The 122,766-nt window shown below is 32.1% G+C and overlaps 11 protein-coding genes across 27 annotated transcripts; 7 read left to right on the forward strand and 4 right to left on the reverse strand.

Moving 5' to 3' along the window:
• Positions 1–41,503: 41,503 nt before the first annotated feature.
• On the forward strand, positions 41,504–44,754 carry LOC111292327 (uncharacterized). 3 transcript variants are annotated; one of them, XR_016345737.1, is made up of 3 exons: positions 41,504–43,824; positions 43,944–44,030; positions 44,165–44,754. XR_016345737.1 is itself a non-coding variant. In XM_022884645.2 (2 exons), the coding sequence occupies exon 1, from the start codon at positions 41,845–41,847 to the stop codon at positions 43,804–43,806; it is 1,962 nt and encodes a 653-aa protein (XP_022740380.2). In that variant the 5' UTR covers positions 41,536–41,844; the 3' UTR covers positions 43,807–43,824; positions 44,165–44,754. The 3 variants fall into 3 exon arrangements, 2 of the variants coding, with proteins under 2 accessions (XP_022740380.2, XP_089622839.1); XM_022884645.2 differs by lacking the exon at positions 43,944–44,030 and having other exon boundaries at positions 41,536–43,824; XM_089766713.1 differs by lacking the exon at positions 44,165–44,754 and having other exon boundaries at positions 41,703–43,824; positions 43,944–44,116.
• Positions 44,755–48,380: 3,626 nt separating this feature from the next.
• Positions 48,381–51,831, forward strand: LOC111292277 (ferredoxin--NADP reductase, leaf isozyme, chloroplastic-like). Its single transcript, XM_022884570.2, has 9 exons — positions 48,381–48,740; positions 48,834–49,068; positions 49,544–49,677; positions 49,884–49,962; positions 50,452–50,543; positions 50,642–50,719; positions 51,016–51,078; positions 51,205–51,439; positions 51,536–51,831. Exons 1-9 carry the CDS (start codon positions 48,639–48,641, stop codon positions 51,601–51,603), a joined length of 1,086 nt encoding a protein of 361 aa, XP_022740305.1. The 5' UTR covers positions 48,381–48,638; the 3' UTR covers positions 51,604–51,831.
• A 6,041-nt stretch (positions 51,832–57,872) lies between these two features.
• LOC111292985 (uncharacterized) lies at positions 57,873–59,028 on the forward strand. The gene has a single exon (XM_022885659.2). It carries the CDS (start codon positions 58,025–58,027, stop codon positions 58,754–58,756), a length of 732 nt encoding a protein of 243 aa, XP_022741394.2. The 5' UTR covers positions 57,873–58,024; the 3' UTR covers positions 58,757–59,028.
• A 2,766-nt stretch (positions 59,029–61,794) lies between these two features.
• LOC111292983 (pathogenesis-related thaumatin-like protein 3.5) lies at positions 61,795–64,240 on the forward strand. 2 transcript variants are annotated; one of them, XM_089766714.1, is made up of 3 exons: positions 61,795–62,412; positions 62,510–63,197; positions 63,653–64,240. In XM_089766714.1, the coding sequence occupies exons 1-3, from the start codon at positions 62,355–62,357 to the stop codon at positions 63,801–63,803; spliced, it is 897 nt and encodes a 298-aa protein (XP_089622840.1). In that variant the 5' UTR covers positions 61,795–62,354; the 3' UTR covers positions 63,804–64,240. The 2 variants fall into 2 exon arrangements, with proteins under 2 accessions (XP_089622840.1, XP_089622841.1); XM_089766715.1 differs by having other exon boundaries at positions 61,816–62,412; positions 63,663–64,240.
• Positions 64,241–71,983: 7,743 nt separating this feature from the next.
• Positions 71,984–73,693, forward strand: LOC111292199 (thaumatin-like protein 1). The gene is made up of 3 exons (XM_089766716.1): positions 71,984–72,420; positions 72,553–73,222; positions 73,327–73,693. Exons 1-3 carry the CDS (start codon positions 72,348–72,350, stop codon positions 73,532–73,534), a joined length of 951 nt encoding a protein of 316 aa, XP_089622842.1. The 5' UTR covers positions 71,984–72,347; the 3' UTR covers positions 73,535–73,693.
• A 19,191-nt stretch (positions 73,694–92,884) lies between these two features.
• Positions 92,885–96,330, reverse strand: LOC111291978 (S-adenosyl-L-methionine-dependent methyltransferases superfamily protein). Of its 3 annotated transcripts, none has more exons than XM_022884137.2 (7): positions 96,148–96,330; positions 95,912–96,068; positions 95,488–95,567; positions 94,908–94,968; positions 94,642–94,757; positions 93,908–94,040; positions 92,885–93,432 (listed from the first exon to the last, which is right to left on the reverse strand). In XM_022884137.2, exons 1-7 carry the CDS (start codon positions 96,245–96,247, stop codon positions 93,153–93,155), a joined length of 927 nt encoding a protein of 308 aa, XP_022739872.2. In that variant the 5' UTR covers positions 96,248–96,330; the 3' UTR covers positions 92,885–93,152. The 3 variants fall into 3 exon arrangements, with proteins under 3 accessions (XP_022739872.2, XP_022739873.2, XP_022739874.2); XM_022884139.2 differs by having other exon boundaries at positions 93,209–93,454; XM_022884138.2 differs by lacking the exon at positions 94,642–94,757 and having other exon boundaries at positions 95,528–95,567.
• LOC111291977 (protein NUCLEAR FUSION DEFECTIVE 4-like) lies at positions 96,149–99,401 on the reverse strand. Its single transcript, XM_022884136.2, has 3 exons — positions 98,583–99,401; positions 97,574–98,388; positions 96,149–97,475 (listed from the first exon to the last, which is right to left on the reverse strand). Exons 1-3 carry the CDS (start codon positions 98,907–98,909, stop codon positions 96,992–96,994), a joined length of 1,626 nt encoding a protein of 541 aa, XP_022739871.2. The 5' UTR covers positions 98,910–99,401; the 3' UTR covers positions 96,149–96,991.
• Positions 99,402–100,358: 957 nt separating this feature from the next.
• On the reverse strand, positions 100,359–103,639 carry LOC111293137 (S-adenosyl-L-methionine-dependent methyltransferases superfamily protein). 3 transcript variants are annotated; one of them, XM_022885894.2, is made up of 10 exons: positions 103,507–103,639; positions 103,197–103,341; positions 102,812–102,902; positions 102,192–102,389; positions 101,827–102,065; positions 101,585–101,716; positions 101,303–101,370; positions 101,137–101,198; positions 100,868–101,006; positions 100,359–100,642 (listed from the first exon to the last, which is right to left on the reverse strand). In XM_022885894.2, exons 1-9 carry the CDS (start codon positions 103,620–103,622, stop codon positions 100,873–100,875), a joined length of 1,185 nt encoding a protein of 394 aa, XP_022741629.2. In that variant the 5' UTR covers positions 103,623–103,639; the 3' UTR covers positions 100,359–100,642; positions 100,868–100,872. The 3 variants fall into 3 exon arrangements, 2 of the variants coding, with proteins under 2 accessions (XP_022741629.2, XP_022741630.2); XM_022885895.2 differs by having other exon boundaries at positions 100,359–100,686; XR_016345738.1 differs by lacking the exon at positions 100,359–100,642 and having other exon boundaries at positions 100,918–101,006; positions 101,137–101,311.
• A 64-nt stretch (positions 103,640–103,703) lies between these two features.
• On the forward strand, positions 103,704–107,363 carry RMR1 (receptor homology region transmembrane domain ring H2 motif protein 1). 9 transcript variants are annotated; one of them, XR_016345740.1, is made up of 8 exons: positions 103,704–103,977; positions 104,157–104,384; positions 104,508–104,894; positions 105,421–105,619; positions 105,746–105,810; positions 106,449–106,520; positions 106,626–107,058; positions 107,166–107,363. XR_016345740.1 is itself a non-coding variant. In XM_089766718.1 (6 exons), the coding sequence occupies exons 1-5, from the start codon at positions 103,857–103,859 to the stop codon at positions 106,473–106,475; spliced, it is 861 nt and encodes a 286-aa protein (XP_089622844.1). In that variant the 5' UTR covers positions 103,715–103,856; the 3' UTR covers positions 106,476–106,520; positions 106,626–107,059. The 9 variants fall into 9 exon arrangements, 3 of the variants coding, with proteins under 3 accessions (XP_089622845.1, XP_089622846.1, XP_089622844.1); XR_016345741.1 differs by having other exon boundaries at positions 107,169–107,363; XR_016345743.1 differs by lacking the exon at positions 105,746–105,810 and having other exon boundaries at positions 105,421–105,518; positions 106,626–106,837; positions 106,933–107,058.
• Positions 107,364–107,431: 68 nt separating this feature from the next.
• Positions 107,432–108,698, forward strand: STR18 (sulfurtransferase 18). 2 transcript variants are annotated; one of them, XM_089766722.1, is made up of 6 exons: positions 107,432–107,591; positions 107,726–107,806; positions 107,921–108,000; positions 108,084–108,154; positions 108,239–108,292; positions 108,391–108,594. In XM_089766722.1, exons 1-6 carry the CDS (start codon positions 107,572–107,574, stop codon positions 108,505–108,507), a joined length of 423 nt encoding a protein of 140 aa, XP_089622848.1. In that variant the 5' UTR covers positions 107,432–107,571; the 3' UTR covers positions 108,508–108,594. The 2 variants fall into 2 exon arrangements, with proteins under 2 accessions (XP_089622848.1, XP_089622847.1); XM_089766721.1 differs by lacking the exon at positions 107,432–107,591 and having other exon boundaries at positions 107,598–107,806; positions 108,391–108,698.
• Positions 108,699–108,970: 272 nt separating this feature from the next.
• LOC111293136 (oligopeptide transporter 7-like) lies at positions 108,971–113,410 on the reverse strand. The gene is made up of 6 exons (XM_022885893.2): positions 113,154–113,410; positions 112,476–113,073; positions 110,953–111,522; positions 110,375–110,630; positions 109,872–110,054; positions 108,971–109,736 (listed from the first exon to the last, which is right to left on the reverse strand). Exons 1-6 carry the CDS (start codon positions 113,191–113,193, stop codon positions 109,122–109,124), a joined length of 2,262 nt encoding a protein of 753 aa, XP_022741628.2. The 5' UTR covers positions 113,194–113,410; the 3' UTR covers positions 108,971–109,121.
• Positions 113,411–122,766: the final 9,356 nt, after the last annotated feature.

A 122,766-nucleotide genomic window follows, 5' to 3' on the forward strand; every position in this document is an offset into this window, starting at 1 on the left:
AACAAATGCTACTAAAATTAGCAATGGTTTTAGGTCGGATTTTTGTCACTAATTTTAGTAATTTTGATGCAATTATCGATTGGAATTTCATCACTAAAAATTAAACAAAAATAAAAAAATTTTAATATATTTTATAATAAATAAAAAAATTTATTTAAAAAAATCAATTTTTTATAGCTTTTAACGATGAAATTGTTTATTCACTAAAAGTAAGCAAGGGCTTTTAGCGATGGAATTCCATCACTAAAGCCCAATTGGATTTAAAATTCTGATTTTTTTTCTTTTCACTTTCTTTCCTCTCTTTTCTATTTTTCTTTTCTCTCTTTCTTTCCCAACCCCTCATCTATCCCGAATGTTTTTAGTGCCCAATCTTTCAACCAATGACTGTCACGCCTTCCATCCAGCCACTGAAAGTTTGTCGGATATCCCTAGCTTTTAATCTAGGTATGAACCAACCAAAATAAGCCTAAATCGATCCCAAACTGACCATAGCTTCCTCTTCTATTTTCCACCACAGTTTGACTAAATTCTAGCCACCAACCGTTGGTTCTCGGCTTCCCCCAGTCCCAATGTCATCTCTTATCTTTCCCCTACACTTGAAGCTCAACAAAATTTTGGTAAATCATTTTTGTTGTCTTTTATAATTTTGGGGGTTTAGGGTTTCAAGTGTTTTTATAATTTAAGACATTATTTTAGTGTTATTACATAGTTTAATTATTTTTTAGATTTTATTTAATATATTTTCTATATTTGTAATTAATAATTTAATTCAAAATTTTTGTAGGATTTAAAAGCTTGCCGCCATTGAATAACACTTCGGTCATTTCTTTTACTACTAACTTTTAATTTATTTCAATTACTGAATAATTATGATTTAGGGTTAGTAATTTGTGAATTTTGTTGAATTTGTGAAATTTAAGTATTTTGTGAAATTTATATGATTATTATGAAAAATTTTCATTTATTGTTGAATTTGAGGAATTGTGGTCATTGTAAATTTATCAAATTATTATGAAAATTGGGAAATTGTGTTGTTTTGTGGAAAAAGTGAAACTTGTAAATTTATGAAGTAATTATGGAATTTAAGTATTTTATGGAAATTGTGTTTTTACGAAATTTATATGACTATTGTGGAAATTTAGAAAATTTTAATTTATTGTTGAATTTGTGAAAATTGTGAATTTATGAAATTATTAGTAAAATTGAGAATTTGTTATGAAAATGGAAATTTGTTGAATTTAGTGAAATTTTAAGAATTAATGTTTTAATTTAATTAGGTTATATATAATTATATGTTTATGAACTTTTTGAAATTCAATTAGGTTTAAAAATGAATAAGAATAGAAATTAGATGTATAATCGGTTAGACACAAATGGGTTTATTATCAATGAGTTCTTGCAAGAAGTTGAATAGTTTATCAATTTTGCATTTTCTCAAACACATTTTTTTTAGTGGGATAGAATTAAACGCCCTTACAACAAATAAACGATTCTATCGAGTAGATGATATGCGTAAGCACTTTTATTGTATAGGGTTTTTCATTGGTTACATGAATTGGTACCTTTAAAGTGAAGTTAAACAAGGTCAATCATCAAGAAGTAAAAATCAAGAATTTCAGAACGAAGAAAAAAATGACGAAATTTGGCCTTAATTTAGTTAAAATGCATGCATGTGAGAACCATTGTGTATTGTTTTATAAAAAGAATGCTAATTTAATTTATTATTCAGTATGTGGTCATCCTTGATACAAATTAAGCAAATCAAGTAAGGGTAGGCAAAACCAAATTCTGTACAAGATTTTGTGTTACTTGCCACTTATACTAAGACTTCAAATGCTTTATATATAAAAAAATAACTATAAAGTCTATGATATGGCATATGCACAATCAAAGTCCTAATGGTGTGCTTATTCACCCAATTAATAGTGAGGCTTGGCAACATTTCAATTTTATGCATGAATCATTTTCAATCAAACCTTAGAATGTGAGACTTAGCTTATCTATCGATGGTTTTTGTCCTAGTCAGGACACAAGACCTTATTATTGTTTGTCGGTTATGCTTGTTGTGTACAATTTACCTCTATGGATGTGCATAAAGCAACCATATTTGTTTATTAATATGGTCATCCTAAGAAATAGTAGTTCTTCACAAAATATAGATGTTTTCTTAAGACCTTTTATAGATAAGCTACATATATTATGAAATAATGGTGTTGAAAATTATGATGTTCATACAAAACAACATTTTTATTAAGGATTGTTGCATATGGTATGTTATCTAGATGGAGTATACATGAAAATTTTCATGTCCTAATTACATGGAACATAGAAAGGCATTCAAATTAGATCGAGAAAAGAAGTTTTATATTTTTATTATCATCAATGACTTTTGCTTCCAGATCATCATTTTAAAAGACAAAGAGATAAATTTTGTAAAAAAGTTTAACACGATCTTCAAATTTAGAAATTGTCAAGTGAAGAAAAAAAATGTTAAAACAAATTGATTGCATAAATGACATCACATTTGGCATAAAATATTCTAAACAAAAGCTTAAAAGTTACGATGTAACTCAGCATTTAGTTAAGAAAAATATATTTTGGGAATTACCTTATTAGAACACCAATACGATTCATCATAATTACGATTTCAATGTGATGCATATTTAAAAAAAAAATGTGTTTGACAATTTATTCTACACAATTATGGATGTTAAAGGCAAAACGAAAGACAACATCAATGGAAGACCTTTCTGCATGAGTTTTTTTATCATATGGAACATCTATAAATTCATTTACCATACAAGGCAATAGTTGGTGGACCTGTACAGTATCAATGGATTTATTCATTTGCAAGGTCGTAAATTTCATAAAAAAATATTATATTTAAGATAATCAACCTTAAATCCAATTGTTTTAATTCATGTTTATTTCTACTATGAGGATTAGGTTTTGGCATCATCTCAATAAAAAAGTAAAAAGTTCGACACATGTTTAAGGGTCAATACGTAAAGCATATATTATGAACGATGTAGACACCCAATTTGGTCCAGGCCCGGAATTGGGCCTGGTCCAAATGGGTAAGCCCAATTTGGTTTTTATTTTATATTTTTATTTTATTTTATTTTTTTCTTTTGTATTTTATGTATTTATTATTTATTTATTATTACTATGTATTAATATATGTATATCTTTATTTATTTATTTTTTTTATGTTAATATGTATTTTATTTATCTAGTTATATATTTATTATTATAATTTATTTATTATTTTTTTTATTTATCTTGTAGTATTTTTTATTTATCTTATTATTATTATTAATTATCTGTTACATTTTTTTTTTTCGTTTATATGATTTTTTTTTCATTTATCAGATTTTTTTTTTGGACTGAGATTGAATTCTATTGAAGAATCCTACCGAGAATGAGGATTCAATTAGAGTCTAGATTGGATTCAAAGATTGAATCTCCATCCAAAAAGGAGTAGGGATTGATCAGAAACTCTTCTAATCAATCCTTATAAATAGGTACTGAAACAAAAGGAAGAAGCAACATAGAAAAACAATGAGCAAAAAGCTACTGATTGAGAGAAAAGGGCGTATAAAAGATTTTTGAAGGCTAAAAGAAGGTTGAGAAGTGTTAGAATAGTTGAGGGAATCGAAAAAAAATTTTGGAGATTTTTGACGAAAATTTTTTTCTGGGAATTTCTGAAAAATTCCAGATTCCAGTTGAATTTTTCGGTGAAAGTTGTATTTTTCGATGATGATTCCGACCAACTTTGAAGTTTTCGACGAGCTGCCCAGTTTTCGACGAAGGATCCCAGAAACCGACCAACATTTCGGTAAACTTTCGATGAAAAACTCAGATTTCGACGAAAATTTCCAGAATCCGATGGAAATTCAACCGGAGTTCTTTGGCCATTTTAGAGAGAAGCGAGAGAAAAAGGAAGAAGAGAGAGAGGGAGAAGGTTTCTGCTGAAAAATAAAGGAAATAGCCTTATATACCCTCTCAAAACGACGTCGTTTTTGCCTTAAATAAACCAGAAGATCCACGCGTTTTATCGAAATCCGATCCGACCCGAGCGTCGACCCGTTTTCAACCCGCGCGTGTCTCGCCCCCCTCCGAGCCGATAACCGAGCCGAGCCGGCGTCCCAAGCCGCCCTTCCGAGTTGTTTCTCTTCCTTTAGCCGCGTCGAGTCGAGCCGCACTCCGAGCCGCTCTAGGTTTTTTTTTATATATTTATTTATTTATTTGTTTTTTTTATTTTGTTTATTAAATTAGGATTATTTAATGCTCTTTTATCTTTATTTTACTTTTATTTTTGTTTTACTTTTTTTTATTTTCACTTTCATTTTATTATTTTATTTTTTTAAAATAAAATCGAAAAAAAATCAATTTTCAAAAAAATCAATTTTTGAGGAAAAGTTGAAAGTATCAATTTTTCTTAAAAATAAAATTTCAAAAAAAGTTTTTGAGGAAAAGTTGAAAGTATCAATTTTTCTTAAAAATAAATTTTCAAAAAAAAGGGCTTTTAAGGAAAAGTTGAAAGTATCAATTTTCCTTGAAAATAAATTTTCAAAAAAATATTTTTGGGAAAAAGTTGAAAGTATCAATTTTCCTCGAGATTAACATTTCTAAAAAATATTTTCGAAAAAAGTTGAAAGTATCAATTTTTTCTACACAAAAATAATCATTCTTTTATTTCTTTTTATTTTTTTAATGTTAAATAATCCGACGATGGAGCCTCTGCAAGTGAAATAATAGTTTTCTTGCATACTCCTGAGGTGAGGGAATTTTTTTAATTTTCTGTTAAAAGTATTAGAGTCAATTGAGAATAATTTCCAATAGTTAATTACTTGATAAAATTTTAAGGCTTATCGGATAACATAAAATTATGTTGGTACCATCTTTTGATGGGCATTGTGAGGGTGATATAACCTTCCTCACACGTAACCGAACTCCCGAACTCTGTTCTGGTTAGTAAACCTGAACCGATTATTTTAGGGACCCTTAAATTTAGGTGTTCCCTAAAAGGACAGATTTCATAGGTGGCCAATTGCACCTAGATAAAAAAAAGATTGGTGGCGACTCCCTTAAGTCAATGTCTAGCGATAGATCCCCGGATCTAGACGTTATGACAAACGAAATTGCATAATTTTGCTTCTTGTATTTTGAACCTAATGTTCAAACAAGATTCAATCAAGTGCCATGTAATGGTAATGGTGGAGAGCTAGATCTTACGAAACATTTTTCAATTTTTAGACATCCCAAGTGACCTTTTGATCCATCAAAAAATTATGTTGGTACCATCTTTTGATGGGCGTTGTGAGGGTGATATAACCTTCCTCACACGTAACCGAACTCCCGAACTCTGTTCTGGTTAGTAAACCTGAACCGATTATTTTAGGGACCCTTAAATTTAGGTGTTCCCTAAAAGGACAGATTTCATAGGTGGCCAATTGCACCTAGATAAAAAAAAGATTGGTGGCGACTCCCTTAAGTCAATGTTTAGCGATAGATCCGCGGATCTAGACGTTATGACAAACGAAATTGCATAATTTTGCTTCTTGTATTTTGAACCTAATGTTCAAACAAGATTCAATCAAGTGCCATGTAATGGTAATGGTGGAGAGCTAGATCTTACGAAACATTTTTCAATTTTTAGACATCCCAAGTGACCTTTTGATCCATCAAAAAATTATGTTGGTACCATCTTTTGATGGGCGTTGTGAGGGTGATATAACCTTCCTCACACGTAACCGAACTCCCGAACTCTGTTCTGGTTAGTAAACCTGAACCGATTATTTTAGGGACCCTTAAATTTAGGTGTTCCCTAAAAGGACAGATTTCATAGGTGGCCAATTGCACCTAGATAAAAAAAAGATTGGTGGCGACTCCCTTAAGTCAATGTCTAGCGATAGATCCCCGGATCTAGACGTTATGACAAACGAAATTGCATAATTTTGCTTCTTGTATTTTGAACCTAATGTTCAAACAAGATTCAATCAAGTGCCATGTAATGGTAATGGTGGAGAGCTAGATCTTACGAAACATTTTTCAATTTTTAGACATCCCAAGTGACCTTTTGATCCATCAAAAAATTATGTTGGTACCATCTTTTGATGGGCGTTGTGAGGGTGATATAACCTTCCTCACACGTAACCGAACTCCCGAACTCTGTTCTGGTTAGTAAACCTGAACCGATTATTTTAGGGACCCTTAAATTTAGGTGTTCCCTAAAAGGACAGATTTCATAGGTGGCCAATTGCACCTAGATAAAAAAAAGATTGGTGGCGACTCCCTTAAGTCAATGTTTAGCGATAGATCCCCGGATCTAGACGTTATGACAAACGAAATTGCATAATTTTGCTTCTTGTATTTTGAACCTAATGTTCAAACAAGATTCAATCAAGTGCCATGTAATGGTAATGGTGGAGAGCTAGATCTTACGAAACATTTTTCAATTTTTAGACATCCCAAGTGACCTTTTGATCCATAAAAAAATCACAATCGATTTCTAGATGAAGTTAAGTATGATGAAGTAGAAATATATATCTTCATGAATTACAATAAGATGCTCCCTTATATTAAGTAAGGGATTAAAATGTGTATGTAAATTAAAACTTAGATAAAGTATTATTATTAATCTAACTTATATACTCCAATAATAGGATATTTGATAAGATTGTTAAAAAAAGAAACATTACTAATGAATTATGAATAATTGGAAAATGTACATAAAGCAAAATTTAAGAAATGGTTTAACAATTGTTAAGTTTAAGGTTTAACTTAAAACTACTAATTGTTACACTATATTTGTATACAAGAAATAATACCAATTTATTATGTAAATTTTTCTAGGTTCAAAAACATGCTAATGAAATTGATTGTAGTATCATTGAGCTTTCCAATAGACCAGGACATATAGCAAGGTGTTATCAAAGATACTTTGTCAATGGTTACAAATTTTATACTTTAGATTATAGACAAACCCAAAAAAAAAAAAAAAGATTAATAGTGGTGTATACATTAAAGGAAGTTGTTATAATGATTTTAAATGTGACTTTCATGACATCTTGGTAAATATCATCGAGTTGGAATATTTTGAGATTGACAATAAGTTTATACTTTTTAAATGTCACTGGTCCGATATGAAAAAAGATGTTCATGTAGATTTCCATCATAACCTTATTGAAATTAAATACAATTCAGTACTCATAAGTATGAATCATTTGTGTTAGCCAAACAAGCTCAATAGATGTATTATAATGCCTATCCATCTAAAATGAGAACTCAACAAGATTGGTAGACTGTGTTCAAAACAATGGTTAGGAGTATATTGAACTTAAATAATCACGATGCATATATAATTAACCTTAATGAAAGGGTTTATAGAAAATGGGAGTGTCTAATATGATAGTTGTTTCGTGTTTAGAGGAACTTGACAATTGAAAATTTTAGTTTTATGGTGATTATAAAAAGGTTAATGCATAAGAACAACTTGATGAAAAAGAACAAGCAAATAAATAAAATGAAAAAAAAAAGATGAAGATGATGAGGAAAAAGATGAAGTTGAAGATAAAGAAAAAGATGACGATGAAGATCAAGATGAAAAAGAAGATGATGAAGAAAATAAGGAAAAATATGATGAAGAAAATAACTAAGATAACATTTTATATATATATAGAAATTAATAAGCATTTAATTGTATTAATTTTGTGACATTCTTTAACATACAACACATTATGCTATTATAAATCATTCTCTCATATGTTCATTTATGTTATTGATATATGTTCTTAAATATATTATTAAATACATTTATATTATTATTGATATATGTTATATATTTTTTAATCTAATTTAATTATTAACCATATATGTTATATTTTGTAGTTATAATACTTAAATAAAAAAACTCCTAATAAATCAAAAGTTAAAGGATCTAGATCTACATCTAGATGGAGGGCATTATTTTGAGGTTTTACTCGTCTAAGTATTCCATTAGTACACTTTCAATTCAGATAGGTCCAAGTGGTCCAACTTCCACTTGTAATCCTTTTAGCATTAGAACACCCATCCTGCGAACTTCTAAAGTGTGAGACTCCGGCCATTAATTATCTAACATAGGATATTTCATTTGCCAAGTAGCAATCATCCAGCATCATTGATGGTATTGAGACAATTGCATCCCTGCTCCAATGAAAATGAACTAGAAGAGCTAATCAATGTGTACCATGCCAGCAAACCTAGGATAAAAGATGCTAATTACTTGTCTAAAAAAGAAGTAAGGTTTTTATAAATTATTTATTTTATTTGCTTATTTCAATTGAATAACTAATATTATTAAAATTAATGACTTGTATGTAGCACTTTCTGGGAATCTAAAATTATCCGAACAGTTATGAGATTGATTAAAAATTACTACAATGGTGCATGGTTGACATGGAAGAAAGTTCCTCTGGTTGTGAAGACAAGCTTATAGGAGAAATTTCAAGTAATTTACGACATTAAACATTATAAATATATTTTCATTTTACTTGGATTTACTTATTACATGATGAAAATGACAACTTTTTTTATATCGATTAGTAAAAATTCTTCTAGTTTTAAAAATGTACACCTCTAGTGTATAAAAAATGGAAAGATACATGAAAAGCATGCTTTAAAGGAAAAAGGCATTGAAATTTTTTTGCAAGAACAAAAAACTAAGTGTAAATATTACAAGTAATTGGACTGGATTAGAGTTGAAATTTGGGACGAGCTGATTGAAAAGATTAGAATACCTATGCAAGACAGCAAAAGCCTAACAAAAAAAAGAGAAAATTGGCCAATAAAAAAAGAAAAAAGCCTCCCAAAGCACACAAGTGTCTCATGTCCTTTTTTGTTACATGCACACAAATTGGCAATAACTCTTCATTTGCCATATTTGATTTATATGTTATTTATCATTTATAATTTACAAATACTAACTTATTTGGTATTGAATGTAGTCATAAGAGCTTAAGCGACAACCCACATATAAGGAACTTTTTAGGGATGGCAATGGATAGTAAATAAATAAATATCCATCATTATTCAATTTGTTCATATTGGATTTAAATAGTTATAAACGGATAATTAATAGATTTAGGTAAAAGATTTACTATCCCTGATGGATTCAGGCGAGTATGGATAGTATCCCCTAAATATCTAATATTCGAATCTGTTTAAAATTTAGTGAATAGTAATAGATATCCAAATCTATTGCTCATTTACATATGTAAAATATATAAAATTTTATACTTGTAGAAGGTTTCTAATGTTAAAAAATAACTTTTATTTATTAGTAATTAAGAGTCAACATGAATTTTAAATTAAATTCTTACTTATTTTATATTTTGATAAAAAAATGTAAATAAATGGATATTTTAACATATTCAAATATTTAAACAGATAGTGCTTATTTAAAGGGATTCAAATTTGGATAGTGATATTAAATTTAAACAAATTCAAATATTATAAATATTAAACAGATTCAAATATGGATATGGATATCTCAAAAATTACAGATATCTATTCCATTGCTATTCCTAGAACTTTTCAATCACATCCACAAATATTTTGGGGGATAGGATGATTTCACGAATAATAAGTCTAAAATTATTAGTGTAAGTGAAAATAACATTATGTATGCATCTTTGTAATATTTTCTTTATTACTGTATAGCTCTTTAACTCAAACTTATGTGAAACATGCACTTGTAGGAAAACTATACTTTTTCATTGAATCAAAAGTATGGTGATGACACATTTGTTCATCCAGCGTTTGATCCATAGGCTTGGTATCAAGTTATTGATGGGTTGCAAACCACGCACACCCATACATATGGATTTGGGATTAAGCCACATGCAATGGATATATTTAGTGTATCCCCGTCCCCTTCTTGTGGTAGCTCCTCTTACTTAACTTGTGGTCTTACAACCTTTAATTCAATTTTTTGTTCATCAAGTGAAGTTGATGATATTTAAGGGAATGTGTCCAATGTGTAGAATGAAATTAAGGAAATGAGGCAATCACAAGCCTCAATAATTTAATAATAAAAAGAAATAAAAATAGTCTTGTTAAGGCTCACCCAAATGTTCGATGGTGATTCATTTCCTGGAGTTGAATCTTCTGGAGTCAAACCTTCAAGACAATAGGGATTGAGAAGTAGTGCTCAACGATATTAATTTTTTATTGTTGAATTTTATTGTTTAAGGATGATGGATTTTTTTAAATGGCATTGGATTTATTTTTGGATGTTTATGAATTTCATAAATATTAGTGAAAGACTATTGTAGACACCCTATTTAGTTCGGACCCAAGCCCATTGGGCCTGATCCAATAAGATTTGGGTCTAAGCCCATTGGATCGATTTAGGATCCAATTAGCTGGCCCCAATGGGCTTTTTATTTTTATTTTCATTATTTAATATATATATTTTTCTTTTTCTTTTTTTTATCTATTAATATTTTTATTATTTATCTGCTTTTATTATTTATCTATTCCTTTTATTTATTTATTTATTTTTGTTATCTATTAATATATTTATCTTTTTATTTTGATTAATTTTTTGTTAAGATTAGGATTAGGATAAAAAAATTGAAATGAATTTGGCTGTGATTTGAGAATTGGCAAAGTTGGGATTGGATTCAAAGATTGAATCCAAATCTCAGAAAGAGTTGAGATTGATCAGAAACTCTTCTAATCAATCCCTATAAATAGTGACTGGAACAGAACAGAAAAGACACACAGAGAAGAAACAAAAGCTAAAAAAAGGTTTAGGTGCGTTAGAACAGCTCTAGAAATCAGTGAAAATTTTTTAAAATTTTTTGGTGAATTTTTTTTCTAGAAATTTTTGAAAAATTTTTAGATTCTGGTTGAATTTTTCATCGAGATTTGAATTTTCGTCCAACTGTCCAGTTTTCGATAAGAATTTTCAAAAACTGACTAACTTTCGATGAACTTTCGATGAAAAACTCAAATTTCGGTGAAAATTTTCAAAATCCGATGAGATTCAATCGGAGTTCTTTGGGTTTTAGAGAGAAGGGAGAGATGAAAAGAAGGGATTCTGAGAAAAAAAACTGACTTTCAACCATATATACCATCCCCAAAACGACGTCGTTTCTGCGTAAGTAACCTAGAGGATCCGTACATTTTACCAAGATCTGACCTGACCCGAACGCCAACCCGCTTTTGACCTACGTGCTACCTGAGTCTCCGAACCATTAGTCGAGCCGAGCCGACACCTCCGAGCTGATTTTTTGAGCCATTTTTCTTCCTCAAGTTGAGCAGAGCAGAGTCGTTAAGCCGAGCCGTTCTTAAGTTTTTTTTTCGTTATTTATTTATTTATTATTATTATTATTAGATTAGATTTGTTTAATATTTTATTTTTATTTTTATTTTATTCTTATTTTATTTTTCTTTATTTTTATTTTCTTTAAATAAAATTCAAAAAAATATTTTTGAGAAAAAGTTGAAAGTATCAATTTTTCTCGAAATTAAAGTTTCAAAAAAATATTTTAGAAAAAAGTTGAAAGTATCAATTTTCTCTACACAAAAGCAATCATTTTTTTCTTTCTTTTATTTTAATGTTAAATAATCCGACGATAGAGTCTCTGTAAGTTAAACAATAGTTTTCTTACATACTCTTAAGGTGAGGGGATTTTTTCAATTTTCTGCTAAAAGTATTAGAGTCAATTGAGAACAATTTCCAATAATTAATTACTTGATAAATTTTTAAGGCTTATTGGATAATATAAAATTAAGTTTGTACCATCTTTCGATGGGCGTTGTGAGGGTGCTATAACCTTCCTTACGCATAACCGAACTCCAAACCCTGTTCTGATTAGTAGACCTGAACCTATTCTTTTAAGGACCCTTAAACTTAGGTGTTCCTTGAAATAATAGATTCCTTAAGTGGCCAATCGCACCTAGATAAAAAAGATTGGTGGTGACTCCTTAAGTCAATGTCTAGTGATAGATCCCCGGATCTAAACGTTATGATGCTTGACGACTCCGTTGGGGACACTCTGAGAGTCAGGCCAGCAAATAAATTTATGTTATCCAAAAGTCTAATAAAATTAAACCTTTTTGTATATATTTTATTTATTCATTCATGTTTATTTACTATATTAATTATGTCATTCATATGCATATGCATAATATGAGCTCTATACCCGAGTTCCGTCCCTTTAGGAGGGAGTAAAGTACCTATTACTTTCGTGAGGTCTAATACCTCCGTAGTGGCTAACGAAATACTCTCACTCAAATTGAACCTTTTCTGCTTGTAGCTTATAATGGGTGAGGATTAGGGTACCTTACTCCTCTGTGATAGACAATGATGTAAGGAACAATTTGGAAACCTTTAGACTTTAGCTTTGAACCACATATAGTGAACCTTAGAAGTGCCTAAACCTAAGATAGAGCTGTTTTTACCCAATAATAGATATACCCTAAAACTCAGACACAAAAAATATGTTTATCTAATCATTTTGATTATCTGACTTTGTCCATCATTTTCATTATCATATGTAACATTATGCATCAGCATCACTTTCATTTCATCTATGAAACTAACTATATTGTTTGTCTAATTTTTTGCATCTGTATTATTTTCATGATCTTATTTTAACATTATCATTTGCATCCATTTCATATTAGATTTCATTATGAAAATGTACATTTCATTCGTGCATCAATGTATCATACATAAAGCATAGCATAGCATTTCTAATCATAATTGTGGTGCTAAAGGTTCAAAGATAGCTCCATCTAGTGAAAATCCTATCCATCGATACAACACAAGATCCAAAGCCAAACAAATGGAGCAAAAAATTTCTCACCGATTTGAAAAACTGAAAAAAGCTTAGGAAAAGATTGATAATGAGTTAAGTAAAATTTTAGATGTTCTCAACAAGTTAAATAAGGGGAAAAGAGTAGAAGAGAACACAAGCCAATAAAGTCCTGCATTGCAAGAATGGCTGACCTTTTGTATCCTCCAGGTTTTGGCCCACCTCAAACTCAGTCTACACAAGAAGTTCCACCACAACACTTCGCATATCTTACATATCCTGGAATGTCATCAGCCTCTAATCCAAGGCATTACCATAGCTATGTAAATCCTGTCTTTACTGAAAGGGCAGTAGAACTGATTTTTGATCTAGATGATTTGAAAGAGAAGAAGAAAGAAAAAGTAAAAGTGGTGGAATCTCAGGGAGATCTAAAGATTAGTATGCTTGAACAAAAGTTACGGGCATTATAGGGATTGGATTTTATGGCTCTGTTGATGTTGCTAGGCTGTGCTTAGTCCCTGATGTGGTCATTCCTCATAAGTTCAAAGTACCAAAATTTAAAAAATATGATGGCACAAAGTGCCCAAAAACTCATATTACCATGTATTGTCGAAAGATGACAGCCCATGCTCATGACGAAAAGCTACTAATGCATGTTTTTCAAGATAGTTTTACTGGTTCTGCTATTAGGTGGTATATCCAGTTAGACAAAAATCGCATCCGTTCCTAGAGTGACATGGCCCATGATTTTACCAGTCAATATCGACATATCATGGATTTGACTCCTGATCGTTTGTCTTTACAAAACTTGGAGAAAAAGGCCAATGAGACTTTTAAAGAGTATGCCTAGAGGTGGAGGGATATTGCTTCTCAAGTATAACCTCCTCTGACTGAAAAAAAACTACAGTGTTATTTATCAGCACTTTGATATCTCTCTATTATGAAAAGATGATAGAGAATGCAACAAAGAATTTTGTCGACATGGTGATCTCTGGAGAAATTATTGAAAGTGCCATTAAAAATGACAAGTTGAAAAGAGGAGAAACCAAGAAGGTATCAAAAAAGAAAAAAACTGAAGCTCAAGCTGTGAGCTTTGATAGACAACAATTCAGAGGTTACCAACCCTATCCACCCAAAGGTTACTCTTTGTACTATCTTACTGTGAATAATGCCTTATCCTACCCATACCAGCTAGTTCTACAACCACCTTATTCATTCACACATCGATCAATTTTTAGCCGTCAAGATCTTACATATAGCCTTAACATTCAAGCTCTGCAAGAACCCAAATTTGCCCTACTAACCTAGTAAGTGGTTCACGAGAGCAACGGATTACTCAAAAAAAACCTGTATTTGATCCAATCCCCATGACTTATACAGAGTTATATCGAGAACTCTATAATATTTGATTACCCATAGCCATGTGGAGTCGCTTAAGTCATCCTATCCTAAGTGGTATGATCCTACAGCTCACTGCGACTACCATTATAAAATTACTGGCCATTCTACCGAAAATTACATTGCTTTAAAGCATAAGGTGCAACGGTTGATCAATGATGGAATGGTAAGTTTTGATCAAGGAAAAGCAACAACACCTAATGTTAGTGCTCTGAGTGAAAGTCAAGAACACATTAGTCAAAAAGGGTCCAGAGAGTCATAATGAATTGAGGGACAAGATGTTAATAGAGATTCTTCACCTGATCACATAGGGGGACAATTTTAAAGAATGGAGATAAGGCTGGTTGAAGGTTTTTTTTTGTCATTTTAGGATTTTTTTTTAGAAATGTTAGATTTCTTTTTGCAATATGATTTCACTTGTTATCATTTTAATAAAGGCAAGTTAATGCATTTCATTACATTTTCTCTTTCACTCGACCATTACTCCATGCTCTGTTACCTTTCATAACTTTACATTCCCATTCTCAAATTTCAGATGATGAATATTTAAGACAATGATAACAATAATTTTGAAATTTAATTTTGAGAACTTATCCACATTAATATGAGGAGATGATTTGAGCAAAAAAAGTAAGCTATTACCAGAGGTGAAATAGATATGTCTTGAAGATGTGCAATCTTTCATACAAGTTTATAAACTTTGTTCAATAGATGATGTTCAAGAAAGATATTCATAATTGAGATGAAAAATGGCTATCTTTCTTTTATCATTCGAAAAATCATTTATTGTTACCCCTTTAAGCCTATTATGATTTCTTTTTTTGAAGAACTCCAACCAAGGATCACCCTTTACACTCGAGGGTAATTTTTTTAAAAAATATACAAAAGGTCTCAAAGATGGAAAGAGAAAAAAAAGCAAAAGACAAAATAAATGCCACACATAATTTGGGGTAAAATAATGAGAATTTTTTGTGTGAGGAAAAAAAAAACTAGTGAAATGATGTGGAGGCAAAATGTCCAGTTACATCAAATGATCCTTTGGTCTTGAATCTTTTTAATACATATTTTGAGCCTATTATATCCATTTCTTTATGACCCCTCACCTTGACCTATATTACAACCTTGAAAAGTCTATTTGGATCAAGTGTGAATACTCAACTTGAATGATCATATGTTGGGCAAAAGGATGCTCATGATGAAACAATGGAATCATGCTACATCGCTTTAAAGTTTGATGTGTGGAAAGATATCAACAATGGATAAAAAATGAAAAAAAAAATAAAAAAAAGATGATGAAAAAAAATGAAAAAAATAGAGAAAAAAAAAAGGAAAGAAAAAAAATGAAAAAATGAAAAAAAGAGATTCAAATTGAAAACTTGAAAAGGTGATTTTGGTAGAAAAAGATCTAGGTCAAATGGTTCACATTAATGGAAGATCAAAGACATTTGAAGATCCCTGAAAGACTGGGGCAAAGTTCACCAAGCTCAAAATGACTTCAATAGTAAATGAAATGAGTTTTTTTTAAAAAATCCTAAATTAATGTTGAGAATTATCTGAATATTTATCATTTGGACATACCATTCATCCTAATGACATGTATCCAATTTATTTTTTTTCTTATTTATTTTGTACCAAAATAGATCTTCATTGATTATCTCTATTATAATTCACCTTGTGTTCTCTTATTGTTACATCCCTAGAATAAATATAAATAAAAAAAAATATATGATTGCATTATAATGGTCAAGAATTGAAATGATGATGAATGAATGACAATGTGCATAAAAAATCTTGCATTCCTTTAAAGAGAAATCTAAGATGATGGTGGTAACAAAATGAAAAAATGGTAAAAACCTAAAAGAGATGATTTGGAAGGATATATGATGTGACCAAATGGAGAATATGATGATGGATTGGATAATAAAATAAAGATAGGGTCAATCTTGAAAAATGGTATAACCAAGTGATGAGTACAAGGATGAATTGATCGATATGACTTGCAAGTTATGATTGAATGATGAAAATAATCAGTGGATAAAGTTTGTTTTGGAATGGTTAATATTGAGACACCTATGAGTAATGACCCAGTGATGGTGGATGAAATTTGTTCTGAAATTTGTTAGTGCTGAGAAGTCCATGAATAGTGGTCAAGTGATGATCGATTAATGAAACTTATTCCAAAATATTGAGAAACTGAACAAGGAAGACATGCGAAATGGTGGAGTTTTGAGAGCCATATTACCATAATTATTTAGAAATTTATGATATAGACGTTTGCATTACATGCATCATGAGGGCATCATTGCTTAAATAATACATGCACATAATCGATGAATTAAACTTTGTTTGGACATGTATGGCACTATGAGAATATAGGTTACCGCATTTGCATCATTAAGAAGGCATTTGCATATTTGGTCATAACATTCATTCATGCAAATTTTTGAGTCACTTGAAAAAAATTATGAATATTTTGATGAAAATTTTTGAGAACTTAAATGAGAATCTTTAAGTTTCAAAATGGGAATCTTTGAGGAGTGAAACCCTAAAGTTCGTTGAATGTGAATCTTCGAACTAGAATGAAAAGTTTTAAACTTTTGGATGTGAATCTCCAAAATACAAAGCTTCAACTTTTTGGATATGAATCTCTAAATTTTTTAAATGAGAACCTTTGAACTTAGATGTGAAACTCTAAGTTTTATTGCTGAGGCTTTGAACTCAAATGAGAAGCTTTGAATTTTTGGATGTAAATCCCAAGCTTGCCAAATGCGAACCTTTAAAAAGCCTTAAACTTTTGGATGTGAGCCTATAAAATTCAAATAAGAATCTTTGATGCAAGTCTTGCAAGTTGCAAATGCAAATCTTGAGATCTTGCAAATTTGAACGAAACTAAAATTTTAAGAATCAAATTTCAGTAAATTTTTACGAAGTTGGAAGGTTCTTACGAATCTGAACCTATGAATGTTGAACTCAAATTGTGAATCTTTAAGTTCTCATTACAAAATTTCTTCAATCACGATCTATAACTCCTTTGGACATGATTGTGAATGAGCAATTTACTTTCCAAAAGTTAAGGTGCCTCTGTTTAGAGAAGTAATTTACTTTTCAAAGTTGTGGTGCCTCTATTTAGATGAGCAATTTACTTTCCAAAAGTTAAGCCTCTGATTAGGAGAGCCATTTACTTTTCAAAGTTGTTAAGCCTTTGATTAGAAAAGTCATTTATTTTTTTCAAAGTCGTTGAGCCTCTGATTAGAGGAGTCATTTACTTTTCAAAGTTGTTGAGCCTCTGATTAGAGGAACCATTTATTTTTCCAAAGTCGTTGAGCCTCTGATTAGATGAGCCATTTATTTTTTCAAAGTCGTTGAACCTCTGATTAGATGAGCCATTTACTTTTCAAAGTTGTTGAGCCTCTGATTAGAGGAGCTATTTATTTTTTCAAAGTCGTTGAGCCTCTGATTAAATAAGCCATTTATTTTTTCAAAATCATTGAGCCTCTGATTAGAAGAGCCTTATTTATTTTTCAAAAATTGTTGAGCCTTTGATTAGAGGAGCTTTATTTATGTTTCTTAAAGTTGTTAAGCCTCTGCTTAAGAAGCTTTGATCAAAATTTTAACAAACAAAATAAACAAAACAGAAAAAAAGTGTCAAGCTGAGTTTTGAATGGGTGTCTACGTCTTTGCACAATTTTTGCTTCACAGAAAATGTACAAAGAAGGGCAGCTGTAGACACCCTATTTAGTCCGGACCCAAGTCCATTGAGCCTGATCCAATAAGATTTGGGTATAAGCCCATTGGACTCGGTTTAGGATCCAATTAGCTAGCCCCAATGGGCTTTTATTTTTATTTTCATTATTTAATATATATTTTTTTCTTTTTCTTTTTTTTATCTATTAATATTTTTATTATTTATCTACTTTTATTTATTATTATTAATATTTATCTATTCCTTTTATTTATCTAATTATTTTTTTTGTTATCTATTAATATATTTATCTTTTTATTTTGATTAATTTTTGGTTAAGATTAGAATTAGGATAAAAAAATTGAAATGAATTTGACTGTGATTTGAAAATTTGCAGAGTTGGGATTGGATTCAAAAATTGAATCCAAATCCCAGAAAGAGTTGGGATTGATCAGAAACTCTTCTGACCAATCCCTATAAATAGTGGCTGGAACAGAACAGAAAAGACACACAAAGAAGAAACATAAGCTAAAAAAGGGTTTTGGTGCGTTAGAACAGCTCTAGGAATCGGTGGAAATTTTTTAAAAAATTTTGGCGAATTTTTTTTTAGAAATTTTTGAAAAATTTTCAGATTTCAGTTGAATTTTTCGGCGATATTTAAATTTTCCAGCCAATTGCCCAGTTTTCGACAAGAATTTCCAGAAATCGACTAACTTTTCGGTGAACTTTCAATGAAAAACCCAGATTCCGATGAAAATTTTCAGAATTCGACGAGATTCAATCGAAGTTTTTCAGGTTTTAGAGATAAAGGAGAGAAGAAAAAAGAGAAGAGAGAGAAGAAGAGAAAGGATTTTGAGAAAAAACTGACATTCAGCCTTATATACCCTTCCTAAAACAACGTCGTTTCTGCGTTAAGTAACCCAGAGGATCTGTGCGTTTTACCAAGATCCGACCCAACTCGTGCGTTGACCCGAACGCCAACCCACTTTCGACCCGCGTGCGACCTGAGTCTCGGAGCCGTTAGCCAAGCCGAGTCGACACCCCCGAGCCACTTCTCCGAGCCGTTTTTCTTCCTCAAGTCGAGCCGAGCTGAGCCACTAAGCTGAACTGTTTCCAAGTTTTTTTTTGTTATTTATTTATTTATTATTATTATTATTAGATTAGATTTGTTTAATATATTTTTTTTATTTTATTCTTATTCTTATTTTATTTTTCTTTATTTTTATTTTATTTTATTATTTTATTTTCTTTAAATAAAATTCAAAAAAATATTTTTGAGGAAAAGTGTAGAGTATCAATTTTCCTTGAAAATAAGCTTTCTAAAAAAATATTTTTGAGAAAAAGTTGAAAGTATCAATTTTTCTTCAAAATAAATTTTCAAAAATGATATTTTAAGGAAAAGTTGAAAGTATCAATTTTTTTCGAAATTAAAGTTTCAAAAAAATTTTTTGGGAAAAAGTTGAAAGTATCAATTTTTCCTGCACAAAACTAATCATTTTTTTTCTTCTTTTTTATTTTAATGTTGAATAATCTGACGATGGAGTCTTTGCAAATGAAACAATACTTTTCTTGCATACTCTTGAGGTGAGGGGATTTTTTCAATTTTTTGCTAAAAGTATTAGAGTCAATTGAGAACAATTTTCAATAATTAATTACTTGGTAAATTTTTAAGGCTTATTGGATAATACAAAATTAAGTTGGTACCATCTTTCAATGAGCGTTGTGAGGGTGCTATAACCTTCCTCACGTGTAATCGAACTCCCGAACCTTGTTCTAGTTAGTAGACCTGAACCTATTCTTTTAAGGACCCTTAAACTTAGGTGTTCCCTGAAAGGATAGATTCTTTAGGTGATCAATTGCACCTAGATAAAAAAGATTGGTGGCGACTCCTTAAGTCAATGTCTAGCGATAGATTTCTGGATCTAAACGTTCTGACAACTATAACGAATTGATCGAAACTATGAATTTCTTATGTGTGCATATAGGTACTACTGGTAAATTTTATTAAAATGAACTAAATGTTGAATTATGGTATAATATAGGTGTATTTTGATTTATATTGATGATTTCAATAGGTTTCGAAATGTAAAATAAGGCTTAAAACCTTGAAAGATTGATCCTTTAAAGGGAAGAATCGATCCTCTAAGATAGGTTTTTCATTTGAAATAGGGCTGGACCTAAAAATTATTAATTTTTTGTCTTTTAGCAATGAAATTTTCGTCACTGAAATTTATCTACATTTTCCTACAAAAAATTATTATGAAAAAAATTAGCAATGAAAATTTATATCATTAAAGACTTAGCAATGAAATTTATAAATATATCAAAAATTAAAAAAAGAGAATTAACAATGAAAAATACTTCGCTAATTAGTTTTATCGATGAAATCTACAAAACTATTAGTGACAAATTTTTCATGCATAAATCTATTACTGATGGAAAATTTTTTTATTTTTTGAAAATTAACAAAAATTAATTTTGTTGGAAATTTGTTTGAGTGACAAATTATTTTAGATTAGCAACAGAGTTTTTCATCACTAAAAATAAAAGTATTAGCAACAGAATGGGATTTAGCGATGGAATGTTATTCTCAGTTCTGTCAAACTTTTAACAACAAAAAATCCATCACTAATGGTGTTATTTCTTAAAAGTTTATTTCTATACTTTTATAATTATTTAATATAATTATAAATTTAATACTATTGGATAAACTAAATAAATAAACCAAATCATTTTAATTCTTTGATACTATTTAAAGATTTTTTATGATTTTATTTTAATAAATTGTACTAATATTTAAGAGAATGATTTGTTTTAGGAGAGTATATAGAAGCTAACTTAGTAGTACCCCTTTTTTTGTGGTCCAACTGAAAAATGAAAAAGGGGAGGGGGTGGCTATGCCTTGCAAAGTACTCTAAGTATTTAACATTATGTACCCAATTTGTGTGATAAAATAAAACTGATGTTATCCTGTTGTATACTGTCCTTACAAACTCGTTTAGTTGCTTCTTCATTAATGTTTTGGACCATAGGATTGACACCGGCCGCGGGGGAACTACTTAGCATCCATGGACAAGGGCAGCTTCATGGAACCATCTCGGGGTTGTGGAAGAGAAAAAAAAATAAACAGCATAAATTTTAAATGATTCGTCTATACCTTGTAACCTCATGCAAGCAAAATATATGCTTTGTTTCGTGAGAGGATGCTCGGGGGGAGATGGGACCAATATCCTGTCCAGACCCCCTAGGATTTCATGTTTATAGGCATGCAGCTTAGGCAAAGCTGTCTTCTATAAGTATATGCCCTTGAAACCTTCAAAAATTTATTTATCTTGTTTTAAAAGAGGTAAATAAGGAAGAATGGGTTGATTTAACATTGTTTAATTTAGACATGCATGTGTCAAACAATGATCAGGAAAGACAAAGTGAATATTGGAATTTCTTGATTAACTGTAGTAAATTGGTAAAATCTTTTGATGATTTTGTTAAAGATTTGATAAATTTTTGGTAAAAAATTAAACCCTAATCATTAAAAATAAAATTTTGATATTTTACTAAACAGATCATACCACACGACTGTTCACGACTGACATTTCAAAGCGTGAAATATGCCTTATCCGTTTTCTAGCATATACTATTGTCCATTCCAACATCCAAAACTGTTATTTGCTGATCATCAATTGAGTAAAGGCTCCAAATCACTGCTGACAAGTCTACGTTCACCACTCATATTTGGGCTTGCAAAAACTATGTTATCTACAATTCTTTTCTTTTCTTTTCTTTTCTTTTCAAGTTCTATTGTTTGGATTGTGACGTTTCCAGATAGCATTTCAAATTCCATATCCGCGGTTGCTTCCAGGAAAGCTGTACGCTTAAGAAGCTGCCAAACTGTGTACATGTTCACGCAAATCACTCTCCTCATACAGTACAGCTCATGCGTAATTCTGAAAGGAGAGAGAAAAAAAATGTGAAGGAAGAAGAATAAGGTTGGAAAGAAAATTCAGGGGCATTTTGGAGAAATTATTAAAACAAGTGTCGCAGAGAGTAAAGTACCGGATGCAGTTTGAGTTGTTAGAATAAAAGGAGGCTGCATTTATGTAACAATTAATTTTTTAAAATAACGTTTTAATTTAAGTAATCACGATTCAAGGTCCCTTCGACAGCGTCAAGATGCCATGATATCATCACGGGGAGAATTACTCCCACCATATTGTCAAAGAAAAGTAAACAAAACTTACAATTTTGATAGACTTCCAAGTACCAAAAAGAAATTGTTTATTCTAATTATTCTAGAACTTAGTTTTGAGGCATAAAAATATGTGTATTATACATACATTAATTTCCTAATTTCCCTCAGTTTCGTGCCACTCTGTTCCATTTTCTTCTCTTACTAATTTCTTCCTTTCCTATAAGTTAAAAATAGCATTAGCATAAGAGTTTTAATTGGTTGAAAAAATTGGAGATATGCTCTAAAAGACATTCCAATTTCTAAAGACAAAGTAGAGAGCTGCCCGATACAGCCAATGTTAGCTTGTCTTTCTCCCTCGTTGCGTGGATGTCTGAATTGATTCCTCTGGACTCTGGTGACCGATAAATATTCAGATAACCAAAACCAAGGGACCGCCTGTATCTTATCTACAATACATTAATGCAACCAAAAGAAAAAACAACCCCAAATGTCAACCAACTGACTAACATGATCTGGCTAGCTATTCAGTCCAATATGATATTCTCTTTCGCACATCACCATGTCAGCTTTTGAAACTATATTAACACATGCAAAAATGTTTCATGTGACGTCTAATGTCACTTTCGTAGCTACTGTCTTTCGCTTTTCTTCCTTCCTCGCTGCTACCTTCTCTCAATTAAAGCGATACCCTATTCAGCCCCGAGAGACACTAACTGAATTAAAAAGCATTTCTAAACCGATTAATTTGAAACGAGAAAAATCAAATTATGATATCATGGCTTGGAACTATTATGGCATTTATGCACTTCTCTCTAGAATTTGTAACTATTACTTTTTTGTAAAGCCAAGCGGAAAGTTAGTGATATGATCACTTTTCTTCACATCCCAATGGGATCACTCTCTTTACTTCTCTTTCGGTATTTCTTCAAGAACTGCTCTACAAGAAACGAAAGTACGGACTATATAATACTATAATTGTAAGTATTGTACGTATTCAATTAATGTTGATATATATAAACTATGATGAAATCTTCAAATTTATGGTCTGTCTTTAAGGGAATGGATTAGAGTGGTAAGATTTTGATGCCTAAACAAATAATATTTGGACCTCTCACAGGCTACCACTAGGAACCATCCTTGGTTGTTCGTAGTCGGGATAAGTACATTGTTTTTTTATCAGGAAAAAGCTTTGAAGAAATGGGGTCCTCAAACGAATTGCATGGAATTGCTTGTGTGGATCTCCAGCATGATAGGTAAAAATAGGTACGGTTTTACTGTACCTTAATGTCGGGAACATGTGATAGTAGTGACGTATAGGGAAGGGCTGATTGAAAATGAAAGGGGCAGATTGAGTCTGGCATGGAGCAGCATCGGTCAGATAATATAATTGGACCCTGGGATGGGTAAAAGGGAGAGAGGAGAGAAGGAAAAGAAAACTCGGGGGGCAAAAGAAAATCCGATCAAGATCATTATAAACTTGAAGACACATTAGAGCCTTAACATGACAAAAAAAAAAAACAGAAAAACCTTCCACATATATATTGATGCTTTCATACTTTCCTTTTCTTATTGTTCTGGTGTCAATATCATTTTTGTTACAAATGGAATTCAATTTTCAACTTTTGCCCATCAAACTTCAAGTTCAAAAGCTTCAACGTTTTAATTCTGCCTTACTTAAGTGTGATGCATACACTTTTTCCCCCTTTTTATGGGCTTTTTTTTCATTCAATAAAATAAATTTTTTGATCATGTGAACTTCAACTTTATATAATTAATCATTCTTAGAGAAAACATATGGCTATCATTTAGTTATATTTTCTTAATATTTTGAATCATTTCTTGTTTGGAATGAAATTTTTTAAATAAAGTTTGTAAAATTGTTTACTAAAAATGATTCAATAACAATTTTAATATAAAATTCAAATTGATAAATTGATTAAATTTAATAAGAAGAACAATCATATATAAAAATACCTTTTATGATTTCAATTTGATTAATATTTATTCAACATAAAAAATACGTCAAAATTTATTATAAAATTTCTAAATTTTGCACATTTTTTTATGTAATAAGATCTTTTAATCTCTTAAATTTGAGTTTCGATTTTAATTTTAATTTAATTAATTTTAATAAAAAATTTATGAATTTTAATTAAAAAATTTTATCAAAGTTTTTTCTTCTTATCTTAACCATTTTTTTGAGAGAAGGGAAGAGCCCTGTGTCATTATATAAATTTTTTCAATAATCTCCAAGAACTTTTTTTTTTCTACATGCATTGAGATTTTGCAAACATTCAATCCCTTTGATAGCTCCTTTGGTTTCCCATCGATAAGAACTTAGGAGCTTGACCTTGAAAAGAATGAAGTTTCTTTAATGGAAGTGTAAAGTTAAGAAATAAATATAAGCAGCTTCTTTAAGAAACTACAATTACAAGCGTATACATAACCATCTTTTGTGTTGCTTTCAGATAGAAGCCCCAATTCTTTAACAAGCTTGAAGTTTCCACTACCTTGCTTTGGACATCAAATTAATTCCACCAATAACTGGGTGGATCCCTACTATTCTTTTGAACACTGAGCCACTAACCATGATCTCCATTCTCCAAGTGTCAAGTCCCTTCGTTTTAATGCTCATGTCAAGCCACTTGAGGATATGAATAGATTCTATGAAAGAGTCTATGCCAAAATAAATTTGTCCTACATATGTATAGCTAAATCTCAAAGCCACCTCATCAAGATATAAACCATTCAATTGATTAATGTAATTATTTTAAAAAATAATATTTAATAGATTTGAGCTTTAAATTTTAGTATTAATAATTAACCTCATTTTTTATTTTCAGATTATAACCTCCTTAGATAAAAAAAAAAATCAAATATAACTAATGATTTTATAATTTATTGATAAAATATTAAATTTTTAATTTTTAATAATAAAAACTCAATTCCTAAAATTCTCAAAAGAAAATTTGTCATTAGACTACAGATGGAAGATAGTCGTTTTATTCTAATCCTTTTGCCTGAAATGATAACTAGTGAAGCCACAATATTTTAAATTTCATGACGACTTTCTTTCTTGAAATCATCTCATTTATCAACGCATTAATTAGAACAATAGTTACTTTTATCTCGGTAAAAATTAAGAATTTGACGGCAAACAAAACATATTCTAATTGGTTAAGTACCCTTTACCTTATTACCTCTCTTCTAAATTAAAAAAAAATCCAATAAATTTATATATTTTCTCCTATAAATTAATGTCATAATGTATCAATCCAATAACTCGATCATTAAATGTAAAAATAAAAAATTAGTATCTATTTTTTCTATTGAGATGTGATTATTTACCAAATTAAAACTACTATTTTAAAAGAAATTTTAAGTTTAATTAAAACTTCTTAAAAATGATAAGCTCTGGTTTTCATTTCAGAGTTAAATTTGGAAGTACAATTATGCTTGGAAAAGAATTAGCACTTCCATAGCCCATGTCTAATAACAATACTAATTAATTTTGTGTTATCTTAAAATGGTCTTAATTAAATAGCCTTTTAGTTTAAATTAAATTTAATTATTTAAATATTAAAAAATTTTGTAAAACTCTATCATTTTAGTAAAATTGTTAAAAAATTTTCTCATCTCAAAAGTATATAAAAAATTCATTTGTTTCCTTGAAATTGCTCTTTTGCCAAATTCGTTATAAAGTTTTATGAGACACAATTATTAATTTATTTTAATATTATTCTATTTTTTGTTTTTTCTTTCTTTCTTTTATTTATCCAATTCATGTTATTATTATTATTTTTTAAAATTCATATCTTTTAAATCATTAACTTAATATTTAAAAACTTTTGTTGAATTTTCTCCAACATTCTAGCAAATTTCTCAAAAAAAAAAAAAATTTCACTTTAAGAGTATACAAGAAACCCATTTGTTTTTTTTTCTTTTTTTTGAAAATGCTCCATCATCAAATTTATTAAATATTTTATTTAATTTTAAATTTTAATTAATCACCTAAGTTTTTAAATTTCTTTATATTTTATTTTATTTTCAATTTATTATATTGAAAAAATGTCTAAAATTTCTATCATTTTGAAAAAGCTTGAAATATTTTTCTCACCTAAAAATTTATAAGAAAACCAATCATACTTAATTTTTTAAAATTTCATCATCGAATAATTATTATAAATTTTGTTTAAAATATTTTATTAATTGTTATTTAATATTAAATTTTTATTTAAATTATTCTGTAATAATTTAAACATAAAATCTTCACCTAGAAAGATTTAGAAAAATCAATCGTTCATGATTTCCTAAAATTTCACTATTGAAATCCTACTTACAAATAATATCATCCCTATAATTTTTTTTTTAATGTATTAAGAGAAAATAAGCTAATGAACAAATAGCTAAATGATGACATAAAACAAAATACAATAAAATAAAACAAAGACAAAGTTTAGAAATCATACTTAATTTGAAGTTAGGATTGATTCCAAATAAACGAGAGGAAGCCTAAGTCTAGTACCCCAAAACTCCTTCCTACAAGCTAGCCCAAATAGCAACCCACTTCTTTCTTTTCTTTTCTTTTTTTCACTTTTTTTCTTCTTCTTCTTCTTATTCTTTTCTCTCTACCAACCAAAATGGTTCTTTTTAAGATTTTCAATAGCTACTACCGGTCACCTGCGTTGCCTTCGACCATTGGTCACTATCGTCAGTCGTCAAACAAATTCTAAAACTTACCAAAAGACTCATCTCGCTCTCTTCTTTTAATCTAATGATTTAGATTTTCATGAAAAATTAAAAGAATTTTAAAGTCAAAACTCATATTTACTGTTGCCGTCACCTTTGATGATCACCAAATTTTTACCTCTCACCTTTTTCTAAGTTTCCATCATTGGATTCTCAAAATCCTTTTAGAAAGTCCTAGATTTGAAATTTAAACTTGAAAATTGAAACCCTAAAAACTCTCCTTGTCATTATCCAATCATTCTAAATTTCAACCATGTAGATATTTTCTATTTGATTTGTCTTTTCACCATTGGGATTTCCCAAAATCCTTTTATAAATTGTCAAACCCAAAACCCAAATGAAACCCTCTTTTTTCCCTCCTTTGCTTTTGTGAATTTTTTTTTTGTTATACCATTGTTCCCCTATTGAGGACGTGGTTAATCTTTTGTTTTGTGTCTATGTGTGTTTGTTTTTTAGTAAACTTTGGTTGTTATTAAAGAGAGGGGTTGTTTGGTATTGGCTAGCTAGTTGTATGCAAGAAGTAATTGTGTTGATGAGTATTGGATGGTTAGTGATGATAGGCAGTAAGTTTGGTGTAAGGTCTAAGTTGGTGGTCTCGATGCTACTATAATTAGTGTTTTATTATTGGTGAAGGGTAATCCTGAAGCTGTCAAATGATGGTCGAAAATAGAGAATGGTTGGGATTTAAGGGTGCTAATTCTAGCAATAGGTTTCGGGTTAAATTTAGTTAGAGGTGGTAAAGAAAAAAAAAATTAGGAATTGCCTTTATTTATGATGGTTTTGGTCTTTGGACATGGATTCCCCTTTTTCTTTTTGCAATTAGCTCGTAGCAATTTAGGATGAAATCCCAAATTTTCAGGGATTAAAATCCTTGATTTTTTGTTGTAAAATCGGCTAAGTAGTTCAAATAGTAACAAGCATTTAATGCTTGCATTTTCTATCGAAAGTAAATGATAAAACTGAAGAAAAAATGCCCATTCCATTTTAACTTTCTTTTGATTTATTTTTTATTTTTTATTTTTAAAACTAAATAAATAAATGAAATTAAAATAAAATGAAATGAAATGAAAGAATAAAAAAAGATATTAAAATTAAAATCAAAATTGAAAATGAAAATGAGAAAATATTGTTGTGTTTAAAAGTTTAACTTAGACAATGGATTTTCAAACCCGAATCATTTAAATAACATTTAGAATTGGATTTTACTGCAATTCAATCCATTCAGTGGCCCAATAAACTCAAAAACCTAGCAAGATGATGACTAATTAAAACTTTGAAACAGACCTAAACCAAGTGGAAATTTGCTCAGCCTAATCTTAAAATCAGTGTGGATAAAATTTAGTATCTATAGCTATCTCTCACTGCATATTATTAAGAATTAAGAATATGGCAAAGACAAAAAACAACAATTTCGACCAAAGAACAAATATATTCCTTTGATAGGACACAAACAAAAACAACATCAAATATGAACAAACCACGTGAAAAACTCGTTAACACACTAAATCTATATTTGAATGAATCAATTTAGACACGCCAAAAAAGCTTTCTCTTTTTTTTTTTTGGAAACTAACATGAGAATCTTAAAGATTGAACCGAAAGCTCCTCTCACCAGAGGCTTCACAATTTTTAAAAATAAATTGAGATAAGAATTTCTCTCACCAGAGATTTCACAACTTTTGAAGATAAATTGAAATAAAAACTCCTCTCAGTAGATGCTCTACAACTTTAAACAAATTGAAACAAAAACTTCTCCATCAGAGGCTTCACAATTTTAAAAATTTTATCTTAAAATTCTCTTTTAAACAAAAGCTCGACAACTTTAAAAATCTTATCCTAGAAAAGCTTATTTAAATCTTATTCGAAAAAAGCTCCTTTAATTAAAGGCATTAAAACTTTAAATCTCATCTTTGGAAAAAACTCTTCAAATTAGAGATATTGAAATTTTAAAAATCTCATTTGAAAAAGGCTTTTCTTAAACAAAAGCATTGAAACTTTAAAAATCTTAAAAGTCTTTCAAGAGTTCGATGTGGGTGATCTTGTGAATTATATCCAAAGATATAACATATCATGTATATTTTCAAAAAGGTTATCTTCAATCAAGGATTTCATTTTTCGAGAAAAGTCATACTTAATCAAATATTATAATTTTTGAAATTTCATATTCATGATAAATTCTCATCCCTTTTGAGAAGCTTGATTTTAAATTTCAAATTTTTTCTTTTTGCTGAATATGTGTGATGGTTGCAATGAATGCAATGCATGCCATGCTGACACTAATCAATATCAGTCATCCTAAATTATGGTAACAAATTTCTCAATACCAACTTTCATGTCCTTTTCACTTTTTTTTTTTAAGTTTTCAAACATATCTTTATAACTTTTTTGTAGACCCAACCAATTGACTATTCATAAATTAAAACAATCTTTTATCCATTTCATTATCCAATCATAATTTCATACTTTTTCAAAAGTGTTTCCTTTTAATCGATGCCTCGAGTATTGTGCCCTCTAAGGCTTTTATTCTTTTATTCTTTTTGTTTTGTATATTTTTGCTTGCCTTTTGTGATCTTTAAATTCTCTCTCAAAGTAATGTAAGGGCCTCTTACAAACACTATCGATCATTATCCCAAATTCATGACAAATACAATGCATCAAAATTATGGTAATATAAATGAAAAAGAAAAAAGAAAACTGGATAAAATATACTCATTACTAGAAGGAAAAACAGCAAACTAGTGAAAATATAATAAAAGAATGCTTGGTTTCAATGAAATTATGAAAGTTTAGGTAATATAATAGCTCTTAACAATGAACATTTGAACAATTTTATATAACATAAATCAGGCACTTTTCAAAATCTCATTCTATTGATGTCATTGATCCTTTCGAGTTCATCAAACCAAACTTTGCCCTTGTGTGATGAAATCTTCAAATAATGCTGATAAATTCTTATATTTAAATTACCTTTTCAAGTTTTCAACCTAGATACCTGATTTTCTCTTTTTTTTTCTACTTTTCTTTCAAGCAAAATACTTCTTCATAGTATCTGAATTTATCGATTTCAGTAGTTCATTACCTTCCATTTGTATAAGAATTAATGCCCTACCTGAAAAAGTTTTATTTACCACATATGGATCTTTTCAATATGGTATCCATTTTTTATGACTGTCATGTTGATTTGAAAATATCTTTTTCAAAACCAATTCACCATCCTAAGAATGTCTTGGTCGAATTTTTTTATCATGTGTTTGCATCATTCTTTTTTGGTACATTGACCATGGTAAAAGCATTGTGAGTCTTTTTTTTTCAATGAAATTCAACTATTTGTAGCAATTTTGAACCCAATTTGTTTCTTCTAATTTGACCTCCATTAGAACTTTCAAAGAAGAAATTTCTACTTTGATTAGCAACATTGCTTCTATCCCGCATACCACTGAAAACAGGGTGGCACCATTGAAGTATGCACTGATATTCTATAAATAAAAAGAGCAAATAGCAACTTCTCATACCAATCTTTACAAGTATCAGTCATCTTTTTTAGTATCCTTTTGATGTTCTTATTAATAAGCTTCATTGCCCTATTCATCTTTGGACAATATGTTATTGAATTATTATGCTTGATCTTGATATGCGTACAAAGTTTTTTCATCATTTTATTGTTCAAACTGCTAGCAGTATTTGAGATAAACCTTTTCAAAAGTTCATATCGACGTATTATCTTTCTTTTGATGATTTGCACACCATTACTCATGTCACACTAGCATAATAAGTTGTTTCTACCTATTTCATAAAGTAATCAATCACCACAAAGATGAATCAATACCCATTCGAGGCTTTTGGAGTGATAGGTCTGATCACATCTATTCCTTACATAGAAAATGGCTAAAAGTGCTAAAATATGCAAAAAGATTAGAAAAGTATGGATCTTGTCTACATAAATCCAGTACTTATGATATTTCTTGACATAGTCAATACAATCACTCTCCATTGCTAGCCAGTAATAACACGCTCTCATGATTTATCTAGCTATTATATGACCATTTGCATATGCCTTACAAATTTCCTTATGCACTTCTTCAAGTATTTTTTTTTTTTTTTGCTTCAATGGTATCTACATACCTCAAAAATGTTTGATCCTAACTTTTTTTATACAAATTTCTCCATTAAGAAAAAATCTCGTGGCCAGTCTTTAAATAATCCTTTTATCATTTTTCAACGTATACTCTAAATATTGTCGATATGTGACATATTACATGATATCATAATACCACAATTGCTTATAAACCTCTTTTTTGACACTCGAGCAATGTGTCGATGATTTTTGTTTATTCATCTTAACAGGTTAAACTCTCGCGTTTACATTCAACTTGAACATTGGAGCCAATACAGCAAAGGTATTGGCAATCTTATTAACTTCTCGAGGAATATGTTGAAACTAAACCTCTCAAACTGTTTGATTAAATTGACTATATACTTTTAGTATCAAGCCAGCTTTGAATCACATAATAACTCACTAAAGTTGAATCTCCATATATCTCTAGTACTCTAATTTTCTTGTCAATCGCCATTTGTATACCCATGCACACAACTCATACTTTATGACATTATTGGTGCAATTGAAATCCAATTTTGCAGTGCTTAGGTAATAGTTTCTATTAAGGGATATTAGAACAGCTCCAATTACATGACCTAAAACATTTGAATGAGATTTTTAAAAATTTTTGAATGCCAATTTTTGAAAATTTGGATGTGAATCTCTAAAAGTTTTTGAATGTAAACCTTCAAAATTTTAGATATAAATCTTAAAAATTTTTTGAATATGAATATTTGAATTTTAGTTGTGAAGTTTTGAAATGTCTTTTGTGAATCTTTGAAATTATATGTGAATCATTGAGTCTTACGAATTTTTAAATCTTACGAATCTATAATTCTTACGAATATGAAAATCTTGTGAATCTAAAAATCTTACAAATCTGAAAACCTTGCGAATCTTAAAATCTAACAATTTTTTATTTTTGTGAATATTTGAAATCTAACGAATCTTTCAATTCTTGTGGATCTTTGAAACCTTATGACCCTTGAATTCTTACAAAATTTTAAATTCTTGTGAATCTTTGAATTTCACGATATGAATCTTTAAATGTGAAACTTTGAATTTAATTGTAAATTCTTAAATTTCAAATTGTGAACTTTTGAATTTCAAGTTGGAAATCCTTGATTTTCAAGTTATGAATCTTTATTTTAGTTAACAATATTTGAGTTTTTATTTTGCATCACACCAAGACGTAATGGATATCTATGTCTTTGTAGAATTCGTATTTTATAGAAAGTGCAAAAAAGATGGCAGTTGTAGACACTCTATCTTGAATTCAACCAACGGATAAAAACAGAACTAAGATAATAATAAAAAAATAGCTATATATATAAAAAAAAATAGACATCTGGGCTTAAGACCAAACCAAGCCTGATCAATTTAGTGCTAGGGTTAATTAAGTAAATAAATACAATTTTTGTAATAAATTTTTTTTGATATAAGACTCTATCACAATTAGAGTTTAGTGCTTATAAATGGCATGGTAAATCATCAAAGATGGTGCAACAGTCATAAAGAAAGCAATCAGCTAAAAAAAACTACTTCTCTTGTAACTATTGCCACAGAACACCACTAAAATTCTTTTGCCTTTTCTCCTATTAACTAATCCCTACACATCTACTAAAATAGTCACAAGCAACATTCAATTACGCAGTAACACTCAAATAGATCAAACACACCTAAAAACACATACCCAATCTTCAAGCAACCAGCAGTCAATTCCTAGTTAGCCTACTATTACCTGAAAACACAATCACAAAAACCATAATTCAACCAAAATAGAAAAATCAATAGCAAATAATTGTTGGACATTGTATTGGCATTGAGGATTGACAGACACAAGGAATAGAGGATTAGCTTCTAGTGACTTCAAGTCGTTCAATCATTGGCATTGACGATGGCCCATGGCAGAGAGGAATACCAACAACGAAGATGATGCAACTATGGTGGTTGGCAATGGTTGGCATGAGTTTTGAAAGATCTAAATGGTGAAGAGGAAAATAATGGTGAGCACAACAACATACTAAAAATTTAAAGAATTCGAACGATAGAAAGAGGCTAAAAATGGTGAAGGGTCACAATTTCATTTTTATATCTACGTCATTAAAAGCCTATTTTTGAAACTCAAAACTCAAATTCGAGATGATGAGACCAAGAGAAAATGACAGTGAAATTTTAGGCCCAATCGGACATCGATCGGTAGCCAACGATGGCACGATAATCATAGCAACTACTAAAAATCATGAAAAGAGAGAAATAAATAAGTTTAGCTTATTCTTAAAGAGAAAAAAAAGAAAAAAAAAACTTAGGCATTTATAGATAGTCAAAATGATGTCATTTTGATTAAAAGATAAGTGAGTTAAACCAGTTTAACCCAAATCAAACTAAAAAACTGCTCGAATCGACTTAACTTGTTAACCAGAGTTGACTATTTCAGATTTTGGTATTTTTTTTATTTTTTTATTTCTAATTATTTTATTTATTTATTTATTTAGTTTTTTTCCTTTTTTTTGTGATTTTATTTATTAATAAAAAAAGGTTTTTTTTTTCTTTTAAAAATAACTTTGTAAAAAAAAAAAAGAATGAATTTAAAAAAAAAAAAGTTAACCTTACCAACATATCAGAAGGTTAAAATTGTTTAAAAAAATGAATTGTGTATAAACAAACCTAACCAACATATTAAAAGGTTTAAATTTTAAAAATGAATTTTTATAAGAATAATAATAATAATAATAATAATAATAATAATAATAATAATAATAATAATAATAATAATAATAATAATAATAATAATAAAACCTTATCAACATATTGAAAGGTTTAAATTTTAAAATATTAATTTTGGAAGTAAAAACTCTACCAACATATTTGAGGGTTTGTGATTTTTAAAACATGTAAAAATAAGATTTTACCAATATATTAAAAGATCTTATTAATTTTAAAAATAACAAAAATAGGGTGTTTTAGAAAGAAAAATAATTTGCATGAAATCCTACTAACATATTGAAAGATATTTTTTTAATAGAAAATCTTACTAATATATTAAAAATAATTTTTTTAAAATGAAAATTGATTTTGGATCTTTGATGAAATTATTAAAAACATTGCAAATAACAATTTTTATGTAAATTATTAGGTAGGAATTTTTATGTTATGTTTAATGGTGTTAAAAATTTCTAATAATTGTGATGACATATAATTGATAGTGATATGTTATGTTTAATGATGACAAATTTTTTAAACAAAAAATAAAATATTATGTGACAATTTTTTTTTTTGTTACAACAATATCTAATAGTAGTGACCACTTTATATCTTATCATTAATACATTACTTCTTGCCAAAAATCATTTGTCGCAAATTGGGGACTTTATCAATAACGATTCTATAGTGACAAATAATTTTGTATCACAAGAACATACTTATAATGATAATTTAATTGTGAAAAAGTTTAAACCATCTCAATTACTATTATATTAGTGACCAAATAACAATACGTCACAATTACTTATTACAATACTTTCATAAGAAAATTTCATCATAAAAAATCTAATATTTGTAACCAAATAGCTCACAATCATAATAAATTTGTCACTAAAAATCTTAATTGTTGTAATAACAAATAGTCTCATTGAATATTCTTGAGGTTTGAAAATATTTTTAAATTATTACCAACATATTAGAGTAATTTTAAGATAATTTCTAATATTAAATTATTTGGTAATTTTTTTTTTACTTTCGGATAACACGAAATCAAATTAGTACAATCCCTTGATGGACATTATAAGAGTGCTATAACCTTCTCTACTTGTAACCGCACTCTTATACCTAGTTTTGCTTTCCTAAACTCAAATCACCCTTTTAAACATACCTGAGTAAATCTTACAACTTTTCTTCAAAATGGGACATATTTAGTTAGATGTCCAATTATACCAAAACCAAAAAAGATTGATGGCTATGAAAAAACTAAGAAATAAAACTGTGTGAAAAACTAAAAGTAAAATTAAATGTATATTGAAAAACTACTAAAAAAAAATTATACAAGCATTTTAGGTTTATATACAACTAACTAGTAGGTAAACTAAAAAAAATTCCTAAAATTGATCTTATAATTAAGGGATTGCTATCCTAATTTTTTATCTTTAATCTTAGAGATACAAATACTTAATTATAGATATACAAATATAAATATACAATATTACAATATTACAACCAGCTGTAAATAAATGCTTTTTCACACTCTCCCTCAAGTCGATGAAAAGGAGTTTTCCATTTCCAACTTAAAAATAATTTTTTGAAATGTTGCACTGCTAAAACTTTTAGCCAACACATCTATAAATTGACTTTGGTTGATACATAGGTGTACAAATCAACTCACTGTCTAATTTTTCCTTTATGAAATATTGATATGCTTTAATATGTTTTGTTCTGTTATGTTGCACAGGATTGTGTACAATGCTTATTGCAAACTTGTTATCACATCTATCCCACTTGATCTTCAAGTCTTCTAGGATAATCTTTAACCATAGTAGTTCATAAATTTCTTGAGTCATAGTTCTGAACTCTACTTAAACACTTGATCTTACCACCATATTCTATTTTTTACTCTTTCAAGTCACAAGATTATCACTTAAGAAAGTGTAGTAGCATGAAGTAAACTTTTATTAGTTACTGAACTTATATAATCTGTATCTGTATATGCCTCTAGAACCAATTTTGAATTTCTTTTAAAGAAGATACATCTCCTAGGATTTACCTTTAAATAATGTAGTATACAATAAACAATTTATAGGTGAATTTTTTAGTATTATGCATAAATTGACTTATCACACTCATAACATATGCTATATTAGGTCTAGTATGTGGAGATATATGAGTCTTTTAACTAATCTCTAGTATATTTTTCTATCTACAGCAGTATCTTCATTAGCCTTTTCAAGTTTATAATTAGATTCTTTAGAGATATTTGTAGGTTTACATGTGAGCTTCCTAGTTTTTTTAAAAAAATATATCACATATTTCTGTTGTGAGATGAAAATATCATGTCGTGAGTGAGTTACTTCAATTTCTAGAAAAAAATTTCAATCTCTCTAACTCTTTTATCTGAAAATCTCCAGTCAAACATTGTTATAGATATTCTCTCTTTTTCATCATCTCCGGTTACAATTATATCATCAATATGCACTAATAAAATTGTGACTCTCCTTGAATCAGAGTGCTTGATAAACAATGTGTGATCTCTTTGACTTTGCTTATATCTCATTACTAGCATCACTTTGACAAATCTCCTGAATCAAGGCCTATAAGGCTATTTAAAGTGATATAAAGTTTTTTTCAGCTTGCATACTTTGTTTACTTCTAGATGACCTCCAAATCTCGATGAAACCTTCATATATATTTCTTCTTCCAAATCATCATGTAGAATGCATTCTTTACATCAAATTGTTAAAGCTACCAATTGTAATTTGCAGCCAATGATAACAAAATCCTAACTATATTCATCTTGATAACTAGAGCAAAAATTTTTTAATAATCCACTCTATAAGTTTTAGTGTAGCCATTAACCACTAACCCGGCTTTATACTTTTTCATAATATCATCTGCTTTGTATTTTATAATGAAAACTCATTTACACCCAACTGAATTTTTTCCTTTGGGCAACTCTACTAGTTCTCATATCTTATTTTTCTCTAATGCCTCCATTTATATTTTCATGGCTTGCCTTCATTTTTCACTGGATAATGGCTCGGATAATATAGTTGAAATAGAAATAGTATTTAGACTCACAAGAAAATTTTTGTGAGATAGTGAGAATTTTTCAAATGATACAAAATTAGAGATTGGATATACTAGATGCTTAATACATTCTCTAGTTCATTTCCTAATAACAATAGGTAAATCATAATCACTAATTATAGTTTTAAAATATTCATGCTCATGTTAAGAAACAGACTCAAAGATTATATTTATATCATTTTCAGAGTTAGGATCAAGTTTTTAGACTTGCACTAATTCATGATTTGAAATTTTTTTTCTTAAGTGCACCTGTAATTCCTTCATAGAATCAAGAACAACATAATCTTTTATCACATTTTTCGTGTTTGAAATGAGTTCAGACTCAAATTCAATGTTTGATTTGAACTTAAAAGAAATAAATTTCGACTCAGAAAAATTAATAAGTGAAAATATTGAAAAAAAAAAAAGACAAGTCAAGTAAAAAGAAGTTTTTATCCTTATCTTCCATGAATGAAGTCTCCCCCTGAAGATAAGGTTGAGTAAAAAATGATTTACTTTCTTCAAAAGTGATATTTGTAAACACATAATTTTTTTGTAAGAAGATAATAACACTTATACTCTTTCTGAGTTGATGAATACCTTACAAAAATGTACTTAATTACTCTAGGATCTAACTTTCCCCAATTATAACTGTAAACATAAACAAATTATATACAATTCAATATCCTAGGAGTGAGATTGTTTATGATATTAAAGTTGGAATAAAATTGTAAGAATAGTTTCATAAGAGTTTTAAATCCTAAAACCCTTAAAGATAACTTATTTATAATGTGTATAGCAATGAAAATAGCTTTCCCCATTAGAATTTGGATAATGAAAAAGTAAAACTCTGGTTGTAGCTAGTAAATGGCTATTTTTCTTCTCTGTCACTCTATTCTGCTATGGAGTATTAACACAAGATGGCTCGTGAATAATTTTTTCATTTTGGAAATAGGTAGATAAACTCTGGTTGAAATAGTCTATTGTATTATCAAACATAAATCTCTTGATTTTCACTCCAAATTGATTTTGGATCATGTTTTGAAAGTTTAAAAACACAATATTCTCATTTGGATTTAAGTAAAAATATCCAACAAACTCTGGTAAAATATCTATAAAAAAAACCACCTTACACCAGAATTATTAAGAATTGTATAGGGATCCTATATATCACTATGCATCAAGTAAAAAAAAGTAAAACTTCTTTTATTGCTAACTAAAAAAGACACACATATATGTTTTGCAAGTTCACAAACATCATAATGAAAATTTCAACATTTAATCATTTGAACAAAAAAGAAAACATGTTTTTAAAAGTTTCAAAAGAAATATGTCCAAGACAAAAATGATAAAGCTAGATTTTATTTTTATTAAGAGATTTTTTATAAAGAAATGACAAAGGTAAACTATTCTTGATATTACTTGTGTTATTTGATGTCTCAAGATAGTATAGTCCATCATTCTTCTTAGTAAGTCCAATATTCTTTCCCAAACTTTGGTCTCAAAATTCATAATATAAGGGATAAAAAATCACTCTGTATTTTATGTCTCTAGTAAGGTTTTGTATAGATATCAACTTAGTAGACAATCTAGGAACATAAAGAACATTTTTAAGAACAAAAGAGGGATTAATTTAAACATCTCCTAATCCTACCATTATAGTAAGTGAACCATTTGCAACAACAATTTTTTTATTACTAAAACATAGGGTATATGTACTAAAGTTCTGTAAGGAATGTATCATATGATCAGTGGCTCCTAAGTCAATGACCCAAGAACTCATAATAGGCTTAACCGAGATATTTAATCCATAAGAATTAAAAGCTTTACCTGAACTAAAAATCTTACCCAAAAAACATACGTCAGTAGGCTTTCAAGAGTTCTTAATTGGCTTTTTGGTTTCTCAATCTCTTATCTGTCCAACTCTCTTTGTTTCTACGATTTCGGTAATACTCTGGTGGTTTTACCAATTGTCACTTTCTCAAATCAAGTAATAGTGACAGATTTTATTATCACTGGCATGATTATCTTTCTCAGGATTGAAATATGTCATGATAGTAAAAGTTTAACCAAAGACAATTCTAGGCAATGAAAGCCAAAGAAAGAAAAAAATAAGATTAAAAGATTTAACAAGATTTGACCATGAAAGCCTGAAATAGAATTTAACAATGAAGGCTCAAAAATTTTTCTTCCCAAGAAGAGCCTAAAACTTTAATATCATGTGAAAGAACTAAAAAATAAAACTTTGTTAAAAACCAAGAGTAAAACTGAATGTATATTAAAAAATTGCTCATAAAAAAATCATACAAGCACCTTAAGTTTATATGCAACCAACTAGTGGGTAAGCTAGAAAATTAAATCTTCTTAAAATTGATCCTATAATTAAGGAATTATCTATCATAATTTTCTGTCCTTAATTCTAAAGATACAAAATGCTTAACTCTAGAGATACAAATATAAATGTATAGATTACAAATTACAACTAATTGTAAATAAGTGTTTTCTCATAGTAGTGACTCTTTTTGTTGTGTTTAGTAATAAGTTCACGGATTTATACATTATAACAATTCATAATTAATTGAATTCATGAATATCCTAGATTAATGAATGAATAAGTTGTGAATAGTTAAATTCATTTAATTTGAGTCTGGTTTATAACTAATTAATAGTAAATATGAATGTAGCCTCAAAATTTAATTAACACAAAAGAAAAAGTACATTTTATCTACAATTAATTAAGTTTATGAATATTATAAATTTATGAATACTTAAGTTCATGAATAGTAAAAATACAATCACCTATAGTCAAAGAAATATAATATTTGACATAGTAAATGAATGATGATTACATGGTAAAAATAAAAATCATATATAACATGAATAGTAAATGAATCGATGCTTACATGATAGTGTTTATATGGAACAATATTAAAATCAGCAGATTGAAAATATATGAAAGTAAAATATATAGTTAATCTGATCTTGATTGAAAATAAAGTCGAAGTTGAAAATGTTTTACTAGTACATATTAAAAAAGATTAAAATGTTTTCTTGAACTTGTTGATTCATTTTACATTTATTTTTTTATGTAAATCAAACTTTTTTGTTTATTTACTAACCTTTATAAATTCATTGTTAACTTCTATTTTCTTTATTATATCCAAGCATATGATTGAATGACATGGTTAAGCGCATACATTCATACACTTATGATGTATCGGATACTATTCTGCCCAATTAATTTTATTTTGTTTGAAACATATTTTTAATAGCCATTGAAAAGGGTGAAAATTTTTATCTTGAATTCCTATTTGCACTGGTATGAAAATACAGCAAACAAGTACTAAGGATCTAAAGTGTAAAATGCTAAATCAAGATATCAAGAATTCAAGAAAAGATAAAAAGATGTTACTAAAATGAACCGTAGAAGGTTTCAAAGGTAGCTGGAAATCCATTTACCTAATATTTTGCATTGCACTGTCCAATTTCTGCTGGCAATGGCCCCAACTCAAGTTGCATCTTTCATTTTGCATAATAATTGCATAGCGTTTGGGTAGGGATGGCAGCGGGGCGGGGCGGGGCGGGTCGGATTTTTGCTTTCCCCGCCTCCGACCCGAAGCCTTAGTGCTTCTACCCGATACCCGATCGATCCCGTTCAGAGGTTTTAGTAAAAAATCCGACTCCGACCCGTTACAAATATTATTTACACTGCAGGGATTTTTCAAATTTTTTTTGTTCTTAAAGAAAAAGAAACCCGAAAAGATTCCTGGAAAACCTACAATCGTAGCTAAGGTTTTTCGATTCTGCAGGGCATTACTTTGTTCTTGAAAAGTTACAAAACTAATTTTTAAAACATAGCCTTTTTCAACTCCCTCAGAGACGCAAAAAGTTTATCCAAAACCCCTCCCATGGTTTGCAAGCACATGGTTTGCAACAGAACATGGTTTCGAACAGCACATGGTTTGCAACAGAACATGGTTTCGAAAACAGCACATGGTTTGTAACAAAACATGGTTTGCAAGTTGCAACAAAACATGAACCAGAACAGCCGGTTAGCAGAGTTTCAGCTTTGTCTGAAATCGAAATTGAAACTATCCAAGTCTCTGTAAAAACTCAACATGCTCGACATAACATTAACAGTAGAGGGTAAGGAGATGATTTTTGCTTACCTCAAAACTGCTGTCTGCTGGTATCCTGGCACTGTGGAGATTACAAATGGTTGCGACTCGTCTGTCTTTCTGTCCTGTTAACTTTACTCTTTCTAGCTTGATGGCTTTTTTTGTTGAAATAGAGGAAAGATTCGAAGGAAGAAAGCTAAATAGATGGAAGTTAAATGGATGAAAACAGGTGGGATGGCTGGAATTGGATAGGTGGATGAGAAATTTTGAACAAATCGAAAGAGATGAGAAGGATAAGACGGACGAAAAACAAAAACATTGAAAGCAATCGAAACTCATAAACCCTAAAAAAAAATTACATATATATATTAAGGATATTTTAATAAATATCTCGGGTTGGGTCGGGTTTCATATAAACCCGACTCCGATCCGAAACCGACATTTTCAAAAATTAAATCCGATCCGACCCGATCTGAAATCCGTTTTTTAAGAAAAAAATCCGATCTTAAATTATCGGATCGAGTCGAAACCCAACGAATTCGGATAAATTTGCCGACCTTGGGGTTATAGCTGTCACCTTCATGGCTAATAAAGCAACTATTTTTATTATCGATGCATTTTCTCAATTGTAAATTCAACTATTTTTCATATATATAAACAATAGTAGAAGCACCCAGAAATGTTATAAAGAAGCAGATGAAAACGTGTTTGACCTTGTAAACTCGTCTCCCATGTATGGTGAAAGACCCTTTTCTTGTTTTTCTTTCTCACGCGTCCTCAACCAAAATCCCCATAGCACCGAAAAGTAGCAATTAACTCCGCAAAACTTCCCTTAATCAGACAACTTTAACTACCCCTTTTCTTCCTTCATTTCCTCCGCTTATCAAGCCTTTTACAAGAAACTCCCAAAGGCCAAAGACTCAATAAAGATCAACCCTTTTCTCTTCAATTTTGTTTATTTATTTTTTGATCTGATCAAATTTACGTATTTTAGTTTTGTTTTTGGTATTTTTTTGGTTGTTGTGATGGCGGATATAGTGAAGCAAATCTTGGCAAAGCCGATTCAGTTAGCAGACCAAGTAATGAAAGCGGCGGACGAAGCAAGTTCGTTTAAGCAAGAGTGTGCGGAGCTTAAGTCCAAGGCAGAGAAACTCGCTGGCTTACTCCGACAAGCGGCGCGTGCGAGTTCCGACCTTTACGAACGTCCCACGCGCCGCATAATCGATGATACCGAACAAGTGCTCGATAAAGCTCTCTCTTTGGTCCTCAAATGCCGTGCCAATGGCCTTATGAAGCGCCTGTTCACAATCATTCCCGCTGCCGCTTTCCGTAAAATGTCTTCTCAGCTCGAGAACTCAATCGGCGATGTTTCTTGGCTTCTCCGTGTTTCAGCTTCGGCTGACGATCGCGACGATGAGTACCTAGGCCTTCCTCCGATCGCTGCAAACGAGCCGATTTTATGCCTAATTTGGGAACAAATCGCGATTCTTTACACCGGTTCACTCGACGTCCGGTCCGACGCGGCTGCTTCGCTTGTTTCGCTAGCCAGAGACAATGATCGGTACGGGAAACTGATTATAGAAGAAGGAGGGGTTGGACCGTTGTTGAAATTAGTCAAAGAAGGGAAAGTGGAAGGTCAAGAAAACGCCGCCAAAGCAATTGGACTTCTGGGTCGGGACCCTGAAAGCGTCGAGCATATGATCCTCGCTGGTGCTTGCACGGTGTTTGCGAAAATCCTTAAAGAAGGTCCGATGAAAGTTCAAGCCGTAACGGCGTGGGCGGTGTCTGAGCTGGCAGCTAATTATCCAAAATGTCAAGATTTATTTGCTCAGCATAATATAATCCGATTACTCGTTAGTCATTTGGCGTTTGAAACGATTCAAGAACATAGCAAATATGCAATTGCTAGTAACAAGGCGACGTCAATCCACGCGGTGGTTATGGAGAGTAGTAATAATTCGAATGTGAATAATGTGGAAAATGTTGTTGATGAAGATCATCAGAGTCAGATTACGCATCCTATGGGGACGGAAACGCCTAATCGGATGCATAACGTGGTTATGAATACTATGGCAATGAAAGAAGGGGTGAAATTGCCACAAAAGCCGAGTAATAATCATGTTAGCAGTAATAGTCAGGGCAATGTCAAGCAAGTTCATCAAGTTTATTATCAACATCAGCAGAATGGTTCAATTGCCGGGACGAATATTAAGGGAAGGGAATTGGAAGATCCTTCTACCAAGGCTTATATGAAAGCAATGGCAGCTAGAGCTTTATGGCATCTTGCTAAGGGGAATTCTTCTATTTGTCGGAGTATTACTGAGTCTAGAGCACTGCTATGTTTGGCGGTTTTGTTAGAAAAAGGAACTGATGATGTGCAGTTTAATTCAGCTATGGCATTGATGGAGATTACAGCTGTGGCAGAGCAGGATACTGATTTGAGAAGGTTTGCATTTAAGCCGAATTCTCATGCTTGTAAGCTCGTCGTCGATCAGCTGTTGAACATAATTGAGAAGGCTGATTCTGAGCTGCTCATTCCTTGTATGAAGGCTATTGGTAATTTGGCAAGGACGTTTAGAGCAACGGAAACAAGGATGATTTCCCCATTGGTTAAACTTCTCGATGAGAGGGAAGCTGAAGTTTCTAAGGAGGCTGCAATAGCACTTACCAAGTTTGCTTGCAAAGAGAACTATCTACACGTTGATCACTCCAAGGCAATTATTAGTGCAGGAGGTGCAAAGTATTTGATTCAGCTAGTGTATTTTGGGGAACAAATTGTTCAAGTCTCAGCATTACTTCTCCTATGCTACATTGCCCTCCATGTACCGGATAGCGAAGAACTTGCCCAAGCTCAAGTGCTTACAGTTCTGGAATGGGCATCCAAGCAATCCTGCATGACCCACGATGAAACAGTGGACACACTTCTACAAGAGGCCAAAAGTAGATTGGAGCTGTATCAGTCCAGAGGTTCAAGGGGATTTCATTGATTCAATCGCTTTTCCATTGTAATTTCTTGTTTAGAAATATATACTTTCATTTTCTTTCGAATTCATCATTCTAATGGAGTGTACATACAGTTAGAGGTCTTCCATGGTTGATCATAAGTATTTTCACTCATTTGCAGAGTTGCTGCTTCTTTTTTGTGTCCTCACCTATTGCCTTGAGTTGCATGACCAGAAAGGAGTTCATGATATTTATCGGGTTATATCATGTATTCCACTTCTTTTTTTGTTATTTTGGAATTGCTTCCCCTTCAGAATCACAACTGTCTGTTGGTTTATAAATTAAATATTATTTATTATATTTTTCAAAAAGAATTCAGTTTGCATAATTGATCCTTGATAGGTTGCTGACATCTTGGTTGGAACAGCTAGAAATGAGATAGGGTGGGGGAAAGTTGCCTGGAAAGATTGCTTATGATCTCGATTTGGAGGTGAAGTAATAAGTTTTATTGACCTGAAAGTTTTTTTGTGGTTTCTAACGGCCATAAAAGAATCATTCAACCTCAGACCTCAGAGGGCTTGGACTCTTTCAAACCACCTGCTCTGGCTTACTACTACTTTTCTTGGTCTTGTCATCTGATTCCATCATCAAACTACAAATTACCTACCTTGGTTGCCACCTACATGATGGTGATTCTGCTGCATTTATACTTTATAGCAAGTGTTTAGGAGCAAATTAAGAATCGGTAACTTGTGCTCACATGAGAAGAATCCTTTTCCTTTCTTTTCTTTTCTTTTTTTTTTTTTTTTGGCGCTATTTCTACTTTATTAACAATTTCAAGTGGAGAAATATCCATATACTTGTCAAATCCACCCAGAAGAACCACTGTATAGTCAATTTCAGTTTGCGATCCAGGAAAGGGGGAAAGAATAATAAGAATCCCCACGTTTTAGATTAGTTGAAATTCATACAAAAAGAGAAAATTAAGAAGATATCCACACACTAAGCATGAGTTGACATTACTGAAAAATGATGGTCAACAAAACCGGAACTGATGATATTTGCTTTATTTTGCTTTTCCTATAATGCAATGTTTGCAGATGCAAAGTTTGCCTTTTGTGCTGAAACATGGGAGTGGTGGCATTTCAGTGTTGAAAGTGCATTGCACGATTCTTTGTCTCCAAGCAATCTGTCTTTGCTATTTTTGTCTCCTTTGTGATGACATTCTTTCTTTTTAAAATGTCGGTAATTGAGATTGAATTGTATCTTTGAAGATACACTTTTGAGTTTGGAAAGTGAGTGTGCTAAACCCAGAGATTCACATGAACACGCATCACTGTAAATTGTAAGATGCACATGCTAATCTCCTTCACATAAATAAATGAGCTCTGACATCACTTTAAGGGAATTCATCTTCTTTTTTTTTTTTTGAATGATTGAAATTTTTTAACTTGAGGAAATTTGTCCTTCTAAATGTCATAGACCGCCAAGATGTCACCCATACGAATATTATTGCTGTGGCCTACCAATAATCTCGAAAATTGTTACCATCATCATTACATATATATGGAGCACTTTGATTTGGTGATGCCCTATTTCTTTAATGGTTGATTGTGTTGCAAGCGAAGAATCAAACCCAAGTCCTGCAATCCTTCTACATCAGTGCCCAAAGAAATAATGCTTTATATCACGGGCAAATGCCAAAAGTATAACACTTTCTGTGGTATACATATTTCAATCACTCTTTTAGCCCCAAAATTTTGGGTTTAGAACAAGAGACGTGTGATCTTCAACTCTTAATTCTTATTATCATCGTTTAGCTTCCGATAACTTCAAATAAAAAAAAAAAAAAAAAAAAAAACCACACTGGGTTTAGCCCCATAATAATAACTGCTGACAAAAGTCCGCATTTTGACATAATTGGTGCATGCGTTTTAACAAGACATGAAATTAGTAGCACTGATAAGAGTTTAATCTAAATGATTCCTCCAAGAAAACAGATACGGACTAATCTTAGTTTAGTGATAATTAAGATTGGAAGAGAGAGGCATATCCCATTTCTAGAGCAGTTGAATGTAACATCTTCATAACTCCACTGAAAATGATAAATTAATTGACTCTAATCAACTATAAAAAAGATTCACGGTGCAGCTTCCCTGTAAAACAGGTCAACTAGGCCCTCACCATCCACATCTATCCACTAACTTCCGTTATTTGCATTAATTTTGTATTTTATCTGATCGAAGTTGTCAATCATACATCCATCCCGCAGTAAAAGGTGATTATGTGCTTGTTTGCTTCTGTCTTTTGCAATAGCTTTTGCAGTTTTTTTATTTGAGAAAACTAAATTTTGGGTAATTTTAAAGAAAATTTAATTTAATAAAAGTTAGATATTAAGTGTTGACATTCCATAAGTTTAAAATTGAGTTAAATATTAAAATGAATTTTGAATTATATGCTTTCTATCAATATGATATCTAAATAAATAAATTTGTCAATTTGGTATTACAATTTTCATTTGATTATCAAGTTGGTAATTAAAATTATTATCATTAGTTAATTTTGTTAACATTATATAACATCTAATAAGATGTTGATATGTGTAAAAAAATTTAGTCACCGCAAGATCATTAAAAGATTTCTAAAAATTTTTTTTAAATCTAAAAATTTTAAAAAATTAAAAATTTTTCTTAAACAATCTAAAATTTTTACAAATTTCTAAAATATTTTAAAATTTATAATAAATTTTAATAAATTCAAACACTTCTTAAAATTTTTGAAAAATTCTAAACTACAAAAATTAAAAAAAAAAACTGAAAATTGAAAAAAAATCTAAAATTTTTGGGAAATTTTTGAAAATTTTAAAAAATCTAAAAATTTTGAAAAATCTAAAAATTTTTAAAAAATTCTAAAACTATTTTAAAATTTTTGCAAAATTAAATAATTTCAAAAGTCTAAAACATTCTAAAAATTTTAAAAAAATTGAAAATAAAAAATGCAAAACTTAAAATTTTAATAAAAATACAAAAAAATAAAAATTTTTTGAATAAATCAAAATATATAAAAATAAAAAATAAAAATTGTAAGATTCAAAAAAATGAAAATTTTCAGAACTTTTTAGAAATTTTTTACAATTTTTAAAAAATTTTTATATTTTTTTGTATTTTTATTAAAATTTTAAGTTTTGCATTTTTTTTTTATTTTCAAATTTAAGTTTTGTGAATTTTTTTGAAAATTTTGAGATTTTTTTAAAATTTTGAAGTTTCTTTAATTTTATTTTAGAATTTTTTAAAGAATTTTTTAAAATTTTTAAATTTTTTTGAATTAATTTTTTTTTATTTTTTAGAATTTTCAAAAAATTTTAAATTTATTAATTAAAATTTTAAAAAAAAATTGTTTATATTGATGTAACATTGATGATATGTTATTAATTGGATTTTTTGACAATGCCAACATTCTATTAGATATTTATGCTACGTCATTAAAATTTATTAACAACGTTAATCTCAAATATTAATAATGGAATAAAGATTAAAAAATTAAACTGATAATTTTATTTTTTTAGGTATCAAATGAGTTATTTTTATATTTAATTTTTTAAAATTTTAAATAAATTTAAATTTTAACACCCGTAATCCTTTTTTTATCTCAAACTATAACCTTTTATATAAAATATATATATTCACAAGCTAATAGAGAAAGATTCAATGACACTTCGAAACAGGAAAAGTTAATTTTCATATGCATCTAAATTGTTTTTATTTACTTACTTTAATAATTAAAAATATACTTATTTAAATTCGTAACTTAATTTAATTTATTTATACAGTTATTTATAAAAATTAATATTTAATAATTTTAGAATTTAAATTTTAATATTTTCAATTCTTTTCATTATTTTCAAACCGTGAAAAATGTGATAAGAATTTGGAAAGGACTAAGGGGCAGTGTGAAACAAATGGATTTCTAATGATATGGGTTTTAATCGGAACAATTGAAGTTGTTAATTGGGCTATAAAGTGGATTTCTAGTCAGACTAAGCTGACTGGACTTGTGAAATAGGCCAACAGTTTTACCGATGGATTGAGTAGGCTATAATTCAACTAACTGGACTTACGTCCACTAATCATGTATTAAATTGAGTGAGCTAAAAAAATCTGATTCTAATTGGGTTTTGTAAATGGGCTGACTACTGGGCAATGGATTGAGATAGAGTGCGATTCTGATAAAACTATGTCCTTACTTTTAATTGGGCTAACAACATGTCCATGGATAAAGTGGGCTATAACTGTGATTCTAATCAAAGCTGGACTTCTCTAATGGCAGAACCACTAATTGGAATTCTAAAGTGGGCTGACGACTTGCCATGGACTGGGATAGATAGTCCGAAGTCATCTTTGGATCCCCTATTCCATCCTCCAATTCATTTTGAATGTGGATGCATAATGCATTCCTTTGGAATCAAAAGTGGTCAAAATTTCACCAAAAATAAATTCCCATGGTGATGTGCACCATGTTACTAATATTACCGAGAATATTTTGTTGGAAAACATGAAACCCCAATCAAAATTGATACAACCATCAACAAATGGTAAATTTAGCACCATTTCATTATCACATGGTGAATCAACGAAAAGGAATAGGGTAGAAGGAGTCTTTATGCATATGGTGGTGTGAGAGTCGTACATTTTTACACAGGGACTTATCCTCATCGGGGCCTCTGCATTGGCCTTCAAATCTCCTCCACCCAATTCATAATCCAAACCAAAGACGGAAAAAAAAATCACATCCTTTTTTTGATTTCCTATCCTCATCATTGCTTCACCAACAATCCATCAAATAACATTTTCTTCTTCTTTCTTCATTATCGAAAAACATGGCTGCTGTAACTGCTGCAGTCTCTTTTCCTTCTACCAAGTCCGCCTCTCTTCCTACTCGAACCTCTATCATCTCTCCTGAAAGAATCACCTTCAAGAAAGTAAAAACCTCTCATATTGTAATTATGATATGGTATATATGTGAAACTATCATACATGTTCGAAGTTGATCAGATGCTTTTTTTGTTCTTCAGGTTCCTGTTTACTACAGAGATGTTTCCAGTGGAGGAAGAGTGCTTTCTGTCAGAGCCCAGGTTACAACTGAAGCTCCCGCTAAAGTTGTAAAGGAATCCAAGAAAAATGAGGAAGGTGTTGTCGTTAATAAGTTCAAGCCAAAGAACCCTTACATTGGCAGATGCCTTCTAAACACTAAGATCACCGGTGATGATGCTCCTGGAGAGACTTGGCACATGGTCTTCAGCAGTGAGGGTATGCAAACTATCTGCTGTATTCATCTGCTAAATTAAATTCTTCAAGACATTTGCACTTGCATATGTGTAAAGAATATGAGAAAATATTGGATGATTTTTTTTTTTTAGGGTGATGGAGTTTTTTGTGCACCAATGTGTGAGTATTAATATTTAATACATGAGTTAAAATGTTCAAATTCAATTCAAAATCAAATAAGCAGGCAAGAATTTGCTAAAATATTGTTGTTGAATTCCTGATAATATGCTGATCACAGATCCAATGCTAATGGGGATTATTCCCATTCCTGTAGTGCTACTTGCGTAGCTATGATATTATCTACAATTCTTAAGTATTATGCTCATTTGCCAACTTTTATGTTCAATTTTTGGTGATCAAGTAATAAAAAGGTTTGCTATTCTTGACATAATTAATTAGCTGAAGCGAAAAATACTCTTCCTTCTTGGCTGATCACTGGTTGGTTGGATTGGATCAGGAGAGGTTCCTTACAGAGAAGGGCAATCCATTGGGGTGATTCCAGATGGCCTTGACAAGAATGGGAAACCTCACAAGCTGAGATTATACTCTATTGCTAGCAGTGCTCTTGGTGATTTTGGGGACTCCAAAACTGTGCGTTTGCCTTCTATAGGATAATGATTCATATTCAAATTTTCATTTTCATTTCACAATAAGATGTAAATCAAGTGCTTGATATCTATAATAGGCTTTGAGTTACCCAAGTCTATAAACCATTGGCATGTTCTGCTGGTTTTTGTTTGTTTTTTACATTTTTTAAAATTTTTGGTTTTTGGTATGATCTCATTGTATTTTTGCAGGTATCCCTATGTGTGAAACGGCTGGTATACACCAACGAAAAAGGAGAACTTGTCAAAGGGGTCTGCTCAAATTTCTTGTGTAAGAATGCATGACTTTATGTTTCATCATAATATATTCTATTGTTTTAAACAACTCATGTCAAAAGATTTTAATGTCCCATTATAGTTAGTAGGGTTAATGTTGCGAATGCCTTTGAACTATAGCGAAATATTCAGTGTGGCAAATGAATTTTAAAAATCTCTAATGTAACATTTAAATTATAAATTTATTAATTAATGTGACACTTAGCTTTACCGTGGTTAGCTCCAAATAGTGACATGTGACATACAAATAACCCTCAAAATACCACATTAAGTAATAGATTCATAATTTAAGTATTATATTAAAAATTTGTAAAGTTTAGTATCACACTAAACATTTCACTATAATTCGGAAACCATTAGTAACATATCACTTATAAGTATTATTAACTCAAAGAGTTTTGAAAAAGGTAGAAGTAGCATTCTGGAGGAATCCAGAATTGATTTACACTACTGATGCTAAATGTTTTTTAATCTTATCTTTCAGGCGATTTGAAACCTGGGGCCGAAGTTAATATCACAGGACCTGTTGGAAAGGAAATGCTTATGCCAAAAGATCCCAATGCCACAATCGTCATGGTTTGTATATTACCAAGCTGTTAACACTACTATTTAATTATCAGGCATTGATTGGATGTTGACCAAGTGCTGCTCCAAAACAACATTTTCACACTCAGCTTGCTACTGGAACTGGAATCGCTCCCTTTCGATCATTTTTGTGGAAAATGTTCTTTGAGAAGCATGACGACTACAAGGTAGAATGAAAGGTTTTTTTTTTTTTTTTTCTTCCTCCGAAAGGTCTTATTGCTAGTTATTCAATAGTTCAATGTGTCACATAGAAAATAATACAACCAATTTAATAGTGAAAACAATCATGATCTTTATATTAATACATCCATAATATGTTGTTGTAAGCAAGGAAGCCTGTTATAACATAAAAGATAAATAGCCATTGATCTCCACGACCAGGAAGCAAACATGAATAATTCCTGAACCAAGTAGATAGAGTTGTTGTACTGATGAGTGACTTAACTTCTGACATGCTCTGTAGTTCAATGGTTTGGCATGGCTCTTCCTCGGTGTTCCTACAAGTAGCTCACTGTTGTACAAGGAGGTAGGCAAGCTAGAAAAAAGATTCTTGACTGATCTAATTCTGATGCTTTGCCTCTTAACTTTCAAGAAGGAGATGCTGATTTTTCTTGTCGAGATTTTCACTGAAATATCAAATGTTATGTAACAGGAATTTGAGAAAATGAAGCAGAAATACCCTGACAACTTCAGGCTGGACTTTGCTGTGAGCAGAGAACAAACTAACGAGAAAGGAGAAAAGATGTACATTCAGACCCGAATGGCTCAATACGCAAAAGAGCTATGGGAGTTACTCAAGAAAGATAACACATATGTCTACATGTGTGGTTTGAAGGGAATGGAGAAGGGGATTGATGACATAATGGCGTCACTTGCTGCAGCAGATGGTTAAAAAGAAAAAGCCCAAATTTTCACAAAGACTAGTTTTTGAATAATTTCCATGTATTATATTCGTCTAATGCTGTATTTGCACAATTTTTCAGGTATTGATTGGACTGAGTATAAAAGGCAGTTGAAGAAATCTGAGCAATGGAATGTGGAAGTCTACTAACTGTGGATTACATGTACAATCAACCCCCACCACATCCCTTTTTTTTTTCCCCTCTTTTTTGAGCAGCCATCCATCCTATCAGGATTTCCACTGCATTATGTAGATAGGGAGTGTCTCTTTCTTTCTTTTCTTTTTTTTTGTTTTTTCATGTATTATTTTGAGCCTACATTAATGAAACAAACGGTATTTTATAGCCAACCTCATGAATTTCATCAAACTTCAATTTCACCTGCTTATTCTTATGAACATTTGTCTTATATAAATTGTGGAGTTAGCATTGGTAGTGTGTTTTTTTAGTCCTTGTCAATCTTTGGGTTGTATATCTTTCAAAGGACCTAACTCGAGTCAGAGTGTTTGTTTTGTCATCTTCCAACATTATGGATTCTTTTGCTATCCATTCTATTAATTTTGGTAATGTACGGAATGATTTTGGATTGTCATCTGGCACACTCTTGCTTCACTTTTTTATAATTTTTTATATTTAATTAATTTTTTTAATTATAAAAAAATAAATATATATTTTTAAAGATTTTAGTTTTTGTGTATGTAATCCACTTATATCAAATTTTTCTTTTTTTCTTTTTTTTCTTTTTTGGCCCTTTTTTACATTTTTTTTTTCAAAAAAATTAATAAATATTTTTTTAGATTTTAAATTCTTCTGTGTAAGATTCACTTAATGTCAAGAGTATATCACTTTTTTCTTTTACATTTTATATTTTTTATATATTTAATAAATAATTTTTTAGATTTTAATTTATTCTATAAGATCTATTTGATATCAATAGTATTCCACGTGTCAAGTCATTTGATTCTTTTTTTACTCTTTTTTTTAATTTATTTTTTTATTTTTTAAATTTAATAAATATTTTCAAATATTTTAATTTTTAATATGGGATTTATTTGATATTATTTTTAAAAATATATTTTTTGTTATTTTTTTAATTTGATAATTAAAAAAAAAAAAGAATATCAACCCAGATGTTTATATCACATTCGGATTTAATTTTTTTCAATTTTTTTTTAGTTTTTTTTTAGCTTTTTGTTTTTTAACTTCATAATATAAATTTAAAAAAAAAACTTATTATTGCTAATATTATGTGACAACTTAACTTTCTTTTATTTTTTATATTTTTGCTTTTCATCTTTTCCCTTTTTCCTTTTTTTAAATTTTTTCTTCCTTTTTTATTTTTTTAAGTTAAATCTTTTTTGAAAAAAAACCATTGAATGTATTCACATCCTATTTCGTATTTTTTCTTTCACTTTTTTATTTTTTATTTTTAAATTAGATTGTACCCAAAAATAGGTAAGCAATTTTTTTAAAAAATATCAATGAAAATATGTATGATAAAATAATTTTATATTCAATAGGTTTTGATTCATCTAAACTCAAAATATGCTTTTTTTTTATTATTTCAGATCAAAAATGAGTTTTTTTTTGTTAAATTGAAGTCAAGTCAAATATGAGCTTAGAATGTTTTGTCTTGCTCGAATAATATATAAGTACATGTTTTATCATTTATGTAATTTTGTATTTACATATATGTATTAATTAATAAAATTATTATTTAATATTTTAATTTAATAAATTCATATGTAATCTCCATTTGGTTTTTTTTCTCTTTTTTGTTTTTTTAAAAAAGTTTTTGATTTCTTTAATTTAGATAGATTTTATAAAAAAAAAATCAATGGATTTAGAAATGATAAAATAACTTATATTTTATAAGTTTTATTCAACTCAATCCAATATGTGCAACTTTTTGAAAAATCCAAAATTGGGTCAAGGTGTTTCCTTTTTAAAATCATAGTCGAATCATAAGCGAGTTTAAACTCGTCTTATTTCAGTATATATATAATTATATTTTTAATTATTTATTATGTTTTATATTTATATATTATTATATTAATAAAGTTATTATTTAATATTTTAATTGAATAAAAATATTATATTTATATGGAATTAAGACACAATCAATAAGCCTATTATATAAATTTTGCTAATTTTGATTTTTGTTTAACTTTCATTTAAGGTGACAACGAGATACTTTCTTCTTTTTTTTTTACGTTTTTTTTCTTTTTTTTTGTCAAATATTTTTAAATTTTTTTGTTTTGAATTTAGATACATTTGTTAAAAAAATTCAATGGATATGTACATCCACACGGCATCTTAATTCATCTTTTTTTCTTTCGTTCTATTTTTAATTATATAAAATTTGCAACAAATGGAGTTGATGAATAGGAATGAAAAACAATTCTTATCCGATAAGTTTTGATTTGACTTGATTTAATAAAGATATTTTTTCCTTTTCCTTTTGTTTTTCTTTTTTTATTTTTTTAGATTTTTCCTTTTTTATTTTTATACATTTTTTGTTAAATTAATTTTGTTTAAAAAAAGAAACTAATAAAGATGTCAACGTGGTACCCAAATTTGATTATTTTTTCTTTTTTTATATTTTAATTAGATATATTTTACAATAAATTTTTTTAAATCAAGATAAAATTAGAATGGGTTAAGTTTTTTATAAGATATAAGATCGACGGAAAGCGTGTTTATGATGTTTTGTTATGACTTGTTTAAGGGGATATAAAAATATATATTTTATTATGATTTTAATCTTATATTTATATATGTATTATATTAATAAAATTATTATTTGATATTTTAATTTAAGAAATTAATATTTTAAACTCAACTAAAATGTTCATATAGCACCTTTTATAAGCTCTATTTTTATTTTTATTTTTTTGTTTTCATACTTTTTATTTTTTTTGCAATTTTATTTTTTATTAGATATATATCTTTAACAATAAACGATCAATTTAAGTATTTATGTGCCACATTTATTTAATCTTTTTTATCTTTTTATTTTATTTTTTTAATTAGATAAATTTTGTTAAAAAAACTAATGAATAAATATGACAAAATAAAAAAATTTTGACTTGCAACAACGCAGGTATCCATAATTATATATATATATATATATATATATAATCATTGGTTTTAAAATGCCAATATTTTAATCATGAAATAGGTACAAATCATAATTACAAGATTAACAAGGCTTTTCGTTAATGATTTAAAAAATTTTTTAGTATCATCTTATAATATATATAAAAAATTACCAACAAGTGGTTAATTCAATCGATTAAGGTTCGTCTTCATCGACGAAGAAGTTTTGGATTCGAGTCTTATTGGTCATCACTTGTTTAGGTCGTCTCGAATGCACGATCTGCAACCACTTATCTTAAGTTGTCAGATACGACACATCTTGCCTTGACCTCGGAAACTAAGTAACCTATCTATCTCCTAATTTTTTTTACCAAAAAAAATAAAAAATTATCTATATATTTGCTATTTTTGTTAAAAAAATGTTTAGAATTTGGTCAAAATACTAAAAATACTCTTGAACTTGATCATTTTACTTAAATAAGTATTTTATTCTTTAATTGCACCAAGTTCTCATATTTTGATTTGTATCCAAATAAACTCTTATTTCAAACTAATTATTGAAATTTTGTTTCTCGTTCTTTTTAAATCATGTAAAATTTTACTTTTTATGTGAGTAAAAATTTTACTTCAAGCATTTGTGATCGTGATAAATTAATGTCTTACATGTATTATGTATTATGTTAAGGACTTATTTGTTCCAATTTAAAAATTAAAAATTTATTTGAATACAAATTAAAAATTAACACTATGTTTGGATTAAGGGGAAGGAAAAAAAAAGAAAAGAAAATAAAGGAAAGTAATGAAACAGAAAAATCATTCCTTTGTTTAGATAAATTTTTAATTTTTTTTTTAAAAAGTAAAGAAATGAAAACTCAATATCTTTTGATTTTCCTTATAATCCTTACCTTTTTAATACCACAATTTGAGGAAAAAGCTAAGAAAAGAAAGGTTGAAAAAAAATTTATCTTTATAAAAAGATTATTATATTTATATTTTTATTATGATATTATATTTGATTATATAACTGATACTTTCTATAAAAATAAATTTTGTTATTAGTATTTTATATAATATCATAGTTTATAAAATATTTTATGATTTTTTAATTCTTAACAACAAAATAAGCCAAATTATTATTAGAATAAATTAAAATATTGAATTAAACATAGAATTAAGAGTAAATCAATAACTAGCTAATATATTTTACTATATTAAGCGTGTTCAATTTTGTTTAAAAAGACTTGTTTATACAAGTTAAGTAATATAAAAATATATTTGTATATTATATGTTACTTTATAAAAAAAAGTTTATAATTGAAAAAATATTATAATGAATCATTTCCTTTCATTTTCACTATTTATCCAAATAATGTTTGTTAGAATTTCTTTCTTTTTCTTTCCTTTCCTTTATTAATTTTAACTATTCAAACAAATAGTACATGTACCATTTTCTTTCCTTTAAAAAACTTTCATTTCATTTCATTTTCTTTCATTTCCTTTCCTTTATTTATATGTATCCAAACATAACGTAAGGGCTTATTTGAGTGCAAATTAAAAGTTGAGAGCTTATTTAGATACAATAAAAATATAAAGGTTTATTTAAGTAAAGTGATAAAGTTTAAAAACTTTTTATTATTTTAACCAAAATAATTTTTTTTTAATTTTTGATCATCAACCTTCCATTTTAAAAGGTGATCCGTCCTACATCAATGTAACAACTAATCCCTTTTTATGGTAAGATAAATGATGTACACAAGTCCTACATCTCTTTGTTACTTGTGCACCTACTAAACAAGCAACCATACTTTTCATTATTTCTATTCCAACTTTCAAAGGAACCTTTTTTTTTTCTTAGTTGTATCCAATGCTTGAATTTGAGGGATTCTTGTGCCAATTCTAGAAAAAAAAAAAATTTTATTATTCAATTTTGCTCAAGGGATCAATGAAAGATTGAACTTTTCTCAAAAGAAACCTAAAAAAAAAAAAAAAAACACCAAAAAACCTTTGTCATGTATTACTTTAACATTGCAATCTATCAAATATTTCCCCCAAATATCTCTTTTTTTTTTTAAAAAAAAAAAATTGATTAGAAATCAAGATAGCTTCTCTTAATAAACAAGTTAAAGTACATTCTAGTAGTAATTAGTAATTAGTAATTAATAATTAATGTTTTGTTTTGGGAACTTCTAAATGTACCTTATCTTTTTTTTCCTTTTACATCTCACTATTCTTGTTAAATTTTTTATAAGTAAAAGTATTTAAATATTTTTCTTATAAGTTTTCGGATATATATTCACTATTTTTAAAAAGTCATAACACTTTTCAAAAATGCATTTTTGAGAAACTATATCATTTTTGGTGAAATTTTATGAAAAATTACAAAAAAAGAAATTTTGTTAAAATATTTATAACGTAGTGTAATAAAAATTTATTATTAAAAAATCATAAATTTTACAATTAATAAAAAATTATTTTTACTATTTTAATTTTAGAAAAAAATAAAATCTAATGAGATTCTAATTAAATATTTTATCTGTTGATGTTATAAATGGTGATGAAAGAATTATTAGGTCTAATCAATATATAAGAGTTAAAATTTCTTAAAATTATATAATAATACTATTGAATATTACATAATTTTATCAAAATTTAATATGTTAATTAAAGAAACCCATTATCATAAATAGATGGAAAGACTTCTCTAAGAAATTTAATTTAATTAAAACTATTATAAAATTTTAATTATCGATAAAAAAAATATTTATTAAAAAATGATAACATTTTAATTTATAAAAATTAAAAATATTTATTAAAAATTAATAAATTTTAAATTTATAAAAATTATATTTACTATTTAATCTTTAATTTAATTAGAGTATCATAAAGTATTGTTTTTTCTTTGAGATGAAAATAATAAAATAATTTTTTTATTAATTTTCAAATTTAAGATTTTTTAATAACAACTTTTTTATCACACTTATTTATAAATAATTTTAATAATTTTTTTTGTAATTTTCATAAAATTTTACTTTTAATATTTTCAAAAATATTTTTTTGAGAAGTTTTATAATTTCTCTAAAATAAATTTTCAAAAATTATAAAACTTGTGATAAGAGTATTTAAAAAATTTTATTTATAAAAAATTTGAAAAAATAAAAAATATGTAAAGAAAAAAAATTAGATACATTAGATTTTCAAAAATCCATTTTTAAAGAGTATTATGACTTTTTAAAAATATATTTTAAAAAATTATAAAACTTGTAAGAAAAGTATTTAAGAAATTTTACTTAAAAAAATTTTGAAAAAATTGTATAGAAAAAAAAACTGAGCGCATTACCCAACAATTAGGCTTGCCTTTGCCCTTGGCCAGGGTTCTTTTTCTCTATAAATTCCCCTCTTCTTCCTCTACTCTATCCAAACCCTAATAAACCAAAGTCTCTTTCTTTACGATCCCGAATATCTCAACTCGTATCAATGGCTGAGCAACAGCAAGAACAACAGCAATCGAGATCCGTCGGCAAGGTCCTATGGTTCGATGACCAAAGAGGCTTCGGCTTTATTCATCCCGACGATGGTGGCGAAGATCTCTTCGTCCATCAATCTTCAATCAAGTCCGACGGCTATCGTAGCCTTGCCGAGGGCGAATCTGTTGAGTTTACTGTTTCCCAAGGCAACGGCGGCAAGACCCAGGCTGTTGAAGTAACCGCAATCGGTGGCTCTCCTATCAAAAAGAAGGACCGTCGCAGCGGTGGTGGCGGTTGGAGGGGCGGAAACGATCGGAGGAACGGCAGCGGGGGGTGTTATAACTGTGGGGATTTGAATCATCTCGCCAGGGATTGCAGTAACAACATTATTAATTTCGACAATAACGATAATTACAACAATGTCCCCAATGGCAGTGGCGGCGGGGTTTTTTGTTATAATTGCGGTGAGGGGGGCCATTTTGCGAGGGAGTGTAGGAGAGATGGCAGCGGCTTTGCTGGTGGTGGAGCTGGGAAGTGTTACAACTGTGGGAAATATGGGCACTTTGCCAGAGAGTGTAATAGAAACAGTAGCGGTGGTGGCGGAAGCCGAGGCTGTTTTACGTGTGGAGGGTTTGGACATTTGGCGAGGGACTGTAACAATAACAAGGGAACAGAATGTTTTAAATGCGGCGAAGCAGGGCATTTTGCGAGGGAGTGTCCAAACTTGAAGGCTTCTGCTTAAATGGGAATGTGATAAAAAAAAAGAGTAATAGTACATATTTCTCTTTTTCTATCTTTCGGGGTTCTCTGTTTTTTGGAAGTTATACGTAAGGATGTTTTGGATTATCCAGCTTTTTTTTCCTTTTCCAGGAGAGAATTTTTCCAGTTGCTATACATAGATGAGCTGGTTCGGATAAGAATTTAGATTTTTTTTTTTTGTTTTGGTTATTTTCGATTGTTGTCAGTGACTTTGGATTAACTATCAATTTAGCAGCGTCTATTTTCAAGTGTGAATTAATGTTTTTTCTATTCTCACGTCCGATGCAAATTTTCTTTTGAACTTTTTATTATGCTGCATTAATCATAAATGTTTTAATGGAAGTTATAGTCTAAATTTGGTAGTATTTAATATGCTTTTGAGCATTTGTCTTTTCTTATTAGGTTCCTAATTCTACTACTTAGTTTAATGCACTCTAGGTTATTTTTGTATAAGGGCAGTAATTATTGTTGCTTTACTTATGTGTCTTTGCCTTTGATGGTAAGCTCTCTCCATGATATCTTTTCAAAAAGAAAGATTATAATTGGAAATTGAACTGTGGCCTTTCTTTAGGGGTTTAATAACTATAGTCATGATAGTTGTCAATTTGATTGAGGCTGGTCCTCGTTAGGATTTTTGTTTCATGAATGTATACTGGCGCATCCTGCCTCTTATTTGGTAATCACTACTGAATTTGATATTTATTGGAATTATTGAAGAATAAGTTTTGAACTTGCCCTAGCTTGTTGATGCAAGGGATCTATGCATGAACCTGATTTCAATTTGTTTTGTCGTAGACTTGTAGTCATGATGTTTATGCCCTGCCCCAGGCTTTGTAGCTGCCTGTTTTGAGCAATTTATCGTATGGACGCTATGACTTTATTGTGATTGACTAGTTATTAGATAAGCTGGTTCCAAATTGTAAGTAATGTTGCTTCTACTTTCTTAGCTTAGCTGTCTGTACAAAGTGGGTGTATATGTTACAAGGGTTATTGGCACGTCTTAATAATTTTGTGATGCTTCGGCTGGAGTTTTTGATGTTGTCTAGGTATTGGTAGTGATATGCGTTGGTAATGTGCTTTTGATGCTCAGAGGGGGGAAAGGGTGATAAAGATGTTTGATATAGGTATGGTGGGTGGTCAGTTTGGTTTGGTGTTGTTCAATACAGATGTTTAGGTCCTTTTTTTTATGGTATGAATTTAACAAAAAGATTAACATATGATGGCTTTGATAAAATTTAGTTTATAGTTTATATATGATGCACTACTAGTGATTAAACAGTCCTAAACCTCATCTTGCCATCTTATAAAAATTGTTTAAAGCTGTATTAAGTCATTGGTCATTGATATTGCATCAAATACTTGTAAGTTTTAGTTTTCTACCAATCTTTTTAAGGAAGGATGTTCATGTTTCCATTCCATTAACTGCTATTCGTAATACAAGCAGTTAATCATTCTAAATGCTTCATGAGTGTGCTCATCTACAACTTCGGACAAGGGTATCCGAGAACAGGTGAGGATTGCTGATCTATGCGTAACATGCAGGTAAGGGGCATGCTTCCTTTTGACGGTGAAGCTCTCAATTCTCATTATTTTCTCCCAAAATCAATGGTAGAATAAAATTCAGAAAAGCACCTATGCCTCAAAGAACGGGCTAGGCTATTAGAGATTGTTTAAAGTACGAATATTGCTTTGAAATTGACCGCTGTTTCTTCAGTAGTCTACTGTTTATATTCTTTGATTAATGGACGAGAATGAACCTATAATTTGTGCTGTTAAATCCCATTGGAACACTCAGACCAAAATGAAAAAAGGAAAAATGAAAAACCAATTCGAACGCAGTTTATTTCTATTGGTCACGAATAGGATAATACTAATTTAGCACATCAAGTTTTATCATTACCGTCAAGTTGCTTGCTTTTGCGTGTTAGTAAAGGTTTTATATTGATGGAAACCTTATACACTCTTTTTAGGGGCCGCATTTCCTGATGCGCACGTTATATGAAAATCCCAGTTCAAGGTCAAGCGAGCTGAAAAGGGATGGGAATTCAACCAGATTCCGGCGGGTGTCGATCCGACTTGATCCTATGAGATCGAGTTTTTTTTGAATTTCGGATTTCGAGTCTGATCGGGTCGGGTCGGGTCGGGTAATGTTAGAAAATAATCGGAGTCGAGTTTTAGGCATATCTGACTTTACCCAATCCGATATTATTTAAAAAATTATTTTTTAATTAATTATTTATATAATAATATTTTTAAATATTTATATTTTAAAAATAATATTTTTATTAATTTCGGATCGGATCGGATCGGATATAAATTATATAACATCGGGTTCGAGTCGGGATCGGGTATAAAAAAATAAAAAAATTTCAAGTCGAATCGAGGATCGGGTTTATTGATAATAAAATCAGATTGGGTTCAAGACGAATAAACTCCATCCCGAATTTGACCCGATGCCAACCCTAGAGCTGAACAGAGCTTACCTCTTGCCTATTCTTTATATATTTCCTTCTTTTTATAATATTCCAAAGTAGACAAAGAAAGCCCATAGGCATCAGCTAGCTACTAGAATTGCGGCTGTATTTGGGCTGATAACTATATTATACGTCCTTCATCCAACTCAGATTTACACCCAAAACTCTCCAGTTACCCAATAGTTTTATGGTAACAAGTTACACAACTGTCATCCCCTGCATACCCCTGGATAACTTGGTCGGTGGCCACTTCTGACAACTTGCATATAAACGTTCGAGATGAAATTATGTTGACTGCATAGGTTAAAATCACGAGACTCCTTGATTCTTGTTTTGAAGTTTGATCTGTTCAAATAATTTGAAATAACTTATCAAAATCATAGTCTGAAATTGCAAGCCTGATGGACTTTGTCCTTTGTTTTCTTGATCCATTTGTATCTAAGTTTGGAGCCGTCCTTTCTATATCCCCAAGGGGAAGAAATTCGTAGCAGGAACAGAATCCCAATGCACCTCATAAATACTTCCAAAAGCCTATTTAATCATTGATGTTTTCTATTTGTATATTTATCTATTTTTCTGTTTTTAACGTCGGCTTATAGTGCAATTTTTGTTGCTTTTCCTAAGTAAGCAAATTACGAAATGCATTGGACACTAATGGCCGACTTTACTCTTTGCAGGTCGAGCATGTGCCTCAGCACATCTCTTCTATAACATATCACATGGTACCCACATCTATTTTATTTTTGTAAGGTTAAATACTTCCAATATTAATACACAATCTCCACTTTTATTTTTTTTTTATTATATCAGGAGAGCAAAATCTTAATTATTTCTATATATTTTTTGATTATATTAAAAGAACAAAATCTTAATACAAGTAAGGAAAAAGAAAAAGGCTTGGTTGAAAATCAAGCCTTTGATGTTCTTTCAAGCGTCTTTTAACTACTAAGCTAAAGGTTTGGAGACAATTTTCACCTCTATACTTTCTATATAAACACTCTTAGTCCGCCTCTGCCTCATCTCACTCTAAATCTTTTCCCACCCACTGCTAGCTAATCTAGTTCCCAGTCTTTTTTGAATTTCTCTTCTTTCTTCCCTCCTCATTCGATGGCTACTCTTCAGCTTTCGATTATGTTGGTCACGTTCTTCCTTCAGCTGTTCTCAGGTCACAGTTTTTTCACCAATTTATTTCTCATTGTTGTTTATTTATTTATTTGTTCTGCTGTTGATGTTGGTTTATATTCGTTTTCCTGTTTTTACAGGCGCTCATTCATCAACATTTACAATTGTAAACGAATGCAGCTATACAGTTTGGCCAGGGATGCTGTCAGGAGCTGGTACCCCTCAAATTTCCCCCACAGGTTTCATTCTTCAACCTGGCGAATCAACATCTATCTCTGCTCCAACATCTTGGTCTGGTCGTTTATGGGGTCGAACTCTTTGCACTGAAGACTCCTCCGGCAAGTTCTATTGCCTGACTGGAGACTGCGGCTCATCTACACTAGAATGCGCTGGTGCTGGTGCCATCCCTCCTGCCACCCTTGCAGAGTTTACACTAAATGGTTTTGGGGGATTGGATTTCTATGACGTTAGCCTTGTTGATGGATACAATCTACCAATGATGGTAACTCCACATGGTGGAACTGGAGGTAACTGTACGTCAGCTGGATGTGCTGCAGATTTGAATGGTGACTGTCCTCTTGAGCTTAAGGTTGTCGATGGGGGTGAAGGGGTGGCATGTAAGAGTGCATGCGATGCTTTTGGAGACCCCCAATATTGTTGCAGTGGCACTTATGCTACTCCAAATACGTGCAAGCCCAGTTCTTACTCACAATTCTTCAAGACTGCGTGTCCTACAGCTTATAGCTATGCCTATGATGATGGAACCAGTACTTTCACTTGTGCTGGCGCTGATTATGTTATTACTTTTTGCCCTACCCCTTCCACCAGGTAATAAACGAACCATATACCTATATATGATTATTTTTCACCAAAGATGCATATAATCTTTACAGTCAATTTACCAATTTCAATTTGAACGTTTTCCCCCTTCTCCATGTATCTTAATTTTATTTATAATCAGTCATTGAAGTTTCTTGGAGCGATATGGCATTAAACAAATTATGGTTGACCCAAATTTTGTTAAAATTTCTTAATTCTTACCGTTTGAGTTCCTAACTAAGTTAGCCGGGAGGCATATGGGGGAACATTGATTCTTTAGTCCCAGATGTGGCCTGCACGTTCCATTTTAATTAATGTTTACCTTCATATGCTTGAAATCTAAAAAATCAGCACCGTCCCATGCTGCAAATGCTGTACTCTATTTATCTACATGCAATCATCATCACATTGAAATTTCATTTAAATTTGTTTGTTGGATTTCAGCTGCTGATGATGTTGATTAGTGTTTTGCAGTGTCAAGTCCTCCAATCCTATGGCGGTCGACAGCTCAGCCGGTTGCCGGCCTGTTTCATCAGCTTTCATTGGCGGTGCCATCACCACCTTAGTGGCAAAATGGAAGTTGTCGCATCTCTTTTGACAATGCCAAGCTGCTAACCAACAACATTAGGGGCCATTTTCCTTGTGTTCCCTCCTATGTCGCAATTGGGTCCCTCCAAACTTCAGCAATTTGCTACCTGAAAGGAATTGAGTGATGAAGAGCGAGAGTTGGCCACAACCCAAACATCCGATCATCTTACATTTTCATTCTCCAAAATTCTCCAACTTGAAGAACAAAAAACTATGATTTTTCTCTACTGCAGTATACGTACAAAATATAGAAACAGACATATTACATCACCAGTTACTTTTTCCCACTGAATCTTGAAGGAAAGAGCATGATCAAGAGCAAGAGCTGGCTAGATGAAGGCTTATTCTCAATTGATTTAGACATAAATTGTAGGAACAGACAATGGTTAGTTGGCGACGTAAACTTTTTCAACTGTCGCCTACTAATGCCAACGTAGATGAGTTAATTTATCTCTATTTGTTTATACGGAAGTGCATTTTCTTTTGCCCTTTATTGCTGTTGCCTATGCCTGATGACAATTATGTAATGATTTGTTTAGTTTAAGAAATGGTGTGGGTTTGGCCGTCACAACTTTATCATGTAACCAATGGTGATTATTAAATAATTGATTATATCTGATGTTTTAAGTACAGTTTTCAATTTCTTATGGGGCTGATCTGAGTATGTGTTCAATTTATTTACAAGTTTAGACAGTAAGAACAGACACATGTTCGCTGCATGATCAAAACATTTTTTTTATATCAAATTGATTGGAATGATATAATGAATTTTAAAGATTTCTTTGATACAATTTAAGATCCAAATTCCTTGGAGCATCATGTTTCATGGATCATCTTGGATAGGGAAGTATCATGATCACTGATGATTTCTTTCTTTCCAACAATATTATCTAAGAAATACGGATTCCCTCAAAATGTGCTTCGCGGAACAATTTCACATCAGGCTTGTGGACAAGCCTAGACGATCCACAAGGAAACGAAACCTGGAAGTAGCTTTGGCCGGTTAGTTTCAGGTATCACAGATTTTCTGATAAAACAAGTGATTACCAACTCGCCATGATGTTGCAAATATGTTGTGACATGTGAATATTTGTCTCTATTAAAAAAATTCGATAAAATTGAAAGCAAAACATGTAATGATACTATGCAATTCTGCTTTTGAGATTCTATTCAGATTTCAAAGGAGGGTCCGGAGTAAATTGTCTGAAGATTGAATCAATTAATTCAGAGTTTTTCCATGGTTGAGGTGAGAAAAGAACGGAGGGGATCAAACATTCAAGTCATGCATCCTGGACATTCAAATGTGTCATTCCAAAAATTTTTGGAATCATTAGAGAATATCAAAAAAGCAATCTCATGGTTTTTGGAATTATTAATTAGAGAATATCAAAAAGTAGTCCAATAATTTTTCAGAATCTTTTCAGGGAGTATCATATAAGTAATCTGAAAGTTGTGCAAGTAGGATAGTTTAATGGCTTTACCTTGTTTGGGTAAAACAGTATGAAATTTGACATCCATGACTCATTCATGATACTTCAAATTCATCTATTTTCACATATTTTCCAAGAGAGGCAGCCATAAGTAGCCAAACTTCTGCCTTCTTTTCGCCTTCGGAAAAGGCCATTTCAATCTGTCAACCTCATAAACACGTATTTATGTGTTGTAAGGTTGAATTCAAGGTGTAAAAAGCGGTCTTTTTATCTTCTAATTTGATAGCCAATTTGTCCCTCTCAGTTTCGTCAAAGATGATAACTCTCCAGTCATTTATTAGGCAAGGAAAGAAGTTTGAAATACCGTCTGGGATCATGGTATCATTAAATATGTGTTTCACCTACCTATGGGCTGCGTATGTGGGCTTGGTTTCCACCTCAGCTTGGATGTTTAACTATGATGGAAACTAAAGCCGACTTTCCTTGTTAAAGTTTCAGGGATACACAAGAGTTGTTTACTCTGATCCTGATAGGTTCCAACTTCCAAGCTCCAATTAATCTGTGTGACTACTCTACTTTTTGACTGTCAATCTGTCAAATGGTTTTCTAAGATAAGGTAATCTTCCGGAGATTCACTTGGCGGTGGAATTTTCAGTTGAAAATTGACTGCTAACTGATCATGAGGACAAATCTTATTTCTCATTTTCAATTGAAAGAATGAAACTAATGAACACCAACTGCGAAATTCTGATGCAGCATTCTGTCATTTCCACAACAGATGAAAACATGAAATTACTTTGGCTTAATTGACTACTGCTTTCAATATCGTAATCTCACGTTTAAAGTTAAATGAAGTTATAAAAATTTGAATTTATCTTGTATTCTACATTAAGAATTTAGTTAAATTATAAGAGATTTTATTTTTATAAATAAGTTACTTTGATTTTAATTTAATAATTTAAAATAGTTAGATACCAAAAAAATAGTTAAGTGAGTAGGTTATTAAAATGATGTTATTAGATTTTGGGTTAAATTTTGAGTAAGTAATTTTTGGTAACTTTTTTCATTTTAAAAGTTTCATAATTGTAAAGATTTATTTGTGAGTAGATTGAGTTTGAAATAGATCATTTTGAGTTAGGTTGAAATAAATATATTTGTCTATTCTTGTTCTTGATTTAAGCTTACTATTTTGTATGTTGGTATTACGTGTGTATATTAATTTTCTAACAAGTAATATCAAAGGGAGGTTTGAGGTTCGAAAAGAGTAAAGGCAGGCCCAAGAAATTGTGAAGTAAGTATTTTAAGATTTTTGAATAAGATATGTCTAGTATGCTTATGCACATGTTTAAGATTTCGTTATTTGATATAAAGAGTAATTTTATGTTAAGGTAACATACAATTCAAGATCTGTTAGTACAATAAAGGTTTGATCAAGCATTAGAGAGTAGTAAGCCTGAAAAAATGTCTGACAATAATTAAAATAAAATTCAAAAGAAAATTATTAACACTATTAGATTGGTGCTAGCCCCAAAGGTAAAAAACAATGTGTTTATTGAAAGTACTCCGAAGAGTTTGTGGGATAAGTTTGAGGGTTTCTATGCATCGAAATCTTTGACTAATAGATTATGTTTAAAGATAAATCTGTATTTTTTGAAGATAAAAGCAGGTGTGAGTCTTCACAATCACTTGAATGAGCTTAATATGTTAATTGTTCAATTGCTAGCAATTTCTATTGATGAGTTAAAAATGAAGAGAATGTTTTAATTTTGTTGTCATCTTTGACCAAGTCTTATAGATATTTAATTCAGACTTTATTGATAGGTAGATCTATTTTAAAGTTGGATGATGTGATTGTCGAGAATGAAAGGTTTATGCGAATACAAAACTTATCATCTGGAATGAGTACACTAGCTATAGAGGGTTTTGATCAAGGGAAGACTCAAAAGATGGTTGATGGATCAAGAAGGAGATCCAAGTCAAGAGACAGAGATTACAGTGACATAGAATGTTATTATTGTGGTGAAAATGAACATATCCAAGTGTGCTACAAGAAGCTAAGAAAGGATACGACGTTTTTAGAAGGACGAATGACAAGAAAAAATCGGATAAAGGAAAGAGTGATAATGCTATTGTTGTGTCTGATAATGATGATATCGTTTTGATGACTTATGTAGATGAGACTCAAACTTTGAAATGAGATAAATGTTGGGTTTTAGATTCAATTGCTATAGTCCATATCTATAATAATAAGAGTTGCTTTGTGGAGTTGGAAGAAAATGAGAAGTATGAAGATATTGTGATTACGAACAATGAAAAAGTGCAGAATTAAGATATTCGGAGTGTTCACCTTAGAACTTACAGTGATATTATTAAGACACTTTGTCATGTAAGGTATATATCGAGTTGTAACTATAATTTGTTTGCTTTGGGTTAGTTAGCTTTTCGAGGATACACATACTATGCTAGTAATAATTGGTTAAAAGTGTACAAGAATAGTAGTGTGATTCTATAAGGGAATAAGGTCAAAAATCACTTGTACATTCTTGATGGAGACTCAGTTGCTAGGATTCTTGTGACGAAAGAAAAGAAAAAAAGTATGTCAGCTTTACAGATACTATTGAATTACTGTTGAAGTGTTTGGAGATTCAAGTCAAGAGAAGATTTGTTGAGATTGCCTTAAATCTCATAATCCCACGTCTAAAGTTAAGTGAAATTATAAGAGTTTGAGTTTGTCTTGTATTTCATATCGGTAGTTTAGTAAAGTTATAAGGGATTTTATTTTTATAAATAAGATTTTTTTTTAGTTTGATAATCTTAGATAATTAGACATAAAGAGAATAGCTAAGTGAGTAAGTTATTAAAAGAGTGTTATTAGATTTAGGATTAAGTTTTGAGTAAAGAGTTTATGGTAATTTTTTTATTTCAAAAGTCTTATAATTGTAAAAATTTATTTGTTAGTAGATTAAATTTGAAATAAATCATTTTAAGTTAAATCAAAACAAATATATTTATTTTTATTTTTTATTTAAACTTATTATTTTATGTGTGAATATTACATGTGCGTATTAATTTCTCAACAGACCTATCATCAAATTTAACATTTCAAGATGGTTTTGGATAGTTGAAGATCATTGCCTTCACCCCTCTAGGTACATTCTATTGTTGCTTTCTCCATGTTAGCTCTGACAAAAGCCCGAACGCATTAAACATTATGTATGTGAATGCATTCATGTTGTTCAATGAACGTTTTATTTTTCAACAAATGTAGTGATCTCATCCAAAAAAGAATTTGTGCTAGAAATGGAGGAGCAGACAATTTTCAGACAATAAACACACTAAAACAAACCAAGCCATTGTTAAATTAAGAAAAATTTTTTTTTTGAAAAGGCAGAAGATAAAAGGCACTTTCAGACAGCCAAACCATATCTTGACAAGGCTAAACTAAAGGGCGTATTACACTACTTTTTCCATCTCCCATGTTCCCTCCCTCTCCAAATTGCTGTTCTTTGTTTGAACTTCCTTGTTTTTGTTACCTTGGGAATTTTCTTGCTCGTCCATTTTGTAGTTATGTCAGTTTAGTTTACGTCAATAACCGTGTGAAAACCACTTTTCTGCTTTTCGTCATTACTCATATAGTACAATATTTTGCTATAGAGTAAAAGAATCAAGTAATTTAAAGGAGGAGAAAACTTAAGAAACAAATATTCGAGCGAAACTTTTTCAGAAAGTTACTATCGAAATCATCATAGTGGAAACGCATGACACCAAAACTTTATTAAAAGAACGATGGATTGCAGAAAGAAAAAATTGGTGAAAAGGGAGACGAATGCCTATGAAAAAAGAAAAAAAAAATCTTATCTACACGGCATACCGCACATCTATGGAGGTCCCTAGATGTTGATGGAAGTAAAGGTATTGCTAATCTCCTTGCATATTTGGTACGCACTTGACAAAATTTTAACAATCTGATAATCAAGTTGATCATATATTAATATGCTAAAATTATCATGATTTTAACAAATTATGTGTTCTGTTCTGTCTCTAACGATTCACTGACGCATATTGTTGGTAAAAGATCCATTTTCCAATGCATAATTCGCTCAAGTACAAAATACATATATTAGGTCCATTTGCCATGATTACCTCAGAAACCTTGACAAAAAGAAACATAAGCAACCAAGCAAAATTGAACAGGGAGATTAGAGTAGACCTCCCACTTGATTAAGTGCTTAATTTTGATTGCTTGGTCACTTAATTTGTTAGAGAAAGATAAACTCATTATAGAAATACTCCTGTCCTTCTCATATTTTTCACATCACAACTTTTGGCTTTTAGTGCACATCATTCACTTTCACTTCATGACCAGTTGGATATACAAGAAGTTGTTAATAAGATTTTTGGAGGATGTTGAATCAGAAAGTTTAAATTCTTGGTTTGAGCTTTAAGAGAAAATCCCTGTTAGAGTTAATTCAAACAGGGTCCCATTTGGTGCCTAAACAAAGAAAATAAAAATAAAATGGCAAAAGGGTTTGAGAACATCCACTTCCACCCCCACATTTAAACGAATTCTGCACAATCGGATCCTATTTGCGTCGCATATTGACGAAAGGGGGCCCTTCTCTGAAACAGTGGATATGTGTCACTTGAAAAGCCGGACAAAGCAAATCCTGTTGAAAAGTTAAGGATCCCATAAAGCTGTGTTAAATGAAACAAAACAACTAACTTGGATGGAAGTTGGGGCAAGAAATGTAAACCTCCATCTGGGTTCAACATGACGACCATACAATAATCTTTGGACAGTTGTAGGTCAGTATTGCCTGTCAGAGATTTGTCCATGTCGAATTGTTGGACTCTGAAAATGCAAATTATGACCATTCTTTTGTCCTTGACTGATGTTGCATGAGATCTGTGAGACAAGTTGAATTCGAGGATTTGCATTCCAAAATCAAGTGAAGAGGACACATTGGGAATATGCAATATGGTTAGGAAAGAAGTTATCCATAAATTTTGACAAAGATAAAAAAGAATAATAAAAAAATTGACTTACCACTGTTAATTTTTTGGGTCAAAATCTATCTGCCATTGCCATTATTAAAAATATAATTCATTCTAGCAATTTAAAAAAATGTATATTTTCATGTGATCAGGTTTACTATTCAAAGGGACCCTGAAAATTTTTAGATGTTGCTAGAATAAACAACTTTGTTTAATAATCAAGCCTGGGACGTAGCATCCACTCGATTACTATGTGATTTACCTCCTCTTTCCAAAGCATCTAGCTATGTCGGCAAACGCTGACCTTTTAGAATGCCGTTTTGCCAAACAGGTTAGATTCCTGGTAATGTTGGCTGTCGTCAGAAGGCAAAGCCTTGTTGGTCGTGGTGTGAGGCGTGCTTGGAGAGGCTTCTAATAATTGGTGAGTTTAGATGACGACGATGATGATGATGAAAAGAAGAAAGTGAGTCTGAGAAGAGGAGAGAATCCGCTTTGATACAAGGAGACCGCACTTTGCCATTAGTGGACACGCAGTGCTACGTATTTGAAACGTGGCGTCAAATTACGCACTTTGATGTGCGTACGTCCATGTCTGTAGCCGAAAAAAAATAGTAGTTCTACCTCATTTCTGAAAAAAAAAAATGCTGGTCAAGCATAGGTCAAAATATAGTCATCAATGGACCCCAATGGTTTTGTAGAGGAAAATCAAAGTAACTATCTCACCAGAATTTATTGAGAAAATTTTTATTCAAAATGATTTAAACTCTAAAAATTCAACAATCTGAAACGACCAAAAAAAATAATCAGAGCCTGACTCAATCAATTTGTGAGGCGGTAGAAAATATCCTTTTGATGGCTCCTAGAACCACCTTATTCTTGGCAACAGGGAAACAAGTTGATGTTCTCAGCATCCCCAGTTTTGTACAATCATCTCGTTTGTCCATAGGTGAGAAGTTTTGTAAAAAAAACATATATAGTAATTGAAGTAAACTACTATTACAAAGCCCTATATTTCACCGCCATAACAGCAGGGGAAACACAGGGTTTTTAGCTATCATTGGATCAGAATATGAAGAGAGGCATATTTTTACTTTCTGATGCATAATTGATGTAAGAAGAATGGTTAGTAGTCAGTGATGGGTTGATAAAATATTAGCTTTTTAGTTTTAATAATTCGAATTTAAATTTTAACAAGTTCAAATATATATAAAAAAAAATATTTAAAAGGTTCTTTTCCTAGTTGAGAATCACATCTAACTTCTAAAAGAAGTTGTTTCACATTTAAATCTTTTCAACATTTCCTTAACTATAGTAGAATAGATTCTTTTTCTTTTTGAATTGTATAACAAATCCTTGGGATAATTTTTCATCGTGTTTTTGACATATTAGCTTATGAAATTATATGTGATTTTCTTCAATTATGCCATAAATAATATAATATTATTATAAAAGTTAGAACTTTGATATATGAATAATAGATAAGTGGATGGTGAATGACAGAATGTGGACGTTAAAGCCTCACAGAGTGTATAGTGAAAGTAGTAATTTTTGCCTAAATAAAAGAAAAAGTAGTATATTCCTCAAATTGATTACTAACTTTACGAAAAACTTTGGTATTAACAACTGGAATTGTACTCTCAATAATAACATTCTTAATTTAGGAAAAAAAAAAAACAAAAGAAGAAGAAGAAGGGGCCAAAGAAGCAAACAAATTACGATGAGTTGGCCATTTGAGCAATGTCTATTACTGTTTTGATTGTTTATTCAAGGATGTTTGCCTTTATAAATAGAGGATGAAGAGGAGATGATTAGATTCCCCCACCACCCTCAAACTCAGCCTTCTTCCATCCTCTCTTTTTCACAGAAGGGAAAGGAGTGAAGGCTCAAACAAAGATAGAGAAAAACTGTGGAGTTTTATGGGTGGTAGTCTCAAAACATCTTCTTCATTCTTCCTCTATCTTTGCCATCTATCATAGCAAGAAACCTTGTCTTGGCTACTATACTTTTTCTTCTTCTTCTTCTTCCTTAAACATTTGCTTTGATTTTATTTTCAGTTACAACTTTCCATTTTAGATAAATAATTAAAGACAGATACTTGAGAATTGAAACATTCATTTAACAACAAAAACAGAGAAGTATATACACCATGGCTCGGTTGTTCTGTCATCACCATTCTTTTATCATCTTCTTAAGCTTCATTCTCGTTGCGTTTCTTGAAGGTAATGCGAATATATTCTTTTTAAGAAATGGGGTTGTTTTACATTTTTGTAATGTTCTGATCTTTTTTATAAGTAAACCAATCTAATCCTCTGTTTCTCCGTTTTCCTCTGTTTTTTTTTTTCTTGTTGCAGGTGTTACGGCTGCCACCTTCACATTCATCAACAAATGCGATTACACAGTATGGCCTGGAATTCTAGCTAATCCAGGAAGTCCAAGACTGGAAAGTACAGGCTTTGAACTCGCAAAAGGCAGCTCTCGTTCTTTCCAAGCCCCTACTGGTTGGGCAGGTCGCTTCTGGGGCAGAACAGCCTGCAATTTCGATGACTCTGGCCACGGGTCATGCGCTACAGGTGACTGCGGCTCTGGCGAAATCGAATGCAACGGAGCTGGGGCCATCCCACCAGCCACCTTAGCCGAGTTTGCACTCGGTTCAGGATCACAGGACTTCTATGATGTGAGCCTGGTTGATGGTTACAATTTGCCTATGACTGTGGAAGGAAGTGCAGGGTCAGGAGAATGTGCCACTACTGGTTGCGTGACGGATTTGAATAAAAAGTGCCCGTCTGAGCTAAGAATTGATGGAGGCGCCGCCTGTAAGAGTGCCTGTGACGCCTTTGGGAACCCGGAGTACTGTTGCAGCGGAGCCTACAATAGTCCGGCCGCTTGTAAACCATCCATGTATTCAGAAGTGTTCAAGTCAGCTTGCCCCAGATCCTATAGCTATGCCTTTGATGATGCCAGTAGCACTTTCACTTGCAATGGGGCTGATTATACCATCACTTTCTGTCCCAGTGGCCGAAGGTAAATAAACAAGCTTTTGTTGTTAGCAGCTTTTTCCTTTAGTTTGACACTTGAAAGATTGATAGTTGTATACATATTTTAATGTGGTATTAATTTTGATGCAGCTTGAAATCTTCGAAGGATCCTGCTCCAAAGACAATAGGAACAACTAAAGAATCAGGGTCGGATCCGGATCCCATGCAGGCAGCTGCACGGGCCAGTCAATGGCTAGCAAATTTGGCCACGGGAGATTCAACCAAAATCCAACCATTTGCCCCTACCCAATTTGGTTTCGCTGTGACTATTTTTCTTGTCCTCTCTCTTTTCTTGTAGTTTTACAATTTCCCGATTCTCACTTCAAGAGAAACAAAGAAAGTAGGACAAAATCTAGATTGTAAAGTATAGGCCACCCAAATCATGCATATTTTAATGTTAAATATACTTATTAATATGTAAATAATTTTGTTTGAGAAATAGAAATTTTTTTTTTTTGCATCACTCCTATTCTTCAGCTTGAGTTCAATTTTTATGGTTCACAGCTTGTGACTAATGTGAAAGATTCAAAGAAACTAAAAGAAAATAACTCTTTGTGACTTCAAGGGAAAAAAGCGATGCTTTTAAAGTGAATCCGAGTCTTCACATTGGTTGCAATAGAAGGCCATTTTGAGGGAATGGCCATCAAGCTCTAATTATTTATTAGTCTGCCATTGTTGAAATGGGGTTTTCATCCTCTTTTGTATTTTTAATCTTCTTGCCTCCATGAATGAAACTAAAGAAAGAAAATTGAGTTCATGATATTCGCCTGGCCGAGCTGGCTCTTCTCGTTACGAACTTGTGTAATTTTAAATGCAGTCAATGGATGCACATCTCACCCAAACTTTTTTTTTTTTTTTGAGTTACATCTTACCCTAGCTTAATCTGAAAGTTGAAACAATCTACCTCGGATTTTTCACACACACAAAATAAAAGTAGGTTAGTGGGTGAGTTAATCCAATGTGGATATTAAATTTCTTTTTTTCTTTTCTGGGATACAGTTTGGCAGAATTATCAAAAGGCTTAGTAACAGTTTGTGGTTAACTGTAAAGGCAAAAAGGGAGATATTTTTAAGGAATTAAAGATATTTGTTGGTAATATAAGATTCCACTTATATCAAATTCTTAATCAATCATAACCATGTTGAATAAATTATCTCTTCCTTGGAAACTTTTAATAGTGGCATCTTCAAAGTCAAAAAAATAAGCCTAAGATAATTAAAGTTCATTAGGTTTCGATTAAAAAACATCATTAATTCCAACTGTATATCAATTCATCCAATTCCTTTTGTTTTAACTGACATTCTAATAGTAATATAAATAGGAATATATCACCATCAATTCTTTTTATGATAAAACCATTTCAAATACCAAGTTTACCAAATAAGTAGTATTTTTTTTTTTAAATATGTTAACCAACTTCTAGATACTAATTAAAGAGAATTAACGAATTATTTTTTGAATTTGATAAATATAGTGTATTAAATACAAAAAAAAATAAATTTAATAACAATTAAATACTCATAAATTCCTGAACTCCTTTTTTAAGGGTAACTTCAACTCATCATAATAAATGGAACCCACTCACTAAATTATAATGAAGAATCAAATAATACCTTTAATTATCAAATTTAATTGATAGTAATTTGTATATTGGATTTATCAATAAATAGGCATCTTCCTTTCATTTTTTGGAAAAAAAAAATCTTAGAAACGTTGATCATTAATTTTCTCCGGTCACTCAACTTCCAAATCAAGACTTGCTTTGTCTCCAAATAGATTTGACAAAAAAATTTCTATTTCACAAAAAAAACCATTTGTAATGGGATATGATAAGATGCCTTTGTCTAATTCTTTGATATCTATTGAAAAACCTTGGAGGATTGCAATAATGTTCATGTAAAAAGACAACTATACTAATATTTTCCCATTTTAAAAGACAAAAAACAAAAAAATAAAAAATCATTGTTTTTTAAAAAATCATAATTTAAAAATAAAAAAATTAAGAATATTAAAATTTAAACTTTAAACTTATTTTAGTAGTCAAAAGCATGATATATTCGCATTTGGAGAGAGCTTCCAACTTAATTGTTTGTAATATTTTCGGGGTAAAAAGTCAGAAAATCAATTCAAACACTTGCTTTACGTACATTGAGTTTAAATGATATCCGGATGTGCTGTAAAATTCATCATTCACTCCATCCAATAATCATCTGCCACATTAATCATTTTCATTTCTACCACTAAATTCTAGTGTCAGAATCCGAGGGATGGATCAGGTCCAAAGTTCTTTCGAAGTCAAGGTGAAGTTTCATTTCCAGCAGGATAGACAATAAAAAAGATCAAACTCAGAGGAGCAGTTGAGGTTTTTGAGGCAAGACCAAGACCTAGAAAAGGTGTGTGGGCAATAAAACAGGCTTTAGGACCCAAGCTACGGGATAAGGTTCAGCAACTTTGAGACAGGCCAGGCGCGGGCAAAGGTGCAAGTTTAGGTGTCATGGGTAGGTCTTGGTATGCGTTGGTCTTGTCATGATTGACTTTGAATTAAGCAACGATCAAGATCAAGCTAACGGAAAAATGATTCGCGGGTGTGTATTTAGAGTATTGGAATATGTTACCAATATGTTATATGAGTAGTGAGAGTTTTGAACCGCAAGATATGTGAGTAAGTTCGGGATAGTGGTCAAGCACTCTCAAGCTAAGTAGTCTGACGGGTGCCATCAATGGAAGCAGTGTGTGGGCATTCTGAGCATGGGAATATGTTGGAGATATTGTGCGTGGATAGTTTGAGCCCTAAATCCCAAGATATATAGGTAAGTGTGAGGCAGTGCGTCGGTGCCTTGAGACTAGCTAGCCAGTTAGGTGCTGTCGGTCGAAGCCATGTGCGAGCACCTTCGAGTAGGTTGGTGGAGCAACGAGTAGAATCAAGGAATAATAGTGACCAAGAGATAGGTTATGGGGCCTTAAGTTAGCCGGAGAAAGGCTCTGAGATGACTGGAGATAAAAGTGTCCCAATTTCAAACAATCTTACTATTACTGATAGGAGATTGAAAAAATCTCTTACGCTCTTTATAGGGAGATGTCTGGTGTCAGCTTTCTATCACCTTTTTGGCTAAGGAGCAGGCAATGGCCTGGTTAGTCTGAAGTGAGCTACTCCTAGGCACTAATGGTGTCTAGGTAGGCAGGCCTCGTAGGGTCACGAGCGTGGCACGATGTTTCGTCGGGTCATGGTAAACCTGATGACAGTTAGGGCCGACGGGCTTCATATCATGCCTTTGCATTGAGCCATGGGGTTACACGGTAGAGTTCTCTATGCCTCTCGATTTTTCCTCTTTGAGCCAGAAGGATCATAAGAGGGTGTTTACGTAAGAGGGGCACCATCAAGCCTGAGGGATGTGTGGGCTAGAAGGCAGGCATACAACTAGGCTCTTGTGGCCAATCGATGGAGGTGTGCTACAGCTAGGGCAGCCTACCCAAGTCTCCCCTTGCGGGACTAGCATGATGTTGAGTGTCAATCATGCGTACAGGCAGCCTACACTGAAGCTAAGGGCCTAAGCCCTAAGAACTGAGTCCCGTGAGATGAGATGAGCCTAGAGGCTCCGAGCTGGCTACTGACTAGCTTAAGTGTGGTGCTTGTGTAAACTTGATACGAGAGCTTGCGTACGATACAGACGGACATGGTGTTGGGTTCTCACCATGACAAAAAGTAATAATATCATGAGAATTAAGGCTATGCGCCCTTACTAGTATTCGAAGATCGGTGCTTGAGACCTTAAGCCCTACAAGCAGATATGGGTGCTCGGGCCACTTTGAGAATCGTGGGCTAAAGAGTGATGAGAGTTGGATTCTTCCCTATAGAGTTCGGAATGAGCAACCCTACTGAGTCAAAGCTAGAAAAAACTCCTAAGTAAGCGGTTTGAAGGATCGAAATTAAGCTGTTTAAGAAAAATTAGACTCGAAAAAAGGCTGACCTCGACTACGAGTAGTCTTGGTGCTGCACGGATGCGTGATTTTAGAATGAAAAACACGCTAACCGTGACATCATGGTATTAAAGCCCAGGTTGGGCTCAGCAGCGAGATTAATGTGACCTCATGTGTGAGCCAAATGATGTGAAATTGATGTGGTACTAAGCTCAAAAGAGCTATCAAGATGCGAATGTAGTTTTATGACTATGGGGGCTTGAAAAAGAGCCAACGATATGTGCTATGGGAAAATTTAACCTAGGTAAAAGGCTTTCATGTAGGCTCTTGATGCTAAGCAAAAGGGCACAAGAGTCTAGCCTTGCCTAGAAAAAGTATTGGCATGTTTTGAGGCATTTGATATCTTTATGGTGGAAGAAACTGTTGTGAGACCAAAATGCGAAAAGGGGCCTACACCATGAAATGGTGTTGTGTAAGGCTAGTGGGGCCAAGTGAGTTTTGTCCTGAGGGACACAAGACATGTGTATCAAGATTAATTACTAATGTGTGCACTTGTTATATGGTGCAAGTGCCCCAATGGGGGTGCAAGTGCCCCAATGGGGGTGCAAGTCGAAGTATTCAGGTTCAAACATGGAGCCATTACACAAAAAAATGTGAATTGATTGAAGATTGAAGCCATGAGTTGTGATGGTCGGTGGACCATGAGTTACGTTGGTCGGTGGACCATGAGTTCTCATGGTTAGAGGATCACGAGAGTGTGTGAGTTAGTGAACCGAGTTGTGTTGGTTAAGAGGGAAGGTCTCACATGTAGTGGTGGTTAGTGGACCATAACAGAGTGTGATCTAGTGGAACAAGCAAATGAAAATTGGCCAGTTGATAAGGCCTTCAAACATGTAGGTTAGTGGACCTTGAAAATTGAGTGGGTAGCTGAATCCTCAAGTCAAGCAAGTCAGTGGACGAGGTGATTGGTTAGATTAGTGGATCTCTGGGTATGGAGTGGATTTTGAGATGTCCTAGGCTCTATGCCAGAGTTAAGACAAGCGAGCTGTAAAACCATTGAGGAGACATGGTTGCGTATAGTGCTGAACCGAGTTTCAAGTAAAAGTGAGGGAGACTTGTGATTCCCTGTGGGACTGAGCCAAGACAAAAGAGCCTAAGCAGATGGAGCATAGTGTTCAAGCTAGGAAACAGAGACCAAGATAACGCGCGTTAAGGTGCTGCCTCGAGGACGGTTGGCCAGAGGGCCACACCTAAAGAGGTGACCTTAGAGGGGTCGAGAAAACCCAAGTTGTGAGATAACCGAAGTGTCTGAATGCCACCGTGCTAGGGTCTATCGTGTGTGGTGCTGTATGAGTGCGCTTGATCTAAGCACCACGTCCAGAGGGGCGCATCAAAGAGCCGATGCTATAGGCGTGCAGTTGGTGTGAGGGGTCACGTCTAGTGGGATGCACCAATGAGTGGCAAAACGGGTAGTCATTCATTCTACTAAGGGTCATTGATCAATGAGGGTGCCTCGAGGTCATAACGTGATGTGATCAAAGGAAAGTAATGTTGTGGCACATATGCAACAACCAAGATAGGGTGAGACGATTCAAGTAAGAATAGAACGGAGGTGCATTGGTGCTGGGATGTGACCAATCTACATAAATAATGAACGAGTACTATGGGTGGTGCCCTATGTGACGGGACCTCGACCCAATCTTTAAGGGCACAAGTGAGAGACATATGAGTAAATGTCGACTGTGTGCAACAAGCGAGTTGGGTGTGATATTGGCGTCGATGAAGGCATTGACATAGTAACTAGGAAAAAGTGTTATGGTCAGGCTTTGGTGTGCGTTGGTCCTGCCATGACTGACCCTGAACTGAGTAGTGATCGAGATCAAGCTGGCAGAAAAGTGGTTCTAAGAGATACAGGCATGCATTTGAAGCATTGAAACATATTACTAATATGTTGTGCAGGCAGTGGGAGCCTTGGATCGTAAGATACGCAGGTAAGTTCGAGACAGTGGTCAAGCACCCTCAAGCCAAGTAGCTCAACAGGTGCCATCAGTGGAAGCAATGTGTAGGCATTCTGAGCATAGAAATATGTTGAAGATATTGTGCGTGGATAGTTTGAGCATTAAACCTCAAGATAAGTAGGTAAGTGTGAGGCAGTGCGCCGGTGCCCTAGGACCAGCTAGCTAGTCAGGTGCTGTCGGTTGAAGCTATGTTCGGGTACCTTCGAGTGGGTTGATGGAGCAACGAGTAGAATCAAGGAATAATGGTGACCAAGAGAAAGGTTATGAGGCCTTGAGTTAGCTGAAAAAAGGCCATGAGATGGCTAGAGAGAAAAGTATCTCCATTTCAGACAATCTTACGGTTACTGATAAGAAACTGAAAAAATCTCTTACACTCTATAGGGGATGTCTGGTGTCAGCTCTCCACCACCCCCTTAGCTAGCAGGCAGGTAAGGGCTTGGCTAATCTGAAATGAGCTACTCCTAGGCACTAATGGTGTCTAGGGGGACGGGCCTCGTAGGGTCACGAGCGTGGCACAATGTTTTTTCGGGTCATGGTAAACCCGAAGACGGTTGGGGTCGATGGGCCTTGTATCGCGCCTTTACGTTAAGCCATGAGGTTATACGATAGAGTTCACTATGCCCTTCGATTTCTCTTCCTTGAGCCAGAAGGATCATGAGAGGGTGTTTACGTAAGATGGGCACCATCGAGCCTGAGGAATGTATGGGCTAGAAGGCAAGCATACAACTAGGCCCTTGTGGTCAATCGATAAAGGTGTGCTGCAGCTGGGGCAGCCCACCTAAGTCCCTCCTTACGGGACTAGCATGATGTTGGGTGTCAATCATACGTGCGGGCAGCCTACACTGAAGCTAAGGGCCTAAGCCCTAAGAACTGAGTCCCGTGGGATGAGATGAGCCTAAAGGCTCTGAGTTGGCTGCTGACCAGTTTAAGTGTGACACTTGCATAAACTTGATACAAGAGCTTGCGTACGATACGGGTGGGCATGGTATTGGGTTCTCACCATGACAAGAAGTAATAATATCATGAGAACCAGGGTTGTGTACTTTTACTAGTATTTGAGGATCGATGCTCGAGATCTTAAGTCCTACGGGTAAAGATGGGTGTTCGGGGCCACTTTAAGAATCGTGGGCTGAGGAGTGATAGGAGTTGGGTTCCTCCCTATAGAGTTCGGAATGAGCAACCCTACGGGGTCAAAGCTAGAAAAGACTTATGAGTAAACAGATCCAGGGGTGGATCCAAGCATGAACATCGTTGAAGATATAGTTTCACCTGGTTCAAACTCCTTTCTGATAAAGTCCTTGTAAATTTGAACTCTCATATGTAATTTTATGTAAACTTTGGACTTTATGAGAACTATTACATAAGATTAATCTTAGCTATTCATGTAATGAGGCTTTAATTAGACCTGACAATTTGAAAGACAGCACGATGACGTGACATAAAAATGATACAAATAAAGGACACGGAGCTAACATGACTTAAAAATTTAGAAAAATCATAAATAGATTTAACAAAATTAAATATTTTATATTTTATATTTTGTGTCAACATGAATTATGACATGCAATTTTCGTACAAAATATAATATGAATACAGTATTTTACATGATATAATGATACGAATTGTTAGGTTTAACCTTAATTTTAACCTTAACTAGAAATTAAGGGTTCCTCCACCCTCATTATTTACACTACAACTTCAGTAATACAAGTTTTACTGTTACCTTATATCTCTCTCTTTCTCTTTAGCCTTAAAAACTTTGTATGTAATGTTATTAACAATAGCTCGAGTAACTGGGCCTTGGAGTATTAAATGTCTGAGCACCGTTCTAAGTGTTAGGCTGATCTTAGACACCAGACGAGTCCATTCTCGGGTCTAAGAGCCGTATGAGCTTGGAACTGAAGTCTTGACCCCATGATAGTTGGTATCAGAGCTTGATTTAGATTGGAGTTGGTGTCAGAACCTTGGTTCAAGGTTAATAGTGGAAGCTGGTTTAGAGGTGATGATTAGTGCAGGGTGCTACAATAGTCAAAATTGGCTTTAGAAGGGGTTGGAATTATGTGGTGCAGGAATCCTAGAGTGTTGCTATGCTCATGTATTGGTGAAACGCACCCTAGTGTGCTATGTGTGGATGTGCTGAAGTGTAAAACAAGTGCTCAATAGATTGTTGTTATGGTGCTATGGGTGTACTAGGTGTGCTGTGTAGGTATAAAGATTGGTGCCTGACAGAGTGTGCAAGGCGTGTTGAACCAGTGTGTAGATTGGTGCTTTATAGTCTATGTTGTGCTGATGTGTTGTGCTAATAGATTATTGTGCTGGTTTGCTAAGACCAAAACCAGGATCACTTAAATGTCACTAGAAGGTTGAAGTAAATCCCTTTGGTTTGTGCATTCGTGGTTTAATAGTTTGTTTTGGGGTCGTGGCATTGCTAGGGAAAACCAAATAGAAGGCCAAAGCGAAGGTCATAAGGAACGCCCACCTACAGGCAAAAGAAGGAAGGATGGTTAAAGAAATATGATGATGTCGCTGGACACACGATTGCAGAAGTGCAAGGTGGTCATTGCAGATATGTGGGACAAGTTCAAAGATAATAGAGGATCCTTGAAAAAGGCAATAGAGATGCTTAAGGAACGGAATAAGGCACTGAAGGCCATGATGACAACCTTACCAAAGAGCTATAAAGGCTCATGATTTATCATGCTATGTTGCAAGCTGCCCTGGTTGTTAATGTCAGTAGCAGATCTTAACTGTTAATTTTTAGGGGGCCAAAGTAATATTTTATAATAATTTTAAAAATATATATATCAAATTTATTAATAATAAAAAATAGATGCAAACATATAATAACAAAATTTACAATTATAAGTATGTTAATATGTAAATATATATCTAAAACAAAATGAATATATTAAACAATTGGTCTCATGATTTTTAATTATAATTAAATCACTAATAATATTTTCTTACAAAAATAAACTCATTATATTTTTTTACAATATTAATATATTATTTTATCATATTTATTGTTTAAAGTATTAAAGTGAAAAAATCACAAAAATATATATTTTAAATAACTTAAATTTTAAAATAATAAAGTAAAGATTTTGATAAAATAAATTAAACCTTCTAATTTTTAATGTGATATTTTTATATTATGAAAAATAAAAATGTATTTAAATCAATCATATTAATCAATTTGACATGTAATAATTTTCAAACAAAATGAGCATGTAGAATATAGTAAAAAATTAATTAAAAAAATCACAATTGGATTTTTGTAAATTTGATTTTAGTTATTATAATACTTACATATATATTAAACTTAAATTTATATGTTTGTTAAAATATAATGTTGACAAATTTATTATTCATTTTAAATTGAAAATTATTTATAATAAGTAAACACAAATTAAAGAATTATAATTTTTTAAAATTAAAAATTGTAATATTTAGATACAAATAATTTTTGTAACCATATATCCAATATAAATATATAAAATAAAGAATAATATATATCAACACAATAAATTTAGGTTTGGGTGGACCAAACTAGCTTTTTTATAAAAAAAAAAAAAAAGTCAAAATTATTATAAAAATTTCTTTTATATATAATTTTCAATTTTTTTTAGGGGGGGCATGCCCCCTAGGTTCTTTAAAGGATCCATTGTTGGTTGGTGTGGGTTTAAGACCTAGGAGGGAAGTGCCTAAGTAAAAGCCATTCTCAGAAAGTTGCTCAGCCATAGATGTGGACGTAGGGTCGGCAAATCAATCCGAAATCGTTGAGTTTCGACCCGATCCGATTATTTAGGGGCGGATTTTTTTTTAAAAAAATGGGTTTCGGGTCGGGTCGATTTTATTTTTTGAAATATCGAATTCGGGTTGAGGTCGAGTTTATGTGAAACCCGACCTGACCCGACCCGATATATTTACCAAAATACCCTTACTATATATATAAGTAATTTTTTTAGGGTTTCTGAACTTTGTTTCTTTCGGCAATCGACAGACCTTGTTTTGTTTTTTCATATCCTTTATCCACAGTGAAAATCTAACTGTGGACGACTGGGCGAGTTTCGAAGAACGGGTCTTGTTGGAACCAGATTTAGGCGCATCCAGTTCTAGGCGTAGTCCCTTCCGACGGATCGACCTTGGGTAGGTGGGCGACTGGACGAGTTTCGAAGAACGGGTCTTGTTAGAACCAGATTTGGATGCATCCAGTTTTGGGCGTAGTCCCTTCCGACGGATCAATCTCGGGCAGGTGGGTGACTGGGCGAGTTTCGAAGAACAGGTCTTGTTGGACCAGATTCGGGCACATCCAGTTCTGGGCGTAGTCCCTTCCGACGGATCGACCTCGGGCAGGTGGGCGACTGGGCGAGTTTTGAAGAACGGGTCTTGTTGGAACCAGATTCGGGCGCATCCAGTTCTGGGCGTAGTCCCTTCCGACGGATCGACCTCGGGCAGGTAGACAACTGGGCGAGTTTCGAAGAACGGGTCTTGTTGGAACCAGATTCGGGCGTATCTAGTTTTGGGCATAGTAAGTACCCCGTCGATCAATCAACCACAACTAGGAGAACAAGCTATGCCTCCCGCTAGGCTTGTTGTGCAAGAAGCTGCTAATCAAGGTCCACATTTTCAATGAATGCTGAAATGACTGCCCAACATTTATTTCGTCAGGGTTATAGTCCATAAAGGCAGAAACTGCAAGTCTGCAACAGCTAAGCCTTCATTTGAGTAATCTCCATTAGTACCAGCAATTCTGAGGTAAGCCAAAGTCATCTCCTTTACATATCTTATTTACAAGTATCAATATTTTTTATTATGTATTTTTCTTAAATGCTTGCTAATAGCTTAGAGACAAGACAAAAGTATTGAACATACTGAGGCCTTAATGGCTTGGTTCTTGAATTGAATACTCAGAAGTGTTTCTGTTTTGAGTGGAATAATATATAGATAGCAAAATTTAAGTACCACAAGTCAACCAGCTACCAATATGAAAAGATTGGTAGTTTTTTAGAGAAATTGAGGGTTAAGTCAAATACAATATTGTTTGAGTCGATATAGAATTTCAGTTGGAAAGGAAAATATCAGACTTGAGGTAGGTGAGCCAAAATGGACAACTGCCAAAGATATTCAAAGCAGAAAGCGAATACTGGATTACCTGCAGATACGATGTTAGTGTTATATGGCTTACTTTGAATTTTGAAACAATCATGAAGTAAAACCAGGAACAAAATGGGTAAAATGTGAATGTAAAATGCAAAATGCAAAACCATGCTGCTATAGTTCAGGACAGATTATACACAAAATGTGTATATTGTCTTGCTATAAAAGAACAAAATCAGCAACACAAACAAGTGCAGCTACCATAGAGAAAAAAGAAAACTTGTAATATTACAGTACGTAAATAAAACTTACAAAAGCATTAACAATTCAAACACGATGTAAACCTTAATTACATCAAAACACATGTAGGATGAAAACTATCTTAGAGTTACAAAGATTCCCACTTTTAGACGTTGACAGCCTGTCAGAAGAAGAAACCAGGATTTCATTGACAAGGCACAAGTAGCAATTCCTTTGATCAGTCAATGTTTAGATTAAATTTAGTTGTTTTTAGATGGTCTGCTACCATTAACTATCTTCATCTCTATTATTCAACTCTTAAGAACAACACATGGATGGCAAAAGTGTGCATTATATCATCCAGTAAATTATTATACTAGGCTAAAAATAGAAATAAATTAAATTTCTGTCAATAGAAAATGCTAATAAAATATGCCTACTTACTAAAAGCTAAATGGAAGTTCAACACCCATAACAGGTGTCTCTACATATAACGTTACCTTTATAAAGGTACTGATACTTAGACATGCTCTGTAATTAAAATTGGACCTGTGAATTATCTGTTATTAAGTAAAATTATTGGCATGTTTTTAGATTTGGTTGACCATTCGTGCATTACTTTGTTGTGAGCCTTTAGGATTTTTAACCATTTTCTTTTTAGCTTTGGCTGAATCTTTTACAGGCTTGACTTATGGTATTTACTTCTTTCTATAGTATTGTTGAAATTTTCAAGTTAATCCTTATCATTTTCTTGTTACTACACTTTTAACTTGGATTGAGAAAATTCTGCCTGTCAAACTCTGTTACTCACTGATCTTCTTCTTATGTATAGATTCCATGACATAAATTATAATCTTTCTCTTTCATTCTCTCTACGTGCCTAAATTTCCTTTCAAATTTTTTGAATGATGTCTTTGTGAATAGTTGTCCTTATGCTTTTAGTAACAGTTAATTTATTTAGTTGCTTTATTTGTTAATATAAAAAATAATAACTCTAATTTTTTTTTTTTTATGAATGAAGGTGAAATGTCTAATTTGGGAGATAATTCGTGTTCCCCAACACCTTTTACTTCTACCTCACATCAGTCACCAATTCAGCAAACTCCTATTCCAACATCTGATGAAAATACAACTCCATCATTTAGTGTGACTAACGAGGGTGCTGAAGTTGATAATAGTGGGTATAACTCAAGTAAGTTAAAATCAAAAGTATGGAAACATTTTAGAAAAGAGAAGATCAATAATGAATGGAAGATAATATGCAATTATTGTAAGAAAAAACTTGGTGGTGCTTCTAAGAATGGGACAAGTCATTTACGTGATCATTCAGAGAGGTGCAGCAAACGATTTCAAATGGATATTCGTCAATAAGTGTTGCTAGCAAATCAAAGGAAGGCAGATGGAAAAGTAACATTAAAAAATTTTTCTTTTGATCAAAATGTCACAAGAAGGGAGCTTGCCAAGATGATAATCATGCATGAATACCCCTTATCAATGGTTGATCATGTGCAATTCAGAAAGTATTCTTACAGTCTCTAACCTTTGTTTGCTATGCCTTCTCGAAATACTATAAAGAGTGATATTTTAAAGATTTTCAAAGAGGAAAAGACAAAGACAATATCTAAGTTGGAAGCTAATGAAGGGAGAATTGCTATGACAACTGATATGTGGACTGCTGATCACCAAAAAAAAGGATACATGGCTGTCACTGCTCATTACATCGATAATCAATGAAACTTACAAAAACGCATCATCAGGTATATTTTATTAAATTGTCTTATTTTGATATTGTTCATTTTTTATTAAGTAATTATTATTATTGAATTAATTATTAAATTAGTGTAAATAATTGATTGTTTAATTAGGTTTGAATATGTGCCAACTCCACATACGAAAGAGGTCATTACTTCAAGTTTATGAAATGTTTCTTAGATTGGAATATTGATAGAAAACTTTCATCTATTACAGTGGATAATTGTAGTGTGAATGATGGTGTTATTGAGTTGTTAATTGATAGAATTGGTTGTGATGCACTTTTGCTTAGTGGGACTTTTTTTCATATGTGTTGTTGTGCACACATCTTGCATTTGATTGTGAAAGATGGATTGAGTGTGATTAGAGATGAAATTGATAGAATTTGTGATAGTGTCCTCTTTTGGAATGCTACACCAAAGAGATGGGAAAATTTTGAAGAGGCAGTGCGTCAATCGCGCATTCCAACTTTAAAAAAGTTGTGTTGATGTCAAAACACGATGAAACTCTACTTACTTAATGCTTCGAACAGCTTTGTTTTATAAAGATGTCTTTCCTCGTTGTGTGCAATTACATGGTGATCCTTTGTACAAATATTTGCCAACTGAAAATGATTGGATCATTACAACTGAGATTTGTGAGAAGTTGAAATTGTTTTATGATATCACTGAAGGTTTTTCTGGCACAAAATATGCTACTGCAAATCTTTATTTTCCTAATGTTTGCAAAATAATATTGGCATTGAATGAATGGATTATGCATACTAATAGAATTATTTCATGTATGGCTGTGAGCATGTTAGGAAAATTTCAAAAATATTGGAATGATGTGCATGGTATAATGGGTGTTGCCACAATTTTAGATCCAAGATACAAAACAGAGTTGTTGGAGTATTACTTTGAAAAGATTTATGGAGAAAATGCTGAATTTGAAATTGAAAGGATTGTACAAATATGTCGGGATTTGCTTAAGGAGTATGAGGAGAAATTGGCTTTGAAAAAGGAAGAAAGACCTTCTAGTTCAAGCTTTTCATTCTTAGATGGTGTTGATGCTACTGAATTGGAAAATTTGGGAGACTATGATGATTTTGTTTTAAGGAAAAAAAAGAAAAAATCAAAAGTAAAATCAGAGTTAGATCGTTATTTGGATGGAGAATTCATACCAAGAAAAGGAGATTTTGATATATTGAATTGGTGGAAACTAACTGGACCTTAATTTCCAACCTTACAACTTATTGTTAGAGATATTTATGCCATATCAGTTTTTACTGTTGCTTCAGAGTCTACTTTTAGTACTGAAAGGAGATTGGTGAGTGCGCAACGTAATAGACTTCATCCATCAACTATAGAAACTTTAACATGTGGTCAAAATTGGTTATGGGCTGAAGAAGAAGGTACAATAATGTATATTATGCAATTTTATTTTTTATTTTAGCATGTTGTTAGTTATTATATTTTGTTGTTATATATTATTTGTTAATAGTTTATTTTTTTATTTGTAAGGTCAATTTCATTAGAAGAAAAATATTTTTACGAAGATGTTGATGAGAGTGAGATTGAGGAAAAGATAACTAGTTTGGTAAATAATATTATCTTTTTTAATTAATTCATTTTTATATTATTATTTTTAAATATATTATTTTATGAGATTTATTTATTCATCTTATTGTTTTATTTTATAGGACTAGTGTGGTTAGAGAAGAATGATGATATGGAGCTTAGTGATGATGGAATGATTTATTGTGATCTTGAAAGATTTTTATCATGTTGGATGAAAGGATGTTCAAACAATTTAGCTTTTTATTATGGTGATTTAAGCTTTTGATGTTCATCTTGTATCATGTATTATGCTTAAATTTATTTATTAACTTATGCTTGTTTAATATTTGAATTTTAGTTTACTAAGTTTTATATATTTCATAATTCCATCATCTATGGTAAGAATTTGTGAGTTTGAATTTACTATATTTTATGTATTTTATAATTCTATTATTTATGATGAGAATTTATGAGATTTTTACTAGATAAAAAAATAGTATGTACTAAGTTTGAATTTATGAGTGATTCTGTTAAATTTGTTAATGCTTATAATATATTTAGATTATAATTTATTACATTTTTGGTAAATTTAAATAGGTAGTAGATTGAATTCGGGTCGGGTCGAGTCGGGTTAACTTCGGGTAAATAATATTCTGGCGGGTCGGGGTCGGGTTTTTCAATAACAACCTCCGAGCGGGGACGAATCAGGTATCGGGTAAAACATTGAAGCATCGGGTCGGAGGCGGGGAAAGCAAAAAACCGCCCCGCCCCGCCCCGATGCCAACTCTATGTGGACGACTGTGTGTGGGGTATGGAACAACACTTCTGAGTGGCAGGGACAACAGATGATGGTAAGGTAAGCTCAACTACTATGTTTTTTAGCGATAATGCTTTTTTTTTATGGCACCATAGGGATGACAATGTCCGATGTAGTGAATGGGAAATCACCACATGGGACCAATTTGTGAAAAACTTAGCCAATAGTTCAAGCCAGAGTATGCGAAAGATGAAGCTCGAAAGGAGCTCCACAGGCTTACTTAACGAGGAAGAATTTGAAACTATTATAGAGAGTTCTCAGAGCTGTTATTGATGGTCCTATGTATGAGCTAGGATGAGGCTTTAATCTATTTCTTAGATGGTTTGTAGTTGTGGGTAAAGACCGAGTTACAGTATAGAGTCGTGCAAAAGTTAAGTTAGGCCATTAATGCTACGAAATCGATGATTGAGTTTAAGTGCACCAAGTCTCCAAAGCTTAGAAGTAAAGGTAATAGTAGGTTAGACGTAAGTAGCAGTTCTTTATTTAAAGAGGAGGCTATGGAAAAGCCTAGATTTTGAAACGCCAAGACCGACAAAGCCGTTGTGGAGAAGGGCAAGGAGTGGAAGCCCTAGAGTTGCATTTTATATAACAATTAGCATTAGGTCAGGGAATGCCCAAAATGTATTAAACTTTCAACCATCGAGTGAGCAAAGAGGTTGTTCAAAGGCAAGAATAGTAGCAGTGATGAATGGCACCAACATGAGCCTAAGGTGATATTCGACTCTATCGAGAGGTCGAAATCTCTTTGGGAGTTGAAGGGAAAGTGGCAGCGAAGTGCTACAACATAAGTCTCAAGGTGTAGCTAAATCCCTTTTGAGAGAGTGTGCAGTAAGCAACTCAAAGAAAGATAAAGCATTGACAACTTGAGAGAAAAGGACCATTATAGGTTAGTGCTAAGAATACTCAGATCAAGAACAACGGAGATAGCAAAGCACTTGTTCTAGTATGGGACCGAGACAACTGAAAATTGGTTTGCAAGGCAGGAGACAAAGCTGATATGCACAATGACATGCAGTTCGAGAGCAATATCCCTCCGGCAACGAGGGTGTTGCTAGAATAAATGTAGAAGATTGTCACAGTTCGAAGGATGGACCAAGCCTAGGGGTTCTCTCCAAGTCAAGGTGAAGTTTTAGTTCTAGTGGGACTGAGTCAGACAGTTAAGGAGATCAGGCCCAAAGGTGTAACAGAGGTTTTGGAGGCAAGACCAAGACCCAGAAAGGGTGTGTAAGCATTGACTAAGAGATCAAGTTTGACAAGTTCGAGATTGGCCCAGACGTGGGTACAAGTGTAAGCCCAGGTGTGAGCAAAATAGATTAAGGTGAGGGCCCAATGGCAAGACAAGGCGCGAGCACTTCTAAAGATAGTCCCACCTGGTTCAAACTCCTTTTTATAAAATTCTTGTAAATTTGAACTCTCCTATGTAATTTTATGCAAACTTTGAACTCTATGAAAGCTATTAAATAGGATTTATCTCAACCGTTCATATAAAGGGACCTCTAGAGGGTTCTTCCACCCTTATATATACCATTCAAGTTTTACTCTTGCCTTATATCTTTTACTTTTTCTTTAGCCTTTCTTCAAAAACCTTGTATGCAGCATTGTTAGCAGTAGTTACGCCCTAAAGTATTGAGTGCCTGAACACCAATCTGAATGTTACACTGATCTTGGACATCGAACGAGCCCATTCCTAAATCGAACAACGGCACAAATCTGGAACTGAAGCCGCAATCTGTGACAATAGGACCCTAGATAATATCTTCTTCAACTTCGATTTCTTTTGCCGTCGACTTGAGTGTAGAACTGCTTGTAGAATTTGCAATCGTTGATAATTTCAGAGATAGTTTTAATAATCGAAGAAACCTTCAACTTCTTTGGAACTCTTTATAGGAACATGTTCAAATGAGCTTTCTATAAAATAGTCTGTAACTGAATTTTTGTTCCATTGAAGAGAAAAATTGCACAATTAATAGTTTGCTTCAAAACCAGAATTTGTTGAAATAGTTACTTAATATAGCTTTGCAATCTAAAATGATTGGTTATTTCCTAGTTTTATCAAAGCATTTAGTGGGTGGGTTTGTAATGTGAAAACAGGATAAGCTTAGATTCAAGGTGGATGTTGAAGTTAGCATCAATAGAAAATAATGATCGGATTGATTAAAAAAGACGTTTCAGGATCTAATTGATTAATTCAGTGCCATTTGAATAAGTGAACACGATGCGAGCATTTTATTTGTAATTTTTTATTGTAATTTTGTAATTGTTCAATCAAGATGAAAAATTTATATAAATATCCATCATTTATATATGTAAATTTTATATAATATTTCGGTGAAGTATACTTAATTTTAAATTTTAATTGATTAATTATGATATAATTATTACGAGTGATATACTCCAAAATATTAGAAGCACTGATTACCTTTCCTAACGGACCTTTGGTCTATAAAAGGAAAAAAAGATATGACTACTAATATAAGTCATCATCAATCATCTTCTAAATAATACTTATTTTTCTGTTTGGAATATATATAAAGATGAAATAGGTGGTGAAACGTCACCATAGCTTTGATTAAGATAGCCAAAGTGGGGACGGATATTGAAATTTTCTAATTTTGATGAATGGTAGGGCAATTTTGGGCGTGGCATATGCAAGAAAATATCAATGTTGTTAGAAATAGGAAGGAAAATATAGAGCTGAAGAGGCCAAACAAAAGTAACCATCCAAATTGCCGCCCAAATTAATGACTATCAGATTCCTGTGGGAAATGATTCTTCACCCAACTTGTTTTAGGAACACCACCATTCATGCAAAAATCATCATGAAGAAAGGAAAATAAAACACCACAACCTACCATCTATCCATTTCCCTCAGCTTTTGTCTTTGTCTTTCAAGCCTTTTTTTTTTTTTTCTAGAAATTACCGTGTATCTTTGAAAGCTTTGTATGGAAATTATGTGCTAGATGAAAGAAAATGTAAATCAGGATATAGTGTGAGCACCAACCAGGATCCACTGCCAGTGGTGTTTATAGAAGGAACTGAAAGAGGGAAATGACATGAAAGCAACAATCTCCATGGAAGGTGGACTTTAAGGATGATTATATATATAGTTTGATATCCTAAGTCTTTTTCTGCCTTGATATCCTTTTCTAAATCATCAGATTTGGCTTACACTGTTGTAACCTGCTTTAGACGTCTATGAAGTACCCTATTTCAATCACTTTCCTCCATTGTAAGGGTTTGAAGAAACTAACCATTGGAACCGATTTTTTTGGTAATTGAGGTCGTTCAATATTAAATTTGATCACTAAAATTAAGAAGTTAGTACTTTATCAATGGCGGTTGGCCATAGGAACCGGTTCTAGACTTGTTGTTTGTATACTGAAGAATAGGAAGATGGAGAATTAATAGTTCTAAAAAGCAGCCAAAATTTATTGAAGAAGTTTCAGACTTGGTGTTCCACTTTTAGTCAAAACAAACGCAGAAGATTAAAGAAAAAACAGTGATTCCGTAACAACTAAGGTTGAAGTTACATTCATTTTCTTTTCACATTAGGAAGGGATGTTAATGGGTGGAACATAAAAGTCAAAGGTTGGGCTTGGTACAGCTGAAAAATAAAAGGATAGAAAAGGATAGATGAAAAAATATAAGGAAAATAAATTTTAAGTGTGCTTGATAGAAAAATTAAAAAAAAAGGAAAGAAAATTTCATACTCATTAACAAAAACAAATCAATTCAAATTGTAAAGAAAAGAGAAGAGAAAATGGGAGAGGTGTGAGCATGAATTACATATTTACAAAATTATCTATCATATTTAGAATTTTCTTTTCCATCTTCATTTACAAAAGATTATAAAGTTAAAATCATGTAATTTTTACTTGTTTTTCCTTCTACTTTTCAACTCTATCGAACAATGAATGAAAAAAAAAATTACATTTACTTTCAACTCTTATCCGTCTAATCAAGCACACCAAACCAATAGAAAGAAAAAATAGGTTTTCTATCTTTCCATTTTTCTACTCTTTCAATATTTCATCTTTACATTTTTCTTTCCGTCCTACCAAGTAAAGCTTAAAGTTGCAAGAAAATTTTCCAATTCCTGCGGAGTCCATTACTTGAACATCAAGTAGTTTAACTTATCTCTTTTAAGTTGGAGAGTGCAAGGGTCATTTTTAAGTCATTGACAGTAAAAGCTTTCAAAGTCCAACTTTGTTGCCCAAAGGGAGATAAGGAATGATCCATGGAAAGTTTCAGTGCACTCAGCCATGTTACAATTTAAAAAGGAAGTCACCATGAATAGGATAAATCAAAAAGAAAACATCAGTACATTTCTGTTCCCAACAGTAACTTGGCAAATAGCAATTGAATTTAGTTTGATCAGTGTATGTACATGTGAATCTTGGTGCCTTGCAAGATAACCAGTATACTACTCATGCCTGCCCAACATGGGTCAACCGGCAACATAAGTTTCCCATGAACCGTGCATAGATACCAAAAATATTTGTGGATGATGGGATGAATACGAGCTCCACCAGTTCATCGGGTAATTCTAATTAATAATGGGTAACAATGATCTTTTTCATAGCCAGGCCAGGAGTCATCACCATTCATGAACCGTTGATGACATTTCCAGATTTCAGTGTCATAGCTCTCTGTTATGCTAAAAAGCAAGCCATTGTCCTCAATTTCCTCCAGAAACTTATCCAATGAGTTGCCTCTTCTAGGGCTGAAAAAAATAGCTTCAGAGGGTCCCACAATCTTCAACAAGAGCTGAGTTATTCGAGCAAGATCTTTGTGGAATTCCTTGAAAAAGGTGCTGTTGAAAATTGGATGCCAAGCTAAGAATAAGAAAGAAGATAAGTGCAGCATAAAGATTAGAAAATTAAATTAGTACGTGCAAGCATGTGTCCGCATGTACCACATACAGACACTTTTTCTCAACTAGTGAAGAAAACTTTGCCATGCAGACATCCCCAGGCCACTAAAAATGCAACCAACAATTAAGTTTTTATTCCAATAGCCTCACTAGATCAATTATAAAATTCTTGATGAGGAAAGAAAAAGAATGGATCATGCAAATCAACAGATGTGGACTGGCATGTACATGCAGGGATTGGACTGATGGCGACCAGCACTCTGGTGCCATCCATAGTAAAAGAGAAGATATAATTTGCCAGTCACAAAGCACTGACAACACAGTCGATGGTAAGGCATGTAGTCATGCATAACAAAAAAAGATTGAATATGATTTATGTGCTATTGATAACACATGAGCAGATAATAGGAATTACCAATCACTTGCAACAATGACATCAAAAGTGTGAGAGAGATTTGAAATTTCTTTCTGATGCCAGTGTAATTTCATGGACTTCACACTTGTTTCACCAAATGCGCCAGAGTTCGTGTTAATATTATGCTGAATATCTTCATGTAAACGAAGCTCAGAACATATATCCAAAGTGAATAAAGAATGAAAGAAAAAGGAATGATAGGGAGAAATTGTTTCCTCCACAAATAATATAACATAAAAGAACCTTGAATATCCCCCAGTATCCAAGAAAATAAATAAATTCACTATTACAAAAGCTTCCAAAATTTTAACTCAAAAACAATCAATCAGTGATGCTTCTATTAAAATAATCAAGCAAAAACCATACTACCTCATTAAATGCTAATTATTCAAGCACAATAGAGAAAACAATAGTTAAAACTCCAGAAAGAGGAAGAAGAAAAAGAATAAGAAGAACTCATAAGTTACTAAGTACTCAAGAGTTCCATAAGTTACTAAGTACTCAATACCCTTTTTTTTTTTTTGAAATATTAAGTACTCGATACCTGAAATTTCTAGATTTCACACAACAAGGTTGTTAAAAAATGGCTTGAAGCAAGATTGAATCAAAACAAAAAATATCGGTACAATCAAAATCTCCTTGTTAGAATCACTTCCTTTTGCTTTGAGCATTAAGCTAAGATTGTCATTTTTCCTCTTTTAATAACAGTTTACATGACCAAGTAAAAAGGATACAATCAACCACTTGAGGATTTCCATCTGAAATCACTACTTCTAATGCCTCTGTGGCAGCTGCAATGGCTAATCCAGCTAAGCCATAACCTGACCCAAGCTCAATAACTCTTTTAGACCTAGTATATTAGAAGAAGAATGCAGAGACATCATGCAAGAGCAAAGGAATACAAATAACTCACAGAATAACACAAGCAGCCAAATTATGATAATACCCTGGCTCTCAAGCTCAAGCAATTTATAAGAAAAGAGTAACCCGCTTTACAAACCTGAACATGTTGCCATGTGATAAGCAAAAATAGGCAAGGACATCTTCAGATGGCCACTGACCTGTATAAGAACATCTAAAATGAGAAAGGAAAGGAAATAAATAAGAAAGACAACAACTCACTGAACTTTAGCACACTTGATATTTCAACAACAACAACAAGCTGATAAAAAACATGAACTCAGACAAAAAAAGGTGTCTCATTTCATTTATTTCTCAAAGCTTTGTAACTATTGAGATGTATAATTTACAATTAGAGTGACACAAGCAAATAAATTAATGGCAATCATGACAGAAATGTTGAAAATGTTGTTATTTGTTTTCCTAAAACAAGTTTACCATATTCAGTAGGGTGGGAACTTCAATATGACACAATTCTCATCAGCACTTAAAAAGATGTAATGCTCTCAATAAGTTAACACTATCAAACCACCTTGCCATGAACCAGAAAGGAATCTTACTTGATAAAGATGGACCTTGACAACTAATGACAAAGGGAAAAAGTTTGAAATTTTAAACTACTAAAGATAAACAATGAGTGGTCCAACTCAAAAATAATGAAAAAATGGGGAAAAACTTACAAACAAGCCCAGTGTTGTCAATGTTGAATCTGTTACACACCTCAAAATCACTGAGGCTGGCACTATTATCCACTCTCTGGCTGCATAAGATTTCAAAGACAACAAACACGTTCACTGTTAGCACACATGCATTGAATCTTAAGCTTCAGTAATAAGCAAATTAGAAAAAAAAAAAAAAAAGCATCAGTTTTCACCTATAGAGTAAAAAGGCTTGATTTGAGATGCAAAATTAATTCCAAGAAAAAACAATTCATTCTTTTTCCCATTCAGTGTCAGCAATGATAATTCATTAACAAAAAAAGAGTGTTACATTCATTAACCGCTCATTCCACCAAGTGTTCGAAGAAATGGTGCAAAGAGAATGAAAAAAAAAAAGTCGTAAACAAAGGAAAAAAGAAAAGAAATAGGGCCAATGAAAACTCACGTTAAAACAAGCTTGGGAGATCCTTGAATGGGTAAGGTGTAGCAGAGTCGAGCATCTCTAGACTCGTGATCGTGGTGGAGCAGCTGACACGGTATCAAGTTGAACCCTTTAGCTGCTTTTCTGGAAATGATATTCATCGCCAATTGAGACTCATCTTCTACAAGTTGATTAAGATCAACAATCAACGACAAACACTTTCATTATAAACAAATAGAAACGAATGATCAAAAGGGTACCCGGATTTTTGGCGAGATTAAGAACAGCACGACGAAGGATTCCCCATCTCAGTGAAGAAGCTGAAGTCTTCGAATTTGAACTGTTATTATCAGTTTCCATTAAACTTCTTCCCTTTTTTTTTTTCTTGTTCTTTTTGGTTTAGCTTTGCTTTCTCCCTGGTAAGGCCTTGGACACGGCTTGTCGCTTTAGCCCTCAAGAAGGAAAGAGATTAAATTATGATGCCAGATTTCATTTTGAGATTATTTCAATAAAAAAATATAATTAATATTTACGTAAACAGAACATTTTATTTACATTTTTTAATCGTATTAACTGTCAAAATTCCGTGATAACTTTTATAAAACGAAATCCATCACTTCAAAACACCTCTACATAAAAACAAAAAAAAAAATTAATCTTTTATTTCTTTAAATAGCAAGTTGAGTTTAACTTTTAAGGGTGTGGCACGTGGATACAAAACTTTTCTTAAAATATAAAAAATTTACTTTTTCAATAATAAAAAATAATTTTTAATGTAAAGATAGTGTAGCTGAATAATTATTCAACAATTAATTATGAAAAGTTTGAAACTTAGGACTTCTTTAATAACCACTAAATATATAAATTATACTATTAACCTATAAAAAATATCTTGAGTGATATAGATATGGATTGATATTCAAATTGGCTTTTGATTTTAATAAACAATATTATCATTTATATCAAATAGTAAACTGTACTAATTGAAGATAAATCGAGATTTTTTTTTTATAAAATCAATCAAGTTTTACTTGGTAATTAAATCCCAAAGAGAATAATACAACTACTATACTATAATTTACAGCCATAGAAATAAGCATTTGCTCAACATTTTGCTGATGAAGAATCTGTAGTTGAAGCAATGGATTTTTTGCTCTCATGAATCTCGGCATAGACATTTCTAGTTCTGATGGCCAATAACATATCCAGGCCCAATCCTAGGACACATGCTACAGCCATGATCACAAAGACAAGCCAGTAACAATGAGCCCCAAAACAGCTGTTGCCTCCATCAGCATTGGCACTGGCTTGGGCATCATATAAATAACCAGCAAGCAGGCCAGAGAATAGGAATGAGCCCAGTGGAAGGTTCAGAATTAGGATGTTGTATAAAAGACCATAATATTTTAGCCCAAATAATTCTGAGGCAACTGGGACTGTTATAGTCAGGCGAACTCCATAGCATATTCCAACCAGAATGGAGCCGATATAGAGTGATCCTGGCAAGGCAAAAGCCATGATTAAATATCCAATAGCCATTAGAACTTGAGAAGCTGCATTCCAGAGAGGCCTCGGTGTCCCAAATTTCCTGCAAAAATCAAATAATTTTTGAGAGATTAGATGGCAAGTGGATGGATGATTATAATTTTAAAGGAGGAGCAGGAAGGATAAGCAAAATTTAATTACCAGATGTAGTATTCTGATAATAAACCTGAAGCAATGCGTCCAAAGAAACCCCAAATGCTAGTGAGAGATACGAAAATGGATACATCAGAGTAGCCAAGAGCTAGCCCCATTTGTCCCATGTTGTTCATCACACACATCCCTGTTCCAACACCGCAAAGAAATGACACAAACAATATCCAGAAGTCAAATGTTCTTATCATCTCAGTGATTGTGTGATCCTCCCCAATCAATGGTCGTTTTCTTTCAAGATCCTCTAGCTTAACACCAGCAGTTGCTGTGTCTGACTTCCTTAATTGTTTCACAAGCAATGGCTCTTCGATTGGTTGCTCAATATCAGAATTAGACCTTGTTTTGGACAGAATAGAATATAATGGGACTCCCAATGGAGTAGCTAGAAGGATAAGAAGTCCTACTGCAAATATCAATGACAAAAACTGGCCATGACTTCCAGTGATATCAAAGGTCAATAGATAGACAGCTAATATGATAGCAATGCTATTAAAGATGTGGAAATGTTGTGTTTCTTTTTGTAATTCACTTGGCCTTGAAGCTGGTGGGGTTTCATGGAGGAAGAAGACAGCAGTGAGGCAAACAATGGCAGGAACAACGGCAAGAATGAGGAGAAATGTAGAAGGGTCAGAAGAGAAGAGAGCTGTGCAGATATCTGTGAAGATGGCAGTGCTGAGTCCAACGTAACCCTTAAGGATACCTGAGACCGGACCACGATTTTTTGGAAAATTTCGCATGCAAGTCACTAGAACTGCTGTGTTCATCCATGTTGTGCTGTTGCCTCCCAGACACAGGAATATACACATCTGCAATGGATCATACAATCCAAAGTCAGGTAATTTCATATACTGCTAAGACACAGTAAAGCTTTACAGGCAGATATACGTTCATTTCAATTTTCAGGAATCAGTGTAGCTAATTCAAGTCGACTCAGTGTAGGATGGACTATATATTATTAGCATAATTCTTCTGACGTAACATTCTATTTCTACATATTTACCTGCCAGTAAGGAAGAGGACGAATTCGTTGGCTGACAACAAGCCATTGAACTCCATATCCTACAAACCCTTCGAGTGATCCAATGATGAGTAAAACTGAGGTTGGCAAACAATCGGAAGCCAAGCCAGAAAGAAGCCCAAAAGCCTTGCCAACATCTTTAGCGACTGAAAGATTATTGAGCTCCAGCTGAGTAAGAGCCATTAATGATTTTAATGCATCAGAGTAATTCGCAAATGTGTAATTGTTGCCACAAATTGCCTGAACCCAAATAGCTGTGACCAATCCCAGCCATTTTCCAGCAGAAGAAGTTGAAAACAAAGGACCCATATTGTAAAAGGACAGAAAATGAAATAATGGATTAGAAAATCTTACTGTGTATGAGGTTTATGAAAAACATTGTTGACCATTGCTATTTATAGTTTTTGTTTTACCTTAATTAAGGGTATGCAAATTATAAAACAGCTGGTTATTGTTAGACCATGGTTTTACAATCCCACGACTAGTTATGACCAGAATCAGGAGTTTCTGAGGGTCAAAGGAGGAGCAAAGTGGAAGAGAGAAAACTTGAATCCGTCAGCCTAGTGGGGACCCTATAAAATATTGCAAGGTTTTTATAGGAGCAAACATCAAAATGATTCAGATGACTTTTGCTGAAAAACATTGACTGAGCTGTCTCGATTGTCGGATTGGATGACCCCTGCTGCTTATATGGGCTATGGCTCTCCAAGGAAAACGAGAAAATTAGTAGCGAAAGCTTTAGATGGTGAAGAGGGCTCTGTTTAAACAGGTAAATATTGTTGCACACCAACGGTGTGTTTTCACTGCAAACACAAAATTTAACTCTCTAAATAAAAAATTCACTTCTTTATATTTTGAATTAAAATTTATGCGTGTAGCAAAAACAATGAATAAGCCGATTAATTTAATAATTTATACAGATATAAAATAATATTCAATAAATTTAAAATTTAAATTTCAATACTTAAAACCTTTTGTCTTATACTTAAACTGCAAACACCTCTTAAAAAAAACAACGAATAAACAACTCAAATTCCATAATTACTTTCACAATGCATTGTTCAAAGAATATATAATAATTGCATGGTAGATGGTGGGGCAAGTTGCTGAGGAAGAAGAATATACAACTTGGAATGTCAAAATCAGCTGGAGCGGATAAGAATGAAAGTATACGGGGGCTGCTCCTTACTTAAGAGCTAGTAAACTGGCTAGAAATACAGAGTGAATTGAACCCCCCCGGATTAAGGCAATCCACTTCAGATTTTGATCACGATTAGCTGTGGACCAAGGCGTCACAATTGCTGACGTCATTGCAAAGGCAATACATTTTCCACTCTTCGAGCATGCATAGGATTTGCTTGATCTCCTCGCAAAGAAAATTGTTTTACATGCACTCCTACGTTCCGGATAACAAAAGTTTCATGGTTTAAATTTTTATCTGTAATTTTTAAGCACGGTTGCATATGAAAATAATATAAAAAAAAAACAAAAAAATGATATAATTTAAAATTTTTACAAAAACTTAATTAAAAAAGATGTTATTGACCTTATTATTATTATTATTATTATTATTATTATTATTATTATTATTATTATTATTGTCTCAAATGAATCTCTACATGAATGTTATTGACAATCTCACATTCATAAGTGCAATGAATTTTATTGACCTAAATCTCCCATTATGTATCAATACGGGTTGGTAAGGAGTAGAAACTTTCTTCTTTATCAATCAAGATTCAATCTTTGTATGAAACATTCCGAAAATAAAATTCTAATTATATTAAGTCGATAAGAAAGAGTACGTCACAGATAAAACTTGAGAACACCTTGACAGTTATACAAAAAAATGTGGTAAGGCGGTAATGAGTTCAATAACTACTATGTTGGTAGAAAAAACCCAAATGCCCAATGTACAATTTGTAAATGAATGGTGTCTCTATTCGGAAAAAAGCTGACTGTTTGAAACGCTAGTCGCCATGAACTCCCCTTTCCCTCTTGTGTGAAGTGGCCGGTACCAATAGCAGCAAAACAGGCAGCAGCTGAGATCCAAGAGAATGAAATGAAGCTATAAAGAGACAATTCTCTGCATTCAAAAATGTATTCAGTTCTGGAAGAGAGAAGAAGGGAGGAATGGAAGAATAAAGAACTTTTTATCCACACCCAAAGACATTATTCCCAAGTAAATCAGTAAGTAATGCAAGGAAGCTGCATTATCAAGCAAAAATGCAGCAAATTCATCTTCTAGAGAACTAAAAATAACAAACCTTAATTAAACGGCCAGTTTTGTGAACTTAGCTACAAAGAGTCCACTAGTTCGTGATGTCAAGGCATCAAAGCGAAAGGTATTTGGTATCCTCCCACTCTTACAGGGCCATCCTTTGGCTTCATCAATTTCCTGCAGTTCTGCACAACCCAAAGGCAATATCTCTTATCCCATAAGATTGAAAGATAAAGATGACAAGGCTCTGCGTTCAAACATCAATAACAAAATTCTGAGACATTTTTTTCTCATAGAACATATTTGGGGCAATACCTGCAGAAGCATTTTCCTTGAGAAAGTGCTCTACTATATCTTCATTCTGAGCAACTGTCAAACTAATTGATGGAAAAGGTAAAACAGGCAATCAAACATCATTCTGGTTTTTTATGTTGAGTGTGTGCGGAATAGGTTTATAAGCCACAAGAACTGCCAATGAAACCTGCAAGTGCTGTAAACAAGCAAGCCCCCAACTTTCAGCAATCTAAAACCATTCTCTAAAAGTTTTAACTGCAAGAAAACAATTATACTTGATGTTAGGGAAAAAAAAACTGCAAATAAAAGTGAGGAAGCTTAATAGCCTCACAATGGAAAGAATTCAGAATAGAGAATAGAATGAAATGGACCATGGGGAAGAAGAGCATGAGGAGTTCTCTCAATCAAAATATAACTTCAGATGCCTAAATTAACAACTTAAAATATTGGGAAGGAAAAAAGACATTACCTGAAGCACGGTTAAGCTGTCTGTTCTCTCTGCATCCAATACACGACGTTGAAGAGTTCTCCAGCCCCAATGTTCAAATTTTTGGATGTGTCTGACTGATCCATCATGAGTGCACTCTGCATCCACAAGGACCTGAATTAAGTTGCAAGCACTTATTAACCTGTATTTGATAAAGAAAACAAGAAAACGAAAAAAAGAAGACATTTGACTGCCAGCTGATTTAAAACTAAATGCAACTTCACCTTGTCATAACCACAGCTTGACACTTCAAGATCAGACACAATTTTATATAGTTCATTTGTACAGAGCCCAACTACTCCAGAATGCCGTCCATAGAAAATAAGTTCAGGATTTTCACTCACTGCAATCACTTGTGAGGACTTGGCTTCCCTTGCTTTAGCTGCTCTTTTCCTTTCTTTCCATGGTCTCCTGGAAGTCCACTCCCTAAATTTGTCATCTTTTTCCTCAACCGCAGAATCCCCTGTTTAATACTAGACAGAAGAACATGTCAAAGCAGATAGACATGTATGTAAAGAGTTTTTAAAAATTTTTGTAGGATCAACTTTAAGGCTTCAAGAAATACATAAAAAGAATTTAGATTTATTACAAGATTTTGAAACTGAATCAAGCCTGACAGGAGCAAGGGAAAATGTTGTTCCATCAGCAACAAATAGTCGGCACCGATTACCCAAAGAATATTTCTGCAACATTGTTCTACAAGCAACTAAACGATGTCTTGCAACATCAACACCAGTTACAGAACCCGAATCACCAAGAAGATCCAACATCATACAAAGTTTAGCACCTGAAGATTTTTCACACATGTGATATATAAATCAGGCAAAGCATGCTAGATGAATATAACATCCTATGCCAAGCTGCATCTAAAAAATACTTGAGAATTCAATCTTAGAAGTTATCCTTTCAAACCATATCCTTCCTGAAAAAGTCTACCTCCCTAATACATGTCGATCATAAGAAGAGAAAGAATGCACACTAATATAGTTTTCAGTAATATTCAAACCAACTAACCCAGTATAATAAACAGAATCACTGATACATACCCCATGAAAAACTTGTGTAGAATCATCCCTTCAAGATGGAAAACAGAAATTGCATTTTACAATGGTTGGGATTTTATGAAGTCTTCCATTTACACTGAGAAATTTATGAGCAATATACTAAACCAGTTGACAATAATACTCACAAGAAGAAAAAATCAATTACCGGGAGCAGCACAGAGATCAAGAACATGATCCCCTGGTGAGATTTTCAAAGATGAGACAGCAGCTCCAGAAGCAGCATCAATTCCATAGATCTGAAAGACCAAAACAAATATTGAAACAATAATAATATTGAAGGATATGAAAGAGTATGCTTGACAATCCTGAAAAAAAATGCCTAAAAAGACAACAAACATTCAAGTGTGAAACTTCAAATTATAAGCTACAACCATGTTTTCAAACAGTTCTACAGGATAAGAGGGAATAAAGTGATCAGAATCACTTTATACATATACAATATCAGACAACTTTAAATATCAAAGGTCTCAATCAAGGAAACTAGGCTAAAATATCACCACAAGTATTGATATAAATGCCATATTCCTCACCTTTCCATCCTGGTATGCCTTTGAATTAGCAATCTGAATATCAGGTGAAAGAGAATAAAAACCAGGTAACCAATTCACTTTCTCAAGCTTACACTTTATCTCAGCTTCAATTTCTTCAAGTTCAGCTTCACTCCCAGGTTTCAACCTTTCCCAAACACACACAAACACACACACGCACACAAAAAAGACATAATAAGCAAACAAATGAGTTGCGAATCAATCCAACAAGACAGCAAAGTAAACCCACAATTAAAGCAGATAAAATAAAGGCGTGAGCTTCAGCGTTAGATAAAAGGAAGTTTTAAGTTACCTTAGGTAACGAGGGGTTGAATCAGAGGCCGAATAAATTGAAGGGTCGATTCCATTTGCTTCAAGAAATTTAAGAAACGCTTCTGGCAATGGCAATTTCGAAATTTCCTCCATCATCAAACCAAAAGGTTGCTTGCCTCAGAGTTCGCTAACCCTTAAGAAACCGTAAATATATAGATTATAGAGTCGTAGACCTTTCCGCCAACTTAAACGCACCGTCTTATCAATTATAGAAAACGACGACGTTGCTCCCCAGAGCTAGAGCCTTCTCCAAGACTCCTCTTTCACTTGGCTGTTCATCTGCAATCTAAAGCTAAGCTCGAACAAGTTGGGGAAAAAAAAAAGATAGCAATGAGAGAAACTTTGCTTGGACTTTCCTTAGTATTTATCGCTTATTTCATTGAATTATCTTCAGCTACCGTTGTCTTGAAGCCCTTCACCATTTCCTTCCCCGACCTTCCTGCCAAATTCGGTAACTTTTCCTTTTCCTTCTGTTTGTTTACTAGGAAAATGCAGGAGAACTTAGCAAAACAAACTCTTTCGAGCTTAACTGTTTTTATGCTTTGATTTAAGCTAGAAATTCTTGAAAAAAACTCGAACTTCAAAAAAGAAAAATAAAAGTAACTGCCTTTTTTTTTCTGCGTTGTTTAGCTCTTGGGAATAACACTGGCGTTTGCGGTGCTCTTCAAGTGGCGGATCCCTTGAATGCTTGTACTCCACTCCAAAAAGAATATGGATTCAACAAAACTGACCCGATAAGGTTTGCTTTAATAATTAGAGGCGATTGTTCTTTCGAGGAAAAAATCCAAAACGCTCAGAGTGGGGGTTTTTCTGCTGCAATTGTTTACGATGATAAAGATGGAGGCAATTTAGTCTACAGTAAGTTAATTTTGTCAATGGGTTTTCATTCAAAATTAATTTAATTGAATTAAATTAAGTTTTTTTTATAATATTAGACAATTATCTAATAATAGATTAAAAGAGGCATTTTGTTGTTTGAAGTGATGGTGAACCCTAAAGGAATCCAAGTGCTAGCGGTTTTCGTTTCTAAATCTGCTGGTGAATTTTTGAAAGATCATGCTAAAGGGGAAAAAGGAGAATGCTGCATTTATTCGCCGCTGAATGGGAAGGCATTGACAGTTTTTTCTATATGTTTTCTATCACTTGTTGTTATAGCAGCTTTCTTGGTGATAGCTTTTATTGCTCCTAGATGCTTGTCCAATTGGCGAAGAGCAAGTTTAGTAAAAAGTGTTGATACTAAGATGGTTGAAGCTCTTCCTCGTCTTGCATTTAGTTCTGCTTGTTTGAGTACTACCGGAGAAACTTGTGCAATTTGCCTTGAGGATTATAAGGATGGGGAAATTCTTAAACTTCTCCCTTGTCAACATGGTAGGATTTTGCTCCTCCGCCTTATCTCTAGCATTTAATATTTGATTTGCAGTGCTTTTTTACTTGTGTGTAATTTTATCATTGTTTAACTTCCCACCTTATGAGGAATCTCTTTGCTGTTACTAGTTAGCTTGTTTTTTCATGACAATGGGAATTCAACTGTTTAAAATGTAGAAAGTGGAAGATACATGGTTTTTAGTTATGCTACATTCCTTCATTGCGAACTTTGTAGATTTCCACAAATTCAAAATATGAGAAACTATGCAGTAGGGGAAATACTTTAATCCCTAAAGCTATGGACCTTCGATTGTAGGCACTGCCGTTTATGCGTTCTTGCACTTATTCAACCATTTAAGTTAAAAATCACTTTGACTTCACAATTTGAAACAGAGAGTATTTTGTTTGCAGACAGATGAACACCACATTTAAAGCTTGTTTTCTCTATCGTTTTTATTTTGAGTTCTTGTTTCATTACTCTAGCATTATTATGTAGATATCTGTTAATAAACATGAAAGTTGCCTGTAGATTTTCATTCAAGCTGTGTAGAGTCATGGCTGACTAAGTGGGGGACATTCTGCCCTGTGTGCAAACTCGATATGACAACCGAAATTGCATATTCTGAGGTTAGTGAGCAAAGGCGTTGGTTGTATGTTTATGTTTAATGATGCAGCATTAATTCTGCTCATTGATTATTCATATTGTAGAGTTACATACACTATAAAAGGTATGGCACTATCTTTATTGTAAGCTAAATTGTTTATTCTGAACTTAAAGCTTTTGTAAATGTGAAATCATGTGTATTTATGAATTAACTGGAAAAATTAAAGGGCTATATGGTAGCTCTTTGCAGATCAATTGCAACCAACATTTTGCATGTACCACCATGTTTGTCATGATACTATGATCTACTAATTGGTAACTTTTATACTGGACATCGCTTATTCTCTCTAATTTCATGGTCATAGTAATCCCCATGAACATTCAATTAACTACTAAGTACATTCAAAGAAGTTGCTTATGAAGGTTAGAGGAATAATTCTAAGCATTACTGTTAATGGTATTTGCAGAAATCTTGATAGTTTGTTGAGCATCAGACATGTCTGCATTTCCAATATGATAAAAGTGTGAATAGGATGCCTTTTACAAAAGTGTGTTGAATATCGACCTTGCATAAACAAAGACGTGAGCCAGCCTACAGTTAGCTTTTGTGCTCGTTTTTGGGGTTTGGTTGAGGTGATTCATTCTTAGCAATTTGAGATTGTAGAAAGTTCTTTGTCTTGGCTATGGAAGCCTTTTCTTAGTGTCCCAGTTGAGAGACGTAAATAGCAGTGGGATGAAATGTCCCTGTTAGTGTATACTTGGCTAGAACTTGGTCTAATCGTGCAAGGATGGCATTTGGTGGTGGAAAATGTTACTTGAATTGCCAGTCTGTTTTGCTTTGTTGCATGTCATGAAGACATATTTTGTCTACACCCCCTCCTAAATTGCAAAGATAAGAATCTTATCCCAACATGTTTTATTGTCAGTAAAATCTTTTTGTCTTCCTTTGACAGATCAAGAGGAGCAACAGCAGAGTTTAGAATCAATAATTGGACAGTGATCATTTGGCTTGTTTTTCAAATTGGGTATGATGTAAACGTCTCTCGATTGGATTATATGAAGTGTGTGAACTGCTTTCCCCCAGATGCCTCTGGTTTTAATTTTGTATTCTTTCTAATGTTATGTTTCAGTTTTGCATTGTGCTGGCGAGGGATCAGAAGTTTGTTTCAGCAGCTCTGTCTCTGCAAAGCAAGGACAAAATGTTCGAGATGATGCTGTTGTACCCTTTTAAATTTGGAGCCAGTAAAATTGTTGCAGTTTGATGACCAACAAAGCTTCTTTCCCGCATCAAACTGATCCACGGGCGTCGTCCCAGCTAATTTTCAACCAAAGGGTCCAAAACGTAACTGTCTTCCCTGGACAAAATCCTTGTAAATGGTACTTCAGTCTAAATGGCTGAAAATTTTAAAAGCCGTCTTTCTTATTGCATAAATACAGCGTTGGAGATTGGGAAAAAAAAAAGCAAAAAGAGAAAAGAGGAAGGCAAAAAATACCCAAAAGCTTATTGTGATCCTTTTTCTCAAACCTCGAGTATCTTGACAAAATTATGAAGAAAAGCCCCTGGTTAGTGGATATTCATGCTAGAATATCGCCCTTTATTTTTTTTTTTTTAATCTTGAATAGCAGTAAAATAATAATAATAGTTTTCTTGTAATTGATGAACAACAAAGAAGAAATAGATGAATAGTTCATATCGGCAAATTTTAAAGGGTGGAGTTGTAAAAGCACGAGAAAGAAACATCATGGGTGGGGAGTTGTAGTGGAGAAAGAGTTCCACCAGGAAAAGGTCGATGTTTTGTTGCTCCTTTACTTTCACAGGTGACGTGGCACGATGTTATTCGCACCTGCTGAGTAGGAGTTATTACAGGTCGTTATCCTTATCCAAGAAAGTGCGGAAACAATCTGCAGCAGCGGTTAAACAAATGCCAATATCTTTTCAAGTAACCTAACCAATCTCATCCCACTTTTTCCATCTTCACCAGGAAAAAAAAAACCCAGGAAACAGCCGCAGGTTCTGAGAAACAACGGCAGAAAGTCGGCAAAGCCTAACATATAAATAGCGAATCAGTTTTCTCCATGGCCTCTCTGGATATAAGGTGACTGTTTGTCCTTTTGTGGATTTAGGACAGCATCTGGTTCTCTTACTATAGTTGGTGCATAACTTTGATATGGGTGTTTCTCTGGTTGTCTTCCCCTGTGGTTTGTTTCTTTTTCTTCTCATCTTTTACAGCTCAGGCTCAGAAGTTGTTACCATTGATGTTACTGAAGCAAAAAACTTGCTTCAGTCAGGCAATATTTACATTGACGTCAGGTAACAGGATTCTTTGAGTCTTTGTTCATCGAAATTTGTTGGTTATTTCTTCTTTCCCTTTTATTCATTGAAGTTCCTTTCAAATTTGTGTTTGGGATTCATTTCTTATCACAGGACCGTGGAGGAGTACAAGAAGGGACATGTGCATGCGGAGAGGATCCTGAATATCCCATACATGTTCAACACACTACAAGGTCTAACCTTAGTTTCTCACAACTGCAAGCTATGATTTTGGTATTAGTGAAGTGTAATAATGTTATATGATTTTGGAGTGCAGGTAGGGTGAAAAATCCTGAATTCTTGAAGGAGGTTTCATCTCGTTGCAAGGAGGACGATCTTCTTGTCGTGGTAATTTTGAATTTGTTATTTACTTTCTCACTATGAAAGATATGGGAGTTGGAAGACGGCTAATCCAAGTCATTTTTCTTTTAGGGGTGCCAAAGTGGGGTGAGATCCCTTTATGCAACTGCTGATCTTCTCTCAATTGTAAGTCATTGGGACCAGAACTAACCCCATCTGGATCAGGGTTTTAGACTAGACTAGAACAGTAGTAATTGACTGTACTCAATGCCATTACATTGCAGGGCTTTAAGAATGTGAGCAACATGGGAGGAGGTTATCTTGCTTGGGTGGGGAATGGTTTTCCTCTAATAGTGGAGAAGCCTGCAAAAGTAGAAGAGAAACCAAAAGAAGAGCTGTGATTGTTTGTAATCTTGTTTATATGTTTATGTAGCAGATATTCTGATATATAATTGAATCTCAGGTGTAGGGGAAAAGCCATTTTACTATTATTATTATTATTATTTCCCCTTCTATGTGTATGGGTTTGAATCATTTTTAGTTTGTAACCCAATGTTAAATTGTTTATGAAAACCTTCTTTCTTAATCCAAATTCAGCAGTCGAAAAGAAGTTCAGAAAAACTAAAAGAAATCTTGATTGTTTTGTTGTATTCCAAAAGAAAACTGCCATAACCGAAAGTTTGGTAAATCCTTGCTCTTTCTAAAACAAATATTAGGACTGAAGAGAAATATAAGAAAAGAAGACTACTAGAAATATATGTGTATTTAGTTTTAAGACTTTCCAGATGTTTAAGTTTTATTCACTAATGAAATAACAGTATTTTGTTCATTAACAATGTACAAGATATATGCGCCGATGGTGTATAAGTATAAATCTATTTGTTATATTCTAATCAAGAATCAACAAAAATATTTCTAACACCATTACAAGCTTATATACAAATGACCAATGGAGAAAAGCATCACACAATTGAGACAATTTACCTGAAAGAGCATGAGCTAACACTTGCTTCACTCAGAAAACGGGGCAGCCTTTAACTATGATCCCTTGGGCTGTAGGGCAAGAAGCCAAAGGACAACTATCTGAATCACTTCCCCACCAGCTAAGGCTAACATGCTCCATCCCCAAGCACAAGTATAGCAATACCCCCATGAAGGCCAATCCAGCATCAAGTGCCCCGGAGAGAACATAGTTATGGCGACTCCACCAGCCACGGTAGTATCTATAAGCAATAAAACCAGACGCAAATCCAATAAGAACCCAACTGGTGTAGTTGACAGCAGTAGCTGGTGGCATGTTGACCGTCGCACCAAAGAGCACAGGCATAGTAATAAGTTTAATCCATGGCTTGTCTGGGAAGGCCCTAGTTGCAAGCCAAACAAGGGCAGGAGCTATGGCCCCAACTAAGAAGAACCAGTTTATGGCAGAGTAGTAGCCAAGATCACCAAAGATTCTGCGAGGTCCAATCAGACCCCAGATAACAGAGGCATCATAAAACACATGATCACCAGGACAAGTCCATGGGCTGCCAGTAGGAAGCAATTCTCTGTTGCAAATGTCTGCAACTGTATCCATAAGCCACCACGCTGTTCCTAAATGCGCAAATGCTGCTATTATTGTACCACCCACCTGATAAAAATATCATACCATGAGAAGATGAAGGGACAAAGCGATTTATAAAGTACTCCTGCAGGAAGAAACACCTTAAAAATTGCAACTTCTTTTTTGGTTCTTAATAAGGAAAAGAATCATGAGAAGGTGAACCTGAGCTACGAACATGGCTCTAGGAGGAATCTTCATGTAGTGGCCAAGTTTGAAGTCCTGCAAAAAGGTGATCCCTTGTTTCATACTTATGTATCCATATACTTTAAAGCACATATTAGCAACGGGGTACCCTGGGTATATGTACCCGATGATATATTCTGTAATCACATTCAAAGCTGGTGTCTGCAAAAGAAAATTTGCCCTTGTCAGAATACTGAAATAAAACGAACAGAATACATGGAGAAACCAACTAGCAAATTATCTGAGTGGAAGAAAATTATTTAATTAGATGTGCGAATAATCTGCCAAATTTAGATAAAATTGGTGATATGCAATATAGCAGTTGTAGAAGAAGAGGCAGAGAAGCTTCCAAATAATCATCTTCATTACAAAGCATTAAGCACACATAAATTGTTGGTAAAAAACACTGTACCAAGGCTATACCTGATTTGTTGTGAAATAGCTAGGCTATACATGATTTATGAAATAGCAAGGCTATATACCTGATTTGTTGTGGCAGCAATAACTCCAACAGGGAGGGTAAAAAATATGGCTAAACCACAAGCTAACAAAACACCCCACCATGGCAACTGGAGTTGATCATTGTAATACTGGCATGTAAATATGGTTGCTGCAATGTTTATTACAAGGATGCACATGAACCACCATTCGGGAACTTGCTTGTATTTTCTCATGAGCTTTGTATGCACATCCATTTTCTTCTCTTGGAAGGCAGACTTGCTTAGGTGCAAAATTTCTCTGCACCATTAACAAAAGTGAGTTTAACTTACTGAACATAACAACAGGCAGATATCAGTTTATGCTGTCTGTGCCTGATTGCATATATCATACAGTACAAATATTAAGCAAGTGGCCTAAATGACCATTGAGTAACAATTTCGAATACATGCACTTCAAGTGGAGAGCAGAACTCAAGATGCACTCTATTTGTGATTAAGCTTTATATGGTATAGCAAAGCCCCTAGGTCAAGTAATAGGAATCTAAGATTCATTACAGTGAACTAATGAGAGGGAACAGAATTATGCCTAATGGCTAGGCAAACAGGTTAGTAAGACTTACCTCCCGTGAAAAAGCATAACATGAACAACAGTGGCTGTCAAGCAAGCAAAGCCAACACCATAAGACATGGCAAAGAAGGCGCTGAGATACAGAGGACCCTCACGCTCATATGCCTCCATGTCAATGTGGAAGTTTGAGTCTATAATAGCTGAAATATTGTAACTCAGCCCAGTAGAAGCAAACAAGCCATCTGAGAATATTGGGAAGTTCTTGGCCTTGAAGAGATTGAACCAATAAGCAATGGGGGTGATAATATACGTGGTAAGAACAAATCCAGCAGCAATGTTAACAGTTGCAAACCAAGGGCTAGCAAGCGGACTTCCAAGGTAGGCGGATATGCTGGACCAATCAAATCCAATGGCACCAATCCCCAGGCCACGGAGTCCTGAACCTAACTGATGGGCTAGGATGGAAGTTGGGAATACCCAGCAAAGCCAGGACAGGGAAGTTAAAGCTGGGAAAAGGTGGCCTGGAAGTACATAGTAGGCAAAACTGCAAATGAAAGCGATGAGGAAAAACTGGTTTCTTGTCAATCTTCCCTTAGCTCTCTCCTCTTTCTCGTGTAATGCCCTGTGATTTCACGGTTTTTGTCAGTAGTAGTACATAAAAAATTCATTACCCAAGAATAATACTTGGTAGCTAGATTCAAATAATATAGATGTAAATATGGTAGACTAGGATAAAATTAATAAAGTTCTTCATCGAAATCATCTCTAAAACTGCCATTATGTTAGAAATATTTTCAAAATATGAAAACAATATAGTTAAGTAAAAGACTTAATCAAAGAAAAATCATATTAAGTTACATATAGCTTAAAATAAGGTTCCAAGATCAATAAATATGATTCTAAAATTAAAAGAATCCAAGAAAGAAGACGGTTCATATAGGCAGTCGACTGTCATACACATAGGAGTTCATTGACTTAGACTTCCAAAAAAAGCAGTACAGTACCAAGGTCATGAAGTCTACTGCCGTACCATCATTAGTAGGGGTGAAATAAGCCTTAAAAACAATAGTATTATCAGTACGCCTTGAAACAATTTTCATTTTACATAGAAAGCTCCGTTTTGTTTTACTTTTGCAAGGCTACTAGAAGTTTACATGTTCAACACCAAAGTTGTTTTATTGTTTCGAATTCTTAAACCTTGTATTGTTCTTACACATTCAGCATTGATGATTGATCATATTTATTTTCAATATTGAATGATAATCTTTTTACATGAATCGGAATGTAATTTTATTGAATCTATAGCTTAATATTACAAAAAACTTTTGTAGTAGTAAAATGTTGGGGAAAAAGAAAAACGTGCAATAATTAGATTCAGAGAATCTCATGATTTTTGGAATCTAATTCGTTAATTACGAGCACAAGGACAAAATTAATGAAAGAGACAGCATTAAAATTAAGCAGCAAGACAGGAACACGTGGCAAAACCCCATTGCAAGAAACGTTGACCATTTAATCAATTCTAGAAAACTAGAAATTGTTGCTTCAGACCGAGTCAGAGACACGTAAGCTTACCTGAAAAGAGAAACTTGGACCAGATTTTGGGGCCACCACATGGCGGCCGGCTCCACCAAGTAGCGTCGGAAAATGCCAGCCCAGCCAAATCCCAGCACCTGCGTGGTAAAAACGACCAGCAACGCCAATAGAAACGACATGTTCTTCTTGTAAAAGATCTTCACGGCGCTGACTAAATGAATCGCGTAGACATTTCCCGCTCCGGAATTGGCGAAGATCGTGACAAGCACGTGCTCCTTCACGTTAAACGGCCCGGGATTGAGAGTAAACTCAAATTTCCGACCTTTGAAGTAAACTCTGTCGGTGATCGTCGCCGCCATGAGGTGGCCCAGAGGAACCACCATGATCTGGGCGGAGATGGAGGAGATGGAGAGAGGTTCTCGACGGTACCAGAAGAATTGGTTGAGAAAAGAAAGGAGGAAGCAAGCTAGAGTGCCTAAAATCCACGTACGAAACGTGAGAGTTGGAAGGGAAGAATTGTCTGTGGTAGGGACCGTGAGAGCCACTTGCTCGATTGGAGAGTTCTCGAGATCGTCCGGCGATGGCGGAATTGAATCGGAGGATCCGGGTTGGTTTTGACTGGAACGGGACTTTTGAACTGCGCATAAGTTTTTTGGAGTGGAAGAAAATCAGAATGTTAGTAAAAGAGAGTGAAAGGAAGAGAGTTGAAGTTCTTACTGAGCGGAGCTGCGATTTCTTCGCCGGTGGTGGTTGTCATCGTCAACGTTTTTTTTTTTTTTTTTTTTTTTTTCACTGTCCGGATTTTTAAAATGTGGATCAAAGGGGTTTCTAATTGGAGTTCAAAGCCCAAAGATTAGAACGGGCTGGATATTGCCAAATCCAACTTTTAATCACAACCGTTGGTTTTTATCTGTTGAGGTCATTGATTACGCTTCTGATTGGAATTGGATGTATCTGTAGCGCTTCTAGGACAAAATACATTTTGGTTTTGTTTATTGAAGATTATTATTAATATTATTATTATTATTATTTTTTATCTCTTGAGTTATGGTTTGGGTTCGTATATTGGTGTGACTTTTTTACTAGCTGCAGTTTGTATTGATGTTTTCAATTGAAATGCATGTGGAGAATCTTATACACTATTACATAAAAAAAAGAACGATGTCAATTCTTTTGTCACAAAATAATTTTATTAGATTTGATAATTTGAGTATGTATTTTGTGTAAAATATTGATGATTTATATATTTATATTATGTTTTATATTAAAATTATATATAATAATTCATGTTAACACAAAAAATATATAATATATTTTTTTATTTATTAAACCTATATATAATTTTATTAAAATTTTAATTTATATCATTTTTATATTTTTTAATATTATTTTATATCTTATTATCATATCTAAATTTTGTTAATTGATTGTACTACATTCATTTTACTTTTAATAAATTTACAAGGAATTTGGGCCTAATCTTTAAATTTATTCAATAATTTTTTGTAAAATTATATTTGACATTAGCTAACACAGCGATAACAAATTTGACTTACAATTGAGTTTATCTTTTATTTTCATAAAATATTTTATACTTTAAAGAAAAATTAATTATTTATTAATAAAAAAATAATTTAAATCAAACTCAATCAAATATAAACTTAACAATCTTTATTTAAAGTCCGAATTTAATTTGGTCTATGAGCCTAACGTAAGGCCCAGCTCAAGAACAAATCCATTGTGAAAGTCGCGGGATAAATCAATTAATTGGTTTAATGTTGCATGTTACTCTAGTAAGACTAGACTCCGCAAATCTATAAAAGCATTGGAGCTACGTTTCTAAATGGAGAGACATTCAACAACTTTTAATTCGCCTGCTAGAAACTTGAGAATTTAATGTGTGTGTTCCAATTCTACAAACACAATCACAATGCTTTTAAGATAGCAGCACATCGCAATGTTCCATTCGCTGCACTTTTAAAGGAAAAAAATAAAAAATCATATTTGCTCACTCTCCAAAACAGAGAAACGAAAACAACAACTTTTTTTATTTAATTTTTTAAAAATTCAAACCGTTTTTTTTTTAAAAAAAAAATCATTAATCAATCATTGAATCAAACGGTGAATTGTAATTCAAGAGGAATTCCTTGTAATAATATAATTCATATTGATTATTGATAACATACTAGTACAGGAATCATGTGGGTTTTTTATTTTAATTTTTTAACTTAAATATAATAAATTTTTTTATAAATGAGATAATAACATGCCAATAAAATAAAAAAAAATTATAAGGATTAAAATTTAAATATTAAATTTAAAAAATATTATTTCTTAAAATAATTATTCACTAAATTTTATATGGCATTCAAGTTTTTGAATAATAAAAAAATTAATTTTTTTTCAATATTTTATTCATTATTTAGACATGAAAATACCTTAAATTTTAAATATAGCAATTACATTTTTTATGAAATTATAAATATAAAAAAATTACAATTTTAATAAAAAATTACATCTATATATATAATTATTGAATAATTATAATTAAATTAAAAATTACATCTATATATGTAATATAATCAATGTATAATTAAATAAATACTACCTAAAATTAAACCAAACTCATGCAATAAAAATTAAACTTAAAATTTCGTCGTCCTAATTGAATTTTTATATTAATTTAATATAGTTAAAACTTGCCATGAATACAGGTGGCAATACAAAAAATCATTAAAAAAAAAAAAAGAAAATGTTCGGTTCAATCTGTTCACAAAATATGGTCCAAATCATGATTTTCCCAATTTTCAATAATATTTGGAATGCTTTTGCAGTGATCATAACATCTAGGCCTAGAACCTCCCTTAGATACTGCCAAAAGCGAAAAGCAAAGATCCCGGTCGTTGCTGGGTCGCAAGCCTTTGAACAGACTTGCAAACTTAAAATTACCATATCTAAATTTTATTAATTAACTGCACTACAGTCATTTTACTTTTAATAAATTTACAAGGAATTTGGGCCTAAACTTTAAATTTTTTCAATAATTATTTGTAAAATTATATTTGACATTAGCTAACACAGTAAAGACAAATTGACTTACAATTGAATTTATCTTTTATTTTTATAAAATATTTTATAATTTAAATAAAAATTATTTTTTATTAATAAAATTATAATTTAAATCAAATCCAATCAAATCTAAACTTAAAAATCTCTATTTAAAGTCCGAATTTAATTTGGTTTTATGAACATAACAGATGGCATAACTCGAGAACAGATCCATTGAGAAAATCATAAGGTAATTCAATTAATTGGTTTAATGTTGCATGTTACTTGTCATCATGTCTCGGGACCTGTGAGTGAGTGACTCATGAGTTGGATGAATGGAAAATTTTTTTAAAATATAGGCTAAAAAGTACTTTCCATAAAAATCAAAATAATAAGTCGTTAATAATATTTTTTTATGGTATAATTGACTACCTAAAAATTTTGTTTTTTAAATAAAATTTTAAAACGTGTTTAAAAGTATTTTGAAAAAAATAATTTTATGGTTTGCGAAATCAGAGATAGGTTTGGTAGTCGATTACGTCTAGAAAAAGATTAGTACTCCAACAATGCCCATAAAAAATGGTACCAATTGATTACATGTTATTCATTTATTTTTATTAAAATGGTCCTATTTTTAATGTTTAAAATTAACTTTTTTTTTTCTTTGAAAACAAATCAAAATTTTTTTTTTTTAATTTTTGGCTCAAAATGAAAACACTTTAAATATCAAAATACTTCTTTCAGTTTCTTATAATTAGGTAAAGCTTAAAAAATATTTGTAATTTAAAAGTTTTTCAAATTGTCCCACATAATCGAGATAGTACCTCTCATAAATAATTATAAACACCCATTTGCGTCTGGGATCAATCGGTGTTGATTTTTTATGTGTATTATTATTATTATTATTATCATCATCATCATCATCATCATCATCTTTCCTTTTTTTTCATAGTCTGTGATTGAATCAAGATCTTAAATCTATCAAATCAAGATTCAATTTTGCATGAAACCAGGAATCAAATTAATCAAACTTGCCTAATTTATGTTTGACAGAATTCGATCCCAGGATTCAAGCCTAGATTGGTTCTGTTCGGACAAAATCCAATTCCATGATTCAAATCTGGATTAGTTTAAACCTAGATTAGTTCTGTCCAATCCCTAAAATTTCTATCAAAATAGCCAATAAATTGGATACAACATTGCAAAGAAAGGCATGAGAGAATTTCTAAAGGTAAGGCAAGTTGATTTTTGGACAAAAATATTGTTGGATTTAAGGTTTCTGATGAATTGATTTTTGGAGAAAATACTATGGGTTTAAAAGTTTTTGGGTTTCGAGGTTTGTAGATTCGGGGTTGAGAGTTTGAAGGATTGAAGTTTCTGGGTGAAGTTTGAATTTCTAGAAATTTTTAAAAATTTTTTTGGAAAATTTAGGTTTTTGTTTGAATATTTGAATTTACCGGTTGAATTTTTTTACTAAGTTTGAAATTTCCAATAGAATTCCAATCAATTTTTCAAAAATTGACAACCAAGTCCAGTTTTCAGTGGGTGTTTTTGAGTTTTTTAAAGAGAAGACAGAGGAATTTGAGGCTAGAGAAATAGAAGACTGGGGTTTCTGAAGAAAGGGTTAAGGGTTACCTTTTATACGGTTGCTAAATGACATCATTTCATCCAGCCTAGGATTTGTGCGGCAACCCATTGACCTGCGCACGACTCGCATGTTTAACCCAACCCAATCACAGGTTTTTCTTATTTTATTTTATTTATTTTTTTATCATTTTATATTTTAAGTTTTTTATTATTTTATTTTTATTTTTTAGTGTTTTATTTTATTTTTATTTTATTAAATTTTTTATTAAACAATTTATTATTTATTAAATATTTTGTAAAAATTCCTCTATTATTTTATTTTTGGGAAACAATATAAATGAAAAAAAAAATTTTTCAAGTAAAATTCATAAATCTTACCAAACTATTGGAAGATTTTTCATAAATTTAAATTTTATGAAATCTACCAAACTATTGGGAGATATGCATAAAAGTAAATCCTACAAAACTATTGAAAGACTTTACTAATCATTTTTTTAAATAAAATACATTAATAAATTTGACGATAAAGCCTCTTCAGGGTAGGGCATTAGTCTCTATAAATACTTCTGAGGTAAAAAAATTATCTTAAATTATTACCAAACTATTGGGATAATTTTATGATTAATTTTTAATATTAAATATTTGGTAAATTATAAACATATTTAAGGCTTAGATAATTTGAAATCAAACTGGTACCATTTTTTAGATGGGCGTTATAGGGGTGCTATAACCTTCCTTACATGCAACTATACTCTCGAACCTAAAATCTAATTTCATAGATTAGAATCTATTATTTAAAGATACCTAAGTCAATCTTGGGACTCCTTTTTAAATGAGACAAATTTAATTAGGTAGTAAATCACACTTAAACCAAAAAGATTGGTGACAACTCCTTTAATCCATAACTAGCGGTAGGTCCATGGATTTATACATTATGATAGTTTAACGACTTCACTGAAAAAATTGAAAGTCAGACCAGTAAATATTTTCTTATTATCTAAGCCTTGCTTAATAAATTTGAGATATTTTTTTCTTTCTTTTCTTTGCTTATATTTTGTTTAGTTATTCATTTATTTGTTTTCATATATATATATATATATATATCTGTCATTCATTTGTATGTGCATAACATGAACTCTACACCCGAGTTCTATCCCTTAGGAGAAAGTTAAGTACCTACGCCTTCGTGAGATTTCATATCTCCATATGAGTTAGTGAAACACTCTCACTCAGATTAAACTTTTTTTGCTTGTAGCCTATGGTGGGCGAGGATCAAAGTTTTTTACTAGTCTGTAATAGACAATGATATGGGGAACAATTTGAAAACCCTTAGACTATTAAAATTTTTGAACCTAGCTTATAAGTAAACCTCAAGGGTCTAAACTTAAGTTAGAGCTATGCTTTCTTTTGTGTTAGAAAATCCTCAATAGGATACGTGATGGGACATTTATTTTGCTTGTAAATTTATGTATTTTCTTTGCATACTAACCCTTTTACGTTATTTTTTTGTATATATTATATTGTTCTTGGTATATATCATGTTTACTAACCCATTTTTTTATTATGTATGCATGCATTTACATCATTAAATCTTTTTTGTTGCATTTGTGCATCACTACATTTAATCACATGCATAATCTGATGGTCATATAAATATTATTCTAAATTTGCACATTAATTATGGGAAATTAAGGTTCGAGGGTAGCTCAACACCAGTGCTACACCTAGGCCCAAGCTAGAAAAATGAAACAAGATAATGTAATCCACATTAAAAAATTGAAGAGTGCTTAAAAAGAGCTTAAAGGAGAGAGTAAAATTTTAGAAAAGCTAAACAATAGAAGAAAGGGCGAGACCTAAAGACCATCAATTATAGGATGTTATTAACCCTCTGTATCCACCCGACTACAACCTATATCAAGCCCAATCCATTTAAGGCACATCACCACAATAGTTCACATTTTTTACAGAGTAAACTTACATAAAAATAGCATCTATCCCAATTTAGAGACAATTTCAAAGTTCTGCTAATCTTGTCTTCACTGAAAATGTAGTAGAGTTAGTCTCAATCCCCAACTCAAATGACCTCAAGGAGAACCAAAAGCTAAAATTAAAAGTGGTTGAAAGTTTAAAGGACTCAAAGTATAAACATAAGATAAACTTGTTGGATGAGAGACTATGAGACGTCGAAAGTCTAGACTTTTATGGCTCTATAGATGCAGTCAGCCTCTACTTGGTCTTGGATGTTATAATCCCGTCAAAGTTTAAGGTCTCTAAGTTTAAAAAGTATAAAGGTACTAAGTACCCGATCACATATAGCACTATGTATTGTTGAAAATGGTTACCCACGCCAGTGACAAAAAGTTACTTATGCATATATTATAAGATAGTCTTACTGGGTCTACTGCAATATAGTATATTCAGTTAGACAGAATTCATAATTGAACATGAAAGGACTTAGTCCACTCATTTATTAATTAATACTATTAAACCATATACTTGGACTTTGATCACTTTTCTTTACAAAGCACGAAGAAAAAGGTAACATAATCCTTTAAAGAATATGCCTAACATTAGAAAGATATGACTGTTCAAGTTCAACCTCCTCTGACTGAGAAAAAAATGACTATATTGTTCATTAGCACCATATTATGAAAAGATGATAGGAAACGTAATAAAGAAATTTGCTGATATGGTGATCTTAGGGGAGATTATTGAAAATGCCATCAAGAGTGGCAAGCTTGAGGAGGAAAAGATCGACAGTGCCAAGAAAGGTGGGATGCCTAAGAGAGAAGAAGATGAAGCCCAAATGATAAGTTTTGAAGGGTGACAATCTAAAAGTTATACTCTATATCCATCATATGTTCATTCTGCTTATTATCCGATGGCCAATAATGTTGTACAAGTTTCTAACCAGTCTTATTTTCCAACCATGAACAACATCACTCTAAGTCCTCATCAACTAGCTTTTCATACACCTGTATATGGGCCTAATCCTGTTACTACACCAGTTTCAAGGCCTAACAATCAAACGGGTGTTTTAGAAAGATATAGAGGCAATCAAGAGAGAGGTCACATTGATCTTATCTTCATAACCTATACTAAGCTATTTTTACAGTTGGTCAAAAATGACTTGGTATCCCCAATCCTTTTGGAACCATTGAAATCACCCTATCTCAAATAGTATAATGTTAATCCCACATGTGGCTACCATAATGAGAATGTGGGTCACTCCATAGAAACATGCCTTATTTTTAAGTACAAAGTACAAAGTTTAATTTGAGTAGCTTTGATGATCTTCAACGAATTAGAAGAATTGAATATCGATAAAGCCTCTTTGCCCAATCATCCAAGGGCATGATTTTGAAGAAATTGATTGAAACTAGGTATCATCTTTGGATTTCTTAAGAATATGGATCTCTTTTATGTATTTAAATTTTATTTTATTTTTCATCATTTTAATAAAAGTGACAGATTTGATGCATTTTTATGACATTTTTTTTGTGCAAATCACCATTATTTACTCTTACCTTCCCACAGCTTTTTACTATATTCATTTTTTGATTCTAAATAATGAATGTTCAAGCAGTCATAATGATAATTTAGGATTTGATTTTGAAAACATCATTCATGATGATTTGATTGATAGATGAAGATTATTGATTCATTAAGACTGCTGAATAAAAAAAAGATAAATTTGGTAAAGAGTTTTAAAAGTGATGCAACACATGATCTTTATAATTATTCATTCACTAGTCTACTCTTGCTCAATAAATATTTTCATTGAAAGTATTCATATTCGATATGAGAAATAGCCATCTTTCTTCTATCCTTAAATAAAAAAGGTAAAATTATCCTTTGCTACCCCATTTTAGCCTGTTTAAAAATTTTTTTTAAGAACTCTAGCCAAGGATAACCCTCACACTAGGGGTAAAATTTGATAAGCTTGTTTATCTTTAGTGATTTCAAGGACAAAGCCCTTTTGTGTTTAAATTTTTTTTGAAAAATGATGAAAAGGAAAAAAAGAGAAAAAATAAAAGAGAAATTGATGGGACGAAATGCCAATATGCTTCACATAAAAAAAATGATTCTTAGTTTGATAACCCTTCAAATACAAGTTGGGCTTGTTTTATCCATTTCTTTTATAACCCCTCACCCTAACCTACATTACATTTCTTAAAAGTCTATTTTGATCAAATGTAAATATTCAAATTGAAGAATCATGAATTGAATTAAGGTAGATTTACCATTGGATTGTTTAAAACTTTGATCAAAGTGTCAATAATGGATAAAGGGGAAAGAGAAATGAAAAGAAAAGATGAAAATGAAATCTGCAAAAAGAAAGGGAAATGAAAAAAAAAAGCAAAAAGCAAAAAAAAAAAAAAAACAAAGAAAAAAAGGAAACTTAAACTGAAAACCCAAAAAGGCAGTTTAAGTAAATATAAAAACTTAGAAAAACAACTTCATATGAGAGTCCTAAGAATAAGGATGATTGGCTTAAAGACTGAAAATATTGATGAAATGTGTTTTTTAAAAGGAATTCTGAGTTAGAGTTGAAAATTGTCTAAACAATCATTATTCTGGAAGTTGATATCCTATTTACATTCACAGTAAATACATAAAATTTTAAATTAATATAATCATGATTTGTGATTTTTCTTTTTTCTACCGTTAATTAAATTTAAGTGATTAGTATAAAATGAAAAATTTTCAAATAATGTTGATTTTTTTTCTAGAATTTTATTTTCAAATTATTAAATAATGAAACATGAAAATCTAAAATGAAAAGGGATCCACTTAGGCATGTTTAAAACTGAATTAGTTTCACTTCTTTTCATATATTTATATATGATGTATATTTTGTTAATATAACGTTGAAATTTATGCTCTATTCATTTAGATAATACATACTAAATTTCAAGTAAATTTAAAATGTATAACTATTTGTTTGATAATAATAAAATTTTAAAAGTTAATATATATTAAAAAAAAATTATTCTCAATTGAAATGATAGAAAATTAAATTAACTTAAAATTTTGAGGGGTTTTATTTACACCTCTATTTTTCTCTTTACCCTCTTTTTTAAAAAAAAAAAAATTATAAGTGACATTATTTATTCATACTGATTTTTAGAATCATAATACATATTGATTAAACAATTACATTTATAAATGGTGTTGCTACAAATAAAAATGATTATAAGATAAATGTTGTCAATGATAGTATGATTCATTTTGCTATCATCAAAGAGATGCTTGATGAAGGAGAAAATATTTGATGACATGTTTTGTATTTCATAACTTATGTTATTTTGATGAGCGTTCAACTAAGTACTTATAGATTTTGAGTTTTTGTACTTTTTTTAAAAATAAATTTTTTATCGGATATTATCGGCATTGTTCTTCACATAGATTTGTCTCATCATTAAATTGTTGGTGACAAGTTTGTAAATTATTTGGTGTTACACATATTAAAGTATTATTTTTTGTTTTAATATTTTGTGTATTGGTAATATTATAAGAATGATAATTTGTTTAAAAAATTTTAACTTTTTTATTATTATTTGAATTAAATATCATTTTAATCTTTTTTTTTTCTTTAGCAAAAGGTCTAGAAGAATTAGTTTATGGACAAGTTTATTTCTAAATTTAAAGAAAAGCATTAGTTTTGGGAATCAAATCTTAAATTATTATACTT

The sequence above is a fragment of the Durio zibethinus genome, chromosome 10 (assembly GCF_047325235.1).
Source record: "Durio zibethinus cultivar Kanyao isolate XHJ-2024 chromosome 10, ASM4732523v1, whole genome shotgun sequence".
Classification (NCBI taxonomy): domain Eukaryota; kingdom Viridiplantae; phylum Streptophyta; class Magnoliopsida; order Malvales; family Malvaceae; genus Durio; species Durio zibethinus.

Coding starts and splice junctions, on each gene's coding strand:
- LOC111292327 (XM_022884645.2), top strand. CDS start 41,845: ATGGCGGATATAGTGAAGCAAATCTTGGCAAAGCCGATTCAGTTAGCA.
- LOC111292277 (XM_022884570.2), top strand. CDS start 48,639: ATGGCTGCTGTAACTGCTGCAGTCTCTTTTCCTTCTACCAAGTCCGCC. Junction 49,069..49,543: donor CATGGTCTTCAGCAGTGAGG/GTATGCAAACTA, acceptor GGATTGGATCAG/GAGAGGTTCCTTACAGAGAA. Junction 51,440..51,535: donor GTCACTTGCTGCAGCAGATG/GTTAAAAAGAAA, acceptor ACAATTTTTCAG/GTATTGATTGGACTGAGTAT.
- LOC111292985 (XM_022885659.2), top strand. CDS start 58,025: ATGGCTGAGCAACAGCAAGAACAACAGCAATCGAGATCCGTCGGCAAG.
- LOC111292983 (XM_089766714.1), top strand. CDS start 62,355: ATGGCTACTCTTCAGCTTTCGATTATGTTGGTCACGTTCTTCCTTCAG. Junction 62,413..62,509: donor CTTCCTTCAGCTGTTCTCAG/GTCACAGTTTTT, acceptor CTGTTTTTACAG/GCGCTCATTCATCAACATTT. Junction 63,198..63,652: donor TGCCCTACCCCTTCCACCAG/GTAATAAACGAA, acceptor GATGTTGATTAG/TGTTTTGCAGTGTCAAGTCC.
- LOC111292199 (XM_089766716.1), top strand. CDS start 72,348: ATGGCTCGGTTGTTCTGTCATCACCATTCTTTTATCATCTTCTTAAGC. Junction 72,421..72,552: donor TCTCGTTGCGTTTCTTGAAG/GTAATGCGAATA, acceptor TTCTTGTTGCAG/GTGTTACGGCTGCCACCTTC. Junction 73,223..73,326: donor TTCTGTCCCAGTGGCCGAAG/GTAAATAAACAA, acceptor ATTTTGATGCAG/CTTGAAATCTTCGAAGGATC.
- LOC111291978 (XM_022884137.2), bottom strand. CDS start 96,247: ATGGAAACTGATAATAACAGTTCAAATTCGAAGACTTCAGCTTCTTCA. Junction 94,969..95,487: donor TGACAACACTGGGCTTGTTT/GTAAGTTTTTCC, acceptor GTTCTTATACAG/GTCAGTGGCCATCTGAAGAT. Junction 94,041..94,641: donor AAATCCTCAAGTGGTTGATT/GTATCCTTTTTA, acceptor GTTTACATGAAG/ATATTCAGCATAATATTAAC.
- LOC111291977 (XM_022884136.2), bottom strand. CDS start 98,909: ATGGGTCCTTTGTTTTCAACTTCTTCTGCTGGAAAATGGCTGGGATTG. Junction 98,389..98,582: donor GTCCTCTTCCTTACTGGCAG/GTAAATATGTAG, acceptor GATCCATTGCAG/ATGTGTATATTCCTGTGTCT. Junction 97,476..97,573: donor TTATCAGAATACTACATCTG/GTAATTAAATTT, acceptor TGATTTTTGCAG/GAAATTTGGGACACCGAGGC.
- LOC111293137 (XM_022885894.2), bottom strand. CDS start 103,622: ATGATGGAGGAAATTTCGAAATTGCCATTGCCAGAAGCGTTTCTTAAA. Junction 103,342..103,506: donor TCAACCCCTCGTTACCTAAG/GTAACTTAAAAC, acceptor TGTTTGGGAAAG/GTTGAAACCTGGGAGTGAAG. Junction 102,903..103,196: donor AGGCATACCAGGATGGAAAG/GTGAGGAATATG, acceptor TTGGTCTTTCAG/ATCTATGGAATTGATGCTGC.
- RMR1 (XM_089766718.1), top strand. CDS start 103,857: ATGAGAGAAACTTTGCTTGGACTTTCCTTAGTATTTATCGCTTATTTC. Junction 103,978..104,156: donor CGACCTTCCTGCCAAATTCG/GTAACTTTTCCT, acceptor TGCGTTGTTTAG/CTCTTGGGAATAACACTGGC. Junction 104,385..104,507: donor TGGAGGCAATTTAGTCTACA/GTAAGTTAATTT, acceptor TGTTGTTTGAAG/TGATGGTGAACCCTAAAGGA.
- STR18 (XM_089766721.1), top strand. CDS start 107,664: ATGGGTGTTTCTCTGGTTGTCTTCCCCTGTGGTTTGTTTCTTTTTCTT. Junction 107,807..107,920: donor AATATTTACATTGACGTCAG/GTAACAGGATTC, acceptor TTCTTATCACAG/GACCGTGGAGGAGTACAAGA. Junction 108,001..108,083: donor CATGTTCAACACACTACAAG/GTCTAACCTTAG, acceptor TTTGGAGTGCAG/GTAGGGTGAAAAATCCTGAA.
- LOC111293136 (XM_022885893.2), bottom strand. CDS start 113,193: ATGACAACCACCACCGGCGAAGAAATCGCAGCTCCGCTCA. Junction 113,074..113,153: donor AGAAATCGCAGCTCCGCTCA/GTAAGAACTTCA, acceptor ACTTATGCGCAG/TTCAAAAGTCCCGTTCCAGT. Junction 110,631..110,952: donor GTTATGCTTTTTCACGGGAG/GTAAGTCTTACT, acceptor TTAATGGTGCAG/AGAAATTTTGCACCTAAGCA.